The following is a 144179-nucleotide window of genomic DNA, read 5'->3' on the forward strand; positions in this document are numbered from 1 at the left end:
GTTTTCTTTTCCTCAATAGCACTGACAGCTTAGCTGACCTTTTCTTAACCCAGGAAAATAGTTGAATTTTGGTTAGTCCTTTCCGTTCATTGGTCCATATTCAGATCCATGATTTTCCTGGAGAAGCTCCTTTTTTTTTTTTTTTTTTTTTTTTTAAGGATTTTTCTGTTGCAAATCAACTTATGGAGTTTTCTTGTGTTTGTCCCATTGGACAGACCATAAATATGCATAATTTGAGAGTAATAGATAAAATATATGTGTTCACTAACCTCTTTCTAGTTTTAAGGGAGAAATTCCTCCATGTGATCTGAAAAATGTAGGTATATCATAAAGAAGAAGCAATGGTGTGAAAAAGCAACACATCACTGTCGCTACTTTAATATTCATCTTTTCTATGTTTTTTTTCTATGCTTTGATACTCCAAATTCATTAATAATAGAGTTTCGTTTTTAAAATATTTGAAAACACCATTTCTGCTTAAATTAAAAAATTAAAACTAAAAAAAATTAAATGATAATACTCTATGTTTGCTAGCATTTAGTAAATGGTGATTATTGTCAGCATTTACATCTCTTCTTATTTAAAAGCCAAATAGCATACTTACAATTTAAAGTTAAGTGAAAGAACTAAAAGTTCTGAATAAAGATACATCATAAGACTCATTAAAATACCGTACAGAGGTTAATTTAGCTGACTCTAACTGCCAATTCCCTCATGAAAGAGATGGGGGGCTGAAGGTTTTAGGGCAGATTATTTCAATAAAGTGGCTTTAACAGGCATATTCCCTTTGCATATATACTAAATTGGAAAAATAAATATATTTGGATAGCAGATCTGAAAAGTGGATGAAAACACATAAACTAAAATGAGAAAATCAATGTACAAGTCCGTATCTTCAGAATATAGAAAAGTGATGGTAGATATTTTGTATTAAGTATGATGTGTAGACAGAAATGTTTTTCCCATTTAATCTCCAAATAACTTATAAGTGTTTTTTTTTTCATGTAAACCAATGTGGAAACTAAGATTCAAAGAGATAAAATGAACTATCCTAGTTTTATTGTCTGCTACCTGGTTAACAAAACAGATTGTAACATGCAAATAAACTTTTCAGATTTCATTTAAAATGCTCATGATTTCTTTTATTCCATCAAATAAAGTAAGCTATTAAGTAATTTGAAAATTAAATGCTTACCAGAATAATAATTTTCATAAATGTTAATATTCTTTCCTTCAAAAAAAAAATATTCTTTCCTTCAGGTTTGCCCCTTCTGTAAATACTAATCTCTAAATTGAACTACAAACATGACTCATTTAAAATTTATTTAATATGCAAATTATGTAAGACTTTATTGATTTCTAAATTATTCACTACACTGAAATTCAATGACACATGCATGTGTAAGATTATAGAATCTTGAGCTATAACAAAACTTAAAAAATGACATAGTTTAATGCTAAGGATGAAAAAAAGTATTGAAAAAAATATTTTTCTTAAATCAAAGATCCAATGTGCATATCTAAGTATACACACATACACACATTTTTATTCTCATCTCAGATGATGATATGATCACTCTCAATATCTCAAGAGAAAATTAAAAAGTAAAAAACAAAGTTGAACTTATAGTTTAGGGAGAACCAGAGTGAGCAGTCAGTCTCTCCAAGGAAAGAAGACTGCTGTTATTATATGACGATTTGGAGGAGCTAAAAGTGGGTGGACTTTCGGAGTTAAATGATTTGAAATCACCTGCAAACATGTGGTTACTTCTGTAAGTCTGCTGCTGATTGACTAACACCCAGAAATATGTGTACTGACATGGGTATGTTTCTGATTGGTTGAGGTTTAGAAATGAGAGACTGATATGGATTGTTTCCTTGCAAAGCATTTTTACTGAAACAAGCTTTTCTTAATTATTTCTAGGAATTTAAAAGCAATCTGATGATACTTGTTACAGTAGCTACAAATAATCCATTTTTTTCTTGGAGTATGAGATTTATTATTTTTATTATTATTATTAGTTCTTATGATTGCTTCTTACTCAACAAATGCTGCAGGAGATATCATTAAAGCTTGTCCAGATAGATCTTCACTAATGTTGTTGATTCTCCTTTAACATGAGATTTTATTTGCAAGGATTCAATTTCTTTTTTGTTTGAGTGTCCATCAGAATTATCCCACTATACTTTTGTCTTTCAGTAGTTTTTTATTGTTAGGATGTGACTATGTAGAAGCCATTAAATTTTTGATTCACAGACATTGAACAATTGAGAAACCAACAAGTATTCCTAGAAATAAAACCAAATTAAATCAAACTGAAAACATGACCTGCATTGTGTAGGCCTTAGTAAGTAAAGAGATCCCAAAGATACCCTGAGCATATATAGAAAGGTAACTATCTTTGAGCTTGGATATACTTAACACATACTCATAGTGTTGACATAGGTATACCATGAATTAACAGTGATGCAAAAAAAAAAAAAAATTAACAGTGATGCAAGGCCCCACCTCATCAGTTTGCCAAAAGAAGATTTGAGGCCAATTTATTATCTATAATCACTTAAGTTAAGGCATTTATTTTGCATCAAATTCTCAATCTATATAATGTATCGTGTCAAAGTGAAAGATTTGACCCACCCTTGGTGGGAAAAACCCACCAAGTTTTTCCAACTCCAATTCATACAGATGATATCAATATCCTTACAAGCCAACTCCATCAGTTAGTATGTATATCCCTGAGAAGAGTGTTATACCTTCATATACTCTGTAAGGAGGAATTAGCTAGTGTATGTATTTTATTATATGTCTGGAATAATCTAATATCCCTACAGAACAATTGGCCCTGAGTAGACATAAAATAATATAATTCTTGTATAGGAAAATAAAACAAAACCACAAGAAATGTGATCAAGCAAACTTAGAAGAGCTGTATATTATCTCTGGGGGTTATAATAGCAAATGCACATCATATATCTTATATATATATATTAGTTATGGAAATAACTCAAGTATTTCATCTTTTTTTAATTTTTGGAGTTAGATTTGTATTATTACTAAAAAGAAACTGCATAACAAATGAATCATGGGAAATAGGGTTGCAGATGGATCAATGCATATGGTCATAGTCCTTGTTACCTAGGTATAGTCGTGCCAATCCTGTCCTAAATATATACTAACAAGTACCATTCTGATATCAGATAAGGCAATTTACTTTTCATTAGAATATACACAAGCAAAATTCAATTTATTAGCATTAATTTCAGGTAATGCTATTATGTGCATTTATCAAGGATTTGGCAAGGTATGACATATTCAACAGATTTTCAAATTGATTTTTTTTTTTTTAACTAACTGGGTGAACTGATTAAATAGGTAGAAACATGATCATCTCTAGGAAATCTTGAATTAACAAATACTTTGTTACTGATAAACATAATAGATTTAGTCAAACGCAAGTGAGGTAAAGCCAATAAATATAAATGTTCAATCAAAAAGTAATGAGTTACCTAAAGGAGTTTGTAACATATAAAATATCTATATTCTAGGCTTCTTGAGTGGAAGCTGTCAATTTCATGTTTGTCTGTTCATTTCAAGTATCCAGGTAAGCAGTGAAGATCCATAAGCCATCTGGAGAATGTCTGTGGAACCTAAATTAAAGATCTTTAGCTTTCCAATTCTTTTCAATTCTTATTGGATAAGTGATATCATTTTAACTGTGAAACATAGACCAAAGTATTAATTTCTAACTTAAGTGTTGTAATGGTAGTTAACAATCTTCCTGCAAGATTTACAAGCAGTTTTTTCTTCTGATGTCTTTTCTTGTACACTATATCACTAAGTCATTCAATTTTAGGTCATGGTGTGAGCCACTTTCTTAAAATCAATCTCTCTCTCTCTCTCTCTCTCTGTTTCTCCATCTCTGCCACTTTCTCTATAGATAGATGATAGACAGATGATAGATAGATAGATAGATGATAGATGATAGATAGATAGATGATAGATAGATGATAGATAGATAGATAGATAGATAGATAGATAGATGATAGATAGATTGATAGATGATAGACAATCTATATACCTATATCTCCCATTGGTTCTATCTCTATGGAGATCCCTAACTAACAGATTTTAGTGCCAAGAGTTGTTCTAGAGGAAGAGAATCTTTAAGGATGAGTTTTCTGAATTGATTAAGGAATTTCTGAAATTGATTCTCTAACTAGTCTGATTAGATTCAAAGCAATTAACAACCATATTTCTAGTAGTTCAAAAAGCACTCATAGTTCATGACATTATGTAGCAAGAGATGTACCAAATACCACTGTTGGATAATCTGAATCAAATATCTATGAGTCAAGGTTCTTCAGGAGGCTGAATATGCTCTGACTCAGCATCCAATATATGGTGCTGTCTCTCCCACCAACAGGATTCACAAGTCCAGGAATCAAGAAGTGCAAATGGGAGTGGCATCACTCACTATTATTCCTGGTGATCCACTAGAATTTTTTTTTTCTATTCTGTCCTCATGACTCTATTGGCCTAGAGATCTGAATTCCAAAGTGTGAAACATTTCCACAAAAGACTTAACAATGGTTCCACTGAATTACAGAATTAATTAAATTACAAAATAAATTAAGATTGATGCTCAGACACTTTGTACTCCTTATTCCCTGAATCAACAGGCAAAAAAAGTTAGGATATTGGCTGGAGTAGACTGATCCTCATTAGCAAGGGGAAACTGTACCTCTACTCCACAATGGAAATGAGGAAAAGTTGTTTGGAAAGAAGAAAAAGATCCTTCAGGACATTTCTTAGTACTACCAATGCCATGTGAAGAAAATCAGTGGAGACTTACAACTATCCAATTCAGGCAAGACCACTAATGAATTAGATCCTTCAGGAATGAAGGTCTGGGCCATCAAAAGAGGTAAAGAACCATGACCAACAGTGGAGACTGCTGAAGACAAAGGAAATACAGAGTGAGTAGTGGAAGAGCACTGTTATAAGTCAGTTATGACCACATACCAAAAGGAGTACTGTTATTGCTAAACTATTTTGTTATGAATATATACATGTGTATATCAAAAAACTTTGTTTTCTTCTCTCTCTTATCCCCTTATATAAAATAAAATCAATTGATCTCACATAATAGTACTTAAGTATTGGTAACCCTGCATCATAATATTTACATTATGATACTATGGAGAAGAATAAATATCATCTGAAGACTTGCATCCTCTTCTAGAAAAAGGGTTAGTTTGTTTTCAGTTGAACATAGACAGTTTTGCCATATTGAGCCAAATTATGACCTTTTGTTGTCTTTATTTGAAATACTGTTTAAGGAGATATGTATAGATGCTAAATTGACATAGGGTGTATTTTTGGTGGTTAATTTTATGTGTCAACTTGACTAAGCTATGGTCATTAGCTTTGATCAAACACCAGTCAAGATATTTCTGTGAAAGTATACTGTTAGATATGATTAGAATCAAAATCAGTGGACTTTGAATAAAGACACGATCTTTATAATTTACAAGTGCTTCATTCAATCAAGGTTGAATGCCTTATAAGAAAAAGACTAATATTCCCCTAGGAAAAAAGGAATTCTGTTTCCAGATAACCTTTGGATAATATCAACTTGTCCCTGAGTCTCCAGTCTACCTGCTTTCCCTGTAAATTTCAGATTTGCCAACTTTCAAAAACACATAATTATGTGAGTCAATTCTTCAAAATTAATCTATCTGTCTCTACACACACACACATACTTACTACACACTTACTGTTAAATACAATATGTAGCTTTTTTTCCTTATAGATTGATTAGCAGTGGGTGACATTGCTATTATTTATTTATTAATTTAAGAAATCTAAAGTAGCAATTGAGTTATGGGATCCAAACTATTTTATTTATTTTCACTTAAGCTACGTATAATTTACTGTTAACTGATGATACATCTTGCATAATTTACAACCAAATAAAATGTTCAAACTAAAGTAAAATAATCCATAAAGTGTCTTTGCCTATACAATGTAATTTTATTTTAAATTATACAATTTACTCAATTTTCTGGGATTTTTTTCGTAAAAATTTAAATTATAAAACAGAAATGACAGTAGTAAATTAAGTAAAAGAAAAAAGAAGAGTGAATGAGAAGGTAGGTAAAAGCTACAAAAGAAAAAAAGATAATGAGAAACTAAGAAGGGAAAGATAAGGAGATGACTAAGGTCAAAAATTATAATTAATAGACTAACGTAGTAAAAGAAACAGTATGAAATGAAGGAAACATGCCTCACAACATTGGTACCTATTCTCAAGTTCCACATTTCCTTAACCCCTGCCTTTGACCCTGGTTCAATGGCTCAGAATTGTTTCCCAACTCTTTATTATCAGTATTCCTTCCCACAATACTTAACTTTGGGATAAACTAGAAACAGGCAACAATCACTGAAAGGCTGCCATGATATTGTATCTAATGGTAAATCTACAATACTTAGAAATCTACAATATTTAAAACAATGCTGCTTAGATAACTTTCCCATCCCAGCATACACAACACACACACACACACACACACACACACACACACACATACATCCCACCTCTATAAACCTCAGCCCTCTTAAATTCAACAGCATAGAATATATTAAACCTTTTAATACCAGTGTATATAGTCTGTTGATCTGGTTGTATCCTCTGCCATATGCATCACTGTTTGTTAGAATGTCTTCTATTGTGTTATGATGAATGAAAGACACTAGCATCCTAGTCCCCTTATTTCTTCTTTATATTCCCAGATACATCCTTCCCAAATGGAAAGTGCTAAGGACGTTATAGAAAATAGTTGAAAAGGTGAATAGGGACAATGATAATCAAATGCATGTGACAGACTGATGCTATTCTTTGTATCATAGTTTTAAATGTAACATATTTTTTTTGCTGATAATAATGGTGGTGGTTTCAAATGGGAAAAAGATGGGGAACCTGGATGGGCTCAGTTGGTTCAGCCTCCAACTCTTGATTTCACCTCAGGTCATGATCTCAGGATCATGATATAAGCCTATAACAGGTTCTGCACTGGGCATGGAGGCTACTTAGGATTAGCTCTCTACCCCCTCCACTCCACCCCCACTCTTCAGCTCACACTTGCCCTTTCTCTCTCTCAAAAAGAAAGGTGGGGGGAAGGAGGAGGAAAGAAGGAAGATTATAAAATGTAACGTTTAATGAATGCTTACTATAGCTTAAACATAATGCTAATTTCTTTATATATCATCTTCTTTAATACTTATATACTTTATATACTTTAATACTTTAATACTTATATAAGGAAAATACCAATTATTATCTGCAATTTACAATGAATAAGCTAAGAATTACAGTAATAACTTATTTAATACTACATAAAATCTGTACTCTAAATCAATTATTATTAATTAATCCAAATATTATATTTTCAAATATCTATGTGAATGTGGAAGCTAAACTGTGAGAACATTAACCCTGTGATCAACTTTACTCCATGTTTCTGTATATTTGAAAAGATTGATTGAAGCTCCTCTATGATGAAAAAGGAAAAGTTTTCTCAAACAATCTTTAAGGGTATAGTAAATAAGAACCAAACTGAGCTGAGAGAATTTAATTTTATACTAGTAAATTAATCAATGATATGAAACATACCTCAGAAAGAGAGCCAAGCAAACATCACTGACAAAGTACGGGGTTTTTGTTTTGTTTTGTTTTTTGTTTTTGTTTTTGTTTTGTGAAAGTATTTGAAGGGCTTTGGAGCTCAGATGATGTTTACAATAATAGGTCTTGGTAGATACCAGATAGGTTTGCCTTTTCTATTAGAGGCAAAATAGTCACAATGAAACCCAAACTCAAATTCTCTGTTTCATATCCTCAGTATAAAAAGACCATCTTTCTGGGAAGTTCAACAGTAAAGTTGTATGGAAAGCATTGATGGCTTGACCATCTCTGAGTCAATTACTTTAGCCAGGAAGATAAAGTAAACGGATTGGCCTGTCTTACTCTGTTTATTCACTACTCTGATAAGACACCATGTTTATAATGACACAATTTCAAGCCTCTCCTTATTCAATTAGAAAAAGTAGTTCTATTATGAGAGAAAGAGAAAAGGACAGCTATTGGATAGACAAAAATCAACAGATACCCATAATGCTAGGTTTGCAAAGTCTGGTTCTCTTCTAGGCCCTTCATGAGACATATTGGGCTTTTGTACTTCAGGACTACTTTTACCTTGAGTTTAGTCCTCTACTCCATCATCTTTTTCCTGGCCTGATTAGGTGTCTCCTGGGAATGTCCAAGGTACATACAGCTAGATGTTTATGATGCCATTCATTGGCACACAAATAGATTTTGGTTTGGGAGTAGAGAGCAGAGGGTGAGGGTGGTGGTAGCAGAATACCTATTAGCTTAATTTACTATCTATAAGGTGTATTACAATTTACAAAGCAAGACTAGTCACTAAATTTAGCCAGAAGGTATTTTAGACACATAGCATTCATATTTGTCTAGAAATGAGATACCATAGTGAGCTATTTTGATTTTAATTAAAATCAAACTCTTTTAATACAGTGCTTCACTTAGATACTAAATGTCATAGTATGCCAGTTCTTATTACCTGTTCAAATTTTTCTTCCCCCTTCTTCTATGCAGGATATGTGGAAAGGTCAAATATACCAGATGATCAGCATTACTCAGGGCCAATTTAATTCGTCTCTCAGTCAAATGAAGTTAGAAGGAGATGGTATTTAAATCCTATCTCCATTTATAATTCTTCAACTATCTAAGAGGCAAACAGATGTATATCTAGTAAACAATAGATTCAGCTACAGCTTTTAAAATGCACTATTTGTTAATCATATTTGCATTGGCAAAAAATCAAATAAAATATAGGCATCCTATATAAAACTCATCTTAAAATTATTAAACTCTATATTAAAACTCATCTTTTAGAGGATACTGGACATAGAGGAGATAAATTGTTAGTGACTCATAGAATGCTAATTTTAAATAATTTAAAAAATACTATTTCTCTACTTTTACCAATGTCTTCAGAAAGAAATCCTTTACAACCAAATCATCTCAACTTGAAAGCTTTTATACTATAAGGTAAATATTTCTAGAATATTTTAAAATCTATATTTCTTTTCAATGAGCATATCAATCATGTTTAATTTAAATATAAGACAAATAATATATTCTCTTATACATACACACTGTGTTAGCATGCACATTCCTTAAAAGAATGGAAGTGGATTTGTTGCTTATTCAGAACTGACAAGATCAGATAACTGTTCACACATCACTTGACAAAGAGTAAAGTTACTCAGGAGAACAACAGTAACCCCCACTGCTATCTCTTACATACTTTTTTCCCCCTAGTTCAAGAAGCAAGAAAAGATATACCTCTTGTTACTGTCCCAGGGTATGGTTTTAGAAAGAGTTCCATCAAGTGTAGCTCAAGATTTTTCCCAAATGGGGGTGTTAGGACATGACAGACAGCTCCAATTAACCTAAGACTCCAAAGGCTACTAGTTCAGGAAAACAATGTGTTTCCCAACTAGGGCATAAATCTAGCCCAAGAATAGGACATGATGAGTATCCCGAGGCATTCACATGCATTCATTATGCTTGTGCTTTCCAGAGGAGATATAGACCAAAGAGGATACTCTCTTGAAAAAGGGATTGAAAAGTAGAGCCCTACTCTAATAAAAAGTCAGAAATTGATAAGAAGTCACTTCTGATAATAGGAAAAATATATTACTCGCTACAATATCTTTTAATTTAGATTTTAAACACTGATACAATATGTTATGGTACTAATGATAACTTTAAATTATTTGGATTGATTATCAATAAGTAATTATTACTTTTAGGTAATCACTAGATTTTCTGGAATAATGTTATGTGAAAACATTTTAGTAACTTGTTGCATGGAAATATGTCATCAATGTTTTGTATTTATTAGGAAAATGTTTAAAAATAAATTTCATTATTTAATGTACATATTTTATATTAAAAGTCTAGAACTTTATGTTATAGTAATGAGGCTGGTCACTTAGTTGCTGTCACTTAACCTTACTCTGTCTAAATCTCTTCTTGACCTTAGTAGATTCCATAGTAGATAACAAAACTCTTGAAAAGTCCACCTTCCAACTTATTCAATTGCAGTTTTCATCCTTATTATTCTGCTCAAATGTTTTCATTCTTCTCAAGGACTCCAAGTTCAAGAGTACTGTCAATCTTCAATATCCCTATAAAGCTCCCAGAACTCCTCTGTAATGATCTTAAAGCTTTCAGATAATTCAAAAGGGGGCCAGGAGTGAAGATTTCCACCTTAAAAAGGGACTGAGAACTTACTTGGCAGAATCATAATGACTTTAGAACTGAAGCAGAATATTTGTGGCCTGGGCTTTGGAGTATTTTTAATTTAGGTTATCAAACTGCATATCTTATAATACTGATATGCACTAATGTTTATAAACAGGTATAAAAGTTAGGATGGTATTTATTCAGAACACCTAGCAATACTTAAAATCTAGAATGGCAATCAAATCTAAGTCAATCCCAGCTATATTCCCAAAGAATGGATGAAGAGATTAGATAGATGATAGATAGATGATAGATAGATAGATAGATAGATGATAGATAGATAGATAGATAGACACATACATACATACATACATAGAACATAGATAGAGATAGATAAAGATGTATAGATAAAATTAAAGAAACAGTGTTCAACTGAACAAGCTGCTTTCTGAACCCAAATTTTAGAAGTCAGTGCAGAATTCTACTTGCCTGGGGTACATGGATTACATGGCACACATCCTTAACTAAATTAGGGACAGTCTTAGGCCCAGAGCTGAATAAAGCAGGTGTTTGCTATTTTCCTAAACCCATTTCCAAATGTGAAAGCACACTTTTTCAATTATATAGAAAGTCAAGCCCACTAGTTGCAAGGAAATGGAGACATATTGGCGATGTTCCCTATAATTTTTATGATTGAGCTGACCCTGGCCTATCTCATAAGTTCTGTTTCAGCTAGGACACCTTTACGATACCTTACAAACAGTGTCATTTTCTAGACAGTCATATTATTTCTTACATTATAAGAAGTCTTAAAAAATTCAATTCCAGACTTGGGGCAATGGTTTAATTATATGATCTCTCTGATGAGAGACCAGAGGTCTTCCTTCTTTCTTTAGTGTTTTGGTCATATCTACTCTAATGGTACCTGCAGGGTAAAGCATCACATCTTCATAGAAGAGCATCCTAAGCAGCAAGAAAGATGCTAAATGCTAAAAAACAAAGCAAAACAAAATGATACCACTTTCTCTTTCTGTTCTTCTTCTTATTAGGGACAGAAAAATTCTCCATATGTGCCTCCTCCAGCAGGCTTTTACATTTCATTGGCTGAAGTTGGGCTATGTCTGTTATAGACCGGTAAAAAAGAACAGGATTTACCTAGTAGGGTTAGAATAATCATGATTCATTTCCCAAACTGGGCATATTTATGTCCCACCCTTGCCTCTTTAATTCCAGTCACAGATGTGCTAAAAAGGGGAAAAATCTGAGGCAGGGAGTCCATCACAGTGTTGTCATAAAGTAACAGGTAAGAAAGGGAAACTGAGTAGCTGAAGAATGATGAAGACTTATGGCCTTCTGAATTTCCTAGCCACAGAGAAAAGCAAGGGGAGTAGAAAAAGTAAATATACAAGAACTGGGGTATAAACTTTAAAGTGGGTATATGTAGAAAGAATGGTCACAATATATATATATATATTTTTAAATCTTTATTTTTTTTTTTTAAGATTTTCTTTATTTATTCATGATAGTCACACAGAGAGAGAGAGAGGCAGAGACAGGCAGAGGGAGAAACAGGCTCCATGCACCGGGAGCCCGACGTAGGATTCGATCCCGGGTCTCCAGGATCGCGCCCCGGGCCAAAGGCAGGCGCCAAACCGCTGCGCCACCCAGGGATCCCTGTCACAATATATATTTTTTTACTTTGATAAGTGTTTCATTTGCCCAAAATTCCAATCCATTCTTAGTTCTATACTAGAAAGGAAGAAAAAAATATCTTGGAGTTCTCTTAGAATTTGACAAATGGCGCAATACAAAGGTGCAGCAAAAATATATTTTAAAGCACCCGTGCTTCAGTTTATAATGGGACACAGAAAGAAACTATGGAATAAAAGACTTTTAAGAAATGAAAACTAGTTTGCCCTTCAAAAGCCATAGTTTTTTTTTTCAATGCTGCAGTATTGAAAAGTAAATAGACTTGCAGTTATTAATATGCAGCTGTAGCATATATATCCACAGATTTAGGAAATAATTTAGCTTTATTAAACAATTTATTATAATAAGAAAAAAATGAACTAAAACAAGATTCTCTCAAAATGTATGATCTTCTCCAAAATGATGAGTCATACCTATCTCAGGTACAATTATTCTGTAGAATAATAGAGAAAAAAATATTTGGAATTACAAAGAAGTAAAATGGTCAAACAGGTTCAAGATGCACGTGAATAGAAGACACACACACACACACACACACACACAGAACACTATCCTGGCTTTCTCCTTTCCTACTCCTTGCCTGTCATGACTTCTTTGAATCTTAGATGTCTAGAATGTATGTTTCTCTTTATCATAACATTTTATTCTACTTCAGTTAGTATAGATGATGCCTTGACTCTGAACTATAAATTGAAGATAATTCACCTGTTTGCTTTGTCCCCAATTTTTAGCCACTAAAGGTACTCAGGGAAGCTAGAGAAATGTCTTCTGTTTCCAGACATAAGAGCATAGCAGATGGATGCCAATTAAAAGGAATTTGTCCCTGACATGTATGAATAATACTATAGACTGACATCTAATGCTACTAAATATACCTATCATTTGGGGAGCATTTGTGTAATTCAAATTTTAGAGAAAGTGTAATAATAAAATGGTTTTTGGACTGAACTTTCTTTCAATTAATTTAGAAAAATGAGCTATCCTGTTGTAGTATCTGTGCCATGTTGAAAGAAGACACCCTTGCAGGTCCAGGGTGGGGGGATGGTATTTCTGTTAGGTTAATGACTGTTCCCCTATTTCCACTATTTTAGGTAATGAAATGAGTTTGCCCTTGAATTAGGGTAGGGTCAAACCCTGAGAGCAGGGCAAGAATTCTAAAGTGGGAAAAGAGCAAGAATTCTAAAGTATGAATAAATCAGCAGTATTTCCAGTGACTGTGACCCATTAATCAACCTTGAGAAAAACGTGACTATTAGGAAATAAAGGGACAATTCATATTTTGAGGCAATGGCAGATTTCTGTTGGCAGCTTTGATCAATACACCACAGGGATAAAGCAGATATCTCTCTAGTCTGAGAGATTCTCCTTAGAACAACCATTGAGTCTTTAGGGAGACCAAAAGAAACTAAATCAAAGAAAATAATACAATGGGGTATTTATATTTTGAGGCAACGGAAGATTTCTGTTGGCAGCTTTGATCAATACACCACAGGGATAAAACAAATATCTCTAGTCTGAGAAATTCTCCTTAGGACAACCATTGAGTCTTTAGGGAGACCAAAAGAAACCAAATCAAAGAAAATAATACAATGGGGTATTTAAAAAAAGCCTCAAGATTCAAGGTGATTCATCACTAACTTAATCACTAATATAATGCATTAAGCTCTTGAGAAGAAGATACAAGTGCAAATAAACAGCAAAATGTGACCCACAGTCAAGAGTAAAATAAGTGGACAAATAAAGACCCATAGTTAAACTAGATGTTAAAATCAGCAGATACGAATTTCAAAATAATTAGGGAAAATAGTTAAAGACTATAGGTTCAGACTGATATGATATAATAAGAGAAGAAATTGAGAAATTTAAGGGATATTTTAAAGCTATATAAAATAATCTATCAAATATATGAAATCAAAAATATATTAGTTGGTATTAATGGTCAATTTTACCCAAAAGAATAAAGGATCAGTGACATTCAAGAGTAGTACATAAAAATACCTAAGTGAATCTCAGAGAAAAAAGAATGTCCAACCGCATAGCTTCAAGCAGTCTAATGTATTCATTAGAATCTCCAAAAGAAAAGAGAAAATGGGACAGGAAAAATACTTAAAGAAAATCTGGACTAAGATTTTCAAATTTGATCAAACATAGTTTCAGTAAAAAACAAACAAACAAACAAAAAACCCACAAAAAACACCATGTCTAGACACATCCTTGCCAAATTGTTGAAAAACAAAGACAATTTTTATAAAAACGTGAAGAACAAAGATAAAATTAAGAATGGCATCTGATCTTTTATGAAAAAAACCTGAAATTCAAAAGACAATGAATAACACTGCTAAAGTGTTAAAAGAAAGAAAGTCAACATGCAATTTTATATCTGACAAAAAAAGTATATCTCAAAAATGAAAGATGAAGACATTTTTAGGTAAGTGAAAGCTGAGAGAATTTGGTGCTTTCAGAATCTCACAGAAAAAAAATGCTTAAAGTTATTTGAGCTGAAGGGAAATGAGAGAAGCTAGAATTTCAAATTGGTAGGAAAAAAGGAGAACTGGTAAATATAGGGGTTAAAATAAACTATTGCACCCTTTCTTCTCTTAAATGCCTTAAAGTCAATTACTGGTACAAAGTAAAAGTGGCACATATACATTTAGGGTTTATAAGAAGCAAAATATATGACAACAACAGCACAACAGATAGGAGAGACATAATGAAGTTACACCATTTAAAATTTTTTATATTGTGTATAAAATAATTTTAATTCAAAACACCACTAAAACAAAATGATATAGCTAATAACCTAATAAAAACCAACAATGGAACATTTTAATATTGATAATTAGTTATAGTTATAAATAATAATTATTAATTAATAATAGATACTTTTAATGTACATTAGCCCATATGTAGGTCCTATCTAGATGGGAAATGAAGAAATTTAGGAATAGTAAACAAAGGAGACAAGTGGAAAACAAATAGCATGTCAACCCTTATGTGAAATTAAAATGAAATTGGAGCACCTGGATGGCTCAGTTGGTTAAATGTCTGCCTTGGGTTCAGGTTATGATCTCAGGGTTCTGGGATCAAAGCCCCCTGTAGGGGTCCCTGCTCAGTGGGGAGTCTGCTTCTCTCTCCCCCTCCACTCCTCCTCCCTGCTCCTGCTCTCTCTCTTTCTCAAATAAAAAAAATAAAATCTTTATTAAAAAAGAAATTAAAATGGACTACATACTTCAATTAAAAGGCAAAGGTTGCCAGATGAATACAAAAGCTAGATCCAATCTGACATATTTGAGAAGGAATAGTTTTTAAATATAAAGACATGGACAAGTTGCAAGTGAAAAGATGGGGGGAAAATGATATGCCATGCAAAACCTACATGTTTGAAAGCTGAAACAGCCATATCAGTATTATAGAACACTTACAAGTATTACCAGGATAAAAAGGATAATTTCTTAATGACCAAAGTGTTGATTCAACATGAACTAAGTGTGTGTGCACTTCATAACTGCGACTCAAAATACAGGAAGCAAACATTGGCATAACTAGCAGATAAAAATAGAGAGATCCACAATCATATTTGGAAATTGTAGGACCCTTGTCTTTGTGATTGAAACACAAGTCAAATATAAGAAAGGCTATGACATAAATGAAGAAAAAATATCAACCAACTTGATCTATTTTCATTTTGTTTTGTTTTATGGCACACTACACCCATTAACTAACAAAATGCACATTCATTTCAAGGGTACATGAACATTCACCATGACAAACCATATACTAGGGTATAAATAAGTCTCGATAAGTTCCAAAATAGTAAAATCACACAAATAGTATTATCTGACCCCAATAGTATTAAACTGGAAATTAATTTTTAAAATACCTAGGAATTCCTCAGACATTTGAAAATTAAGCAACACTCCTCTAAATAACCCATGAACAAAGAAGAAATCCCAAGGGAAATTAGAAAATATTCCAAACTGAATGATAATGAAAACACAGAATATTAAAATTTGTGGAATGCTGCCAAAGTAGTCTTACAGGGAAATTTATGGCTTAAACGGTTATATTAGAAAAGAAGAAAATTGTAAAATAAATGACTTGGACTTGGATCTTAAGAAATCAGTATAATAGTAAATTCAGCTGACAGACTCTCTTCTTGACCAAATTTTGGCCAAGCTGCTTTAAGGCCTCTTTTTTTTTTTTTCCAAAAGACTTTATTTATTCATGAGAGACACACAGATAGAAAGGCAGAGACAGAAGCAGGCTCCATGCAAGAAGCCCAACGTGGGACTAGATCCTAGGTCTCCAGGGTCAGACCCTGGGCTGAAGGAGGCACTAAACCGCTGAGCCACCTGGGCTACCCATGGCCTCTTTTGAACGAGGCTTTAACTTGGGCTTCGGTGTCCATTCTCATTTGCCTGCATCACCTAGTTTTAAGCAAGAATCTTAGCAAGATTCTTAGTAAGAATAAATCATTTCTTTAGCAAGAAGATTTAGCAAGAATGTTCAGCAAGAAGAAATCATTCTTCTTTTTTTTTTTTTTTTTTAAGATTTTGTTTATTCATGAGAGACACACAGAGAGAGAAAGGCAGAGACATAGGCAGAGGGAGAAGCAGGCTCCATGCAGGGAGCCCAATGTGGGACTTGATCCCAGAACTCCAGGATCATGCTCTCAGCTAAAGGCAGACACTTAACCACCAAGCCAAACAGGTATCCCCAAGAAGAAATCATTCTGGGGAGAATCCTCCACTATCAATGTCTGATCACCTTGATACCATCTGATCAGTTCATCTTCCTCCAACCATCATCCAGTTGATGTCTTATCAGTCTGGCCTGCCTTCAGCAAGAATCCTGTCAAGATGTTTTAGCCAGAATCTCCCTTACTCTTGACATTACTTCTTAGTTACTTTCCATCTATCGACCAACACCCAACTCCTTAACTACAAGTCTCAATTGTCTATACTATATTTGGAATTGTGCCCAGTCCATTACTGAGGTCTCTTTTCCTCTATTTTAGTAGTTCCTGAACAGCATCACCTTTTCCCATTTTACCTACTGTCCAGTTCTGGATGTTCTTTAACCCAATCCAAAATAAATAGAGGAATTATAAGAAAGGAATGATAAAGATAAGAGAAAAATCAGTGCAATAGGACAGGAACAAACAGTAGGAAAAAATCAATAGAACCAATAATTAATTTTTTAAAAGATTTTATTTATTTATTCATGAGAGAGAGAGAGAGGCAGAGGGAGAAGCAGGCCCTGGGCAGGGACCCCGATGCGGGACTCGATCCTGGGTCTCCAGGATCACGCCCTAGGCCAAAGGCAGGTGCTAAACTGCTGGGCCACTCAGGGATTCCCAAGTTAATTTTTTTTTTTTTTGATAAAAACTGAGACTAATTGAGAGAGAGAGTAATGGAAAGGAATACACTACTGATATATTAAATGACATGGATAGATATTTTAAAAAGTAAGCAAAAAAAGCCAGATACAGCAGTGACAGGGTGTATTTGTATTTGTATTCTATTTGTATGAAATTCTAGAACAAAGTGAAAGGATCTATGGTAATAGAACTCAGAACAGAAGCTGCCTGACAGAAGAGGGGCTTATGTGGCTAGGACATAAAGTAACTTACTGCAAGACTAGAAATACACTAATTTGTGTGTGGGTTTTACATAGATGATATTTTCCAAAACTCACCAAACTGTACCTTTACGATGTATGCCTTTTATATTATTAAAATAATATAAAATAATTTAAAAATAAAACAGATGTGCAGCAATATCACTGAACTGATTCAGTTCAAGTCCCTTTAGGGTATGACTTCTGGAATCCGTTATCTATGCCTACAGATATAAATGGTACTTGGTTCTAAATGGCCCCTTCCATTAAACTGAGCATTCCTGAGCCAACTTCTGTAGATCTGCTAGACTCACTTGTGAAAGTTTACCCCTCTGATATTGGTCACTACCCAAACACAAGCCTGAGTTGACCATGTTCCTTTGGGCAGAGACTGGAGTTTCCAGCTGCCCATAGGAATCATGTAGAGTATGGAACATTCATCTCCATTGCTTTCAAATTCATTCCCTCTCTACACAATTTAAATTCCATTGAGGGAAAGGGGATGGGCTGCTACATGAGTCTATGAAAAACTGGAAGGCACATAGCTACATAAATGAACAGTCACTACTCAGTTCAATCGACAATTTCTATATAAAAGAATATTGCCAGAATAGTTTCATTATTCAGGAGAGGTATGAAATCAAGATTTTTTGGTGGTACTTAAGTTGTTAAAAAAAATTCTCATTTCTAAGTCTATTCACTTATTTAATAGCATAGCTGTGTGATTAAGATATTTTCTAAAAATTCAGTTTAGTTACAAGTCATAATAAAGAGGACCAGTAAGGTGTTAGTCATATCAAAATTACTCTCAATCCTAGGGGACTCACAGTGCTTCAGAGTTCTAGAGCCTAAATAACACTTGCTAAATGAACACATCAACCTACTTCCTATTGAGTCTGAACACATCAACCTACTTCCTATTGAGTCTGGCCAAGTGATAAATTGTGCTATCCTGGTGATATTTCACACACTTTAAAGTGATAATAGCTTCTTATGAAGATAGTAAAACAAACAATTCTCCAGAATGAACACTGAATTGACAACACAGGAACAATATATTATTTGTTGATCAGTAATAGATCTTTGTCATGATTCATAAATCATTCTTGTAAATAATAAAAGTATTTCTCAGTAGCATTTTGAACCTTTCAGATTTCATTCTACATTATCTCATTTGGCCTGTGTAACAGCCCTAAGATATAAGATGTCAGATACCACCTCCATTGTTCTGTTAAGTAAAATGGAAGCAAAAAGCCTTGAAGTCACTGCATAATATTACACAACAGGCCAGAGGCACCCAGGGAAAGTTCCTGAGTTTTTGAATTCCTAATCCAGTAAATGCTCTTTCCTTCAGACTAGAGAGTACACACCAGATACCTTTAAGCTATAAATGACCTTCAGGCATTTTTCTGGCTGACATGGTGTTAGTATACATTTTAAAATTACGTGACACAATTACAAATGCATAGATTTCACCTAAAAATCTAAATATCATACCTTCCTGTTGGTTCACAAATTTGGGAGTTCCTGGTGTGAAATTGGAAATTGATTCCCAAATGCAGACACGAAGGAGAGACCCAAGAACAACACAGATCATTATGGATTGAAAGGTGTCAGGTTAGGGCATCCCTGGGTGGCTCAGCGGTTAAGCGTCTCCCTTTGGCTCAGGGTTTGATCATGGAGTCCCAGGATGGAGTCCCACATCGGACTCCCTGCAGGGAGCCTGCTTCTCCCTCTGCCTGTGTTTCTGCCTCTCTCTCTCTCTCTCTCTCTATCTCTCTCATGACAAAATAAAATCTAAAAAAAAAAAAAAAAAGAAAAAAGAAAAAAGAAAGAAAGGTAGCAGGTTTAATAAGCAAGAAGCTTGTCTTAAGCAGCCAGGAGACAAATAGTGCTCCACATTCACCCCATCTGGATGGCCTCAAAAGCGCAATGCACTCTCAAGGCCAAGGCCTGAAAATGGCTAGCAGCCCAAGTGCACAAAAAGTGCCTTCGAAGGAAGAGTGGGCAAAGTGGAGGAGCCTGTGATTCCCCAACTTTCATTCACATCCTCTCCACAATCTCCTCCTCCAACATTCCTGAAATTAAATATCTGAGAATACTCACACATTTTTTTACAGAGCAAAAATTAGTTGAACTTAGTAGTGATTGTTTATTTAGGCAGCTTACCTGCTCTTTGATTTGCCATGGGCCCTATTAACTAGCACATTCCCCTTCCATTAGATAAGATTGGATCTGCCTAGATGCTCTGGGAATGTATGACTTTAGATCCTGCATCAGACTAGATTACCCTTTAGACACCTGACCTCATGTTTCAACTTTGTCTCTTTCCTTATGCACTCTATATTCAAGATTCTTGTGGCTTTTAGGGAAATAGCCACGGAAAATTGCTCTCAAAAGCTATAGGTCATTTTGCTCTGTGTCTTCTATTCACCATGATAATTGCTCAGAATCATCTCTTTCCATGTTGCTTATATGACCACACTTCTTCTGAAGCCCAAGACATTATTTCACAATTTTCTTATGTTTATATCTTTTCTAATTTATATGATTTGGGCTGCTTTATTATATAAACATCACTGCAGTGAAAGCTTTATGACAGCAAAAGAGCTATATCTTTTTAACCTTCTGATCCCAGTCCCTCAAGTAACCCCTACACAAAATAGACACTCAGTAGAAAAATGTTGAAGAAATAATATCTTACTCCATTACTATGGTCCTTGTCATTCTCTATAATTTGTTTTTTTATCAACTTGGATTCAGAAAGTTTCTCAAGATGGCATATTTTAGTAGAAAAATGCATAGAGTTTAGAGACAACAATCTGGTCCCCACAGTTTAGCACCTCTGTGCCCTGACGATTCAGCACCTTTGTATCTTTTAAGGTGTCCTATAAACAAATAATTTCCTGTGCTTTAAAATGAGAATAACACTACTTACCCCACAAGATTTAATTGGGATCTACAGGTAACTTAGAAAGCACATTTTGAGTAAAGCACTGTGAAAATATGTGTTATGATGGTTTGTGTATTGTAATCCTCCACTGAAATTTTCCTAGCATTTTGAACAGAGTTTGATATATATGAAAATGCATTTTGCAGGGGCACCTGGGTGGTCCAGTTGGTCATGTGTTTCACTCTTGGGTCACTACTCAGTGTCCTGAGATCGGGCTCTATGTTAGGCTCCTTGCTGGGCTGGGCATGGAGCCAGTTTATGATTCTATCTCTTCCTCTTCCTCTCCCCCTCCCCTGGACTCTAATAAAATAAATAAATAAAAATCTTTTTTTTTAAGCAAGAAAGGAAAATGCACTTTGCAGTCTTAGTGTATTTCATGAATTATTTTTTTAAATAACTCAAGTGAAGATGCTCAACTACTTACATCAACAATAGCATTTTATTTTGAAATTATAATTTGTAAGATAACAAATTCCCTCAGCCTGCAGGACACTGGTTGGGAAGAACGGCCTCTATCCTGTTTTCTTCTTTTCTTTAGCCAATACTGATGCTCAGAAGAGAAACCTGACCAGGTGAATCAGTACTAAAGATGAGAAGATTGTCTTGAGTTTATAAAAATCACATCTTTCACTCCTGAATCACAAACTGGTAGGAACTCTGCTAGAAATTTTCACTGAGAAAGTCTCTGTATCATAACCGGAATATGGCTTTGGGCAGAAAATTTAACTTTATTTAAGGCAGTGTGTTAATCATCCAATTGGGAGCAGTTCCACTTTCCTTGCACTGTAAGATAGACCCAGGTAGTTAAAATTTTGAAGAGAAATGGTAAAGAGATTGTAAATTAGATGCCCCAGAAAACAAAACACAATGGCTTATTTTTATTCTCTCTGGTCCTTTCTCCCTCACTTTCCCTTGCTCTCCCTGCCTATTCTATCTCTTATGTTCTATTCTTAGTTAATCTTGATAAAGCAAATTTTCTAGGTAATTTTTTTCCTATCAAATTCCATATCTCTGTCTGGTGAGTTAGTAAGTAGGTCACTTCCACCAATTCCATTTCTGATTCAATTGAAAGCCCTGAGGCTCACTTTCAGCCTCAGAAGATGATAAAGCCCAGCTCTCTAAGAGCACACTGCAATACCTCTAAAATTTTAAAGACCAAATATACTACCCTTTGCCTGCAGCATCCTCTCCCTCCAGAGCTCTTACAAACACGCTTCTTTGACTTCTCAGGACACCTGTGTTTTGACCCGTCTCTTTTTCCCAGTCCATCAGTCGTCTTCTTCTGGGTTCACTTTCTTTTCTGCTCAGAATGGATCCCCGAGTCAGTAGCCTTGATCCTATTCCCACAAGCAGTGTTGGCTTCTCATCATTCCAATACACTGACCTTCAAACTCCCACCTCTGTCTCAGTGTAGCCGTAGACCTTTTTACCTCTTGAGCTATTGAGCACATGGGGCGGGGGCGGGTAGCGGGGAAGCCATATAACTTTTTGGATTAAGGCTAACACAAATTTATGGTTTCAGCTCAAGATGGATTATCTTTGCCACTCTGCAAAAATCCATTTTTCCCCCATTATTCTCTTCTAATTCCCCTCAGCACCTACTGCAAAGCTGTATCACTCCCCTCAAACTTACTCTCTATGCTCTGCACTGCCTGTTTCCCTGAACAACATAAGCCATTAACTCTTGGTTCTTGAGTTAAATAGAGAATATGGCTAATTCCCTCAAGTCCAACACTTCTTAACAATCTAAATCCACTTGTTTGCTCCCTGTCTTATTTATTTTTAAGGTGTGAGTATGTGTGTAAAATACTTATTTTTCGGAACTTATCAGAATATTGGAAAATATATGCAAGGGGTCTGTCACTGATTATGTGATGCTCACAACTGTTAACCCTGGAATTGTCTTTACTTTGGCACAGGTCTATACAAGCAATGACCAACAACAACAAAAATGTTTTGTACAATTTGACTCTGTGTGAACTATTTATGCCTCCTCATTCTCTTTCAGACCAAATACTATGACCCTTCAAAATTTATTTCAATCTGTTTATTATGCTTTTTCCCAGACTTGGATTCAAAGATATTTAGGAGATTTGATGAAGAATTTCATGGCATCTGTGAAGCCCCTGAATCCAAATGTACCATATTGGAGTATATGAGCTTTTAAAATAAAATTTATTGAAGTTTAATTTATATATATATTAAAGTGAGATTTGACAAAAAAATAGACCTGTGTAATTACCATTACAACTAATACATAGAACATTTTAATTCCTCCAGAAATCTTCCTTTACCTCTTTGCAGTCATCTCAATGTTTGGCCCGAGGTAACTGCTGATCTATTTTCTGCCCTTATAGTGTAGTTTTGCCTGTTGCATATTTATGGAATCATATACTATGTAATCCCTTATATCTAGTTTATTTAACTCACCATAATGTTTTTAAGATTCATTTGTATTGTTGCATCAGTAATCTTCTCCTCTTTATTGTTGAGTAACTTTTTTATGAATATATGTATTTGTGACAATTTGTAGAGTGTGTTTTGGCTTTTTCATCAGACCCTTAGAAGTATAAGAGTTACTGCTCTAATAAAACTCACAGGTTCCCTTCCTTGTTCCATTCCTAGGGGAAGATCTCTGCTATGGATCTGCAACAAAATGACACACACACACACACACACACACACACACACACACACCACTGTGAAATGCAGTTAGTCCACTGTCCTAGGTACTAACCCTAGTTGGTTGCCCTAGTAGTAGTAGTAGTAGTTAGTAATCCTAGTTAGTTGCCCTAGTAGTAGTAGTAGTAGTTAGTAACCCTAGTTAGTTGCCCTGGTTGTAAAATGCCAATGTTCCCCTCTCTTTGAAAGAGCACATTATTTTCCAACATTCCAAAAATATTCTAATTGTAATTACTGTTTCACAGAGTTTCATATCACTAGGAAGGATAATTAAAATATTCAAGAACTTTACTTGGCAAAATAATTCGTAAAAGCAACTGGGCAAGACAATATCTGTCTCATTTTACTTTATTTTATCTCTTGTATGCTTCTAATTTCTTAATCTTACAGGGCATGCAGACTCTCATTTAAGAGGTAATTCCATCCTCCAAATTTAGGAAGGTCAATATAATCAAGATAAGGCTAGGTTTCAGGTTCATGAAGTGGAGAAAATCTCTTAGGCTTTTTTTAAATCAGCTTTTGGAATAAATGTTGATAATCATTCCTAGAAACTCATATTTAGTACATTAACAAAGGATATATAAAAGGAATTTAAGATTCACAGCTTAATTTCAATTAAGAATGTACTATACTAGAGTATCCTCTAAAATAAACATATCCCTTGAAGAGTTAAAGTGATGAAAATAAAAATACCTAACAAATGTTAGGAAATTGACAGTTTAAAAGGATTTAGTGATCACAAGTAAGGCCAGATTTTTTTTTAAGTAAACTCTACAACCAACATGGGGTTAAACTCATGACCTCAAGATCGAGAGTCACATGCTTTCCTGAGTGAGCCAGCCAGGCCCCCTGAGTAAGGACAGATATTGATACAACTAACAATATAAAGACTGGAAATATTCTTAAGTCATAAATCAAATGCCTTCATCCTAATCCATAAAGCTGGTATAGTCTTATGAACATAAAAGATGTAAAAAGAAATGATCAATTGAGATTAGTCCTTCAGAAATTTCCAAGGCACTAAAAATATGTTCAAACATTTTTCCTCTCTCAACCTTGGAAATTAAGCATAAAGGAAATGACCTGAGATTCTAAAGTTAACCTGGGAATTTTTCACTTGTCCTTTGTAAATGGTAAGTGGTTCCATCAAAAATTAGGTAAGCTTATCTATGGTTGCCAAAATAAATATAAAAATAAAAAAATAATAAAATAAATAAAATAAAATAAAATAAAATAAAATAAAATAAAATAAAATAAAATAAAATAAAATAAAATTAAAAAAAATAGTCATGAACTGTTTCAGCCTTGCCTGTTATCCTTAATATTGTGAATGCTTTTCCTCGGGGATACTTATACTTCTGATGATATTCTTCCATGTAAAGTTATTTTTTTCTTTCATCTTACATGTAATAACATTTTGAGGAATAAAAGTGTAAAATATATTCAAATGGAGTCAGATTTTCTTTATAGTTATATTTCTCTTTCCTTCTAAGTCTGTAGTGTTATTATTACACAGCATTTGATCTGCACTAGTTCAGTTATTCCCATATTTCTTTTTTCACTCTTGAAATTGACATATTTGTTGATTAAATTTCTATTTTCTACTCTAAATTAGGTAATTTTTATTTAGGTGAAATGGAACTTTCATTACCTATGCCAGTAGCTACCAAAGATGCAGTTGTACAAAGCATAAAACATGACGACGTATTTAGATCTTTCTTAAATAGTTTTTGCAAGATGATGAACTGATGTAATTTCTAAAATATCAGGCTATTAATGTTATTGGATATCAGAAATACAGTATCTTACACAGTTTCCCTGGTTGTAAAATGCCAATGTTCCCCTCTCTTTGAAAGAGCACATTTTTTTCCAACATTCAAAAAATATTCTAATTGTAATCACTGTTTCACAGAGTTTCATATCACTAGGAAGGATAATTAAAATATTCAAATAATGTTTATATCCATTTCCTTTAATGACACTATTTGGTAAGGGCCACATTAATATTAAATATAAAGCACAAATATTGAAAATAAAGTATCTTGAAATTTACAAATCTCCTCCCTATAGTTTGTTCTTAACTTTAGTTCATGAAGCATTTTTCTCCAAACAAACTAAAACTAAATATGCCCCTGAATATTCAGGAGATTTGTCAATAATTAAATCAGTTAATTTTACCTCAAACAATAAGCTTTTCATCTTGAAGATTCACTTTTATGCCACTCTTTTTTTAAATCACAAGTATCTGTGCATTATGCCTTTTTAATAACTCATACTTTATCACTATTACCATTTCCTGATTTAAATGCTTAAAAATTATTCTTCAATATTTAAGAAGATGTTAAATAAACTATTTCTAGAACTTTAATTTGGATCAGAATCCAAACCTGGAAACAAAATATGACTAGCTTCCCCAAAATTTCAAATACAAGTCTTGCTAAAGGAATGGAAATTGCACTCCTAAACTTTGGCTGGGTTATATGTGTACATGATAAGGGGCTGAATTGGAGAGCCATCTTGAAGGGAATATGCCCTAAAGTTTTGCAACCATGAAAGAAATGATGCCAATGACAGCAGTCTTTGCAGGATTTCTGATTACATTCAGGATTTGAAGAGAGAGCCTAAACCATGAGCCATCACCCATCTGAAGAACAGTGCAATGCTGAAAGTCACTCATTTACAAAGTACCAAAGTACCTTGTGTGTTTTGAAGCAGTATATAAAGCTCTGCCAGAAAGAGTTTCCAGAAGCTACGGTAAGATATTACCAGATAAAATGTTGCTATTTTTCTTTAATCTCCATCCCACTCCCAGGCTGTCATCTGCCAAGTATGAGTCAGGCCTGAGATTGTGTGGGAAGGAAAAAGGTATTAGATTGAATGAGAGGTATAATAGTTTAAATTATATAAAAATGAAATTGTTTCTTAATATTTAAAAGAGAACCCAAAAAGCTCTGAGATTTGCATGGGATAATGCTCAAGTATAGGACAGAGTGATGTGAATGAGCACCTTTGAAAGCCACTGATAAAAAGAAATAAAACCATTTTCTGCACTACATCTTATTGAGCCCAATCCATTCAATAATTTGATAATGAATGAAAGACAAGTCAAAAAGTTCTGGTGAAGCTATTTTAAATAATAAGCCACCAAAATGCCAAGGATGCCTCACCTACTATAAAACATACTATAGTCCAAATTATCCAAGCTATATGACTTGGAGAAGAATTTTAAACAAAGCAGGTTAAAAGTATACATATCCAGAGATGTAGATGGAAGCATACTGTCTGTACAGCTGATGGGCCACATAGAAGCTAGGTAAAAAAATACAAATTTGTTAATAGTAGGGAGTCAAATTTTAAAGAGGGTGGTGAGGGCTTCGGAAGTAGGAGAGGAATATTTGTTCATCCTCACTACCTTTCACTCCTCCCTGCCCTGAGCAGAGTGTTACAAAGAGGCATTACTTTTAAGGGTGGTACTAGAAAGCCACATGAAAAAGAGTAGAAAATCCCGTCTGCTCATAATTACATAGGGTTTATGCTAGTCTTAGTTCTAAAACCTGAGGCCAGTAAGATTGGACCAGGACTGCAGTAGCTGAAATTCATACAGTTGATTTTCGAAGATCCAATTCTAAATCTTATTCATAAGGCTTAGATTTAGAATCATCTTTTACTGTACTTTTGGTTATTTCTACTATCCAAAAAGTACACTGACAATGCTTTTTAAAATACTTTTCCTTGTATTGCCTTTTTCTACATTTCCTGTTTTAACAGAAAGTAAAAATTTTCACAATGTACCCTCCTTCAGTTTCCTCCACTGACCCTTTACCTCATAATTATCACAGCTGATATCTTCACACTGCCAGCTCCATTTCCTTATTAGCAGCTCTTGGCTTCTCAGCAGCATCACATGCTTTAGAATTGTTGTAGGAACTTTCGAGTAGTTACTGATGACTTCTTTATATTCCTTCCAAATTCCATGTATCATTGTCAACCAAAGCACAGGTGTCATTTTTCTTTGGCATATCTTTTGTATTTTTTATATGTATGTAGTCCTTTGTAAAAGTGCCCTTCTGCCCTTTCTCAAAGGAACATAAAGGTAGCATATCTACGTGATGTCACTAATATGTGCCTAGGAGTCATTTATTTATTATCTTTAGATGAAAAGAAAAAAACCTACAATAATTTGCCTTTGAAACATGTATAAAACATATGCATGCACACATGTATATATACACATAGAATAAGCATGTATAAATTTCTGGGTATATCAATGTAGATATATTTTATGAACATGCAACTGTATTGGTGTTATTTTTCAATCTTGTTTTAATTTTACTTTATTATAAGTAGACTTGAAGAGATATAAGAGTAGTAGATGATACTGAAATCAGAATGTTTGAATTGTGGGTTTTCCACTTCCTTTGGCTGCTATATTTCATTTCCCTGTTTTCTGTAGACACTCTGGCCACTTATTTTCTATTTTCTTTTCAAGATCATGGCTATAAAAAGGTAAAGCTCTTCCAGCTCAGTCCTAGGCCCTGTCTTTTCACTTTACATTCTCTCTGTTTATAATCCACAAACAGGCCTTCAATAACCAACCATGCTCAGATAATTAGCATTTATATCTTAGCACAGATGTCTCCTCTGAACTCCAGGCCCATATGTCTAACCACTTGTCTCAAAGGAATTTCAAACTCAATTTAATATTTTCTGCTACAACATGTGATTCTTTAGTGAGAATTGACTCGTACAAAAATCTCATATAGAGAGGTGATGTAAGTTTAATGTGAAAGTCACGTTGGTTCATATGTGTTTCCCAGCATGATATGCATTATAGTAATCAGTAACATGCTACTCAACAATTGCAAGGGAAGCTTTAACAACACATGAAGATATTTTTTAAAAAGCTAAAAATTAGGCAAAAACATAATTAATGCCTAGCTTGATGGTTTTAAAAGTCTCTAAACTTTGCATAGCATTAAGCTGACAGAGCTGTATGTTCAGATTAAGATTCAAAAGTATTTCCCCGTATTAAAAAAATGTGGGCAAAAAAATGTGAAAGTCTACACCCACATCAGATTTTTAATTTTAAAAATTGTCTTCAATAATCTTTTGAAGTAAGAAATATAAATCTCCATATTTGAGACTATAAGGGACCTACTGATGGAAAAGCTGAGTAAAATATCATTGGTCAGTGGAATTTTAACCATCTAGGTAATTGTTTTAGAATTGTTTCTGAGGTTTTGTGTTTTGCTTATATATTTCAGAGTTAATGAGTGGCCTTATGTAATCATGATTTTATTTGTGGAGCCCAATTTTATTTTTGAATGAATTTGCAAAATGCAAGATATTTTAGTAATATATTTGTGTGCTATAATAGAAATATCTCTTATGTTAAAATAAAAAAAAAAAAGTATGATCTAAGCCACTTCTCCCTTATCTGGTTCCCTCTCAGGGTTCTCTATCTCCGTGAATAGTACCTACATAACTTCTGTACTTTACAGAAGTTTACATCCTTTAGAAAGACCACTGACATCTATTTAAAAAATAATCTTTATCTTCCTCCTTCTGCCAACTCTTAGGTGTGTCTACTCCTAGATATATGACTGAATCACTGCATCTTCTTCTCAACACTTGACCTGGTTAAATATTGTCTGTGTGTGTGTATGTGTGTGTGTATCAGGGGAGGAGTTTGAGTGTGTTTACTTGACTAAAGTCTGTTTTGAAAGACTGCAAATTTTACTGGAGGGAAAGCAGTGATTTCTTTGATTGTTTGGCTTTTAACCATTTGTCTCCGGGGTGCTTCAGGCAGTATGAGTGCTCAATCAATATTTGTTGAAAATAGGTTGAGTTAATAGATACCATGGGGAGGAGGCAGTGAGGGGAGATGATTACATAATTTTACAATTTTGACTTACTGAATTCTGGGTCAAAAATAATAAGACCACGTAAATGATATTATGAGTTTAAAAGGAAAGGTATTTGGAGGTCAATTAATTGATCAGTTTTAACATATTAATTTGTTCAATAGTATTAGCTCTGCACTTTCTAGTCACTGGGAATTAGGTAAAAAATTAAATGATTATGAAATATTCAGATATACTAGACAATGCTAAAAACACATATAATAGAAAATTATTTCATTTTAGAGGTTGAGGGAACATTATTTTTAAATGTAGATTGTAATATAATGAGGAAAAATTATCAGAATTAGAGGACCCAGATTTTTTTTTTTTAAGATTTTATTTATTTAATCATGAGAGATACAGAAAGAGGCAGAGACACAGGCACAGGAAGAAACAGGCTCCATATAGGGAGCCTGACGTCGGACTCACACCCCCGGCTGAAGGCAGCGCTAAACCGCTGAGCCACCCAGGGATCCCCAGGACCCAGATGTTAAAACCAGTTTTAGCACAAGCAAACCAATAACAAATCACTCTCAAGGTCAGTTCCAACTACCGTAAAATAAGTAGCTCAGAAACATGATTGTTAAGTCTTTAAAAATTTGAAATCAGTAAGGGTCAAACACTTCCGAGGAAAGAGTAAAGGAAACAGATTATTTTACCAGACCTTTTTCCTAAGTACTTTAGAACAAACCAGGAAGCAGTATTGGACAAGACAAGACAGTAAATAATTTTATTAAATCATTGAGTACAAAATTAACAGCTGTAATATTTCAAAACAGAATGGCATCAAAATGTCTTCGGTTGTAGTTAGGAGATGAGCTGGAATATTAAAGATAGGTAATGTTTAGAAAAAAAGGAGGCTCAGGGGAAAAACAAAAGGAAGATTCTATGGAAAACACTATGTGATAGTAATAATAAACAAATTGCAAAACCATATGACCTGGTTTTAAAGGTTTCTTGAGCTAGTCACAGGCATTTGTACTTGGTATTAGAAGCAAGGGGAAGAGATCTAAACACTGAAATTTAAGTAAAACTGTAACATTTATCATGTAATGCTCTTAGACCAGAGGCTTGCTTTGGGTCTTGAACAACCTAAACTTATTTTGTTTTGTCCAGTTTTTCTTAGGCTTCAGACAACCAATTTCAATTTGAATAAACAATTTCAGCTAAAAACATCTATATCATTAAGGAGTCCTTAATAATCTGTCAGATGCTTTATCAAAGAAATTAATGGATCTTTAGTCCTTCTAGTGTCATTGTATCTGTCACACAAAGTTATCAAAGTGATTGATATTTGGGAGATAAATAGAAAATGTTTTTGATAGATGAATGAATGAATGAATGAATGAACGAATGAATGTTTTAGAAAACCACAGAAATGGTAAATAAGTGACTATTAACCCCCAATTCAAGAATATATGTTTTATCCCTTTATTTCCAGTAAAAAACAGTTCAGTTTGGGTATAGATGTTTTACAAATCTAAGGAAGACAGAAAACATCATGCTAGCAAGACCTCTAACTTTTTCTACAAAACTATTTTAGGTAAAGTGCATATTTATTGACACAAGTAGGTATATAGCATTGTGGTATGATGCATAAAAAGAAAAATGGAGATCTCAGGCCTGCATTGGTTCTTAAGTATTTTTGTTTCCACTACAAGTCAATGTGTTATTTATTTTCCTCCTCATCTCTTCCCACAGCATCTAGGATCTGTTAGAATAAATCTATTCCTTTGCCTGTTACATCCTTTTGGTCATTAGACTACATTTTATAATAGCAGTCCTCATTATAGTGTCAGGATATAATTACATTTTCTTGATGGAGACTCCTCTATGGTGGAATAGAATTGAGACTTCCGGCCTAAATTTTAGAGGCAGTGGATTAAGGATAGTCTGTTCTGGCACTAAAGATACCAGAAGCACTCAAAGCTCTTAAATTTATTGGTGACAGAATAAAAGCTCTAGAAAAAAGCATATATCTCAGCATAGAAGTTATTGGGCAGCACAATCAACTTCTTTATTCTTATGTTAATAATCAAATTCTCTAATTCTCTTAATATATTCATGGAAAATGCTCATTTTTACCACTCTAAAACATATAGATGATATATACATATATCATAAGAAGCATATATATAAGAAAGTTAACTGTTTTTATCTGAAGCAAGAAGTAAAGTAATGCTTTATATATTTTAGTTTTACAATCTAAACATGCATTATGTTTGTTCTCTCTTAAAAATGGTTACAATAAAAGTTGCCTAGGAATAATTTTGGAGAGAAATGTGGATGAACTATATTTAGAAAACCTCAAATCATCACTGAGTGTTCTAAAAGGAAAACTGAAAAAATGTACAGATATTATACAATGTAGGAAAAGTGAATTTTGAGCCCATTCTGAATATTATAAAAATATGATACAAATTAATATATCATCATTTCCTTACAGACATCTAAAATGATGCTGAAGTATATCAGAAAAAATTAATGGGCAAGAAATGGTAAATATATTTTTGTGAAAAAACAGTGAGATAGAATTTGTATAAATTGTGAATTTATGTAACTAAAGCACATGGCCAAGAATGATCAGATGACTGAATGAACGAATCAATGGATGAATAAAGGAATGAGTAATTCAATGCATAAATATGTTTCCTAATGTAGAAATACTTTTCTGAAAGCAAGCTTTGGTTGCAACCTGTATCAAAATCATCTGGGATGCTTGCCAATATTGTCAAAGCCAGGCCTCCCCTTCAGAGTATTAAAGTAAAGAAAAGTACTGGAAGACAAAAAAAAAAAAAAGAAAGAAAGAAAGAAAAAAGAAAAAGAAAAAGAAACTAGAAGGGTGTAAGTCATAATGGAAGACTTTCAAATCCCTCCTTTAGTAACAGGCTTGCCTGTTACTACTACCTCTGTGACCATATTTTTACCATGCAGTAGAATATAAATCAAATCATAAAATAGTATATGAAGTAAATAACAATTAATGAAAAATCATTAAAGATATACTAAATTTATAGCAAGAGTAAAAATGTTTAAGCAATATGAGATTTCAAAATAAGAGAATAAATCATAAATAAGTGAGGTTGAGGTAAAATAATAGTATAGGAGCTGACTAAACACTAACATAAAACGAGTGAAAGAATTAAAGCTGTATTGGCCTACCTTAGGTTCCTTCTCCGACTCTCAGATACAACTGTGTTTCAGATATTCGCAGCTGTTACAATGGTATACTGACACCTTGCAAGCCAGTATGGTTACATCACCTGAGGCCCCAAAACCATGCTCCTGAAGTTTGTTCCTTATCTCAATCCAAAGATGAAAACTTTCAAGAAGTTTTCAAGAAGCTTAACAAAATCTGAAGAGATCTGCAATCCCTGACATTGAGGCCCCAGACTTGGTCACTTTTGTGCTGAGGAATGGGAGGAATGGTAGATGCATAATATAAAATATAAGACTGATAAGGATAGCCAATATTTAGAGTACTACCAAGTCAATTTTCTAAGCATTTTAGTTGTATTATTTCATTTAAAACTTATGACAACCTTATAAAATCACTGTTATTATTAATCTTGTCTTAAAGATGAGGAAAGCAAGGCTCAGAGATGTCAGGCTATGTGTCCGTACAAGTTTGATTAGAAGCAAATAAGAAAGTAAAAGCATTAATCTTGCACTAGCTATCCCTAACCTAACTACATTTGCTTAATTCTTGGTGTTACTACACTTCCTGGAAAGATACACACAGTGATTGAGTCAATATTTATCAGGCTTTGAATTTTTTTATAAGTTTTATGGATAAGTAATCCAATGTAACAGTCTTTCTGATTTACCATCTAGAAGAGTGAACCATATTAGATGAACAAGCCCTTGCTGTTATAGGATGGTGATTTAGGGGTAGGAAATAACAAAACTACTGCTACCTAGATATGGGACAAAGGCATAGCTCATCTCATTTGCCTTCTCTTATGGGTGGGCAACTGAAGATGAGGATATAGCAAATTATGCCATAGTCCAAGGGGAGTTGCTAACATGGCATCTGATGACAACCTGTACCAGTCTAAGAGACATTATATGTTCTTTGAGAGAGACCTGCCCAGAGACAAGAGTCACAGTGCTGTCAAAGGTTGAGTGTTGCCACTACTTCACTTGCTGCCCTTTGAATCAAAGTAAACAAGTCTCTTTCCTCTCTTCTTCCCTCCTTTCCTTTTAACTGCTGGTAAACATACTTAGATAAACCAAAATATGTATGTGGATTAATGAAGACTGAAATAAACTATTTAGCTTATTTATGAACAATTGACTAAATTATCTATAAATATAAAATGTTTACATGTAATAGACCTTAATTAACAAATATAATTTTAGCTCTTGATTTTCAGAACTGACATTGAGAGACATAAGCATATTTATCACTGGATTATTGAGACTAGAAGACAGAAGCAAATACTGAAATATTCTCTCTCTCTCTTTCTCTCTCTCTCTCTCTCTTCTTTAAAGATGTTTGCTGCATTGTTTTCTCTATTACCTGGCACAAAGTTCCCTTTACAGAAAATGTTAATATATTTGCCATTCTGGGTTCTTAGAGAAAACTGTCACTTAGAGATCTGTCTTACTAAATGCTCGAATATTTTCAATGATTTCTTCTACAAAGCCCAAATCCAAGGCATACGCTGCTTTTTTTATGTACATTTCTAAGCTTTATATTAAGATCTACAATTTGCCATAGTAATTTGCCATACTGGATCACCTACTAACTGTCTGCAAGCCACCTAGGGAGTTTAACAAATTTTAAAATTTTGATTATTTTTTACTTTCAATTTTGCCTTCATCATATTGCCTAATACCCAATATGTTCTTTTTTTTTTTTTTAAATTTTTATTTATTTATGATAGTCACAGAGAGAGAGAGAGGCAGAGACACAGGCGGAGGGAGAAGCAGGCTCCATGCACTGGGAGCCCGACATGGGATTCGATCCCGGGTCTCCAGGATCGCGCCCTGGGCCAAAGGCAGGCGCCAAACCGCTGCGCCACCCAGGGATCCCTCCCAATATGTTCTTAACGTAGCTGTATTCCTTTTACATTTACCAGTATCTTCTTTCTAGACCATCAAATATACTTTCAACCACATTCTTTTATTCCATATTACTTTCAACTTTGCATTTGTTTTCTTGAAATCCATGAATAAAACATTAAATAATTCTTCCATTTTTTGTTTGTACTTTAACTGATAAAATGCTGATGGGTGATGAGAAATAAGTGAACAACATACAAAATGTAGTCTTTCAGTTCCAGGCTTATCAACCTTTGCAAGATTTTTCTCAAAAGTAGAAACCAGATATAGATCCTCTATAGTACGTGACAGATGTATTTCTTAACACAGCATAGAAACTTACTAAACAGATCTAATTCTTAAGAAGCTTTCCTTCTTCAATTTTTATTTGATTATTTTATGTTTTTTTCTCCCTTCAAATTATGTTAAAAATTAATAAAAGAATACATATGTTGAAGGATCAAAGGAGGAAACTATAAAAGAATAAAAAAAGAATAAAAAGAGAAGAAATCTGTTTAATCAAAGTCACTCAGGGAAGACGGATAGCAAATCCACCATTGACCTAGTTTCTCCACTTCTATTTTTTTCCTCAGTTAAAGCTATCATCATCTTGCCTCCCAAAGAACAATCTTAGTGTCTTAATTAGCTTGCTTTTAGTTATCATCTTAAAAATCTCAACAGCTTTTCCTATCTGTTCTTCAAGGCATAGTTTTATTTCTCATTGCTATTTAAATTGTTTCTATATATTGCATTGACAAATATGGTAGCCTTTACTTAATTGTAGCTCTTGAATAATATTAAGCACCTCATAAACAAAATGCTAAACAGGTATTAAATAAACAATTGAGATTCTTGCCTCTCAGGGATATATGTTTTTCTGGCCCAAACAAACAAACCCAGACAAATTCTGTATTAAGTTACATCCTTCTTAACCTTCATGGCAAAATACTAGATTGCTTCCAACTCGTGTGAATAATTTATTCACAGGAATCCTGTAATCAGCACATAAAGTCAAATGCCATGAAAATGATATATCTGTCTGTATTCTTCCTACTATTGCTCTTAAGATTAAGTCACTTTGACAAATTTCCAGTACACAATATAGTATTATTAACTATAGTCTTCCTACTGAGTAGATTTCAGTGCTCTCACACCCCTCACCAAAGGTAACTATGTGAGGAGAACAATATTTTAATTAGTTTGATGATAGTAATTATTTAATTATGTATATGGATATCAAAACATCATGCTACGTGTCTTAGATGTATACAATTTTTTTGATGTATACAATTTTAATTTGAAAATTATATTATCTTTTCATTATATAATTATGAAAAATATTAATATAGTAAGAAAAATAACAGACCAAGCATAATGGCAGAAATTGAATGTTGAATTTGATGAAATAAAAAAATAACTTTAACTTTTTATTTTCTTTATAATTTTTACAGCAAAATGTAAAGATATTCTAAAATCTGTAGGGCGATTCTATACTTTTATGTTTTAAATATTATTGTTTATTAACATTAAAGTTTCTTATCATTTATGTTCATACATATGTTATATCTTGATTACCTTAAATTTGGCTACTTCTTTTTTTTTTAAGATATTTTAAAATGACTGTTATAATGGTAAATGAAATGAAACAAAGATAAAAAGGCCAAATCAGGAAAAATTACAAAGGGGATGTGTATCTGAAAATATGATGATCTGGAAATCTTAGTAAATCAATTGCTCAATATATACTACATAATATTATGTAAATATTATAGCATTATAGCATTATAGCATTATAGCATAATATTATGCTAAATATTAAATTAGGAAAATAAAGGTAAAATTATTTATAAATGTATCTATAAAACTAGCTTGATTTGTTTAGTAATCAGTAACAATGTTTTCAAATTCTTGTATCCATATACATCAGTTATCTAATATTGGATTATAAGCCATCCCCCAAGTTAAAACAATAACAAAGTATTAGCTAATGATCCTGAATGTTGGCAACTTGACTGTGGCTTCTGTGGCTTTACTGGATACTAGTTCTAGTCTCAACTGAGTTCATCCATGAATCTGCAGTCGGTTGCTAGATTGTTCAAGGAATGATGTTTTGTCCAATAAAGTCTCCCATCTAGACCACAGAACACAGAGAACTATTTGTATGACTATTTTAAATGATCTTCAAAATGGTATGCAACTAAAACCATTTCAGATGCATGTGAAAAAAGTAACTCATTACATACATATACTGGATGCCTTAGAGCATTAGTACACACCTCCTTGGGGCAAAAAGCTTAAAAAAGCTTATAGAGAGTCCTGAGCTGGGGTAGATCATCTCTGTTCCATCTACTATCTCATCAACTAGCAAGCTACTTGGTCTTCTTGCTGGAGGGGCCTCAAACAGAAAAGAACAAGGCAAACTCAATGAACGCATACTATTTCAAGCCTCTGCTTGTGCCATATCGGCTACTATTCCATTTGTCAAAGCAAGTTAACTAGCTAAGCCCTGAATATTACAGAAGGTATTAAAGAACAAAGGTACAGAGAAAGGTGTCAGGTTGGCCATTTAAAAAAAGCAAAAGAAAAAAAAATAAATAAAAAAAAATTAAAAAAATAAAAAAAGCAAAAGAAAGAGAGAGAAGAGAGAGAGAGAGAGAGAGAGAGAAAGAAAGAAAGAAAGAAAGAAAGAAAGAAAGAAAGAAAGAAAAGGAAACAATACATTGTACATGTAAATTCCTACAGAATAATCAAGTAAAATCAAACAATTGCTTGTTTTATTCAGACAAATTTTTCAGTTCTTTATTTAACTTCAAAACAGCCTTCCCAGGGAAATTCAACTACTTAAAACAACAACAACAACAACACAGTAATTTTTTCATGAGCTAAGAGGTTTGAGTTGGTAAAAGGAAATGGTGCTCCCAATGAGTTGGAAACTGAAGACTCGAAACACCACATTGGTACTTTTGTGCTTAATATCCATTATATGTGGTAGACATTGTACAAAATATTTATTTTGGACTTAATTTAACTATTTACTTAAAGCTCTACTTAAAATAAGTTCAAGATTCTGATCCCTGAGGGAAGATATCAGAAAAGTACATTTTTAGTGGTGGAGGGGCAAATTCTGGATGATGGGTACTGTATGGTCTAGCCCTGGTCTATGGGGCAGATCGAAGAAGCTGCTTCTTATGGACAGACAGCCAAGTACCTAGGACAAGGTAAGATGAGGACCTGTGTCCTCATGGTAAAGACTCCAAAGATGCCTGAATAAAGACCTGAAAGGGATCAGATGGGCAGAATTGAGATGATTGATACTTGGTGTATCAACCATACCTATTCCTAAGACACAATAAAGATGCAACTGTTGGAGAAATGGAACTTATACCTGGATAGGTTATGGATCACAGAAGATAAAGCATGTCAGGATTAGCTGAAATCTTAAGTGACCCAGAGAAAAGGCTGCCAAGGATTTTATTCAACTTTATACTGTTGGAATAGTCTATGTGTGGTCAAGCAATAATGTATCTATATAATAAGATGGGAGGAAGGAGGGGAAGAGAGGGTGGAGGGGAGGCAGAGACTGAACAATAGAACAAAGAAAGCAGAAGGAATAAGCAGAAAAGAAGGATAAAAATAACAAAGAGATGAATCTTAATTAATTTACTTTTTAATGTTTGTAAAGAATTAGCCCACAACATAATTAATGTGAAACCCTATTTTATATTAATCCAGAAAATATCTAAGTTTTGTCTTAGATAATTAGTGGATATTCATGATAAACTCTGAGTAAAAAGATTGACAGAAATTTCAGCTGAATTATTTAAGGACCAAAGCAAGAGGATGTAAGGTTCACTGGAAGAAATGTCTTTCACTGAGAACCACTCCACAATCTATAGCTTGTTTTCCTGGGGACAAGAAATGCCCATAAATTTCTCAAAGGTATTTACCAGCTTCTCTTCTCTATCCATTGGACATGCATTTGAATACATTTTTTTTTCTTTACCCTTTCCCTTAAAGTAAGCTAATTTTTACTTTTACCTTGTGGAAGTTGGCAAGTCAAATCTAAAAAGATGTGAAACCTCAATGTATCAACAATAACACTTCGAGTTTCCTATTGCTAATATTTAGTATTCTACATTATCAATTGAATGATGTTTTTGCTACCTCCTTTTTCTTAAAGATGATATTACAAAAGAAAACTCACAGGTATATTTATTTAGATTCTCAGCAGTGAGTCCTTTCAAATATCAATTTCTTTTTAACACTAGGAGGTTTGCAGCCTCCAAAAGCAGCATTTACATTCAGCTAAAACAACTGAAGTTATTTCCAAATAGTTTTCAACACAGGAAACATTTTTAAAACACCTGCCTGATACTCTAGTAATCTGAAGGGCTGATATGACATGCATTGTTCAGGCTTAAAACTTTTATTGCTTCCTGATTCATGCCAGTGTTTAGAGTTTCTTCCCTCTAAAACATAGAAAGTAATAACAAATTGTTAAACCTAGGAATGAAATTCAAGGTGAAACTGGCTTGGGAGTTCATGTTCAATTGTCAGTGACACCATTTTTTTTTAATTAGCAAAATTTTAAGAAAATATAATCTACATGCTACTAAAATCAGGTAGCGTAATTTAAGCTATTATAACTTCTTCTCTACATTATATCATCCTATTTCTCTTACTGCCTGTCATTTATTTAGGCCTTTGATTTAAGCTTAAGTACATATCGAATATTACTGATTATTAGTCACTATTTTCCACGTTTTGTGGCTTCCAAACCATTTTCTTCTATATACCTTTCATTTTGTATGGTTGGGCTATGAACGGGTTAAATCCCAGTCTTACAACTTAACTAACAAACTTACCTATGGGCTCATTTTTTCACTTTTCTACTATGAGTTCAGCTATTTTTTAAATAAAGAGAGGTAAATTATCCATTTTTGCAGAGGTGAATCCTTGCTTAGGGTGGCTGAAATGTCTGGCATCTAAATGCTAAAGAATAGGGGCCTCCTGATGGCTCAGTCAGTTGAGCATTTGGTATTCAATCTTAGCTCAGATCTTGATCTCAGGGTTGTGAGTTTAAGCCCCACTTTGGGCCATATGCTGGTCATGAAGATAAATAAATAAATAAAAAGAAATAAATGGAATTCAGAGATCTGACCATAGAAACAGCAAAGATTTCTTTGGTAAATCAGATCTATTATTTTGGTATTATTGTTGTTGCTACTTATTTGTTTTCTTTCACTCTTTTTCTTTGTATCATTCAAATCATCATCCTTTCTGCTCAGTGTTCATTGACCACTTAAAATTTGTGGTGCAAACTCTTCTCCAATAGTTAGAAAATGAAGGAGGGTCTATGAATTATGTTTTGCCTGGAAATTTGGAATTGTGTCTTGCTAATCACAACTATAGTTTACTTCACTGGTGAACATAGGAGTAAAGATTTAGAATACCAAAGAAAAGAAGGTGTTTTATCGTTCTTTATCATTTGGCAAGATGTTTCTTAGATAGGGCAGTAGACTGAGGATGAGAGCCATTTTCCTAACCAAAAAAAAAAAAAAAAAAAAAGACTTAAGGCATACAATCTAGACATTCAAACTATTACAGAATTTTGTATATACAAACATGCTTGTCATTAGAAACAGAACTCTTATGCTGCTATAATTTGCTTTATGTTTCATGTCCTTGCAATTAGTGTTCAATCTGCCTGAAATCCTCTTCCTGCTGAAAACTGAAACTATCTACATTTAATAACAATATGACTGAAATTTAGATCATTGGATATAAACATCTCAACTCTCATTCTAGAAAAAATTTTCCCAGAAATATAAGACACTACTTTATTCCTTACAGTTTGATTCAGGACATTTCTGAAATACAATTGATTTGTACAATACGTTAATCATCTGAGTAAACCGCCTATTTCTTAAGGACATTGCTTGCTGCCATATTGTGATTTACAAGAAATGTATACATTTAATTCCTCAAATGGCCATCCACACTTCTTGACTCTGGGATCTCAAAATCCATAGAATTTTCTATGTGTTAGGAGAGACTGAACTGTCTTTTGTTATGTTAATAAATCTGGTTTTTGGAAAGCACCTAAGGATGTGAGCAGTGCTGGTTGTGGATGGAGCCAAACTTGTGATTTGAGGGGTAGGACTTTCAGTCCCACCTCCTGACCTCTGTGGAGAGGATATAAACTAGAAGTTGAATCAATCACCAATGGCCAATAATTTAATCAAAGATGCCTATGTAATGAAGCCACTATAAAACCCCAGAAGCTTGAAGAGCTTCTCAGTTGGGGAACACGTAGAAGTGCTGAGAGAGTGACAAACCTGAAGAGGGTATGGAAGGTCCCAGGCCTTTGCCCATGCCTCATCCTATTTATCTGTTCCATCTCACTGTCTAGCAGCTAAATTAGTAACTGATATATAGTTGGTTTCTAATATATATTTGTTGAATAACTTTCAGCTGATTAATGAGCTTTTGTGTATAGTACTCCAATTACTATTTTATCCATTGAATTTTTCCTTTATTTCTTAATATTTGTAATGTCTAACAAATTACACTTTTAAAAATTCAGATACATATGATCCTTCTGCTTTAAATTATTCTTATGAAAAACATTATTTCAGAAAGTATCAAATTTTATGTATGCTATAAATTGTATTTTGAACTGAATTCTTTACTCAGTTGAAGTTCATGATAAAAACTCATTTGTTTTCCAAATTTTTTAGCACCTATAATGTGTAAAGTATGATGTTAGACGTTGTGGTTTAAAAAAAAGGAATGAGAGGGGTGCCTGGATGGCTCACTGGTTGAGCATCTGCCTTTGGCTTAGGACGTGATCCCAAGGTCCAGGGATAGAGTCCCATATCAGGCTGCCTGTGAGGAATCTGTTTCTCCCTCTGCCTACACCTCTGCCTCTCTCTCTGTGTCTCTCATGAATAAATAAATAAAATCTTTTTTAAAAAATAAAAAAATATATTGTTTACTTCAAAACTGACCATAAAAATTCTGGATGAGGGCTATGAAACTGGTTCTCATTCAGAAAAATATAGGTAGGAATTCTGAAAAACTCAAATATTCAAAATGATTTTTTTACAGTAGCAAAAGATTTAACCTAAATTATTAATATTATTGACTTTGTTCAGAGTTTTGCTTTTTCTCTCTAGATAATTTTGTAATACAATGTAAAGAATTAGACTTCATTTCATATAAAAGGATTATATATAAAATCTATTTTTGACCACATCAGTGGTCACTGTGCTACAGAATACATAAGCATAATACACAAGCATGTTTTTCTGTATCATGTATATAAATAAGGCTATGATGATTAGTATATATAAATTTACCTGAGTAAATAAGTAAAGTTAATATATATTTTGAAAAATGTCTCAAGTAACTTAAGACAAATTTCTAGAAGAAACTACATGAATTTAGTGCTATTTTTCACATATGAACTTGTCTCCTTATATAACAGTTGCCTGATAATCTTGCTTTGATTAAAAATGTCTAAATCTGTGTGTACCTACATAGTTTCTCAATTTCTTTAGTAAAGAAAAACTGATGTATAAGAATATTTATATATAATATATAGACATATATTTTATAGGTATAATTCAATGTGTTATATTTTCCTTATCCACATTTCTTTAAATCACAATCTAAAGAAGATTTGGAAAATAAGATATGAATTTCATCAAATAAAGTGAGTCTAGATTTTTTTGAAAACTTAAAACAAGTAGGCACATATAATTAACAAGTTATCTAAGAGCAGAAGTATAAGGTATATTGATGACAGGATGATAAAAATCCACTAAACTATTCTTATCTGTTCATAGGTCTTTTGAACAACCATTCCCTGGGTATAGTGCTTGTAATAAATAGTCCTACAGTACTCTAAGACCCCAAACTAATCATATTCTCCTTTAAACATTTTAATTAAAAGATATGGAGAATATGGGATTTTGATAAAGAACTTTGTGCTTAAAGCTAAGAGCTATGACTATGTATTAAATTTATTAGTCATCAGTACAATGAGGGCTGTAGAGAGAGGATGGAACACAGTTAAGAAGTTTTTAACTTGGGATCCCTGGGTGGCGCAGCAGTTTGGCGCCTGCCTTTGGCCCAGGGCGTGATCCTGGAGACCCGGGATCGGATCCCACGTCGGGCTCCCGGTGCATGGAGCCTGCTTCTCCCTCTGCCTGTGTCTCTGCCTCTCTCTCTCTCTCTCTGTGTGACTATCATAAATAAATAATAAAAAAATAAAAACTTGGGTTCCTTAAAAAAAAAAAAGAAGTTTTTAACTTAAAAAAAGAGGACATAAAGACAGAGAAGAAAAGCTTCCATGCACCTTCTTATAGCCAACTTTGATATTCTCTTGAACCCTAAGTGGTCTTCATACTGATGAGTTTATGGTAACTAATTGGAACTCAATCCATTATGGTAGGCTGACTCACTTTTGCTCTTTGATGCTGAAAGAGCTATAAAAATAAGATGTTTACCAAAGTTCATCTAAAACTATTTCTCTTATGATGCCTGGATGGCTCAGCGGTTGAGCATCTGCCTTTGGCTCAGAGCATAATCCCAGAATTCCAGGATTGAGTCCCACATCGGGCTCGCTTCAGGGAGCCTGCTTCTCCCTCTGCCTGTTTCTCTGCCTCTCTTTCTGTGTATCTCATGAATAAATAAATTAAATCTTTTAAAAATAAAAATAAAACTATTTCTCTTCACATGCTTTGGAAATTTAGAAACCACTTTTGTAGCACCAACAGTGAAACAATTGAGTGTTGACAAAGTATCAGTTCATGAGTGGATAAAGATTTTATGAAAATAGTTTAAGAAAGCTAATGGAAATAGTAAATATGCCAAATATTGCTGTTACCACCTTCCCATTTCAATTGTATTTTCACTTCACTCTTCAATCTCTGCCATCTAGATTCTTTTCCTATTTTTAACAATTTTTAAAAGGTTTATTTATTTGAGAGAAAGAGGGTGTATGCACACAAGTTGGGTGGAGGTCAGGGACCTGGGAGGGCACAAACAGAATCCCCATCAGAGTCTGCACTGAGAGTGGAGCCTGACACTGATCTCGTCTCCCCAGCCTGAGATCATGACCTGAACTGACGTCAAGAGTTGGATACTTAACCGATTGAGCCACCCGGTTGCTCCTCTGCTACCTGAATTTAATCTCAGACATTAATTTGACATTAAGAACTATCCTTTTAATGTTTCTAAGAGCGTTAGCTCCATTGTAACATAGCAAATTACATTCCAGTATCTATTCTCACTTTCTTCCTTGGAACTGGCTCACAGACATCTAGTAAGAAAACATTTTCCTCCCAGCTGGTGATGAACTTGGGTCTCAGTTCCAACCAGGACAATGTGATCTGAAAATGAGTGCAAATTCAGGGCCATATGCTTTAACAGAAAATTGATAGCTCTTCATTCAAAATGGGAATATAGTACCAGCAAGATTACTTCAAGTGTGTGCATGATGACAATAGGTAGAGGACCGGGGTAGTGACATCAGAGAAGAAACCAGAGTGCCTGGGTGAGCTCGGGGATGACCTACACTAAAACCTCTCACTTACGAACCACTGGATGAAATAAAAGTAAGCTTCATCTTCCTTGAGCCACTATATTTTGAGCTATCCCTGTTAAAAATTAAGCGACTTAGGTAATTGCTCCTTTGCTTCAATGATTTTCACACTAAGCATTGACTTTTTATTGGAATAACAAATATTTTCTGCTTTCATACAGATCTAACCTCCTACCTAGAAATATGTTATGAAAGCCACATGCTATCCAGAGTTTAAGGATACATGTAAGTTCATAATTCAATCAAATTAGATAAGTACACAGGATATAAATAAGAGTTTATAGCTTTGTATAAAAGAAAACATAAATGAGTAATAGCATAATTTAGTCAAGCTTTATAATAATAGTACTAATTGAAAACACTTGATACAGCACTTATATAATCCTCACAACAAAACTGCAAAAATATACTACTAATAATACTGTTGTACAGATGAAAGATATAAAAAAAAAAAGTTGTAACTGGTAGAGCTAGGATTCAGATCTAGCTGTCTGACTCCAGAGGCCATGTTCTTCAATACCCTATGCTCCCTCTCACTTGGCTCGACTGTTTCTCCCCATTTCTCTATCCCTAACAGTGTCCTATGAACTAGGTTCAGGAAATTTTACAACACGGCTAATGTCACACAACATATAGATCACACTGTTGGGATTGCCAAATTGTTGCTGTTTTTCCTATGTTCCAGTCTTTCAGAGGACCTGAGCTACTAAATGAAAGATACAGAAAGTAAGTGTCAGTAGATTCAGAAAAGGAAAACACCCTCAACTAAGTGGTCATACAGGGTTTGAGGACAAAGAAAAATATTCATAGGAATGCTTAGAGCAGCCATTAAAGATTCTTTTTCTTTTTCAAACAATAAATTTCCATGTATGATTAATTTATTGCTAAATATGTGAAGAGTCAACAAAAGTTGATGATACATGGAGAGGCTGAGTCAGACTCTGTCCTGAATTGGTTCATTCTCTCATTCTTTCTACTTCATACTTCCTGATTTTCACCTTTTTAAAAAAGATTTTATTTGTGTATTTATGAGAGACACAGAAAGAGAGACGCACAGACACAGGCAGAGGGAGAAGCAGGCTCCATGCCCAATGCAGGACTCGATCCCAGAACCCCAGCATCATGCCCTGAGCCAAAGGCAGACGCTCAACCGCTGAGCCACCCAGGCATCTCTATTTTCACCTTTAAAATGGGAAAAATAATATGGCCTTGGCATTGATGTCCACTTGAAATTGTGGAATATTCCAAGTATAAAATATGGTATAAATATTAACACATCCAAGAAAAAGTCTCTCTCATATGTAATGTGTTAATATGTAATAATATGTATATTACATCTGTAACTCTTGTTGGTCCATTTTTGCATTTAACACAGGAATCTCATATTTTATTAGTAAAGCTACTACTTCTTTCTCCCAAATACAGCTAAGAAAAATTGTATATGTCATACAAATATAAGTATAATTTAGCTCTGCTTAGATGAATCCAAGCATTGCATATTATTATGAAGTTTCAGGGTTTTATAGAATTAAAATAACAAAATTATAATTTATGAATTGAAACTAATAGGAAATTATGTTGGCCAGTGTATAACAAATGCTATTCCAAAAAATATCTGGGAAGGAACACAAGAATATTGAGAAGTCCTGTTTTCATTCTATAAATTATCATCTTACTATTTCAGGTTAATTATTAACACTGTAGCTTAAATTATAGAAATAGTTACGAACCACTAAAATTATTATTTTAAAAATTATTTAAATTATTTAAATAAAATAGTAGTCAATTTATTTTTCCCAAACATGATCATGTCAAATTATAATTAAAATTCACTAAGATTTTCTTTGATCTATTATAGACTTAACTTATACTACAATTAGAATACTAATATAATTACTTGAAAGGGCATCTACATATTTTTGTTCATAACTGACTTGTATGAATATCATTATCCCCAAAGAAAAAAATCTTAAATGAAGTATTAAGATATATAATCTTGCCCCTAGAGTGATCTAGAAAATCCAAGTAATTTATCTTAACTTTAAATAAAACATTTGATTAATGGATGTAATAAATGATTGCATGGCAAAATAAGAATCGCATGATTAAAATATAATCTTAAAGATGTGTCTGCTGAGTCTTATCTTTCAGGAGAGGCAATTTCACCCATTATAGCTACTGTCATAGAATTGAATCATCAATTCTATGTTTGACTTATTTGCATTCTGATGGGTTCTTTTAAATGGTTAATACAATTTTAGCTCACACAATAATAATAAAATGTTAATATTAAAATTTTTGCCTTATAATATAAATTTTAAAAATTCAATTAAGGTAACTATCCTGAATTTAGCAATGCCAAGCACTTACTAAAAACCAAAAGTGGTATGGATTCACAGCTAGCAGATTGTACATAAATAATCAGAGAGGTCGCGATAGTTCATAAACTCACATTTGCATGCTACTATCCGTGAAATACATTTAATTCATCAACTAAATATACGTACATTATTGATCTAAACAAACCTCGGGGCTCTCGCCACAAATTTATATTACAGCTTTCTCTCATTATCTGAAAGTAGAAGACTCCTATGCAACCTTCCATAAGTGGATATGGTGCAAAGCAAAGAAACAATTACCATTAATTTATATGAAAAAAATTGAGGGTTCCCAGAGTCAGAATAATAACCTCTCAAGCTTTTCGGATACCTACTAATAGATGCACAAAATGAATCGAAATAAAGCACAGGTGCTCACAGGCTCAGTTGAAAGCTAGGGCAGATTGGTGCTGAGATGCTGCGTGTAGTTACCAGGAAAGGAGCTTGGTGGGCCCCTCTTGCTGCTCCAGGGATGTGTGCTGCCTCTATAAAGTTTCCCCACAAAAACAAATGCTGAATACTATTTTCACTTCATCATTTTTTTTTTTTAAGCAAAAATCCTCTTTGAATTTCTTTTGGTTAGTGAAAACAGGTGCTAATGTAAGTCTTTTATAAAAGTGATGTGGCATAATGTTAACTGTTGAAAAGCAGGGGATACCTATATAAGATGCTGAAAATAACATATGGGACAAAAAAAAAAAAAACATATGGGACAAACCAAGATATAAATAAATAAATACATAAGCATTTATTTAAGGTGTTTGCTTTTACTTTTATTCAAAACTTAAACTGTTAAGTTTTATTAAACTTAAAATGTGTTATATCATTCAGGCATGTTATTTATTTTAATACTTCAAAATCCATCTTTGTTTTTATTATTTTTTTAAATTCGTTTTGCCAATGAATAGTACAACACCCAGTGCTCATCCCATCAAGTGCCCAATTATCAAATTGATAATTTGATATCAATTATTTGTATCAAAACAATTGATACAGGGGATCCCTGGGTGGCGCAGCGGTTTAGCGCCTGCCTTTGGCCAAGGGCGCGATCCTGGAGACCCGGGATCGAGTCCCATGTCGGGCTCCCAGTGCATGGAGCCTGCTTCTCCCTCTGCCTATGTCTCTGCCTCTTTCTCTCACTGTGTGCCTATCATAAATAAATAAAAACAAAAATAAAGTTGAAAAAAACAATTGATACAAATAAACTGAATTCAGGAATCTGAATTCCTGATTCATTAGCAGGAATCAGACTGGGGATCAGGCTGGAAATGTAGTGCAGATGGTGGAGGAAAAAAGGTGGGGGATAAAGCAGAGACATTCTGTTTGGTTGAGGAATTCCTGCTCTGGTTAAAGCCCCCTGATTAGTCACCCAATCACCCCATCCCCCCACCCTCCCCACCTTCTGCAACCGTTTGTTTGTTTCCAGGCATGTTATTTAAAATTCAAGCAGGTTATGCATTAGAAGACATGTTTTTACATGAGGAAAAGAAAATCACAAAATGTAGTTAGAAGAGAAAAAAAATATGTGCAAATCATGATTAAATTTTCCTAAGGACAGAATAATCATTTAACAAAACATAATCAAAATGTAATATTGAACTACGGTTATTAAAACAGCTAAAGGAAAAAATAACTCTATTAGATTCCTTGCAATGTCATTTTCTGTAATTTTATGTCTCAATTTAGAAATGAAAAATCCTTTATGAAGTATGTTTGTAATTCACTTCATGATGCCTCTTGAAAGAGAAATAAAATAGAAACATTCTATAAAGATGATTCCACCAAGTTGCAATTTTAGAAGGCTAAAATTTTAGGAAGGCTACAACTAAAAGAAAAAAAATGTAGAATATCTGGAAAAGTGAATGTGCTTTTGAACAGATTTTATTTGAGATCTCAACTTATTCTGCATTTGCAGAAACTATAATTCAAAAAATACTTATGAACTCTTATTAGAATCAATCTAAAGCTGCTTTCCTCTCAGTCTCTCCTTTCCTGTGTGTGTATGTATACACACACACATTTATGTACATGCGTACACATGCATACATACAAGGCAAGTCATAGATACTCCTTTTTTCACAATATGTATATTCTCCACTATATGCTAGAAATTTTATGTTATCTCATTTAATCTTTAAACAACCATTTAATCTACAGAGAATTATTATCCCCTTTACACAAATGAGAATAAAGGCCTTTTTTTTAATTTGCCAGATATTCTTTTAATGAGAATTATAAAAGACCAAAAACATTTTTTGCAAACTGCCTTTTTTTAAACAAATGATTTGCTTTTGATTACAAATACTGTGTAAGACAATGCCTTCTTCTGCAAAACCAATAAATACAAGAACAAATTTTGAACATGTGATTGTCCAACATATTTTCAGTATATAAAAAAAATCAGTATTCCCTAATCTTTCAAAGAATAAGTTTAAAGGTATGACTCAACTGGAGAAAGAGAGAGAGACAGACAGAAACAGAGACCATCTTACAGCTGCTTTAAATAGCTTCTGATAATTCTTCTGCTGTTACCTTTCCTTTCTGGAACTTGTATCTTCTCAAAAGACTATTTAAAGTCACACAATAAAACCTTCCTGACTTTTCACATCAGTGTTAGTAAATTAACATCTCAACTACAAAATGGAAGTAAAAATACTGAATCTGCATGATTATTATGAAGATTAGAATCAGCTACCAATTGTTTATCATATGACATTATCTCAATAAACAGATGATGTCACCAACATTTTTATTATTATATAATTATTATCCATAACTATTATGTACATATTATCTGCTAGCTCTGTTATATAAAATAACACACCCTCAACCCCCACACAAAAACATCTCTATTTTTTAGAACACAAAATTAGTCATTTTAAATTATGCATTAATTTGATCAAACTATTTGAATATTAAATTTCATACAGTCTAGTAAATTCTTTCAAATCTATTGGACACACATGTTTTTAAAGGGTTTTATCTTTCTTTAATAAGAAGTTGTGTAATTTATTTGGCCTTGACTTTCATAATAAAATTAACAAAACAATAACTTGAAAAAACAATTGATACAAATAAACTGATATTTAAATGTCCTCCTCCGTGAGATTAAACTCATCTTCCACACTATTTTGTAATAAGAATAGGATTGCACAGACATAAAAGAAACATATTTAGGTTAAGTAATTCATTGAATGTTGATGGCAATGTCAAGATCTCCAAGACTATCAGGCTAAATTAATCTAATAAAATAAATATGACCAGAGTATTCATTATAGATGCTTGCATAAATAAACATATACTTTTCATAGCTTTAACATTAATTTTGATATGAATTTGTAATATTCCTTAAGGTGTTCATTTCAAGTGTGAAAGAGACACAGAATTTCTGATCAAAGGTTTAAAGTAATTCTCCTGTGTCATCTAATACAGTTTTAAAGATATAGACGGCAAGGTCTAATTCAGAAAACTTGTTATTATATAAAAACAGTTACAAATATGCTGTGTCCAGTTATCTCTGCAGATTGCAGTCAGAAAGAAATGTAATTATGTAAATTTAATGCAAATGAAAAGGTAAAAGACTAAGAGTCTCAATACAAAACATAGAAGCAAAAATTTGGTTGCCAATCTTCACGTTTTTGAAAACCTGCAGAATATCTAATTGATTTCATTTTTTAGGTAAGTAAAAGTAGTCTCTACTCATGTAGGAGTTTTATGTGTACTTTCTAAAATCAGACATAATATTATAACAATTATAGGAACAGTGTATGTATGTAGCAAATATGGCTATCTATGATCATTGTCAAACAGATTGAGAGGGATAGTGTACTAAAAGATTTGTGTTTGTGGTTTCACTCAGAATTCATACTCTGAGGTTCTGGCTCTGCACACCAAATGGATGTGTCAATTCACTATTTAATTAGTATAGGCCATATAACAATGAGATGTAAATATTTATTCTAAAAATCAAAACTTAAAAAAATTATATATCTCAAATAGCTTCCTTTTATAAAAGTCACTTTCCGTTCTTTGACAGAAGAGTAGATGAAAAAAAAATGACTCTCCTGTGGACACTTTCTAGATTCTCCTGTGAGACACAGAATCTAATTATGCTGTAGTTTGCCTACTGACAGAGCGGTCTGTGTGCCATCATCATGATACTGTGTCTGTAAACCACCAGTTTCATAACATGATTTGCCTCAGTAATGTTTGTCTATTTCTGTTAATTTGTGATAAACTTGAGGGTGATGGTGTGTTTCAGGCTGAATTCATTATGACAATGTCTGGAGTAACTTGTAAAAATTTAATACATGTGTTGAGATGAATCTTTTTTTAAATGAATTCATGACTTTTAAGCATCTGTCATAACTATTATTTTGCATGCATATGTACATAAACAAAGTCATCAAATTCTGACTGCTATGGAATAAATTCTTCTATTTTTTAATTTTAATTTTCTTATAACTATATTCCTTTGTTTATCCTAAAGATTGTTTAATACTGCCTGAAATTTAGATGCTTTAACTTTATAAGAATGAAATAAAATGGAAAGGAAAGGAAGTGGAAAAACAAGTATTTGAATTTTCTGTTTACCAACCACATTACTTAAATGATCTACAGAAAAAAATAAGTAAAAATACTAGAGGTAGAATACATAGATTTATTTTTCAAGAGAAATTTCTATTTTCTTTCATTTGTGTAATTCTATCTGTATTTCAAGCTGATACTTTTAAAGGATTGAATCTCATTCTTTCTGAAATAGAACTGAATAGTATAGTATTGTTTATGTCTTTTAACAGAAGTGATTTTCAAATTAAAAAAAAATTATTGAAATGCCTGGGTGGCTCAGTGGTTGAACATCTGCCTTCCACTCAGGGCATGATCCCGGGTCCTGCATCGAGTCCTGCATCAGGCTCCTTGCAGGGAGTCTGCTTTTCCCTCTACCTGTGTCTCTGCCTCTCTCTTTCTCTCTGTGTCACCCATAAATGGATACAGTCTTTAAAAAAAATTGGTAGCATTCCATATATAAAATAATAATAAAATTTTGCACTAAATAAAACCCTAAGGAAGGCAGGGATTTTTTTCTGCTCTCATCACTGCTGAATCCTCCATGCTATTAGAACAGTGTCAGGGCTATATCACAGTAGGTAATAATAAATATATCTGTACCAAATGAATTGTGAGTATATCTATAAGGCAGCTATGTAAATAGTAGTTTGTGTCCAGATTCCATGAGGCAAAATGTCCACTATGCCCCTTACTAGTCAGACTATATCTTTTATATGGAATAACATGTTAAAGGACATTCTCAAGCTTAGGCATCTTGATAAGTGGTAATAAGCAGTATTAAGACCATTAAAATGAAGAATAAATAACCCTGAAGAAATGAGGGGAAGCTGAGAATTTAAATTTAAATATGATTAAAAAAAAAAAAACTTACAGGTGCTTGGATGGTGTAGTGGGTTGAGTGTCCAACTCTTGGTTTTGACCCAAGTCATGACCTCAGGGTAATGGGATAGAGCTAAGTCTGGCTCCATGCTCAGTGCAGAGTCAACTTAAGACTCTCTCCCTCTTTCTCTTCTCTCTCCCTTTTCCCTCTCTTAAATTAATAAACATTTTTTAAAAAGTAATAAAAAATTTAAAAAAAGGAAACTTACTCTGTGAGGTTGTATTCTAAAAGTTGGATGAACTCATGCAAGATACAGAAATAGATTATATATCATGAAAGAGCATTCTAGGTCCTAAAGCTGTAAAAAAAAAAAAAAAGAAATCTACAGTATTTCATCAGCTCTTGTAGTCAAGACAGCAATGCTTCTGATTGTGCAGTAACTCACTGTGTAAGTGAACCAGTTTATAGCACAGGCCTCATAACATGTTCAGTCTTAAACTTTGTAAAACTAGGCTTATACTTTGCTATTCATTAAAGATTTTCATTTTTATTAGGGGAAAGAGAATTTTAAAATATAGAATAATGTCTCCAAACTCCCCTTAAAATACAAAAACTAATATTTTAATCAATTAGAATAAATACCAAGGGGCTAATTCTTGACTACCAGAATGCCCTTTAGGCTTGCTTCACAGGATGGCATATGAATGACCAAACATGCATTTTTAAAGGCCAGCAGTGAAATAAAGATTCTATTGCTTTAAAAAATGTTTCTAGGGTATATTTAAAATGGGGTACATTATTCCTCCAGATTTTATTTTTCTCAGTAAGGAATGAAATCTCCATTGATTTTAAGGATGAACAATGTTCTAGTAGCAAGAATATTAAAGTAGATATGAGCTGTTATTTACAACTTTATCAACTATTCATTCTATTATTTGGAAAGTTTTTAAAAAACATGTGATATTCAATACTATATTTGTAAATTTTAATAATATATTTTCCATACTATCAAAACATATTTTCAATATAAAAAAAGCTTTAATATATTTATAAAAATTTTAAGTTGTTTCATTTTTTTCTTTTGTTTTCCCCTTTTGAATACAGTAGACTATTTTCATTTAAAATGTTCTTGAAATATTTCATACATATTAAATAGACATAGGTATAATTTTTAAAATTATGTTTTATAAAAAATATGTTTTATACACCAGGGTTGCTAGACACTTCTGTGGTAGAAACAACATTTACCATTATTTTACCTTTGTTACTTTTACCTTGTCCTGCTTTAATATAACTCTCCATGAAAGGCCCCATACTACAGTGGTTAAGAATATAAACTCTGGAATCAGACTGTTGTGAGAAATCTCTTAACTTCATAAACGAAGAGTAATGTCACCCTGGAAAAGTTACATATATATCTGTTTTCTATATCTGTATCTACTCTATTCTTTGTATCTGAATTGTCTAATCAGTAAAATGGGAATAATAGTGGAATAAAATAATAATATCTCATATGGTTATCTTAATTAAATGCTTAAATTTTTGGAAATCACTTTAAAATGTGCCTGGTACATAGAGAATATTCAATTAGTGATACTAAATTCTTTAAAAAGCTCATTAATCCATTTTTTCTCTTCCTCAAAGTGTATGTAACATTCTATATACTGTCACATCAAACATATCTCTAAATTACAGTACTGCTAAAAGTACACAGCTCTTTATTTTTCTCTTTTTGACCTTTAGCTCAGGCTCCAAATAGTGGTTCCAGATCATCCTTCTTATTGTGTTCACTGGAACATCATTTATTGAAAAGGAAAAAAAAATCCTAGTTATCTTCTAAAGTAACCAGTATTCAGAGTATATCAAATATAGAACCTCATCCAATCTGTCTGTGGGTGAAAAGAGAAAGAGACGAGAGAAACAACACACCTCTGAAGTTTTGCCTAGAACTTTAAAAGCTTCAATTTTGTAAGAGGCATCATTATTTATCTTTTATCATGGGCAGCTTTAGAGTTGGATTTAAATTACTTAAATGCCTTTGGATAAATACAGACATTTTCTTTGTTTCTTGGCCTACTCCGATTCATCTATCAAATCTTTCTGTTACACGAAGAGAAAGTATTGGCTTGATGCAGACAAATACAATAAATTGGGAGCTTGCTAAGACTCCTCAGGCTCCATTCATAAAACAGAGATTTAAATACAAGTTTCCTTTTAGAGATTCTTTTGTGATTATGAAAGTTTAGATATTTTTAGTGTAGATATATATTTTTTTTAGTGTAGATATATTTTTACATCTAGAATATTGAAACCTTGTAAAAATATTATTTTCTAAGTGTCAAATTTTTCAACATGTAAATCTAAGTTTAAAATCCTTAGCCCTTTGCCATATGGTTATTAGATGTTCAGACGCTGTTCTTGCTTTTAAAAACAAATAATTATTCGTTTATTTACTGATACATCACAGGAGGTATATTGGCTGCCAAGACGCAGGTCTCAGTTTTTATACAGAATGATTGAGGTAACCAGCCTCCAGAAAATCCAGGAATCCAATTTCACTCTCTCCCTCTGTCCCTCTCTGTGTATTTGTGTGTGTGTGTGTTTATCGATCTCTGTGTTCTCTGCCTTTCTGTATTTCTCTGTGTCTCTTTATCTCTCTTTCTGTCTCTAGATAGATCTAGATCTATAGATAGATAGATGATAGGTAGATAGATAGATAGATAGATAGATAGATAGATAGATAGAGATACAGAAACACCTTTTCCTCTATGGGTAAGGTGGGATTTTTTTTCTTTTGCCTACATTTTATTTCTAGATTTTTCTCTAAGTCTTAGTTGTTTTTGCAGTTTGAATATGACATTCCATGGTATAGATTTTCTTGGCCTTTACACCCCATGATGGTCTCTGACCTTCTAGAATCAATATTTTGCTATCTACAATTATTTTGGAATGTCATCAGCCATTATTACTTCAAATATTTCTTCTACTCTGTTCTCTCTTTCTTCCCCTTCTAGTGGTCCAATTACACGTTACACATTTTGTGATTGCCCCAGAGTTTTTGAATATGCTGGTCTCCCCCCTATTCTTTTGCCTCTTTTCATTTCAGTTTGGAAAGTTTCTATTGACTACATTTAAGCTCACTCATTCTTTACTCAGCTGTGTCCAGTCTACTGATGGCTCCACCACAGAGCTTCTTCATTTCTATTGCACTATTTTTGATTTCTAGCATTTCTTTCTAATTCTCTCTTAGAGTTTCTGTCTCTCTGCTTACATTATCCTTCTGTTCTTATATATTCTCTACTTTTTCCATTAGAACCCTTAGCATATGAATCATAGTTATTTTAAATTCTCTGTCTTATATTCTCAATGTCACAGTTCTTTCTGAGTCTGATTCTGATACTTGCTTTTCTTCCTCAGACTTTTTTTCCTTTGCCCCTTTGCATGACTTGCAATTTTTTTCCAAGCCAGATATTTTCCATTGAATATAATTGGAACTGAAGTAAGAGGTTGGTCTATATTTATCATTTATTGCAGTTGTAGTTTAAGGGATTTGGAATATGCCACCCCCAAATACTGCTTTAGTTTATTGATTATTTTGAGCTGAAGGCACTTGAGAAACGAAACAGCCAGTGCAGGAAGGGCTCTGTGTCCTACCCACTTCTACTTAAAAGAAGGTCAAAAACCTCCCATTAGAAAGAATGCCTTCCCTGTACAAAGACTTAGATAGGTCTATTCTGATCACCAGAAACCCTATGTCCATGCTGAAATGAACCTATACAAACAAGCCTTATTTTCCATTAGTTTTCCCTGTGTATTTTTCAATGACTGTCCCACAATTTACTGCCCATAGCCTAAGTCCCTTTGTCTTGTCATATCCTCACAATCTATTGCTTTTTCAATGAAAAGGTGTGTAATATTCTGACCTAACATCCTCTTTGGGCCTCCATTTCTCTTATGAAGACTGGTATATACACATAAAATTGTTAAATCAGTTAGTATTTTTACTCCTATGACTTTTTTTTTTCCGGTTTAATTCTTATGCCAACCACACAATCTAAGAGAGTAGAAGGAAGGTTTTCCTTTCCTTACACAAGTTTCAGGGAATTAAAATCCCTTTTAGGTTCTTATTTTGCCTCTTTAAGTATTTCTTCTGTGGGAGAGTCTGCATATTTCAGTTCTCGAAGCTATAATCTTTTATCAGTATAGTAGAGCTCTGTTTGTTTGATAGTAAAGTGTGAGGGAAGGAACATGTTCTATAATTTTATTGTTAAAACCTTATCTGTGAATATCTAAATGTATTTCTCTGATGGTTTAGCTTTCTTCCCCTCTTAGGTGAAGACAGAAGCTAAAGGAAACTGCATTTGGAATAAATTGCAATAAGGGAGCTTTTCCATAGACAGTAGGCCTTTTTTATACAAAGGTCTTATACAAAAACCTCCATATGCTTTTCAGGATGATTATCCTTGTCTCCCTACCAGAGATAAGAAGTGATCTTTTCCCAATCTTCATCACCAGAACCGGGTGTAGATTTTGGACATTAAACCTGTAAAAGTTTTGAGCTCTCTCAAGATCAAACCCTCCTGTAGCTTCCCACTTTCCTCTTCATCTACTCTCACCCTCCAGCAATTTCTCAAAATTACCAGTGAAATTTCCTATTGGTTTATGCATCCAGCAGCTTTGCTCCAAGTGGGCAGATCTCCCCTTCATCTCTGAATTCACCCATCTCTGGAATGGGCCGTTTGCCCCACAGTGTCAATTCTCTGAAAGTCATTGATTTTTAGTTTATTTCAGTTTATTTTTAACCTCTAAAAAATTTTTAAAGTCAGGAGTGATGAGTTCTAAGCTCTTCATATGTCAGAACTAAAATTGAAAATTATTTTTTATATATTTGATAGAAACAAAAACAATCACTATGCTCCAATCCACTGAGAAGTATGTTATGCAACTAAAAATACTTTAGAAACCAATCTCTGTTCACTAATTTACAATTTTTCTAGTATATAGTATATTCAAAATGTCATGCTATGTATTACAGAGTTAAGAATGCAAATCTTTCCCTGTATTCTATAAAGTTTTAGCAGATATTTTGGAAATGAGTTATTTGTCAATGACAAATAACTACAGTAGAATAAAATATATTATGGTCTCTCTATCTATAAATCTGCTCTAGTTTCCTGAGAATTTGATAATAAAATATCACAGAGATTCCTGAAGTGATGGTGATTCCCTACTGTGGTGGTGCAAGGTAACATTTATAGTAAAATAAATTAATAGCACTAAAAGAATATCCATAATTATCTTTGTTTTATTGAAACTTGAGTAAGTTAAGTTATAATTAGTCAAGTTAATTAGAAAATTAAAAATAAGTTGAGTGGTCAAATAAGCAGCATACAAATAGTTTGAATCACTTTTATGATACTTGGAAAAGCACCTAGGTCGTTGAATAATTATGCATTCATTAATTCACTGACTCTGGATTATGTTTTGCAAAATGACATAAATTATGTACTTTGTCCTTTTTTACACATTTTCAGATCCAAACTTGATAAAATTTTACACTCAATATTTCTGAAGTTTTAATTGGTACTTTGTATCAGCATGAATGACCTCCTATTGCTTCATGCACTTTGCCAAGTCACATAATAATCCTGGGCCTCTTAAACGAAATAAAGTTCTTCCAAGATTTATAAGCTCATGACCTGCTATTGTTCTTTTCAAGCCACTGTGACCTTCTTGGTTCATCATTCATTTAATAAAATGAATTCACTTTTATGGTGGTGCTAAGTCTGTGTTTAGAAAACCAGTGACCTTTTCTCTCATAATAACAGTGTTTTTACAAGTCTAGCCCTTTTAAAACTAAAATTGGTTGAGAGTTTTTTGCATCTTTTCCTAACTGTAGGAAGGTGAATATCAACAACCAGTGCCATCTCCAGCTTGAAATTTTGCCAAGTTGTATAAAAGCTCAGGATATACTTGCATTTAGTTTTGTGGGTTACATTAAATAAAATGTCATTCACTGTCTATCAAAAGGCACTATCCATAAATGCATACCTCATACCTCAGGAATATTTACAGTGAGTCTCTCAAAGACTATTGATACTTTCCAATTATGTTATGCACAGTTGTGATATGGATGTTTGTTGTACATCATTGTTTCTGAATGTGTATGTTTGTTTACCTTGTTTTTCCTATCTGATAACAATGTTCTTGCTGTTTTTATAACGTTTTTATCTTCTAGGCCAGAATCTTTATCAGCATTATGTGTGCTTTAGATATAAAAAGTGAAATAGTCTGCAAAGTTCTTTGCATCTCCCTTAGACGAGATAGGTCCTACCTGTCCTGAAAAATGTTTCCATCAGTTATAGACAGTATGGCTTACTGCCCCCTTGCTCATTTTGACAATGTGTATAATAGGGCTGCTGTGATAGTTACACAACAAACAGGTAGTAGCTGTGCAAAATGTTTGTGAATATAAATAAAGTAAATGTAATATGTCATACTTTCACATCATAATGTATTGGGGTTTGCTTGATTACAACAAGGGTTTGCTTTATTAATAGTAATTTTAGGGAAGTCTAAAAGGAGAAGCAAGGTCAGAGACATTCTAAGAGGCATTGCAATTGACCTTTGGAATGCATTATGTCATTTTGGTCTTAGTAAAAGTGATTTCCTAACTATTTTTTTCAGATTCCCAAAGTCAATATACACTTCTGGGAAAATGAATATGTCAAAGTTATAATTATTTCTTAATGAGAACTAAACTGGGATTAAAACTTGGTTTAGGCAATTTAGCAAGTAGAAAATACACATAAAGAAGAATGAGCAGTTAACCATGAATTTACCTTCTCAAAAAACAGAACATGGTTTGACAGTAGCAATAATAGCATATGTTGATTGAGAACCTACACTGAATCAGGTACTGTTCCATGTAGACACTTCTCAAAGCCCACTCTGTGAAATTCATACTCTCATTAGTCAGTTCCATTTTATAGATGAAGAAAAGGAAGTTTGGGGGTTTTTAGTCACCTTCCTATATTCTAGGATATAGTATATGCAGGAAAGATGTTAAGCTCATTTATTCTGAGAACCTGAAAGTCATACTTCTTGTCTAATTGCTAATGAGTGTTATGTGTGCAATGTTTGCACTAGTTCACACAATTTTTAAAATAAAGCCAATGGGGAACGTTATCTCTTCAGTCAAAGACAAGAAAACCAAAGTTTGGGAGGGATAAATAAATTTTACCACATATACCCTACTAGGGAATGGCACAGTGGAGATTTGAATCTGGTTTTACTTTATCCCATAGTCTTTGTTCTTAAACCTCCTTAATGTTTGTCTTTATAAAAATTGTTCTCTTTTCCTCAAAGATAGTTCTAGGGTAGTATTTACTTTCTGGTAGTACAATGGCCTAGTTGTATCTTATTTTCTTTCTTTCCTCGGCTATCTGTTTTAAAATCTGTATCTAATTTGGTACATCTTTTTATGAGTTACTGTGCACTGTTTCCATTTTATTCTTCTAAATAAGATAATTGACAGTTTTGGTAATATATTCATTAATAATGCTATTTTTATTTTATTTATTATTTGTAGTAGCAGTAGGAGTGTTACCTTGATAATTGTAAAATTATATAAAGTAGGAAAAATCATATGAATAAGTTTGAGCAAATCCAGATGTTGAGAAAAGTTATTTTATACATTAATATAATTTTGAAAGCTAATCAATATTTTTTTGTCCTCTATTACAATTTCTAGAATAAGTGTTAATGATTAAAATAATGATTAAGTTCATGGATTTAAGCATGATGGTGTGGCACAAGCTAAGAATAGGCTTGTCAGCTAAGAATACAATATTTTGGAATATTATTGATTGTAGTTTCTGGGACAAGAGCACTTTATACATCATTTATTATTACTAGCAGTGATTTTTATTACCTATAAGTCAAAGAAATGGAAAATTTCATCTAACTGAGTACTTGTTGACATAAGTGTATACTACAATCACACTAGATTCTATCACAATTTATAGTAAAGAGAGCCTCTGGATGTGAGAATTAAGGTAAGTCTTAAAGCAGAAGAATGTGCTGGCAATAGTACAAGACAGAATTTATATTTCATATCTACTTCATGTAGCTATTGATTATTTGAGAGATATTCTTTCCTACACAGTCCCAGAATCCAGCTTGTCTTCTTCTCATTGCTTTTCAACTAGCTCCGTCTCAGGAGGCAAAATATCTTTTAGGAAAATCAATGAGAGTAACACTGAATACTGAAATTTTTACCACCATACTGGCTTCCCAGGTGCCTGGACCCTAATCTACTTCAGCAGGATACAGTATTAAGAATTCTAGTTTTACAGGATGGAGTTTCCTGTAATGTCTAGTGAGGTGGAAAGTAGACAGCCTTCCAAGTCAAATTTGGAGTGTTACGGAAATGTAGGTTTGCAGACTTTTACCTCACACACCCACATACCTCCAAAAGACCTGTTAGAAACATGTCAGTCTGCATGAATGTGTGGTCCTCATTAGACACTTTTTGGTGTGGATATTGAAAATATGGAACTTAAGCCAAATCGCTTATCTATGGAGCCAGAAAACTGAGTTTGAGATTTCAGGATATTTATTCTCAGTAGCACCTTAGATGATGCTTGTGTTGACTTAAGGTTGGCAACTAGGGTCATTAGTGACTTTCAAATTAGACAAACATGGATTAGAGTGGAGACACTCTAATGCCACACATTAACTGGGAGTCTTTGAACAAGTTAAGTGATCTTAATCCTGGTCTCCATTATAAAATTTTAAAAATTGTGATAATTTTTCCAATTATTCCTTTGAAAATAAAAGAAATATTGGATAAGAAGCATGCATACTACAAAGTATATCAGGTGAGCAATCAGTATAATAATAATAATAATTATTATTATTTTAGATCTTTGGAAAAGCTGAAGAATATTGCTTCTTGATCCAAATGAAAGACTTGAAATGTGTTTCTGAAGTACATTTGGTCTTTATAGCATAAGAGCCTCCACCATACATGTTTTTTGATAATTCAATTTTTTCTCTCCCTTTTCACATTCTACCAGTTTGACCTTTGAAATAAATCTCCACTTCTATCCATTGATACTGTCCTACCACACCACTCCAAGCCAACTTCCCTCTTACTGAGAATAAACCAATAGCCTTCTAAAGGAAAACATGAATAGTCTTTAAAATTGCAATACCTACTGAGTCTCCTACTAAGACTATTAAAAACAACAGCAACAACTCCAAAGTGATCTTAAAAGAAAGAAAGAAATTCAATAATGCATTTTTTACAAAAACAGGAAAATATTGCAAGTTCTGGTCCTTGCTTATTTCTAGGACATTTCTAGCCCCATCGTAGAAAACATGCCCAACTGCAGATCTACTTCCCAGTCTCGCTACACCTTTTCTAAAATATGCTTGATTAGCTTCTCCCTCAGGAATACATGTGTGCTGTTTCTTTTAATTAGGGGTTCATTCTCATAACTCTTCTATATTTTCTGGCTAACTCCAACTAGGCTTGTAGGCCTTACACAAATTTCACTCCCTCAAAGAAAGAAGCCCTAATTATGATTTAAACTAAATTCTTCTGCAGTACTACCATTTTTCTCTTCTTGAAACTCAGATGTCATTGTTTCTTTCTAACATATACTGCTTTTAAATATATATTTATTTTTTAAACTATTTTGGCTAATTTATTTAATGTCAGTATCCCTTATAACACTCCAATCTTCATGAAAATATAAGATTTATCTGTTTTGATCCCCAGTATAGTCCTCAGGGCAAGCATAGCCTTGAAAACATTAGGCCTTCATTATGTGATTCTCATCTGAATAGCTGATAGGGCAGGTAAAATACCCCTTTAAAACATATAATCCCATGCTGACCCACTTGGTAATATTTTATTCAAAATCAAGATTTTTTTTAAGTTATTGAGAAGAAATGTAGCAGAGTACCATTGTTATTATTTTAATAAAAAGCAAGAAATGTTACAGAATTTTCAGACCCTCAGCCTTTATGCTCTCCTTTGGGTAACACTCTTTTAGATGTTGACAGCATGAAATTGGTTCAGCACTCAAGTCTTCTTTCTGCAGACTATTTCTATGGATAAATCAGCAGGCCTGAATAATTCTCTGCTTTCGAAAGTACTATGGGACAAGTAATCTAATTACTCCAGGGGCTTGTTTGACATTAAGTGAGGCAGTTCAAGAAATCACTAACAATATCCACCTTCAAGATCTCAAGGCATCTTGTATTTAAAACTTGAATGCTTTGTTTATTTCTTTTTTTCATTTCTTTCATTGCTTAGAACTTAAGTATAGATGTTTTTAAATTAAGGAAAATTATTAGTGCTTTTATGTGATATGTCCATGGTAGTATAACAAAGTTCAGAGTCCTTATATTGTCCTTACATAGAAAAAAGGTTGGTTTTGGACCTCCATCATCCTATAGCATATACCAGGTATTCTGCACACAGTTCAACTATGAAATATCCCCAAACAGGGAATATTATTCACACCTTACAGAAAACTGAAGCTTAAAGTTTAATTATCATGCTTAATATTCAACATATTCAATTCATTCATTTATCCATTTATTTATCTTTCCATTTATTAACTCATTAAAAACTGCTAAAGACATGTAAGTAAATAAAACAGAGGCTTCATCTCCTTCTACAAAGACTTAGAAGCATAAATAATAAATAATTATGTATAAAATATTAAACAGTATTAAGGGTTATAAAAATAAGAACATATAAATAATATAGATAAATGGATGGGTGAGGGTAGTGGAGAAACAGGGCTATATCAGAGACTGTTCAGGAAAGTCATTTCTGATTTTTTTCCCATTACAATAGAGATTTCAATGAATAAAAGAAAATGAGCTATGAAATTATCCAAGGCAGCAGAATTCTGGGAAGAGGAACAGAAAGGTTGAAGTCACTAAGACAAGAATAAATTTGGCAATTAAAGAACGTCAAAATGACCTATAAGTGAGCACAGTTAGTGAGGCATAGATGCTGGTGAGGAGCAGTTCCAGGCTGTCCTGCCTGGAACTTTTTTTTTTTTTTTTTAATGGCTTTCTCCTTTATTAAACATTAAAGCACAAATGGATGGTCCCTGCGGGGAGGACTACAGGACAGCAGGGCAGGAGGAGGGAATACTCGGGGAGGGTCACACAGCAGAGACCCATCTTCACAGAAAAGGCTCAATATTGATTTCCAGGGAGGAGCAGGGCATGGTCAGCTCAAGTTTGGTGATGACGTCAGGATGAAGGACCCCAAGCTTCCCGATGCTCTGACCCCTGGCCAAGATCTCTGCGCATCTCCCGGGGAAGAAAGCAGAGCCTTCTGATGCCTTGATCACATATCCGCCCTTCTTTTCACCAGGAGGTACATTAAGCAACTGCATAATTCTGTCCAGTAGCCCATGGATTATCTCAAACCCAGGATTCTTGTTGTAATAAACAGCACAGAGATGCCTGTAGTTTCTTGCACCTACATCTCTGCTAGAATCTTTGACTACGATGTCAGAGATTTCAAACAGCTTCAGAGGAAGGGGCATCTTCCGATTTGCAGCGATGGTCGGGTAAGCAACTGGGGTAAGAGAGATAGTACTTCAAAATATAGACCCTCAAAAATAAATATAGAGGCCCTCAAAAGCCATAGAAATGTCTTTAACTATTCTCCAAAGCAAATGTAAATGGAGGGTGAGTTTAGAGCCATGAAAAGGCATGATCTTTTTTTTTCTAATAACAGCTTTTTTAAAGATATAATTGACATAAATTTTACCCTTTTAAGCTATGCAATCAGTGGTTTTTGTATATGCACAGAGTTGTGGAATCACCACCACGATTATCATAATTAGCACCATATATTATACTATTCTCATCATCATTGAAAAGAAATGCACTACTGTTAATAGTTATTCTCCACCTTCCCTCTTCCCCTAACCCAGGGTAACCACTAGCCCTTCTGTGAAATTTATATATATGATACATATGTATAATTGTTTAATGTGTGTCTTTCCCACTAGACTATGAGAGTCATAAAAACAAAACAAAAAAAAATACTTGGCATATAATAGTCATTCAATAAATATTTGTGATATAAGTAAATGGATTATGCAAAAAAATACTTCTTAAAATATTCCAGTTAAAGTTTACTTAATTAACATCTGATTAGTCACATTCATCTGCCACTAATTTATGGAGCATTTGTGTAGTCTATTTAAGTTTTCTAATACTAATTTGTTAAGGAGCGTTATATATTCCTTTTGTGTTATACTCACATCCCAAGTAAAGTAAAATGTCAGTTTCCACTTTAGGTTTATCTTTCTCCCAAAGAACCATTTTTCTTTAGGTGTAACATTCATCAGAAATATAATGAAAATTTTTTAGTTTCTCAAAAACTGACTGTGGTGGTTTCATTACAGTGTGGATCTAGCTCACTTACAAATATAATACACACTATAACATTGTTTTCTCAAAATATTAATTATTTCTTGTTTTCTGTGAGAATTGAATGTGAATTTTTCCATGGGGTAATTTTGCAAAGTAAAAATACTGTTTTAATATTTGCTTTTTACTTATTTTTGCTTTATTTAGTTATTGAGCATACAATGATGGATTCAGAAACACAATGGCTGTATGAGACGGACAAACTGGAAATGGGCCATATCCACTTTCTGACTCAATGACACGGTCCTGCATGCCATCCTGTAGCTGACATAAAGTTAATTTGAGTGTGTAGTAAAGTAAAATATTAATTTATATTCTAGACCTTGAGTTTTGTTTGCAAATAGTAAGAACCATGAATATCACATCACATACATGAATGCTAAACTTTACTGAAGAAGTAGAAAACTCAAAAACCTACAGAACTCATTGAAAGTGTTTGGGTTAATATGAAAGACAATGATAATGTGGTGGAATTATTATGCACCACCCAAATGTAGGAGTCATTACTTCTGTGCTGCCCCAATACTATTAGATCTTTTCATTTTTTAAAGAGAAAACTAGAAATTCAGATTACTTAAATGTGGTGCCTTCCATCTTAAATGTCATCAATTAATTTAAAAAATACCAGCATATATGTTTTAACACTCCATGACACAAACAACATAGCTCTGGACCAGTTTTGTACTATGGGTGAGGTCTGATCTTCTCTATTTTCTTCTTCTTCTTCTTTCTCCTTCTTTCTTCTTCTTCTTCTTCTTCTTCTTCTTCTTCTTCTTCTTCTTCTTCATTTTCAGTGGTATGGCAAATGAATCACAGTGGATGGGAATGGAAAAGGTTGTTTAAGGTAAAATAGCGCTTCTTTGGGAAAAGCCTCAAAGACCTTTGAATAAAAAAGCAAAGGGATAATTAAAAGGAAAAAAAAGCATTTTATATTGCATACATAATTCCTCTTCATATAATAGAAGCAATTCTATCTTTATCTACAGCATTGCTTTCTAAAGCCCCAAGGAAGACATCTCTTAGCTCATGTGGGTATTGAACCTTATCATTGGCATGCAAAAGCATTAGCCTTTGGCAAAAAGAGAGGAGTGAGAATTAAATCTTCAAAATAGCTTCAATTATAGCAGTAGGATTAGTATGTAGTATTTCTCTCGGAGTTCTCCCATGGATTTAAGATCTATTGCTTTTTTTTTCTGCAAAGTTTTAAAGTGTGTCTCTCTTTCCTGAAGAGAACAGTATTATTCTTAATTAAAACTCCTGAGAGGGCTATAAAGGTCTGTGGTTCAGATTGTAGTGTTTGAGTTTTTTCATTTAAGAATTTAAGCTCATCCTGCCAAGTTTCTGATTTTGTTTCAAGATTGGTGATTTGAGGAGCATAGGAATCAATTTAGTTTTGAATGTTTGGATAGCTTTTAATATAGTTTATAATTATACCTCCTTAACCATCTACATGGAGATTAAGATTTTGCTATGCCAGTAACAACAGTGAGACAGGTTCACTGAAAACTTATATAATTATCTTAAAATATATGTCATCATTATATAAACACTTTGTAAAATTACGTTACTTCTTCTGCAGGTACTATCTTGAAAGTTACCTAAATTAGAATAATGATGCTCAGTAGATGGAAGAGATATTTTGTTATGAAAGCAAATATAAGTAGTTTATAAAGTCAGATAAATATATAGGATTCAGGAGACGTGGATTCTAGTCCACCCACCTTGCACAAGTCACAAGTCACTTAGTATCTCACAAAACTCAAATTTCTTGTTAAAAGAAAAAAAGGTAAGTTGAATTCCACCTCTTCAAAATCCTCATATAATTCTGCTTTTCTGGGGCTCCTGTTCTTTACTAAAATGCTATAGAGGTGAAAGTCTTGGGCAAATAGATGAAAGAGATGTGCATCAAAATTTCTGACTAACCCATTGTTGCCACTGTGACCTTGAAAATACCTCCTGTTTCCAAACCTCATATTTTTATTGACATCATTCAATTAGAGTTAATCCTATTTTATAAACTATTATGAGGATAAAATATTTTTTAAAAAAGTATATAAAGAATTTGAACCAAGGTTAATATATCAAGTACGCAAAAAAAAAAAAAAAAAAAAAAAGTAAATGTAATCCTCCTGGAGCCAGGTGTTCCAGAGACTCCTTTCACTTGGGTTGTCAAATACAGTTTGAGTTATTTATTGCTTGTCTTAAACTCTGAAAGTAATCAGACCTTTCTTTGTGTGTGTGCATGTGCACTTGTGTGCATAAGATTTTCATCTCACCCTCCCAGCTTGCAAGTATGAGCAGGAAGTCAGCAGCACCTTAGCAGTACTAACACATGACTATCATTCTCAGTACTTTCTTTAAGTAAAGTAAAAACGGGTTCCCTGGGTGGCTCAGTCAGTTAAGCAGTGGAGTGGCCTACTCTAGATTTAGGCTCAGGTCATGAGTTCAGGGTCCTGGGATTGAGCCCCAAGTGGGTCTCCTCCCTACCCCACTCAGTGGGAAGTTGATTGGAGATTCTCTTGCCCTATCCCCACACACACTGCCAATCCCCACACACACTGCCACTCTTGCCTCTCTCTCTAAAATAAAGAAACGAAAGAAAGAAAAAGAAAGAAGAAAAGAAAAAGTAAAAGAAAGAAAGAAAGAAAAAAAGAAAGAAAGAAAGAAAGAAAAAGAAGAGGGAAGGGAAGGAAAGGAAAGGAAAAAAGAAAAGAAAAGAAAAGAAGAAAAGAAAAGAAAAAAGAAAGAAAAGAAAAGAAAAGAAAAGAAAAGAAAAGAAAAAAAGAAAAGAAAAGAAAAAAAGAAAAGAGAAGAAAAGAAAAGAAAAGAAAAGAAAAAAAGAAAAGAAAAGAAAAAAAGAAAAGAAAAGAAAAGAAAAGAAAAAGATGCCATTAGAATCATTACTCCATGAAGCTTTAAATCCATGAACTGTCTGAGTGCAGGGCTTCCTAAACTTTTTATGCTATGCTTAAACATGTCTCTGCTATTCAGTTTTTATCATCTGAATGATTTAACGTTTTTTTTTTTTTAATTTTATTTATTTATGATAGGCACACAGTGAGAGAGAGAGAGAAGCAGAGACATAGGCAGAGGGAGAAGCAGGCTCCATGCACCGGGAGCCCGACGTGGGATTCGATCCCGGGTCTCCAGGATCGCGCCCCGGGCCAAAGGCAGGCGCCAAACCGCTGCGCCACCCAGGGATCCCCATCTGAATGATTTAAATTTACCACAGCTCAAGGTCTTTTTTTCACATTCATATTTACATAGCCTATTTCCTATGCTTTCTGTTCTATTCATTCTAAATCTTGTCCAAGAGCAGGTAATCTGGTATATCAGGTTGCCAGGCCCTGATGGGATAAAAGTGCTGGAGTCTTGGACCTTGGACAAGTCCCTTTGCAGACTTCCCCTTCCTTTTCAGAATTGCCTCCATTTCCTTTCACAACCAGGTATACATAAGAACAGATGAAAGAAACGACAACGTTTAACTGGTAGTTTTACTAGGACATTTTTTTTTTTCCCACTTCTATTTAGATAATTTGCATTTTGCTATATACTTGTTTTTCCCTCTGGAACATACAGTCTCAAACTCAACACTCTCTGGGGGAAAAAGTAATTTCAAAAAAAGTCATTTCTCTATCTTCCTGGTAATATTTCTTTTTTAAAAAACATTTTTTAAAAAATTTTATTTATTTATGATAGTCACAGAGAGAGAGAGAGAGAGAGAGAGAGAGAGGCAGAGACACAGAGGCAGAGGGAGAAGCAGGCTCCATGCACCGGGAGCCCAATGTGGGATTCTATCCCGGGCCTCCAGGATCCCACCCCGGGCCAAAGGCAGGCACTAAACCGCTGCACCACCCAGGGATCCCCCTGGTAATATTTCAAGAAAGATATCAGTTTATACACTATCTTATTTAGTCCATGATAGTGCCGGTGCAATATTCAGGAAGCTATGGTGAAAATGCTCCCACATGCGGCTAAGTACTAAGTCCAAATTCCGCCACCACAACCCCGTTTTTAGTGTGGATAAAACCATAATTTTCTGCCTCCTGTTACTTGTTCTATTCCAAGCTGAAGCCTTTACTTGTATTTTTAGAAAACTCTAAAGGGAACCTTGTTTAAACACTCTTCATCTCTGTCATCACATGCATTGCTAATATTCTAATACCTTCATTTCCAATATTTTATGGGGAAAACCACACTCTTTCCTCAATGCTACCCATCATAAAGATGAAAATGGCCTGAAATATTTAATTTTGACACACTGGCCACACTCAACCCCTTAGATCAATGAAGGACTAAAAGCAAGGTGGTGCCCTAGAGTGCACAAAACCTAGGAAAGGTGTTTTTTCCTCACATCTCATCAATTTATTCTAGAGAATCAATATGGGTGTTAAACTCTCCCTAGTCTATTCATTCTTCCTTAATCTGGGAGTGGAAGGGACCACAGGATAAGCCTTTGGACATGTAAATTAATAATATCTTACTTTCCTGTATAAATTACTTTGATAACACAGTTATCATCACAACTCGGGAAATAAATATTAGAAGATAGCAAAGTGTAAGAAACAACTTGCTTTTGGAAAAAAATGTAAAACAAAAACATGACAAAGTGAAGTGTATTAAAATAAATTTCCATTGTATTTATCATTTATTCAGCCTCATTTTGTGAGAACAGTAGATCCAAAAATCAATGATGGAGTTATGCATAGAAAGAAATAATTCATTATTGCCATTGAGGATGGTCTTCAATGTCATCAAATAAGATATTTACATATCTGCTTAAACTATTTAAGGTCTATAAACCATAAGGGCTACAGAAATGTTGATGAGGAAAAAAATGACTAGAATACATATGAGGCATATAATTTACCATCAAAGACTCTATTATGGTGTAGAGAGGACAGAAAAAGCATATACAAGTGAGAATTAATTTTAGCTAAGGAGGAAATGATGAATGGGCGTATAAGGTGTGAAACTAGTCATATTTAAGAGTATAAATTTTGGCTTCCTAGCAAGGTCCTTTGTTGAACTGGAACAAGCGTTGTCTAACTTTCTCAGTAAAAAATAGATTACAAATATTTCATGTTTGTGAACCATAAGGTCTCTGTAGCAAATACTCAATTCTGTTATAATTCAAAAGCAACCATAAAAATTAGCATAAACACGTTAGCATGCTGTATCCAATAAAACTTTATTTATGAAAACTGATATTCAGATTTTGTATCATTTTCACATGTTATGAAATATGAGTATTCTTTTTATTTTTTCCAACCGTTAAGAAATGTAAAAATGAATGGCAGGCTAGACTTATGCTGTCGACCACATAATTTGACTACTGCTTGATTAGAACATTAATTTATAGGAGGGCACCTGGGTAGCTCAGGTGGTTGAGCATCTGCCTTTGGCTCAGGTCGTGATCCTGGAGTCCCAGATGGAGCCCCATGTTGGATTCCTCACTCAGCAGGGAGTCTGCTTCCCCCTCTGCCCCTCATCCTGCTCTTGTGTGCTCTCTCTCTCTGTCTCTCTCTCTCTCTCTGTCTCTCATACACTCACACACACTCTCTCTCTCAAATAAATAATAAAATCTTAAAAAAATTAACTTATAAGGAAGAGTGGAGGTTGGCAATTTCTTCACTCTTAAAAAAAACTCTTCTATTTGGTAGGATAATGTATGGAAGACTAGTTTGATGGTATGAAAAATAGTGGAGCTATATATCACATGTAGAAGCTAAAAACATGTCCTTATACAACTTGAACTTTGTCCAATAGAGTTTTCTTTTTTCCTTCTTATTCTTTATTCTCTATAACTTTTCCTTTAGTAATGGTTTCAATATCAACTCATTCAGCTCTTTTTTCCCTTTGGCCCTGCATTGTTTTTGTGTCTCCATACATTCTAGACAAAGTTCAAATATTAAAAGGTAACCTAACATTAACTAGAAAATATTGAATTTCATAAGAAATAAGCAAATGCTACTTAACAAAGTTTTTAGGGAAGTGTCACTTTAAAATATTGAGTAGTCTCTCTTCAAAAACCTTGCCCAGGCAATTTTCTATTACAATTTCATTATTTTTAGCTTATGCATCTATGAGTAGACTCAGTGTGCTACTATTGATTTTACCCAGAACGTATACTAAAATAATACATTGTTTTGCTGTTACTAAGGCCCACTTCCTCTTCACTCTTTTTTTTCTGGCTTTTTCCTACTTCATGTTTGATTTATTTGCCCACATGGTACATTAGGCATTTTATAAAGAAGGAAGTCTTTTCTCATTAATTGAATCACTTCGAGTACATCTGTTCTCAAGGATATTTTCCCAGACAGGCCCCATGCCACACAGGAACAGTGGAGTAAAAAAATAACCATAGCATCGGAAGAAGCAAGGCAATTGCAAGGTCAGCTAAAACAACCGAGTGGTAAGTGATTGACGATAATCCAAACATGCACATCGTAGGTCTGGAGTCTGACATATTCCCTTTGAATAAACATTTTGAAGTAGAGTTTGAGATTTCATCAATCTGTTCTTAAAAGTAGAGTACATTGATCAATAGTATTTTTATTCTGAAATACTATATGCCATAGAAGAGTTAATGCTACCAAAGGAAAAATATCTTTCCTGATATTACTACCATTTCTGGGAAGAAAATATTAATGTGGTCAGATTTATGAATACAAAACTTCAATCTTTCTAATGTAATGATTAGAATAACCCAAAATCTTATGAAGTAAATAAATTTGTCAAAACCCAATCAATACAATGACTTTAACAAAACCAAAATGTTATCAACCTAGCTGATCAGTGACATGTTTTATTTATTAAATAGAAGGGTGCTCTTAAAAAAAAAAAAGAAGGGTGCTCTTAATAGAGGAATATTTTTCTCTATATAGTTATGAATTTATGAATATATCTGTGTGTTAAGCAGAGAAAACACGTGTGAGAGAAATTCTTTTACCTTTCAGTTATCTTTATTATGCATTATGCATTTGTATTATATATACAAATTTGTATTATGTAAGAAAATTTAACTTTGAATTTTTTTTAAAATACATTTTTGGAGCAATTTTAGGTTCACAGCAACATTGAGTAGGAGGTATATTTTCCATATACCTACTGCCTTCACACATGTAAGGCCTCCCCCACTATTAACACTCCCTTCTAGAGTAATATGTGTGTGTTACAGTTAATGAACTTACATTGAGACCTCATCATCACCTGATGTCCATTGTTTACACGTGGGTCATTTTTGGTGTTGTAAATTTTGTGGATTTGGAAACATTTATAATGACACATATGTACCATTAAAGTAGAATACAGAGTAGTTTCACCACTCTAAAAATAACCTATGTTCCAACTTTTCATCCCTTCTTCCCAATTAATCTTTGGCAATCACAGATCTTCTTACTGGCTCACATTATTGTGGGCTTTACTTCCAGGTACCTCCCATCATTTTCAAGAAAATAAGCACAAGAGTGACAGGAAAAGTGGGGATAGAAAATATATTTTGAAATATACAAAAACCTACTCTCAAGTGAAAAGGAGTTTAACAGAACCTCAATTCATGGAGGCAGAAAGGCAAATACCCAACTCCAGATCCATCTAGTCTCACCTAAGCAGGGGACGGAAAAGAAAAGGTCAGAAACACTACTGAAGGTCATAGACCAGGGACATAGGCCCACTAAAATATTGAAATTTAATCATAAGATTCTAGGTCTTTAATTTATTTAAGCAATATTTCAGAATTTTCATTCTATGGATCATGTACATATTATGTAAATATATTTCTATATCTTACAAACTTTGGGATATTATTGTAAATAAGGTACTAAAATTTCATTTTCTAATGGTTTGTTGATAGATTATACACATGTAATAGATTTTTCCATTACTTCCATCCTTAGAGTAGTTTGCATTTATTTGTTAATTATAGTCACTATTTTGTAGATTCCTTGGAGTTCTTCATGTGAAGGACTAGACTATATGTGAATAGTCAGTTTAACTTTATATTTTCCAAAATGTTTTAAGTACCCACTTTTATTGACATATTTCATTGTTTAGAATCATTAGTACAATGTTGAGTAGAAGTGGTGAGAACAAATATCCTTTCCCTTTTCTTCAATTTTAGAGAAAAAATATTTAGTCTTTTACATTAAGTAGGATATGCCCTTTATCAGGTTGAGGATGTTTCTCTATAACTTTAGGTTGCCAAGACGTTATATTAAAAATGGATGTGGAATTTTATTAAATGATTTTTCTGCATATAGTGATATGATTGTTCTTTATTTTGTCAATATTGTGAATTGCATTTACTTTTGAATAATAAACCAACCTTGCACTTAGTTATGATATTCTCCTTTTATATATATACTTTTGTATTTGATTTGCTAATGCCTTAGGGATTTTTAAATTTATATTTATGAAAAAAATTGGACTAAAGGTAGCTTTTCTTATTTTAATGTGTTTTTATTATTTTAGTATCAAGATAATACTAGCCTCAAAACATGAGTTTGGAAGTTTTGGTCTTTGATAGTATTTTCTAAAAATCCAGTTCATGGCTCTTCATTTCATTTATTTTCTAGCATTGTGGAGTTTTACCCCACACATTGACAGAATGCTATTCAATCCAAGAATCCCAGGCACACTCTGCAGATTTCTGGAGCTCTCTCTTCAAAACCTCTCCATTCTGGTGCCAGACTCCACCAATTCCCATTATCTCAGTCTTCCTGAACTCTGGTCTCCATTACTTTAACTCAACAGAACTGCCATCCTCTGCTTGGGCATTTCCTTTTTATTCTGCAGTCGGGAAACTGCCTCTGTGTAGGAAGCTAGATGGTTATAAAGTTCAGTGCATTGTTTCCTTTCTCTCAGAAATCAAAGCTTTTTGAAATCAATACTGCTTTTCAGTACGGGGTAACCATTGCTTTTTACTTCTCCAGTTTTCTATCTTCCTCCCTTTCTCTCTCTTTCTCTCTCTCTCTCTCTCTTTCTCTTTCTCTCTCTGTTTCTTTCTGGCATAAGGACAAGTTGAGCACCAGTTACTTATCATGGCCTGAGTCAGAAATGAAAAAAAATAAAATAATGCTACAATGGGAAGAGGAGGAACAGGCCAGAGGGGTTTATGATCAGGACGTCTGAGTTGTTTTATGGATTGTGGTTTGTTTGTTGAGTTCAGCATGTTTGTATGCCACTGTATTGGATTCAAAGTAGAAGGAAAAGTTTAGAAGAAAGGAATGCTGTGAGAAGCAAACTTTTTGATTAAAAAGGAGTATATAAGACACAGTGAAGACATAGAAAGGCTAGTTTGAATAGAAGGAGGGGGAGTTTAATTAACACTAGAATTAACAAAAAGGAGCCTGAGCATTTGGCAGCAAATAGATTCAGGTTAATACATTTAGTGGAGGGATACTGAGGTTTTTCTGGCCTGATAGTTTCTTCTTTCAGCAAAATAAGATGTAAATTTTTAATTTATCAATTATGCATGTTGGACTTGGATATATGTACTCCTCAAACCACTTTTATCATTTAGCTAGGATATGATGGCAGTAAAGTTATAATACTAAGACTTTTTCTAAGTTATAAAACTTTTTCTTATAAAATTCAAATATCACAAAAACAGGCAGGACAATATTATGAAACTTCAGGACCTCATTGCTTAAATTCAACATTATATATAAATTCCTCAATCATCCTTTTCAAAAAAATATTTATTTATTTTAGAGTGAGAGGACATGCATGCACACATGTGGAAGGGAGGGACAAAGGGTGAGAATCCCAAGCAGACTCCCAGCTGAGTGCAGAGGTCTCGATCTCACAACCCATCAGATCGTGGCCTGAGCCAAATGAAAAGTCAGGCACTTGACCAACTGAGCCACCCAGGTGCCCCATCTGTGCCCTTTACAATTCTCTTCTCCTCAGGATAAATTTAAACATAGTCCAGACTTTGTTTTATTTTATTCATTAATAATTGACAATACCTTTAAGGCTGGGATTTATTCCACCTCAGAAAATAGTTATAGTAATTCATTAATACCACAAGATAGGTTCAAATTTGCCCAATGGCCTTGTCAATTATTATTCTTTTTAATACTTTTTTTTTGCACTTGAATCATAGTAATGCCCAAACTTTGCAATTGGTTGGTATTTCTCTTAAATCTCTTCTAATTCATAGCTCCCTCTTTTGGTGGTTTATTTTTTTTTTAAATATAGGATCATTATACTGATAATTATCATGATGTCTGAATTTGGCTTCTTGTATCATTTGACCTTATTTTGTCACCTGAACTTTTTATAAATCAGTGATTAGAGACAGTGTCTTCATCAGATGTAGACTATATTTACTACATAGGTGGTATTGTAAACTTCTATAAAAATGAACATAATGCAAAATGTCTCTCCTTTTATGATGATAATGGTCATTAGTGATCTTTGCTGTATTTTTTTCTTTCATCAAGGTTTGCGACATGACAGTGTTAAAATTTTATATTCTACTATTTGTTAGCTAAAATATTTTTATAAATAGAACTTTTCTTCATTAAATATTTGTTTTCCTTCACTGTTTTTAGAGACAGAAAATTCTTGATTTTTCCCTTATTAACCAATTCTCTAAATAATTAGTTGGTTCCTCAGTAGCCTCTAAACGTAATTAATTAGCTGTGACTTTTAACTCTTTTAGTATTATTAACTGATGAATTTGATGTGCTTCACTACATGGAAGTTATTTTAATGGGTGATCAATCATGCCTCGTGAGGTCAGGCCTGTTTAAGTTGGCCCCTGAGTCCTTTTGATATGACTTCAGTTATCTTTTATAGCATTTTTGACTTCTGATATGGCAAAATAGCCCATGTTCATCTTGTATATTTCTCACCACTCTTCTAAAATAAATCACCTCTCTCAAGAACCATGTTTCTTTTACTAAAAATTGGTGTTTGGAACCCATAATCAGTCAGCTAGATGTCATCATTGCTATCTTGGTCTTTAGCTTTTTACATTTACACTGCTAGAATGTATCTTGACCATAAGACAACAAAACAAAACAAGCCTCTATAAGCTTGAAAAGGCATAAACAAATTCTCCAGCCTTGATGTCACAGTGAAGATATTTTTTTTAGAAGAGATTACATTTTAAAAAGTAGGCTTTGAGTAAATTAGATTTCCATCCATAATGTGAATGGGACTTGTTTAATATGTTGAAAGCCTTAAGAGAAAAAGACTGAGGGCCTTTGAAGAAGAACAAATTCTGTTTCCCTACTGTGTTTGGACTCAAGTTGTAATAGCCAGCCTGCTGGCCTGCCCTGAAGATTTTGGACTGGCCAGCTCCCACATTTGCCAGAGCCAAAACCTTAAAATCTCTCTTTCTTTCTCTATTTTTCTTTTTCTTTCTTTCTTTCTTTCTTTCTTTCTTTCTTTCTTTCTTTCTTTCTCTTTCTTTCTTTCTTTCTTTCTCTTCTTTCTTTCTTTTTCTTCTTTCTTTCTTCTTTCTTTCTTTCTTTCTTTCTTTCTTTCTTTCTTTCTTTCTTCTTTCTCTTTCTTCTTTCTTTCTTCTTTCTTTCTTTCTTTCTTTCTTTCTTTCTTCTTTCTCTTCTTTCTGTCTTTCACACACACACACACACACTCACACACACACACACACACACACCCCACACACACATTTTTTTTTTTTTTCCACACACACATTTTGATTCAGTTTCTCTGGAAAAAAGAGACTACTATAGTAAGTAATTCTTTTCTTCCTTGCCTTTTTCCCCTTACATAAATGGAAATGTCTATAATTATTGTTCTATGTCTAATCTATCATTTTATTTTGGAAACAGATAACTTGTTACTAAGTTTCAAAGGGTCCTAGATGGAAAGGAATATTCCCCAGGATGGGTCATACTTAAAGTTTCACTTATACTTGATTTATTATCTAGAGGAGATTTGGGGCTTTTGAAATGATCATATTTATGTTAATGTTGGTACTATAATAGGTTCTATGTTTTTGAGGATGATAGGATAAGCGAAGATATTTTGCACATGGTTTTTACGTGAATCTTTGCAGCAGAAGGCAGACTCTTGTAAACTATACGATGGCCCCAATGATACCCAGGTATAGTAACAGGGACCTAGCAGATGTGCTTAAATTAAGGATCTTGAAAACAATGTGACCACTGAGGCAAAATGCTGCACTGTTATCTCTGAAGATAGAGAAAAGGCTCACAAGCCAAGGAATGTATCTCTAGAAATAGTAAAAGGCAAGGAAACCATTTCTTTTTTTTCTGTTTTTTTAATTTATTCTTGAGAGATAGAAGGAGAGACAGAGCCAGAGACACAGGCAGAGGGAGAAGCAGGCTCCATGCACCGGGAGCCCGACGTGGGATTCGATCCCGGGTCCCCAGGATCGCGCCCTGGGCCAAAGGCAGGTGCCAAACCGCTGCGCCACCCAGGGATCCCGCAAGGAAACCATTTCTTCCAAGATTTTCTAGCCCAATGAAGCTTCAGACTTCTGTCCTACTGTACTCTTAGAGAATAACTGTTATTTTAAGCCACCAAAAAATGTGATAAGTGGTTACAAAAGCCATAGGAAACTAAAAAAACAAACAAAAAAACAAAAAAAAACCCATAGTATTATCTTTTCTCTTATATCAGAAATCTCAGCTCCTAATGATACCTAATAAAGTACTTTGCTTTATCCTGTGACTTCTATGCATGTCTCAGAGCAAAATACCAATATTACTGCAATAATTTGACACTGAAAATATTTTTTTATTTTTCTTTTTTTGGGGGGTATTTCCTATTATGGAGATAGTCAAGTAGTGTTTTTTTTTAAACTGGTGTCTTAAAGTAACTTCTAATTATGCAAGAAGTCTCCACACATATTAAGCATATCACCATTGTCAAATTCTTCTCTTTTGTTCCACGGCCTCTGAAATTACTCCAAATTGCCGGTCTCCAAAACTCTGTGAATATATCATTGCTTGGGAAACTGGGGAAGAGTGCTCTAGTTCTAGGTCATTGTTTTGAGAACTTTTCTTTCTGCCAATAGGGACCTGTCTTAAGATTCTTAATTTCTGGGGATCCCTGGGTGGCTCAGTGGTTTGGCGCCTGCCTTCAGCCCAGGGCGTGGTCCTGGAGTCCCTGGATCAAACCCACATTGGGCTCCCTGCATGGAACCTGCTTCTCCTTCTTCTCTGCCTGTGTCTCTGCCTCTCTCTCTCTCTCTCTCTCTCTCTGTGTGTGTGTGTATGTGTGTGTCTCATGAGTAAATAAATAAAATCTTAAAAAAATGATTCTTAATTTCCTCTCTAAAAAAGCCAACAGAGGAGATGACCAATTGTACCTATTACAATATGCACAGTGTGCCTGCCATTTAGGGACAAGGAATGTGGCCCAGAGTTGCCTGTGTGTAGATCCTCCTTCTGCAATTTACCATGTATTGTAAAATCAGGACAATTGCTTAACCTCCCTGTACCTCAGTACCTTTACTGTAAAATACAAGGATAATGAAAACAGTACTTATTAAATAGAGCTATGTACTATATCAGCTAACATGTATCAAGGGCTTAGAAAACTGCCACATAAGTAATAAACAGTATTATTATTAATACTATGGCTGAGATAAACTGTTCTTGAATGTGAGATAATTGGCACAATGAAATGCATTTACAAATAAGCACATTTCATAACTAAAAAAATTAAGAATAATTTTTTCTGTGGTTATGCATCCAATGTAATACATGTCAAACACTTATACAATACACACACACACACACACACACACCCTGATATACACACATACATTTACATAATTGTTTGATTTTAAACTCATAGAGGGCCACAGAACTTCACATAATAGTTATCATTAAAGGAAGAGAGGAAAAAAGGCTGGCAAGGTCAAAGATAGAAAATACACTTCTCTAATCTGATTTTGTTGATTTGACTTTAAACTTGCATATATAATTTATTTAATTTTATAACTTTTAAAAATGCAATTTCTGCATATCAAAGACAAAATGAAACCTGAACATAACTATATATTAAGTTTTGTCTTAGATAAGTGGAAACTTAATCTGACACTTTTCTCTGATTCTATACTAGAAAAAACATAACCTGAAATTCTTCCATAGAAATATTTAGAGACACTCTGCATTCCTTTTCTTTCTTAAGCTGCATAATAGAACATTGAATGTTTTTTCATGAAAAATTCAATTAATTCCCTCTTAGTTTTCTTTCTATTTCTCTGCTCTTATTAGTTGTACATTTGTCTTTTTGTTTGCTTGTTTATTTTTCTAGTGTGTCTTTGGGATAGATTCTTATCAATAAGATTGTTGAATTGAAAGATAAATGCATATATAATCTTACTACATAGTGTTAAATTCCCCTCTGGTTGAATTATTTTGTATTCCTTGAAGTGATGTATAAAACAGTGTATTTACTTATCTGTAATATAGAAAATACTTTCCTGAGTCTAGTTTTAATTTGCATTTCTATTACTATAAATGAAATTGAATCTTTTTTTATATCATTAAGGCAATTTACATTCCCTTTTCTGTGAATCCTGTTCTTATTTCTTACCTGTTTCCATCAAGTTTTCTGGCTTTTTCTCTTAATTTTTAGAAGCTCTTTATATATCAAGGATTTTACCCTTGGTCTCTAATAAAACTAACAAATAAAATTTACATATGGTGTTTTTAGCTATCCAAAAGTTTGCTTATAAGTCAAATGTATCAATTGTTGCAACTGGATTTTGAATCATCAATAGGAAAAATTTATCTCACTCTCAACCTAAATGTATCCTTTTTTTTCTTATATTACCTGAATATTCTAGTTTTTTTAGATTTAAATATCTGGTTGATTCAGAATTTATTTTCTGTAGATTATGAAAATGTGTTCAAATATATGCTGGGTATTATATGCAACTGGAGCACTGGGTGTTTTACTATATGTTGACAAATTGAATTTAAATAAAATTTTTTTAAAAATGAGCTTACTCAAGAGCTTACTAATTAAGATATACAATACAAACAGAATCTGCAAGAAATAAAATAATCAAGTTGCAACCAAAGCTTCTAATTGGCTTTGTCCAGCTGTCCCACCTGATATGTGATATTTGTCCTATGTATTCTTCCCCACTTTATTTTTATTATTTTTTAAGATTCTATTTATTTATTCATGAGAGACACACACACACACACACACACACAGAGGCAGAGACACAAAGGGAGAAGTAGGCTCCATGCAGGGAGCCCAAAGTGGGGATTCCAGGACCACACTCTAGGCAGGCAGTAAACTGCTGAGCCACCCAGGGATCCCCTCTTCCCCACTTAAAGAAAGTAGATATTTTGTTTCTCATACAAAATTTCCAATCAATCCATAATTTTCATGTGCAGAAAAAATATTGTGAATTATCTTACAACATTGGCCTTAGTAGAACTTAATCACAGGTAAGGCATTAACTGAACAAACTTAAATTGTTAATATTTAACTATCTACAGTGAGAAAGTAGGCAGTGATTACTACCAGAGCCAGGCCTTGGAGGCCATTCTTCTGCTTGACAACATGGTCTTTGTAATCATGGTAAGTCTGGACAATTTTCTGAGAAAATTTAATGACAGCAGAGCAATGCTACAATTTCTTATGAGTAGATATAAGAAGAAATGCATCCCATTCTCAGAATCTCAAGTCATAGCTTGTCTAAAAAGAAGTCTGCTAGTATATAACTGCTAATAACAGTGGCTTACACAAGTTATAGTTTTCTCTCTCATAAAAAGAATCAAGAGGAAGTCGGCCTATCGCAGTTCCTTCTGCCTTTCTGCTCATCTATTAGTACATGACTTTCTTATTTGAGTTCATTTCACTTTTACAAGGTCCTTACTGAAGACCCATGTATTATTTCTAGGGTTAATAAAGCAGGAGGAGTAAGGAGGAAGATAAGAGAAATAAGGGACTTGCTAGCTAACTGGGCATCTTTCAATGGTGGTCGCATGGGCTTTAACCAATGCCTTCCACTTATATTTCATTCATTCCTTCTGGCCATGAAAGCTACAAAATATAGGATTTTTTTCTTTTTAGCTGGCACATTGCTAAATGATGTGAAATTGGTGCTGTATACAAGGATGATGAAGAGAATGAGTTTTAAGTAGGTAGCCATCCTTCTCTGCCACAGGATAAGACTGCATTTACCATCTGTCTTGTTGCCTCCTTTTCAGTCTGAATAGGAGGAAGTAATTGCAATACCTGTAAGTTAAATTTTGAAGGAAATATTTAAGTAACTTTATTACACTTTTACCCCATAATCATATGCATCACTAATATCTAAGTGACTTTAAAAACCAGGTAAAATAAAGCATAGCAAAAGCATTTATTCTTTGAATGGCTGGATACTCATCTGGAAATTAAAGAAAGAGCTATGACATTCAATATTCATATAAGTAGAAATCTTTTGTTTGTTTGTATTCCAAAATGTTTTAGCATTCTACTGCTTTTTGTTTAGGAAATCAGTTCAGCAACCATGCAGAGTTTAACACCCAAGGCAGATCAAGATGAATGTAGCCATTCCTGTTAAATAGGGCACTGTTTGCTCTATGGAAAAAAAGATATATTACCAGGGTGGAATGATATATATATTTCTGCAACATCTTGTAACCACAGTCCATTAGAAATGATTACCACCACAATGTTGCATGGTCTGAATTAGGTTCACATTTCTTTAGAGCACAAGAGCAAGGGCAAGAAAGAAGCCAGCTGCCAGGACAGCATGACCCAATCTACTGCTCTGCCTGACCCATGTCAGGAGTAATCTCAATCAAAGCTGTAACCGCCACCATGTTAGCCAGGGCACTTCTAACACTGGTGACTTGTTGTTACAGCACTGGGTCTAAAAATAACAACCATCCATCAGTGTCAGTGCATGAAAAACTGAATTTCATCAGAATTAAAAAAAAATTGTAAGCTAGACTAATGTCATAAAGTCAAGTCTCGTGACTATAATTTGTTTTCTCTATTGCAGCAAGTTGGCAATCTTCTAACATTTTTCCAGTTTCTCTACTCAGAGAGGAAATGACAGAAGAGTTTTTAAAATTATTTACTCACTTTCATCACACACATGTATACGAGTATTTTAAGAATACTTGGTTTGAAATTATTTACCATCTGACAATTGCTCTCTTGACCTTTCGAATTCAGCTAACAGTGAGTGTATTCTTAAATACATTCCTCTTTCATGAAGAAGTTTAATAAACATCTAAATCTAAAGTCATTCTGACAGGTAGGAGGCGATCTCTCATTGTAGTTTTGATTTACATTTCCCTGATGACAAGTGATGTTGAGCATGTTTTCATGTGTCTGTGGCCCTCTGTATGTCTTCTGTGGAAAATGTTTATCCATATCTTCTGCCCATTTTTAAACTGGATTATTCATCTTTTGGGTACTGAGTTTTATAAGTTCTTTATGTATCTTGGATACTAACACTTTATCAGATATGTCATTTGCAAATATCTTCTCTCATTCCATAGGTTGCCCTTTAGTCTTGATTATTTCCTTCCTGTGGAAGTCTCAGAGTGGCTAAAATACAAAAAAAAAAAAAAATTTAAAAAAATTAAAAAAAAAAGAAGCAACAGGTGTTGGTGAGGATGTGGAGAAAAGGGAACCCTCCTGCATTATTGGTGGGAATACAAACTGGTGCATCCACTGTGGAAAACAGTGTGGAGTTTCCTCAAAAAGTTAAAAATAGAATTACCCTATGATCCAATAATTCACCACTAGGTATTTACCCAAAGAATACAAAAATACTAATTCAAAGGGATACAGGCACCTAGATGTTTATAGCAACAATATCTAAAACAGCCAAATTATGGGAACATCCCGTGTCCTTTAATTGATGAATGGATTTAAAAATTATATATATATATATATATATATATATATATATATATATATATATATGAGATGAAATAAAATGAAATGTTACCCAGCCATACAAAAGAATGAAATCTTACCCTTTGCAATGGCATGGATGGAGCTAGAGGTTATTATGCTAAGCAAAATAAGTCAGTCAGTAAAAGACAAATACCGTAAGATTTCAATCATATGTGGAATTTAAGAAACCAAATGAACAAGCAAAGGGGAAAAAGAGAGAGAGAGAGAGAGGCCAACCAAGAAAACAGATTTTTAACTGAGAACAAACTGATGGTTACCTGAGGGGAAGTGGGTGAAGGGTTGGGTGAAATAGGTGATGGTGATTAAGGAATGCACTTGTTGCAATGAGCACTAGGTGTTGTATGGAAGTGTTGATTTACTATATTGTACACCTGAAACTACTATTCCATTGTATATTAGCTAACTGGAATTTAAATTAAAAAAACTTAAAAATATAAATCTAAAGTATACATCAAAAGGCATATTGAAGTCATGTATTAATTTGGGGATGAATACTCATTATTAATTAACTCAAATTTTAATTAATTAATTAATTTATTTATTTTTTATTTATTTTTATTCATGAGAGACACACAGAGGCAGAGATATAGGCAGAGGGAGTTGCAGGCTCCTCAAGGGGAACCTGATGTGGGCCTCAATCCCGGGACTCCGAGACCACACCCTGAGCCAAAGCAGATGCTCAACCACTGAGCCACCCAGGGGTCCCCCCAAATTTTAATTTTAAAATAGCATAGAAGATCTCACAATTGAGTCCTCAGCATCATCCCACTCGATTTATAGTAGGGATGGGGAAAATATGGATGTCCAAAGGTCTACATAGAATTTGCTTTCCAATAACATTTGAGAATTCACTAAACTAAGATTTTATTAAATGACTCTTTGGAGTAAATCTTCATTAACAGAATTAAAAACCAATCAGTCCCATTAAGTTAAACAATTACTACAAATTATCAAGCAAAGGCAATTTTAAGTATATAGTTTAAAGATAGTTAAGTGAAATTTTTACATATTGAAGTTAAACACAAATTCTTATTTACAACTTAATAAAGGATAAGAATTGATTCTTAAGAACAAAAGAGACTTTGAGACAAAGAAATCTCTTTTTGCTTTTGGGAATATGTTTCTGAACATTACTTTATTTGCAGAAAGAGGTAGAAACAAAAACAGAGAGAATCATATGAGTAGAGCCTATTAACTTTCATGAAAGATCGTTTCACTTATATTTATCAGTTTCGCAAATTTGTGTGTCTGTATATAGGGAGATAGTGTAAAATATACTTTAGTCTGTTGAATATATTAAAATATGATGGAAAGCCCCAGGCTTGAAGAACTGGTACATGCATTCTAGCTATGTCCTTGTGATGAGGCAGTCAAAGGGAAAAAAGAGAAGTTGAGCAAGGCATGCAAAGAACAAAATAAAAACTAAAAACAAGCTAGCTTACCACAAAAGATCATGATTTATAATAAATTTTAAAAATAGGTCTATGAAACACTATAAATACAATAATATTAAAAGCACAGGTCTACAAAACAGATAAAAGTTTGCTCTTCGTCATAAATATAAAAGGCATATCTCATTGAGTTATGTCATGTACTGTATGTTTAGATGAAAGAAAAAACAGATACAGGGGTAGATGAAAAATAAAACTAAAGGGAGGAAGATTAATACAATAGTGATTATGACACCTGCCCCTTGTAATTAGAAACTTGGGTAGGATAATTCCATAATGGCTTGATAATTAGTAAAGCATTGTAGCTTTCCCTAGGGATATTACAATACAGATAAAAGGCCAATCCAATGAATATTAGAGAAAATAATGAAATGTGGTCACTTTATGAGTGAGATTTCTATTTTTCCCATACCGACTGTTTTATATTCTTACTATTTCCATATTTGTATAGGTGATATTATAGATAATATTAAATATAGTATACATATTTGTATAGGTGTAGTTAGAATGATGCCCAGAATGGTTGTTATTAGATCTGTATAGTCCACTTGTATTATTTTGGTTCCTTCAATTACTTCTTCTGTTTATATTTTGAGTCACAAAATCTCATTCATATTGAGAATACTTAAATTTAACCATTAACTATTCTGGAGCAACTTAAATCATGATAAAATCTGGGGGCACCTGGGTAGCTCAGTGGTTTAGCATCTTCCTTCAGCTCAGGTCGTGATCCCAAGGTCCTGGGATCAAGTCCTGCATCAGACTCCCTGCAGGGAGCCTGCTTCTCCCTCTGCCTGCCTCTCTGCCTCTCTCTCAGTGTCTCTCATTGATAATTAATAAAATATTTTTTTAAAAATCTGATGAGGTTGCTCAAGTTTGTTTTGTTTTTATTTTGTTTTGTTGCTTTCCTTGCAGGCTAGTTGTACCAAAGAAATTTTTGTTTAATATTTAGAAATACAGGATGAAAAGATAAGTTCAGTATCAGGTAGGTTAGAAATTAGAGAAACCTAGGAACAAATTCAAGTTCTGACACATACTAGCTGAGCCAAGTAAATGTTTACACATTCATTCAACAAGTATTCAACAAGAAACAAGTATTCTACTTGGCATTGTCTTCTTCAACAAGACATCATGCACTATTCTAAGAGCTGAGAGCACTGCCACAAATTAAGAATATTAAGTCCCTACTCTCATTGACTTGATGGAAGAATAATATGATATAAAAACAAAAACAGTTCATTTTAAATGGTAATAAAATAGGATGAAGAATACACAGATTGAAAAAGGTAGGCAGTATAGATTGTTCAGACATATTTGTAGAGACAGGCAAAAAGTGAATAGGACTTACAAATATTTGGGAAAAGACTCTTGTAGGCAGAAGTGACAATCTGTGTAAATGCTTTGAAGGAGGAAAGTGAATTACAGTAAAGAGGAATAAAGAGAAGTCATGAGAAGAGCAAAAAGACAGGTGTAGGAGATGAGATTGAAGAGAAACCATTCATAATCTGTTTCATGGGCCAAAGTGCTTATCATGGTTTTAAAACTCTGGATACATGTCTTAGTCAGTTCCAGCTGCTATGACCATAGAGTGGCTTAAATAATAAACTCTTATTTTCACAGTTCTGAAGGCTGGAAGTCTAAGATGAGAGTGCCAGCATAATCAGGTTCTTGGTGAGAGCCCTCTTGGTTTATGAATGGCTTCTTCTCACTGTATATCCTGGAGAGAAATAGAGAGAGAGAGAGAGAGGGAGAGAGAGAGAATGACAGGAAAGGAGATATCGGGTCTATTTTCATAAGGACATTAATCCTATCATGACTGTCACACCTTCACGACCTCCTCTAGACCTAATTATTTCCCAAAGGTCCCACCTCTGAATATAATCACATTGGGGATTAAGTTCTAACATATGAATTTTGGAGGAACGCAGACATTTGGTCTGTAGCACTGCTAGAAAGAGGATAGACTGTGTGAGGGTAGGAAAAGAAGGTAAGGTCCATCGGCAAGGAAACTAATTAGGAAATGTTCAAATAGTCTAAACTCTAGTCAATAGAAGATAGTGGTTCAGACCACAATTTTAGTGGTAGAAATACTGAGTAGTAGTTTCTAAACCTTTTTGGAAGTCCTTGGTGACAATCTTTGTTAATTCATTAGGGGGTGTGGGGTCTGCCAAAAAAAAAAAAAAAAAAACCTGACATCAATAAAGACTTAATTAGCTCCTCAAAGTTTTAATTTCTTCAAGCATGCAACAAAGAACCTCTAAGTATAATAGAGGATTGTTGTGAAAATTAAATGTCAATGTATGGAAACAAGACAATTATTATATATCAATATATAACATATAAACCATCATTTTATAGCAGTAGCTTATTATAAGCCCTGGCACAAAACCATTTTAAATTCCTCTGTAGTAGGCAAGCTCAAGTAGTAGAACTTGATCTTTCTTCATCCATATGGAAATTTTCTATCCCAAATATTTTGTTCATGTACCTGTACAGGCAGTTCTTCCACAGCTACCTTCTTTATTAGGCAGGGGCAGTTTTAATTCATACTATATATTTAACTTACCTTAAAAATTGATTAGTTCCTGGTCCCTCTTTTCCAATAATTCTGGGTGTTTGCAAGACACTAACTTAAAGATTCTCTGGAGAGGCTCATCTCAGAGAATTCCTTATTTTGATGGGGGGAGATGTTATGAGAGACAGTTTTGAATAGAACAGAGTTGGTGGCTTACAGGACCAGCCTCAGGTCTTAGGGCTGTCTTAAAGGCAGGTAGTCAAATAACTAGAGGGCAGAGAGTGGCTGCTAAGAGTATTGCCTCCCAATCTGTGTTTTTTTAGTTGTGGCACACTCAGAAAATGATAGCATTGTATAGGATACTGATACATTGTATTTTTAAATTACATAATTATTTTAAAAATAGTAGGGAAAATGTAAAATATTGAATTTGTAAAAGTGTTCTATAAATTATTTTCAAATTTCTAAAGGTATAGTTCAGCTTGCTTCCATGAATATATCTATATTGATATCTATATCCATATTTATATCAATGGTTGAATTTAGGACTCTTGGCCTCTGCTCAGGCCATGACCTCATAGGTGTGAGATTGAGCTCCATCTCAAGCTCCACTCTCAGCAGGTTAGTAGGGTGAGGGGGTGGGTGAGAGGGTGGGAATTGGCTTGAAGAGTCTCTCCCTTTGCCCTTCCCCTCAACTCCTGCAACTATGCTATCTCTAAAATAAATAATATATATTTTTTAAAAGTGAAGAAATAGTTTGCTTAGTCTAAAAATAGTCTACTTGGTATTGTCTTATACACAAGATTGTTAATCAAAATTATATATTTGATTTATGTAAACATGTAAACTTACAATTATAAACAGGATGATAAATTATTCCATAATGTGATAAAATTAATTAAAATAATGGGTTTCATCTATGCAATTGCTTCTTAGAAAAGGGTTAATAATTGCTTAAATGTTGCTTTTTTTCTCAACTAAACTTTCATTCACTTATTTGAACAACTACCACTTAAAAATATCTTTTGAATTTACTCTCATTAAAGTAAATGCTATTTACATAAAATGGAATTGGTTTTCTTCAACAACTGGAAAATAACAGGCCAGGGGCATCCTTTATATTTAGTTTTAACAAAAAGTGACATAATTATATAATAGCATTTTGTGCTTGTAAGCACCTTTCATCTTTCAAATTTCAAAAGCCACAGACTATAATACACTCATATAGTATATCCACTGGAGCTAAATCTAAAGAAACCAATTGTTCTTATGATTAAATATTTTAACAAAAACTATACAAAAACATATTTTCTTTCTTGGTTCGAAACCCTCAAAACTTAATATTTTTAGTATAATGCTGTTTATCCATGGGAGGCTAATGATTCATTTTTATTTTTTTCCTTAAGAATATTTCTCAAAGTTGCATTCTTATTCTTCCACAAACTAGTTGCGATTAACACACACACACATACACACACACAAATTTTAGGTTCCTACTACAGGATATCTTTTTATTATACTAAGATTTAATGATATTTTATAAGATAATTTCATGTTGTATATGCTTGCTAATATACTTTGAAACTCAGATTTCTGAGAGCCTACAAAAGGGAAGAAGAACAGAAAAATAATGGAAATCTTTAAATATATTGATAAAGCCTGTAAGACTATCATATAATTTTTATAGATCATTGAAAAATTATTTTTCCTATTCCTACATATTCTTTTTAGATTAATATAGTATTTTAAAATAATAATACTATTAAAAAGCCATTATGATATTAGCCACTCCGCAACCCAGTTAAACCTATAAATTACTTTGTCTCATGAAATCTCTCTTGGAGACTCCAACTAACAAAATAGGCACTTTCTAGAATCCAGAAAATGAAAGAGAAAATTTTACATTTTATTTTTAAAATATTGTTTATTTATTTGAGAGAGAAAGCACAAGAGGAGAGAGGGACAGAGAGAGAAAGAGGGAGGAGCAGGCTCCCCTCTGAGCAGAGAGCCCCCATGCATGACTCCATCCCAGGACCCTGAGATCATGACCTGAGCTGAAGGCAGATGCTTAACTAACTGAGCTACCCAGGTGTCCAGAAAATTTTACATCTTGACCTGTCAAAATCACTTTGGGATTTAACTTAGTCCAATTTTAGTCTGATGATATTAGGCGTATTCAAGAGATTTTAGACCAGGAGTTTCTAATCTGGAGTTCATGAACAGATTCTAGAGGAATTGTGAACTCAAATGAGAAATAGCTAAAACAGTTTTTTTCTTATTTTCACTAACCTATAATTAATATTTTGCATTACATTCAATTTTGATTGAAGGTGGGAAAACACAGTAGTACTGTCTGTACCTGAGATGTGAGGCTTTGTCACCTCCATCAAAATTGTTATAGGTATCTCAAAATATCTTTTACATTCATTGCTACCTTAAAATTTTGGTTATTGTCAGATCAATTACTAAATATTATTCGTTTTAGTAAAGAAGCATATATTAAATATATTTTTAATAATTTGTCAACTGCATTTCAATATAATTGATATTCACAGTAATTTGATATATGTTTTATGCCTTTAAAACTATCCTAAGTAGGTATCCATGGATTTCACCAGAATTTCATAGTGGTTCATAGCAACAATTCTGTTAGTCACATAAAGCTGAGTGTAGGGTGAATCGCCTGGGTGATTCAGTGGTTGAGGGTCTGCCTTTGGCTCGGTTGTGATCCTGGGGTGGTGGGATGGAGTCCTGCAATGGGCTCCTGGAGGAAAGTGTGCTTCTCCCTCTGTCTGTGTCTCTGCCTCTTTCTATGTCTCTCACGAATAAATAAAGATAAATAAAGATCTTTAAATACAGGCAGAAAATCAGTAAGGATAAGGATGATCTAAACTACACTCAACTTTTTTTTTTAGTTGATAAGCAAGGGCCATTGAGGTTTCCAAGAATAATTGTAAATTTGTCTGCCTGTTTTAAGTTCTAACAGTTTTTTGCATCATGTATTTTGACATTCTGTTGTTACATGTGTACACATTTAGGATTGTTATATCTTCTTGGGGAATTGTCTTCTTTATTACTATGAAATATTTCCCTTTTTCTTATTATCTTCCTCGTTTTGAAGCCAGACTTACCTGAAGTTAATATTAATTCTGCTTTCTTTGATTACCTTTAGCATGATGTATCTTTCTCCATTTTTATCTCACTTTTAACTTATGTCTGCATTTAAAGTTATTATCTTGTAGACAGCATATAATTAGATCTTCTTTTTATTTTTTTAATTTTTTAAAAAAATTTAAAAGATTTCATTTATTTATTCATGAAAGACAGAAAGAGAGAGGGAGAGAGAAAGAGAGAGAGAGAGAGGGGCAGAGACAAAAAGCAGAAGGAGAAGCAGGCTCCATGCAGGGAGCCTGATGTGGGACTCGATTCCAGGACTCCAGGATCACACCCTGGGGTGAAGGCAGGCGCTAAACTGCTGAGCCACCCAGGGATTCCTCCCATTGTTTTTCTTTTTTTAATTCAATCTGACAATATCAATCATTTATCTAGTATGTCACTTGCAGTGAATATTGATATAATTAAATTGAAATGTGCCATCTTGTTTTTTTGCTGTTGTTGTTGTTCATTGCTTTTGGCTTTTGTTTCTTTTTAATCTATTTTTCTGCCTTCCTTAGTTTTAATTGAGCATCACTTATGATTCTATTTAATCTCCTCTCTGAATATCTCATTTATACAATAAAAAATATTATTTTTTGAAAAATGTATACCCATCTTCAAAAAATATTATGCTTCTTTACATATAACACAGGTATCTTTTAACAAAATAATCACAGTTCATCTCTCTCATCCCTTATAATATTGTCATTCATTTAAATTTTGCTCTGCTATATACATCCAATATATCATCACAATTACTTCTTTGATTAAGTTATTTTTAGGGCTGTTAAGTTTAAGGAAACTAAAAGATTCATTTACTGATGCTTTTCCTTATTTGTATAAAAGTCTCTAATTTATATCATTCTTTTTCTACTTCAAGAACTTTCTTCAACATATTTTGTGGGGCAGTTCTACTCGCAATGAAATTCTTCAGTTTTATTGCCAAGGAGGTCTCTCTCCTTCCCTTTTTAAAAGTAGTCTTAATATTTTAAATTATCAATTTACAGAAAAGTTTAGGTTTAGAGAAATTTATGATGCCTTTGTTAGAATTAACATATAAAATCAACATATTATTATTAACTGAATTATAGAGTTTATTCAGTTTTCCTTAGTTTTTATACAATGTCTTTTCCTCATTCAGTATCTCATCTAAAATACCACACTGTTATTGTCATCATATCATCTTAGGCTTCTCTTGTCTGTGACATTTTCTCAGACTTTCCTTGTTTTTGACAGTTTTAAGGAGTATTGAAGAGGTATATTATAGAATGCCTCCATTATTAATTTGTTTAATTATTTGTTTATATCCATATGGAACTATAAATATTTAATTTATACATTGAATTATAATCCAAGACTACTTTGCTTTTGTTGATCAATAGTTTCAGCTTTAGCCACTGGGGTTCTTTCAGCTGCTTCCTACACCTCTTTAACATACCTCCATCAGTTTCTTTCTTTTCTTTTCTTTCTTTCTTTCTTTTTCTTTCTTTCTTTCTTTCTTTCTTTCTTTCTTTCTTTCTTTCTTTCTTCTTTCTTTTCTTTCCTTCTTTTTCTTTCTTCTTTCTTTCTTTCTCTTTTATGGCTTTTCCTTCTTTCTGACATTATGGTCCAGGCTTATTTTATACATTCCCAGTCACAGTCCTAGAATCAGCCATTTCTCCAAAATGCCTCAGGTCCTTATTCTGGAAAATGCTATTAGAAATCAAGATCTCGGGACTAGGTATACTCCTTGTCACTAGAGTGCCAGTGCTTTTAGGCACTCTTAGCTAACTGAAAAAGCAACATATTTACATTACATTAAACATGAGTTTAGGCTGAGTCTCAAACTGAAATCCATTACCACAGAGATTATTCTAGTTTCCCCCTGTATATCTGTAAATACTCAAATAGTGAGAAACCTAGCTCCCACCACTTTCCATCCATTTATGTTATTGTTCAAACTATGCATCAATACTATGAAATACAGTTTCATGCATATATACATATAAAATAGTATCTATATTTTATATACTTCTATATCTTTATTTATATATAATTACATATTTATATATAAGATATATCTATATATATACACATATATGCCATTCTGATACCTTTATATTGTTATATAACTATATATATATGTATATATATGTATATAGCCATCTTGCTATTTTTGCTGTTGTTTTTGTTGTTCATTGCTTTTGGCTTTTGTTTCTTTTTAATCTATTTTTCTGCCTTCCCTAGTTTTAATTGAGCATCACTTATGATTCTATTTAATCTCCTCTCTGAATATCTCATTTATACATTAAAAAAAACATTTTTGGTGGTCTTTCCTATTCTGACAGGATATTTTTTGAAAAAAAAATATATCACAAAAAAAATATATCACATTATCAGAATTGTCTTTACTCCCATAGGAAACAACTTGGTCAAATTCCTAACATCATACTGAGGGAATATACTATCAACAGGGGTTATATTTGTGTAACAAGAACCTTATTTATATGGAGTTAGTTTTCTTTTATTCTTATGGACTACATTCAATAGTTACTTAAGTCAGCACTTTTTCCCCCTCATTCCTACACTGTGGTTGTTTCATAGTTATAATACAATTAATTTCTCTTGTCTTAGTCTGTAGTTCCTTACTGTGAATCCTTTAACCTCCTAAACAATTATCAATTTGCACAGATTAAGTTTCAATCCTTGTACTGTAAAGTTCTATGGGTTTTGGTAAATGCATAATGTGATATATCCAACTTCACATTATCAAACAGAATAGTTTTTATATTCTAAACCCCCCTGTGCTTTACCAAGATGATCTTTACTCTCTCCCATGAGCTTCTGGGAACCAATAATTTTTTCAATGTCTCTATAATTTTGCCTTTTCCAGAATTCCATATTATTGGAATCATAATTTTTTTTAAATTTTTTTTTATTTATGATAGTCACCACAGAGAGAGAGACAGAGAGAGGCAGAGACATAGGCAGAGGGAGAAGCAGGCTCCATGCACCGGGAGCCTGACGTGGGATTCGATTCCAGATCTCCAGGATCGCGCCCTGGGCCAAAGGCAGGCGCCAAACCGCTGCGCCACCCAGGGATCCCGAATCATAATTTTTTAATTAACTAAAGACCATAGTATATTTATATTTCTTTAGCTTTTACCTAACACTCCCCCCCTTTTTTTTTTCTGCCACAGAATCTCATCCAGAATACTACCTTATATTTCAGTGTTACATATCATTATGATTCTCTTGGCTAGAAGGGCTTCTCAGACTTGTCTTGGTTCTGATGACCTTAACAATTTTGACAAATACTAACCCAATAATTTATAGTTGCCTTTTTATCAGTCCATAAAGGTAAAGTGTGACTTTTGTCAGATGATTCAGGGATATGCACTATCCATGATTTATGGCCGTTGATGCTAACATTGATCACCCAGCCAAAGTAGTGTTATCAGTTTGCTCTACTACAAAACTTACACATTCTTAATTCTTTCCACAATATGCAGCCCACATTTAAAGAGTGAAGAGTTATACTTCCCTTCTCTTAGGATGAATCTAAGTAAATTATGTGATATTCTTCTGCATAGAATAATTGTCTCTTTTTACTCTCTATTAATTTACTCAATTATTTTTTATATCAGTACGATTCATGGGTATTGATTTTATATGTTGGATTATAGTCCAATATTCGTTTATTTTGTTGCTGAAATTGTTTCAGTTTTGGGAATTCATAACCCTTTACATTGGCTTCTGTTTCACTTTGACATAAATTATCAATGATTTATTTTAAGAGCACTTCCTTACCTTCTGGAAAAAGGTACTGCAGAACCATCATGTGTATTTCCTATCTCTATCCTTAGAATCAGCCTTGTCTCCATGGAGCCCTGGTTACATTTTTTGGAGAATTAATATTATAAACTAAGATGTGGTAGTAGATATCCTTGTTGCTCCTGGGTGTTTCTTTTTTAAATTCTATAAAATGACAAGCAAAAAAAAAAAAAAAGTCTGTGTGTTTGTGTATACAAATGTGTATATATACATTCTATAGACACTTTTAGATAAAACCATTTTTCTATGTTAAATGAGTTCCTAATAATGTATAAAACTCTGATCTATTACCAAATTGATCATTCTATAATCCTCTCCTTGTTTACCTATAAATTTCTCCTCCAACAATGAGAAACTGCCTCTTAATATCATCCATCCTTTTTACTTGATTGTTCAATTCCATCACACATATATAGTAGCATCAAGAATATTAACCCATACTTCTATGGAAAACAGCTTTATTAACTGTAATCCTTATGAGAAGTTAATTTTGCCTCCAGTCTTACAGACTATATTCATTTTCTTTTATTTTTTCTTCTAAGATTTTATTTATTTATTTATGAGAGAGGCAGAGACATAGGCAGAGGGAGAAGCAGGCTCTCCTCCAGGGAGTCCGTTGTGGGACTCCATCCCCGGGCCCTGGGATCATGCCCTGAGCCAAAGGTCGATGGTCAACTACTGAGCCACCAGGTGCCCTCATTTTCAAAAACATGTAAGTCTGCACCTTTCACCCACCATCTTCAGTAAAGCTATTTCATTTATTTATGATACAGTCAAATCGTCTTGTCTTAGTCTGCATTTTTCCATAGCCTCCTGATTTTTTAAAATTTGCTTTTACTAAAGTATTCTTTTTGTGTTATACAGTTCTATAGTTCTTGACAAATGTGCTATGTCAAGTATTCTTGATTATAATATATATTTTTTTAAGATTTTATTTATTTATTCATGAGAGACACAAGAGAGAGAGGCAGAGACACAGGCAGAGGGAGAAGCAGGCTCCACGCAGGGAGCCCAATGTGGGACTGGATCCCGGGTCTCCAGGATTATGCCCCAGGCTGACCATGGCACTAAACTGCTCAGCCACCCCGGCTGCCCCTTGATTATAATATTATAAAAATATATACTGACCTAAATATCCCCTGTGTTTTACCTGTTCTTAACCTCTGGCAAACAATTGCTCTTTTTATTGTTAGTATAGTTTTGTCTTTTCTAGAATGTCATATAAATTAAATCATATAAAATGTAGCCTTGTCAGATTGTTTTTTTTTTTTCACCTACAAGTATACATTTATATTTAATGTTCTTCGGTGTCATTTTTGTGACTTGGTAGATCATTTCCTTTTATTGCAGAATAATATTCCATTGTATGAATGTGCCACAGTTTATCTATTGACCTAGTGAAGACTTCTATCAACCCATTGTTTCTGGTTTTTGACAATTATGAATAAAGTCGCAATAAACATTCACCTGTAATTTTAGTGTAGACATAAATATTTTAAGCTTAACTGTGTAAGGGTTGTAAGATATGATTGTTGGATCATTTGGTAATAGAATTTCCATACTATCCTTGGTAATCGGTTAGTAAGGATGTCCCCTATTTCATGTCTGATTTTGATAAACTGTGTCTTGTCTCCTTTCTTTCTCCCGCCTTGGTTAGTCTGGACAGAGTTTCACTCATTTTACCATTTTGTTAAAATGTTTAAAAATTTTTAAAGAACTCACTTTTGGTCTCTCAATTCATCTGTCTCTTCAGATATCTGCATGAGGTTTTGTTGTTGTTTTTTTTTTTAAGATTTTATTTATCTATTCATGAGAGAGAGAGAGAGAGAGAGAGAGAGGCAGAGACACAGGCAAAGGGTGAAGCAGGTTCCACGCAGGGAGCCGACGTGGGACTCAATCCCAGGTCTCCTGGATCACACCACCGGCTGAAGGCAGCACTAAACCACTGGGCCACCAGGGCTGCCCTCTGCATGAGGTTTAATAATAAGAACTTAGTCTTCAGATAGTCTAATAAAAATTGTTAAGTTTTAGTTCATTCAGCTTTTTTCTTATTATTGTGTTTGGATCATTCCAAGCTTTTTACATATTAAAACTGAAACTGGAAGTTTATCTCTTAATTTAAATAATTTTTCTTGCATTTTTACTGTTACTTTTCTATAACACTCCTTCTCATTTATGATTTTAATGCCTCCTTGTGTAATCTTTGAGTAGCATTAACTCTAAAACTTATATACTTCTGGAATTGTTTCTATTTTTTTCAGTTACAGTTTTATTTCTTAAGTCATTTTTAATCATTTTTTCATTTTGTGCATTTTCTTTAACTTCTTGGATCCAGAACAGTCCATTCATATTTAATAGTGATGCCTAGATTTGGAGGAACACTATATGCATGGGCAGGCTCTATCTAATACCATTTTTCACTTTCTGTGCCTAGTCTCAGAGTTGGCTACTTGGCCAGACAGAAAGTAGAAGTTTTTGCTGTGGGTTTATTCAATGTCTTTAAGAAAGAGTGCTGATTCACACATCTTTGGCATTCTCATTATGAAGTAAGGGGAGTGGAATTAATAGTATAACTACTTTGTGTAACTTCAATTAACTTCCCTGGCTTTCAGCCTCAAGACAAACCTCTGATATTCCTAGTAATTCCAAATATAAATCCTTCCAAGATTACTTTGGGCAGGATCACTGACTTCTCTGAAAAGAACTGTAAGTATTGTAAGTGCAGCCCTGCCAATTTACTGTATCAGTTACCACTCCCCTATTTTCATTTAATATTCCTGCAATCTGTTGAGATTTTTTCTAATTTTTTTCCTGCCTAATGATTTTCACTCTTATAAATCTATATACTGTGCATTTCTATAAAGTCATTTAATTGCATCTTAGGAAAAAGAAGAGACAAATGTGTGTGCAATAGCTCTTATTTAATTAGAATTTCCACCTCACATACTTGAATCAAAAAAATCATACAAAAAAGTTATTTTGAAGGATATTAAATATTATCACTTATAGTTTTTTTATATTAGATTATTAAATAGATAGTTCAGAGAAAGTCATAGCAGCTCAGATTATTTTTCCATAACTGTACTGACTTCCAGTAAAATAGTGCATTGATTGTCTCTTATTTCTTACAAAATTTTTGTATTCAGTAACTTTTTAAGTGCCAATTTTTCTATTTTTCCAAGTAAAAATATTAAGAAAAAGAAAATAGGAAGAAATTTTGACTAAAGCTATTACTTCAGAATTATAGACTTTCCATTATAAACACAGTAGAAAGATTTAAACTCCTAATAATGATTAAGAAAGATAGTTTGACACCCTACACATGATCTTTACCCTGGGTGTACATAATTCATAGCCTGGTGCTGGGAACCAGTTGCTTAATACAATTATTGAACATGATCACAGAGTCACAGTAGCCTATAGTAAGCCCTTTAGGGCTATAATGGAATTTGATCAAGCCTTGCTGATTCTCTTCATCGGCCTTTTTAAACAGCCCTCAAAACTATTCTGATAAACATTGAATCACAAAAGCTGGATCACAACTACTATAGCATAATTCACTTTATTTGCTGACTGGCTCACTGACAACCACAAATAGCACCTGGTGGCAGGGAACACTTGGCATATTCATTTAAAAATATGGCCTATTTTTTTTTATCTTCTGTTCATTAATGATATGTTTACTCAGTCAAGGAAGTCTGAAAACAAGATTACTAGACACATAACACCTTTAAAGGCTAGATATTCTTCCCTATACAGGAGGTACTATTAAAGTTGATACAAATAACAAAATATATTAGTTACTGGGAAAATATTTGAAACCAAATGGACAATGTTGATGCTGAACAGCTGCAATTTATTCCACAATCAGTTGCAACATCTTACTGCTTTTGTATAGCTTGTAATTATAGATTAACATTGATTTGAAGCAACAAAATTAAAAAGCAAATTGATAAACATGTCCGAAGTATTTCCAAAAGCTAACCAAATAAAACTTTGAAAAGGATTGATGAAACTTACTGTTTATTTCTAAATTATAGAAATTATATAAAATGGTTTACACCATTTTAAAAGCCTCAATTTGTTGTTTAAAAATATGTAATTAGTATAAAAATAATGGAGAATTCAGAGCAATTTTTAAATAAAATGCTAATATCTTCTGCAATTATATTTAAATCCAATAAGGATGCTATTTGAAATTAAAATTTAGTTATCATAATGTTAATTTCAGATCTAATTTTAGTCTATAAGCTTTTTTTATAAAAATTATTTAAAATATATCAGTGACAAATAAATTTAATTACTTATTTTAGGAAGTATATGCTACAGTCCTAACTTATAATAATAAATAATTTCCTTTAGCCCCAATAGTTTAACCGAATTTGTTAAACTAGCTTCTATAATTTTTCCCCAAGATAACTGATAGTGTAGCAGATTGCATGGTAATTAAGACAGAGTGGGGAAAAAAAACAAAAAAACAAAACACGGACCTTTTGTCCTCAAAACCAGAAATCTTTCCATTACTGTTTCCATCATTAAGGTGGCAAAAAGATAATGAAGGAAGCAAAATAATACATTTAAAAAGAGGATAAGAAGGAATAGCTGATGACTGTCATGATCTTGTCTTATTACTTCTCCAGGCATGACTGATGTTTATCCTCTCCTTCAAAACACTCTGTATTGTAGGAATTCTGACCTAATTTACATTAGTCAAATTCACAATAAATTCTATGACAAATTTTCTCAGACCTATCAAAGAAATGAAGTCACGGGGTAAGTGACTACCCAGAAAATAAATCTAAATGAGACAAAGAGTCACAGCTGAAATCTGCTTACCTGGAGCAGAAGCGGCTGGAACCATAAACTGGTAGGAACATTTATGATCATTTGAATGTAAAGGGTTTTGTGAAGGAGGGCTTGATGTGGACTGCATTGAAAAGGAGAATCTCCAGTCTTACAGGGGCTACCACAATCTCATGGTTTTAACCTACAGGAATCCCACAAACATTTAACCCTGAAGAGACAAGATAGACTTCCTAATTGCCCTGGTAGAACTGGGGTGTGTAAATATTGTGAATAATCCCAGAATGTTCTACATTAAAAAAAAAAAAAGGCACACTCTCTAGAAAAAAAAAAAAAAAAAAAAAAAAAAAAACAATTTGCAAGCCTTATCCCACCTAGGAAAGGGCTTTTCCCTGAATCCAGACACCTTTAGCCCTCTATTTCACCTAAGAGGAGAGAAATGGAGTTAAAAATATTTACAGGAAAACTAAATGTGTGTATAAGGATCGAATCATTGTGTAAATGGGAAAGACTTATGTTTCTCACTGATAAAGCGAGAGTTCACAATAAGCAAGAGCAAGAAGCTAGAATGATATATACAATGATAAATTAGAATTGGATATCAGTATAAACTCATGTTGAACTTAATATGGATAGAGATACTTATTATAGAAATACAAAGTGTGTCATAAAAAGTAACTTTACAGTGAGTAACTTGATAAATATTGACTAGCCTCAATGCTCAAAATCTCCATCAATAGTGATAAGTCACGTCTGATAAAATAGGTTGATAGTATGTGCCCTTGCGAGATGTGACGAAAATGGCATTTGATCTCCATGTTCTTCAATAACATTCATTCTATGGTATGATATGTGGCCTGTGAAAATTTAGCAATCATTAAAACTTGATGGTATTGGGCAGCCCCGGTGACCCAACCGTTTAGCGCCACCGTCAGCCCGGGGTGTGATCCTGGAGACTCAGGATCGAGTCTCACATCAGGCTCCCTGCATGGAGCCTGCTTCTCCTTCTGCCTGTGTCTCTGCTTCTCTCTCTCTGTGTGTCTCTCAGGAATAAATAAATAAAATCTTAAAAAAAAAACAAAAAACAAAACGGGATGGTATTGAAATCATGAGAATAGATGAGATCTTCTTGGAAAGTAAAAAAGAGAAAAAGAGAAAAGATGTAAGTTTACCTATTAGAAAATATCAACAATAAAAATTCCTTTTTAATAAGAAATTTAACCTCTATAACTGGTTAATCATCCAGTATACGTAGAACAATGGCCTCTGAGATAGTTCTTTTCTTCGTTGTGTGATGATTGATTTTTGTTTGTGTTCCTTTAGGGGTCATTAGTATTTCTTTATATATCTGGTGCCTCATCATTGAGTATGTTGTTGTGGAGTATTTAGTCATAGATCCCAGAAAAAGCTTGGCCATGGCACAGCTTTGTCTCTCTTATTTGAAAACATTTCTGCTATGGTCTCTTTGCAAAGATTTTAGGATTATGTTATCTTTACCAGGTGTAAACTATGGAGAGTGCTTTCAAGACTCAGGCTTCTACAGGAATTCTAAATAAAAAATAATTTTTACTGTTTGAAAAATTAAAAAAGAACATTAATATTAAATAACTTTATACCAAATCATATATGAATAAGATACACCATAAACATTTATGAAGCAAACAGTACCTGTGTTAGTATAATGCATATTCTCAAGATAAGACTGAACTTAGTAAGCTATTGAACTAATTCTTATCTAGGACACAAAAGTTACTTTTCCATTTATACGTTTTTTTGTTTTTGTTTTTGTTTTGTTTTTTACAGTTGAATGTCACACAGAAGATTGTTGTGAATGGATTTTTTTTTTAATTCTGCTTTTCATTAGCTTTGGAAACTACTCCTAGAAAGGCATATTTTGTGTGATATAAAGCCCTGTAGCCATATAAGCAGTTTCTCTACCTTGAGATGTTTTATTCTGCAGGACAGCTGTTGTGGCTTCTAGCTGTTCAACCACCAGTATATTTAAAACAAATAGCTATCCCTAAGTATGCAAGCCCTTCAGCATTTAGGTATAAAATGTATATAACCACTTGGTAAGAAAGAGATTAAAATAAAATAGAACAAGTCCCAGTATAGACACTCACTTTAGATGAGTCAACTCCACTCAGCAGTGGCAGCAATGAGATGTGAGTTTAGGATGTTTAGCCCATTGTCACTCTATTCATTTTCCCAGCTAATTCTAATGAAACAAAGACCTTAATATAAGTTGACATAGGAAGATATGATAAACTTTAAATCCACTAGAAAAATCTATCATTAAAGACAATATTCCATAATTCTTTGTTCAAAACAAAGTCTGATAGTTACAGTAGTTATAAGCAAAAACAAGTCTGTGGCACAGAAATCAGTCCTAACTTGTTTTTCTAAGGTTTCTTTTAAGGCTCTTATCAAATTATTTCAAATTATTCATTCTTTGATTTTTCACAATAAGCAGAGTGTAAATTATTTATTATATAAATATAAATATAAATTAGGCAACATGTCATGATATTCCCTAAGTTATAATTTCCACTTTAATTAAAATTCATATTTTGATGTCCTTCAGGGAACAAGTTCCTTTTCTTCTCTTTTGTTTTTTCTTTACTGCTGATGTTTTTGCTTGTTTTTGTATAGCTAGAAACCTGTATTAAACTGCAGGTGTCTAAATATTCATTCATTAAGGATGCATGCCAGGCACTAGAGGATAATCTAGTTAATATTTTCTCAATAGAGGTAGCGATAGAAGAGAGATGATAGAGACAGAGGTATACAGACAGATCTCTATAGATAGTATCTCTATGTATGTGTTGTCTCTATTTATATACTTCTATATATATTTTATATAAAAACATTTCTCTCAACATTTCCATAATATATATATTTTCTACCCAAATTTCAAAACATAACAATCATAAAATATAAACAATCATGAAAAAGAAAAATAATAAATTAACCTATTTTTCTAATAATTTAATGTTTTTTTTCTTGAAAAGCTGCCAATTTCAATTTTTTTTCTCAGTTTTTAAGATCTTGCCTACTTAGTAGGTAATGTTAAAATCTAAGGTGGATTAATGTGGTAAAAGACAAAAGTTTTGCTTTTCTTTAAATAACTATGGTACAGATAGATATGTACATATAGGCATACATACAAGTATTCCTGTAGTTGACTCAGGCATATCAGAATATAAAATCTGAAAACCTAAGGACTTCCTTAATAGCTGGATTCTAATTTTTAAAACATTAAGAAACTTTGAGGAAAAAATAAACAATATTAAGTGATACAAGTTTTTTCTTCCCTCTTTTTCTAATTTACATTTCTCTTTTTAGTTTTGAATATTTCTCCATATTTACTGTTAAAGAGAAGTTAATAAGAGTGTAGTATAAGGTAGAAAGCTCTTCTGTCATTTAAATGCAATTTTTTATGTGACACGTTGTTTCAAGGACATTTGAGGAAGTAGTTCAAATAGAAATTGCTTTAAATTTCAAAAGATGATTGATTTTTCTAATAATTTCATCATATCCCAGTTAGTAATTCTACAAAAATCCAGACATAGAAATGAAAGAAATCAGTCCACTCTCATGAGGACTTTCTGACAATGATTAAATAACCAAACAAAAGCTACAGATGAGAATCTGTCAATATACTTAGGTTTAGAATCTAAGTCTGGATTTCTAAAGGTTATTTCATTGATTCCAAATATTACTCAACAAAAATAACACAAAATTAAACCCATGAGTACTTTTATTTTACTGTGTTTTAATGCCAATCTTTAATTTTCAATTTTGTTTCTTTTTCTTTACTGTGTCATTAACATCTACCAAACTTGACAAATACTGTTTTTGAACTCTTGCTTCTTGTTCAGTTAGTTCTTGGGCAGAATACTGGAGGGAATGAATTCTGAAAAACACTAGGAAAGCACATACATAAGTGAAATGTTTCTTAGTTTATTTTTCTGATTGTTCCTTTGCTTTTGCTTATGACATGAACATTTGAAAATAACTTTGGTTATTATAATTAAGATACTAGCATAAAGACATTGTGGGAGGGTGTACGGCAAAATTCTTAAAGAATCATGAGCTCAGGAAACCAGCCCTCCTAATTATTAAACAGTGGTGGTGCAATGGTAAATTTTTTAAACCACCACATGTCTAAGTTTTCACAAATAAAAAAAGGTTGAAATAAGATAGAACAGTTTTAAGTTAAAAGAGAGAGAAAAATAAATGTAAAATATTTTTGAATGAGGGTTGTTATGTAGTAAGTTCTGCCTAAACATTGATTAATAATATTAATAGTCACGTCTTTTGGTTGAGATTTAATAAGATTCTGTTCTACCATTAAGAAAAATATAAGACAGTCTAATGGCAAAATGAATATGATGGAGGGGATTACTATTAAAATTAAACAGAGTAACTTGGTAACAAAATAGTAAAAAATGCTATAGAGAATATACCTATTGTAAGAAAAATGAAACTAAAAGCAATATTACTTATGTGGGACAGTCAAGAAATTTTTCTTAAAAATGTGTCATAATAAAAGTAATGCAATAATATTAAGAACATTTATGATAATATTTTTTGAAATAATAAATTAACCAGTATTAAATGCTTCTAAGTACTTTGCTTAGAAATTTATATGTTATTCCATTTTTCTTAACGAAAGCCTTATGAAGTAATTCATCATTATTCACATTTTATTGGGACATTAAGTAAATTGCCTGAGATCATAAAACTGTTAAGTGCCAGCTTTGGACATTTAAACATAGACTTGACACCAAAAATATAAAAAAAATAAATCACAGAATATATGAAATAGCTTTGGGAAAAACACTAATGTCAGCCTTCCAAGAAAATCAATTTCACAAAATTTTGTATAAATCCAAGATCCAGTTCTATGCTAGGTACTCATAATATGAGTGATTTTTACAATGCATACCTACCCTTATTTGATTTCCTTGTACTGATTTACTTTTATTCTCTCACCTCCTACATTTTTTTCTCCCATTTCATAATCCCCTATACTTACTCACAACATGCTGGAGGCAACCATTTTTAGGATTACATTTCCTTTTCTTTTTCTCAAGAGAGGAGTGTCTAACCTCCCTCTGGGACCAGGGGACAAATGAAAGCAGTAGACCACCAGAGAATTTATATCCAATTTGAAAGCCCCTTAGCAATGAAAGGGAGTGGCAGCTGTTTGGTTATGTGCCTATTTTTACGCTAAGTGCTAAATTAGTTATTTGAAAGTCCTTGATAATTTTCATCCAGTGAACTAAAAAAAATATTGTAGGGACACCAGAATGACTCAGTGATTGAGTGTTTGCCGTTAGCTCAGGTCATGATCCTGGGGTTCTGGGATGGAGTTCTGCATCAGGCTGCCCTCAGGGAGACTGCTTCTCCCTCTGCCTATGTCTCTGCCTCTCTCTCTGATCTCATGAATAAATAAATAAAATCTTTAAAAAATATATTGTAAATCAAAGTAGATGAATGGAATGATTGTTATCTCTAATGAATTTATTCTGGAGCCTATAAAGTACAAGGGAAATAGTACAGATCTTTAAAAATCTAAGTTTTGCTCCTTACGCTGTTATTTTTGGGATATATGTCACTGGGAAAGCCACTAAATACTCATTTAAAAATTTTAAAAATGTATTAGGTAACTATTACTTGACAGGTACCATGCTCAGTGCTGGAGATGCAAAGATGAGCAAAAGATTCTAGCCCCTAACCCTTCAGATTCCTTCAACACCTCCGGGGAGAGACACAGATAACACAACATATCATAACACAGTACACAAAGTGTGTAAAATGAATTCAAAGAACTTTTGGGCAGAGTCTGTGCCTATTTTTTAACCATTCTATTACCAACACTGTTGTGGGTATTTATATAAGGCATCAGATAAGTAATTTAAATAAATGAATTAGAAAATAAATCTCGTTTTCAAGTCTTATCAGAATGAATGAATGAATGAGTGAATGATTAGTTCTGCTTGAAGGCAAACTGATGATAAATCAGATTAAATATGAGTAAGATTTTCCCAGGAAAATAAGGAATCCTAGGAAAACAGACAATTTGAGTAAATGTATGGAAACCTGAGATCTGAGCATGTTTCAAGTGTTAGGAAAAGAACTTTTGTTCTTTATATTACAGAATATGTAATCCTTAGCAAAAAGTTATGGAATAAAGTTGGAAAAAAGAAACTTGGAACTGATGGTGAAGAATCTTATGTTGCAGGCTAATTAAATTTTATTTCATTATAGCTTAAAATACATGTTATTTAAATTTACTCCTGTTTTAGACCTCAAAATTAGAGTAAGTTGAAGTGCTTTGCTTACAAGGTGTTCAATAGGGATGTCAGTCTGAAAACAAGAAACCTGTTAAGAGGCAAAGCATTTATTAGGGATCAATTAATTGTAATTTAAGGTACACAGATTTAGGTAGAAACCCAAATTGGGTTTGACTTCAAAAGATGTACTCAAAGTTTTTATGGGCAAAAAAGAAGATTAGGTAAATTGTTTTTAAGAAGAGTTTTTTTTTAAGGATTTTTTATTTATTTATTCATGAGAGACACACAGAGAGAGGCAAAGAGATAGGCAGAGGGAGAAGCAGGCTCCCTGCAGGGAGCCCAACGTAGAGCTCAATCCTAGTACCTGAGCAAAAGGCAGATGCTCAACCAGTGAAGCACCCAGGCATCCCTTAAGAAGAGTTTATTGGTGCTGACACACAGAAATAGAGTGGTATGTCACTGATTGGTCAGAAAAAAAAAAAAATCACTAGCCTAACAAAGTAGAGTTAACTTTTGTCAGTCTTTTCAAACAGGATTTACTTAGTCTTGCTGACTTCTTGGAATGCTGGAGGTTTGGTAGTTCCTCCAACATGGCTGATTCGGTTCTGTTTTTAAAATTGCTTTATTTATGTCATTTTTCATAGGTTCCCATTCTGATCAAGATCTTTTCCTGAAAGCATCCATGGTTGGCCATTTGAATTGGGTTTTCTCATTTTTGGTTTTCAATCCATGGTTGTCAGGGCTATTCCTTATTTTCTCTATGTCAGGAAGGCTCACTGCTGGTGTGCCTCACCCAACTTTCGAGGAAAAATGGTATATTTGGGAGCCTTTATGCCAGCTCTGATCAATAAGAGCACCAAAATGGAGGAAAGCTTGTTGCCATGGCCTATGAAATAAACAAAGGTTGCTAAATTCCTTTAATTGACCAAATAAGTATTACAGATCAATCCAAAACATTGGGTTACCGTTATTTGCATGGAATTTTTTTACAGTACTGTGAAAACAATCAAGCAGAGTTTTATGATAATAAAAATCTCTAGAATCACAAGCAAGATGCTATTTCCAATTTGTAGGGGTTTTTTAAAGATTTTATTTATTTATTTATTTATTTATTTATTTATTTATTTATGAGAGAGAGACAGAGACAGAGACAGAGATATAGGCAGAGGGAGAAGCAGGCTCCATGCAGGGAGCCCCACGTGGGACTCAATCCCTGGTCTCCAGGATCATGCCCTGGGCTGAAGGCGGTGCTAAACCACTGAGCCACTGGGCTGCCCATAGAATAGTTATAAACTATGAGATTCTACCTGAGGGCATTCAACTACAAAAGTCAAAAAACCAAGAGCTTTCCAGAGATTCCTATTGTAACCAGTGGGTTTGTTCTCTGATTTTATATAATTGTGTTTTGACCAATCCTGAAGAATTTATCCATGTACAGCAGGTGGTATTATTAGCAATGGTGCAAATGCCACCTTGCTCTAGTCAAGAGCAATCCTACTCTGCAAAACAACTGGAGTAAGTGAATTTGAAGATTGTTTTTGGACAGCTATTGCCTTAGCAGTAGATTCAGCAGGATCTCCTACTAAACTTTTAGATACATTGTTGATCATGTATTCATTTATATCAGAAAGCCACCATGGAAAAAAGATTCTCTAAAGTCTTACTCCTTAATTTCAGAGACAGTCCCTGACAATTCTCACTTTAATCTGTGATGTAGATAGACTTAAAGGTGATGTCCAAAGCTGAGTCTCTGATTGATGATGCAATGAAATAGACATATCCAATTAATCAACTGTGCATAAATTCCAAGTTGATAATAATTTAAGCAATATGTACCCCATAAATTTTTCTGCCATATATAAGTAAAAATAAGTTCTAAATGGTCATAGATCATGGAATTATCATAACAAGATTGATTGAACCAAGGACCTGAATGATGTAAGCAATTAAGATAGTTATACGCAGGGAGAATAAAATTATATTAGCATAAAAAAGTAAAGGTTGCAGAGGGAAAGCTTGCAATCCGGGATACCTGGCAAGCTTAATGTTCCGTTTGTACAAATATTATCTCTTAAATCTAGAGGTTTGATCAGGTAGGCAAGAAGTTTGGAATGGGTCCAGGTAAGTTTTACATAATGTTTTACATAATTGTCATAAGAAATTAGGGGAGGAATAACAGAGAGATTGGTTAATTAAATGTACTAGAAGATAGAGACTCACGTATAGAGACTTCTGATGACAAACCCAATAATTTGTCAAATTTCCTTCATATGTAAGGAAATTGGATATGTAACAAGGAAATTATCCTTCCAGGCGGAGACTAAGAAGAAAAAGGAAAGATAACCACTAGAGTAGGCATTTGGCCTCTTATATTAAGACAAAAATCTCCTTCATTTACAAGATAGAAAGGGACTGGTCAAAAATACAGACAAAAGAAATTCAATAGCTAACACTGCAGTTATAATTTTTTTTCTTGTAAAGGCAGGATCCTTACAGTGTGCTCCAAATCCAAAGATTAATAAGGTGGACCTGTTTTAGGAGGCAATTAACAAAAAAAGAGCAATAAGAAGGAGTAATATCCCAAAGAATGAAGGAATTTTCATTGAAATAGTCTGACTCCAAGTCCCAGCATCATTAACTAATTTTGTTGGAGGCTGTTTAGGGAGTCTAGTATAAAACTTAAAAGTAAGACAATACTAATAGTATGAGCAAGAACTTTACGTATACTTGTCTGGCCAGAATGCTGTCAGCATCAGATGTCATCTGCTTCAATTACTGGTGAGCTTTAATTTTATTTCTCCCTTGATTCAGCAGTCCAGCAAGGAGTAGGAACTTTCTTTAAATGAGAAACATGAAACCAAGAATCAATACCTTTTAGTTTTGTAGCAGAAGGGTTAGTTAAGTGTACCTGATATGGTCCCTTCCATCTAAACTTTAAGGAATCCTTTTGAAGATGTCCCTTCCAATAAACAAAGGAACTGGTCTTAGGTTGTCTTTTATTTCTTTGTCTACCAGGAGTGTGCTGTGAAAAGACTGTTCTCCAGAGCATGATTTTTGTCCATGACCTTAATTAGTCCCTTGCAGAAGTGGAGACTATCTGTTTTAATTAATTGGACATCAAATGCAGCCAGGGCCAGGTTCATAGTTTTCCCAGTTACAAGGTCTCAGGGAAAGAGCTTATGTTTTTGGAAGGGAGCAGCTCTTAAATTCCATAGGACCATAGGAAGTATTTTAGGCCAAGCCAATTTTAATATTTCCATAAATTTAGCCAATTGTGTTTTAAGATGCCATTTGCTCTTTCCATCAGTTCATAGGGCTGAAGATCTTAGGTACAGTGGAAATGTAATATAAGCCAAAGAGAGTATATTTGCTTCATGGCATGGCCAGTAAAGTGTGTTCCTTTGTCACCATGTAATTACAAGTGTATGTACCAAGCAGCTATTATCTTTTCTAACAATACTTTTGCAACAGCTGAGGCAGTAGCACACCAGCAAGGAAATGCCTCAATCCAATGAGAAAACATATAGTTCATGACAAGGACTTAGTTGCAACCATGAGAAGGTGGCAGTTGGATAAAATCCATTTCCTGGATCTCAAAAAGCCCACTAGGTAAATAAAAATGTCTGGGAGTTGCCTGAATCATTTTCCCTGGGTGAAATTTTGGGCAAATAGTGCAGGTTACAGTGCTTCCTCAGCAGCCTTAGAAACATTTCCCACCAGTATTGCTTCATAAAGCCTATAGTTTGTCAGTTGCTCAGTGAGTCATTTGATGGGCTATTTCAAGTAATTTTTTTTTTTAGACATTCTGGTAGTACTGGTTTGTTAGTTGGGTGTACCATGAATTTGCTAATGAACTGAAAATACAATTGTCAGTCCAATAAAGTTTTTCTCTGTGTGTTGCATTGGATCAGGCATTCTTTACAATAAGATTCAAATTTTCTTTTGGAAAATATTTACTATGAGTTGTTAGCTTCAGTGGAATTTAAGGCAGGCTGTTTTTGCTGCTTGATCATCTAAATTATTTCCCATAGCCTCATCTGATTCTAATTTTGAATACCCAGAGTACCTGATAATGGGAATGGGGGAAGGAGCAGGGCAGGGAGTTCAATTGAATCTAATAATTCATTAACAAAAACTATGTTTTAATTCAATACCCTCCAGACATTAAAAATCCTGTTTCTACGACAAACCAAAATCATGAACTACAAAGGCATAGTGACTGTCTGCTTTACCTTTTGCTGAATGTAAAAGTTCTGTCTAGTTGAGCATAAAATCCCATCTGTTGTGCCAAAGTAGATGTTGGTAAAGAAGCTGCTTCCATTTTCTCAAAGGGAGTGGTAACAGTGCACCCTGCACAGTATTTCCTTGCATTATTCATTATATAGGAACCATTAGTAAACCAAGAGAGTTCACATTAATAATAGGAGTTTTCTGCAAGTCAGCTCTAGATATTAGCAGTTGGTCCATCAAGGTTAGACAATCGTGGTGTGCCTAGACAATAGATAAAGGGAGAAGAATTTCAGGGAGACTTACTGGTGGGAGCAGGCCCAGGCACTGCTTCTGCAGAGGAGTCAGAGGGACCATGTTGGTGGCTCCATCCTTTCCCACCCCCCTTAGTGTGCCAGGCAGGGAGGAGCCAGGTGGTGTCACAGGATTTCCCTCTCTTCTTAGGCAGCCACGTGGGACCCACCTGGCAGGTACAATGCCCTCTATTTCCCTGTCGGCCTTGTCAGCCCCAAGGCCTGAGATGAAAAGTGTGAGTAGGATGAGTAGGACAGAAAGCGAGCAGTGAACCGCACTGCATGTGGACCCCAGAGGTGGCCCCAAAGCCAGCCCCTTGCATTCAGCAGGCAACGGATCCTGCAGAGGAAGTGACAGCTGTAATTTCTATAGATAGATAGATAGATAGATAGATAGATAGATAGATAGATAGATGATAGATAGATCACAGCTAAATACAATGTAGGAAGAACTTAAAATTAAAAGAGGTGAGTCAGGGAATCCCTGGGTGGCGCAGCGGTTTGGTGCCTGCCTTTGGCCCAGGGCGCGATCCTGGAGACCCAGAATCAAATCCCACGTCCGGCTCCCTGCATGGAGCCTGCTTCTCCCTCTGCCTGTGTCTCTGCCTCTATGCCTCTCTCTGTGTGACTATCATGAATAAGTAAATAAAATCTTAAAAAAAAAAAAGAGGTGAGTCAGCTTGCAGAAAGATGTCAAGTGTGATGGAAATTTAACAGAGCTTCTGCTCAAGAAGCAAATGGTTACAGGAGAGCCCATCACTGTTCCTTATCTTTATTTGGTAAAAGCTGCTGTGGTTGAAATATCCCTCACACAAGGAGAAAGTCCTTAGACTATTGGGCCTAATGCTGGCTGTAATAGCCTAGAGGTCTATGTTGACCTCTGTATTTTTGAGTATGAACACCCAAGGCATTTCCTTCTTTCTCACGTATAAAAGGAAAAAGCAAGGTTGATAATTAGGGTGCTGCAACACAGGAGGCCTGAAGAGTCCCTTTAATTGGCCCAACACCATGTAATTATTTTCTTCCCTTTATATAGTATCCAGTTTGTCGGATTTTAGTAAGATATAAAAGAGTTGTACTATTAGGAACAAATTTGGTATCCAGTCCCTATAATATCCTTCAAGGCCTAAAAATTCTCAAAAGTGTCTTTTGGTCTGTGGTTGTGGGAAACTTAGAATGCCCTAGAGTCTGCTGGAGTTTAATAGGAGACTTTAGTCAGAGACTAATTGTGCCAAATATTCAGCTTAAGTCTGGATGGTTGAAGTTTTTCTTTGAGACTTTGTGGCTTTTAGTTGCTAACAGTTTAAGGAAGTAGGTACTATCCTTCTTACATGTTTCATAGCAAAGGGAGCAAAGGAGAAGATCCACATACTGTATAAGGGTTGATTTGTGTGTGTGTGTGTGTGGGGGGGGGGAAGTATCATCTGCCAAATCTGCATGGAGATGTGACAAATAAGGACTTTCTACTATAGTGTATACAGACAGGCATCATACTGCAAACATATTATCCTTCCAAATGATTGCAAGTAAAAATTGGTTTTTGGGGATCCATAGGGATACTAAAGAAGGCACTACAGAAACAGTGAAAAACTTACTATTTGTGAGAATAGAGGTTGGAGATTATGAAGGTTAGGGATAACTGTGTGTCTGGAAGTAGCAGTGTTATTTATGTCTTTGGGGTCTTAGGCTAACCTCCACCATTGTCCATGAGGTTTCTTTACAAAAAGGATGAGTGTATTATAAGGACTGATACAAGAGACTATAAGGTTTTGAGCCTAGCATTCTCTATAATTGATTTTATTCCTGCAATAGCTTCAAGGTTTAAAGGGTATTGCCTGATATTAGGAAGGAGTTTGCTTGGATCAGCTTGAATCTTTACTGGAGAAGCTGAATGGATCTGCTTGATATCTGTTGTGGATTTTGCCCTAAATCCTTTAGGGACTTGTTCTAAGAGAGTTAAGCTCTCACTGTCCTTATTAGCTGATTTAAGGGGAAAGACTGTTACTGCCAGTTGAAGCAGAAGTTGAATTGATTTTAAGAATGTGGAAAAAGGGATGGTAGGGTGGTATTTTTCTAAGAAGTCTCTTCCAAGTAGATGGACAGGAGCTGAGTGGCCTAGTATAAAGGAATGCCTGTCTTGAAGAGGCCCTAACTGAAAAGGTAAGGAAAGAGCTTTATAAGCTGTTAAGGATTTATTAGAAATTCCCACTGATGGAATTTTTTTCTGTAGTCCTAGTAAGGGACTATTTGAGGATGAATGTGGGACTTGTACCAATGTCAGTTAAAATGGTAAGAACCTAACTTCCAATAATTAAGGAAGTTTCACCCAGATGATTAAGGGTTAAAATCAGAAAGACCTTTTATGTTTCCTGGGATCAACCCATGTCCATTAGAGGGGTTGAGGGCTTGGTGTTAGAGAATTACCTTTGGTGTTTCTGCTTCAGGCAGTCTTTTTTTCCAGTGTCTGGATTTTTTTACAAACATGGCAGATATTTTTAGGAGAAGCTGTTGCTGTTCATATAGTTTTTGATTGCCATGGTCTATGAGAGGATACAGACATCTGTTGGAGTTGTAAATTTAGGTTTTATTTGACTTTCTTTAGGTAACATCCTCAAGGGTTCTGGCTAATTCATTCTAGATCAGGGTAGAAATAGTCTCCCACTTCATCCCAGTTCTTTTTACCAGTAGAAATAATTCATGACAGAGGCCATTTGCAACCATGGAATTGAAGGCCATCTGGGTGGAATCAACATCTAAAGGAAGACCTGAATTTTCCTTAAAAAACATTTGAAACCTATTATAGCAGTCATTAATTGGTTTATCAAGCTTTTGAGTATATGTCTGGATCTTATTATGAGCGATGGCTTTAGGAAGGACATGGAGAATGACTTCATGTAAAGCTTTAGTAATCCACCCAACGAGTACCCTGTCCTATAGTAAGACCATTGGAAATCATCTAATGACATTCAGCCTTTGGAATCCAATGTTGAACTTGACCCTTTCCAACAAGTAGATTGACCAACTGATAAAGATTGGAGAAACCAGAGTGGTAGGTTTGGATGAAAATATTACATTTATCAGCAAACTGATGAGGGTTTTCAGAAACCATTGAAAATCCCTTAACAATAGCTCTCAATTTAGCCTTTGTCTAGGGAGCATAAAAATATTCAGGACTGTAACTTCTAGGTCTAACCTTGAAAAGGTGCATTGGAACAGGACGGTATGAAGAGGATGAAAAAGGAAGCTCTAGAAAGGACTTGGGATCTTGGGAGTAGAGAGAGAATTTGGCCATGGAGGGACAAAGAGTAGAAGAGGAAGAGGGAGAGCAACCTAAGGCAGCAGCAGGAGACTGAAGAGAAGAATTTTGTAAGACCTTATGATTTTTTTCTAATTGAGAATCTTTCTCTATTAATTTGGAAAGAGTACTCTGAAAAGAGACAATCAGTCTTGAGTTCATTTTAAAGTTTCCAAATACTAATTAAGGATCTCATGTGATTTGTCTGGGTTTAAATCCATGATTCTCAAGTCAAGTTCTCTGAGTTCAAAAGAGCCCCAAAATGACCAGTGTAATTGCAAATTATCTTTGGAATTTTGAGTACACTGGGATAAATATTTACAACAAGAAGGATCATAGCTCTTAAATGTGAAACCAGCTGGAGTCACTGAGGGAGGAAACTCTTGAAGAAACTTAAAATAAGAAACCAATTTGAGAGGTTGGCACTTATTTGAAATCAAATAATTGCAATTTGGGGTACACAGATTGAGATAGAAGCCTGAACAATGTCCTCCTTATAGGAGGTGGACTCAGGATTTTTATGGGCATAAAAAAAAAAAAAGATTAGGTAAGTTGTTTTTAAGAAGAGTTCATTGTTCTGACAAGCAGAACTAGATTGTACATCATGTACATCACTAGGCAGGCAAAATGGTCACTAGGCAAAAGTTCATTATCTGTCTTTTCAAATGGGATTTTCTCACTCTTCCTGACTTCTAGGAATGTTGGAACACAACCTCATTCAAAGGTTTAGGAAACAGGACATACAAGGCAGTTCCTCTGAAAAAGCTGCTTCAGGTCTATTTTTTAAATGGCTGAAACATTGAAAGATCCCAAAAGTACACTGACTGATGAACAGATGAAGAAAAGGTGGTACACACACACACACACACACACACACATACACACACACACAATGGAATATTACTCAGCCATCAACAAGAATGAAATCTTGCCATTTGCAATGGCGTGGATAGAACTAAAGTCTGGTATGCTAAGCAAAATAAGTTAGTCAGAGAAAGAAAAATACCATCTGACTTGACTCATATGTAGAATTTAAGAAACAAAACAAATGAACATAGAGGAAAGGGGGATGAGAGAGAGAGGTAAATCAGAAAACAGACTCTTCACTACAGAGAACAAACTGAGGATTACTAGAGAGGAAGTCAGTGAAGGGAGGGATTAAATGGGTGCTGGGGATAAAGAAGGGCACTGTGATGAGCACTGTGTGTTGTATGTAAGTGATGAATCATTTGATTATCTTCCTCCCCTACTCAAACCCTGCAATATTTTCTCATCACCACCAGAGTAAAAATCAGTCTCCCCATGGTTTAGAAAGAACTACATGATTTCTGAAATATTTAGCACTCAGCTCATCAGAATTAAGAATTTAAGAGTTAGACCTAAAACAAATACATACACTATTTAAAGTAATTTAAATAAAATCAGTTTTGAGTTATCTATATTTTACCTTATCTATGAATTAGATGTGATTACGTTAATTATTCTAGGGACACCTGGGTGGCTCAGCAGTTGAGCATCTGACTTTTTTTGACTCAGGGCATGATCCTGGAGTCCTGAGATTGAGTCCCACATCAAGCTCCCTGCATGGAACCTGCTTCTTCCTCTGCCTATGTCTCTGCCTCTCTCTTTCTGTGTCTCTCATAAATAAATAAATTAAATATTTTTTAAAAATTTAAAAAGTTAATTCTTCCAATACTAAATTTGAAGTAACAAAATCTGTCTTTTTATGACTCCTATCTGAAAAGAAAGATAAGATTGAGAAAAGGGAAGGAAATTATGTCTTGTTTATTCCTAAAATAATAAAGGAATAGAAAGAAAAATGTTGTAAAGAGTACTAGAGACACTATACAACCCAAATGTTTTGTTTAAAGTGTTCAAAGACTGTTTTTGGTACTAATTAGTGGAAATTAAATATGAATTGTTTGTATTTGTATCTTTTCTCTATTGACAATAGATATCTTGGTATCACATACAATTACTCAGTTCTAAATTGCTTTTATTCTCATCCCAGTTAACTCAGGATTATTAGGAAAAGCAAGTTTACAACACATAACACTCTAAATTCTTTTTTAAATCAATCAGGTAATTAGTGTTATTTGTTTCCTCTCCCACATACAATACTACAGTTGAAGTGTACACTGTTAAGTGTAAGTTTCAAATGCTAACTGTACACATCTGATGAATCAAGGGATTTAAACCGTTACTGTAGAAAACTGACATGTTCTTATAAAAACAAGAATTCAATCTCTTACCGTCTATTTACTCAAAGGATAAGTTTTACAACTATGTTATCACTACCAACCAAAGTGATTTAAGAGACACGCTGTCTTGTTCTTCTTCCTTTTTTTCTTTTTTTTTAAAGACATGACTTCCATAATAATTGATGCAAGAGAGACCCCTAGCAGCATCTGCACATGCTGAACTCTTAAATCAATGATACTGGCTTCATTCCCAACTAACAGGTGTACCTACATTGATTAATCCTTTTTTTGCCACCAAGAAAAGGGAATATGACATCAGGGGCCTACACCCTGACTTTTCCAAATATTCATAATATGATGTAATGTTTGCAAAAATATAGATACTGCTTCACCTTTTCACCCTGCACTGACTAGCAAACTCAAATGGATGGAGTCATAGGTGGCAATAAAGCACAACATGGATGTTAGTCAGGATGAAATAATACTTGGATGGAAACTAAAATACTGAAAACCAAAATCCCTGACCATTTGCCTACTTCAGTCACAGATTTGCAAAAGATATATGCAGAAAAAGTGTACAAAAGTCTTCCTATTTTAAAAAATGAGACATGATACTTTAAATTTGTCAGCAATGCTGAGTAGCCACTGGTATAGTTGGAAGAAATGGGTTCAATGGTCTCAGGGTGCCCAGTATCTGGACTCCCTAGACTGACACATGGAAGAGAAGAAAAGTAATCTCAAGGTGAGACATCAAGGTGGAGGAAAGCAATGATATACACAGCAGAACCAGTCACATCTATACCTCAGATCTCCACTGGGATGAGGTTTCTTACTAAACAATAAAAGACAGCCTGAGATCGTGTCATATTGTAAAACTGGAAGGTACAGGTATATTACAAAGAGAGAGAAGAGAATGATAGATATCAATATTATCAGTGGCCCAATATTTACTATTCACTTGAACTGACATGTATTTCCAACAAAGGACGGAGGGGAAATCTTACTCTCTCTAGAAGCCAAAAATTTTCCTACTTTTTGTTCTTTATTTTTAACTCACTGGGCTTAGAAGTCATACTGTTTTCAGCCAGAAATGTTATATCTGTGAAGGAAGAAGGTCAACGGAGTAGAGTATCAGAATAATCTTACTCAAACTTTCCTGTTTTACTTTATTCTCATTGATCTAATATGCATATTCACTCAGAACAATAGCATATACATTTTAGCCACAGAGACCTCCGAAATGAAACATAAGAGGACAATTAAGTTTACTTTAAGAACACACGTTTGTTACAGAATAAAATTTTAATCTCCTAGATTCCATCTTGATTTATGCCAATATATTTGTCTACCCAAGCTCACTCTATAAGGGTTACACAGTTGATACTATATAATAGCATGATGCCAATAAGGAGTGCTTCAGATTTGTCCCTACCTCATAAACTTTGACAATGGGAACCTCTTACATTTTCAACTGGATCTATTGATTCCACAGTGAAATTAATGTTCCACAATATATTTAAAAGCATTTGACCCACTCACTTTTCTTATTCTGCTCAGTGCAAGCCAGAGAGGTTTTGCTCTGGCAATATTTGGAGTTTTCTTCTCTCAATTAGCAGCCCTATCATCTCCTTGAGAGCTTGTTCTCTCTGACTTTTCTACCACTGAGTTACCTTAACTCCAATTTTCTCTTAGGGACAAAGAGAAACATAAGAATATAATACCAGCACTCTTGGAAAAAAAAAAAGAACAATGAAACAATTTTAAAAACCATACACAATAGTTGCTTAGAATCCTCACATCAATTTTTTCTTAAAATATTATTTTTCAGCAAATTAATGTTTCTAGAATCCAAAACAATCCAATCTAGAGTCATAAAAGAGAATTTACACTGTATAAAGCCTTACTAATAATTTTAAAGATAGAGTAATCAGGAGGCCAGACAAGGTAGAGAGAGATCATTCCATGTGGTTCTATGGGTCCTTCCTTTCCACATTATACATAGACTACTAGGAGAGGTTTCTATAAAACCTCACAGGTTACCCCATACAGCAAGATTTTATGAAATATATATGTCCTATTTCCCAGAGACTTAGTATAATTTATGTGACATTCTCTATAAATTGTATTTGTTTTTCTTAAGCAATCCTAATCCAGGGGCATTAAGAGTACTGCAGGGATAATGACTAGTATCATTAATCTATTTCCCCAGATATTCAGTTATCATATTTACAAGGAAACTATACCAGGTCACCTCCTTTTTTTTTCTTTTCCTCCAAAATGTCCCCTCATCCATTAATTATAGAAGGAATCAATCACATGGAGAAGGCTGGGCCTGGGCTTTGGGGGTGGGCAGGCCACCACATCTAGCTGGAGGCTGGGCCCTGACTCACTCCCCTCTCTGCTGCCCCCAGTCTATAGGCAGCAGCCTTAGCATCCAGCCATAATGGTGTGATCCTGAAGCCCCACTTCCGCAAGAACCAGCAGCTATGCATGGCCACATGGTTCAACCAGCCCACAAAGAAGATATGCAGATACAAGGCCTGGAAAGTCCAGACAAACCCCATTGCCCTGCACTCTTCCAACCAGGACCTATCTGGCCGATCATGAGGTGTCCCACTATTAGGTATCACACCAAAGTGTGAGCTGGCAGGGGATTCAGCTAGGAAGAGTGACAGGTGGCTGGCATCCACAAGAACGTGGTATGGACCACTGGGCTCTCAGTGGATCCAAGAAGATGAAAAAAGTCCACAAAGTCCCTGAAGGCCAATGTGCAATGGCTGAAGGAGTACCACTCCAAGCCCATCCACTTCCCTAGAAAGCCCACAGCCCCAGCAAAGGAGACACCTTTGCTGAAGAACTCAAACTGGCCACAATGCTGAGAGAGGCATGCACATGCCAACTGTCTATAAGAGGGAGGAAGCCAGAGTCATTGCAGAGGAGGAGAAGAACTTCAAGGCTTGGCCAGTCTTTGTACCCATATTAATGTCTGGCTCTTTGCATCTGGATAAAAAGGGCCAAGGAAGCTGCAGAACAGGATGTTAAAAGGGAAAAACAAAGGTCCATTGGCACCTTGTGATTAATAGAAAAAAAGAAGAAAGAAATTGATCACAGCCTGGCTGTTATAACTTTTTCCTGCCTAGTCTACCATATAACCCTAGTCAATATCTCCTTAAGATATTCAACAACATTTTGGGAAATAATTTATCCTAAATAATATGTTCACTAAATTCAAGAAGATCATCAGGCTCTGAACCATCCAGTGGGAATAAGAATTCTTTATTAAGTATGATATTTAATTGTACTCCTAGGTATTTACTCAAAGGATGCATAAATACTGATTTGAAGGGATACATGCACCCTGATGTTTATAGCAGCAGTATCAACCATAGCCATTTTTGGAAAGATCCCAAACATCCATTGGCTGATGAATGGATATAAAGATGTGTTCTATATATATATATATATATATATATATATATATATATATATATATATATATATAACTCAGCCATAAAAAAGAATGAAATCTTGCTATTTGCAATAGTGTGGGTGGAGCTAGAGTATATTATACTTAGTGAAATAAGTTAGAGAAAGACAAATACCATATGATTTCACTTATATGTGGAAATGAAGAAACAAAACAGTTGAACACATGGGAAGGGGGAAAAAGAGAGAGGCAAACCAGAAAACAGACTCTTAGCTATAGAGAACAAACTGAAGGTAACTGGAGGTGAAGTAAGCAAGAAGATGAGTTAAATGGTGATAGGCATTAAGGAGGCACTTGTGTTATGTACTAGGTGTTGTATGTAAGTGATGAATTGCTAAATCTAATGCCTGAAACTAATATTGCACTGTATTTTAACTAATTTACAAAAAACTTGAAAGAAAAAAATTTTAAAAATATAAGAATGGTATTTATAACCATATCACACCATACATCTTTTGACGTCCTTTGACCAGCTCTTTTTTACTCTTTTTCGTCCAGCATTCACAGTTATTTGAACCTATTTATAGGTGTTGGGGGAGACACTTATTTTCATCTCTAATTTTCTTTTTTTCTTTTTTTTTTAATTTTTTTTTTTTTTATGATAATCACACAGAGAGAGCGAGAGAGGCAGAGACACAGGCAGAGGGAGAAGCAGGCTCCATGCACCGGGAGCCCGACGTGGGATTCGATCCCGGGTCTCCAGGATCGCGCCCTGGGCCAAAGGCAGGCGCTAAACTGCTGCGCCACCCAGGGATCCCCATATCTAATTTTCTACAACCAAGTTCACATTTCCTACCTGATCCATTTCTATACGTATTTCTACATAGGTATAAAATCAGAACTTTATATAAACTGCTATGAAGTTTCCAAAAATATTTTCTTATCACTTGGATCATCATTAAGATAGTCAGCTTTTTATTTAATTCTACCAGTGTACATGCAAATCTTTTGATACACTATGTAAATGAGAGAGATTAAAGTAATGTTGAACATACCACATTTCAGTTAAAATTGCAATGCTGTTCCTGCTTAACAGTCACATTTTCCAAGCACCATTCATTTCTGTTATCAAGAAAGGAGACTAAAAGTTATTCTTTAGTATATTTGGATTCCAACTGGTTTGTGGACATAAACATATATCACATATCATAGTACAAATTTTTATAGACACTGGGTTTCTAAGGACAAGGTTCTGTACAATACATTTAAAGACTGGGCAATCTAACCATTCCCTGTATAGCTTATATATGTGTCAATCTGTTAACATAATAATAGCATTAAATTAGTGTATCTCTCTAATCATCAAAAAGGAAAGTATCTGCCAAATATCTGAAATGTGGTGGGGAGAAGCTTAAAGAATTAGTTCAAAATTAAGAGATCTTCAGCTTAATATATATTGCTATGTGCAAAAGATGTTATATATAAACCAGTGGTAATGATAAATCAAAAAACAGTTATAGATTTATAAAAAACAAAGGAATCCAATTATATCATGAAAGAAAACCAGCAAACTATGAAAGGGAAAGAGAAAAAAGGATCAGAGAAAAACTACAAATACAACTATAAAACAAATAACAAAATGGCAATAAATACATATCTATTGATAATCGCTTTGATTGGATATGGACTAAATGCTCCAATCAAAAGACATACGTGACAGAATGGATTAAAAAATGGGATTGACTCCTTAATTTATCTTTCTTCAGTCTCATGGTTAGTGTATAGAAATGCCACTGATTTCTGGGCATTGATGTTTGTATCCTGCCACATTGCCAAATTCCTGTATGAGTTCTAGTAATCTTGGGGTGGAGCCTTTGGGTTTTCTATGTACAGTATTATGTCATCTCCAAAGAGGGAGAGTTTGACTTTTTCTTTGCCAATTTGAATGTCTTTTACTTCTTTTTGTTGTCTGCTTGCTGAGGCTAGGACTTCTAATACTATGTTGAAAAGCAGTGGTGAGAGTGGATATACCGGTCGTGTTCCTGATCTTAGGGGAAAGGCTCCCAGTGTTTCCCCATTGAGAATGATATTTGCTGTGGGCTTTTTGTAGATGGCTTTTAAGATGCTGAGGAATGTTCCCTCTATCCCTACACTCTGAAGAGTTTTGATCAGGAATGGATGTTGTATTTTGTCAAATGCTTTCTCTGCATCTATTGAGAGGATCCTATGGTTCTTGTTTTCTCTCTTGTTGATGTGATCTGTCACATTGATTACTTTACGAGTGTTGAACCAGCCTTGCATCCCAGGGATAAATCCCACTTGGTCATGGTGAATAATCTTCTTAATGTACTGTTGGATCCTATTGGCTAGTATCTTGTTGAGAATTTTTCATCTGTATTCATCAGGGATATTGGTCTATAATTCTCCTTTTTGGTGGGGTCTTTGTCTGGTTTTGGTGATGCTGGCCTCATAGAACGAGTTTGGAAGTATTCCATCTCTTTCTATCTTTCTGAACAGCTTTAGTGAATAGGTATGGTTTCTTCTTTAAACGTTTGATAGAATTCCCCTGGGAAGCCCTCTGGCCCTGGACTTTTGTGTCTTGGGAGGTTTTTGATGACTGCTTCAATTTCCCCCCTGGTTATCAGCCTGTTCAGGTTTTCTATTTCTTCCTGTTCCAGTTTTGGTAGTTTGTGGCTTTCCAGAAATGCATCCATTTCTTCTAGATTGCCTAAGTTATTGGCACATACCTGCTCATAATAAGTTTTTTAAATCGTTTGTATTTCCTTGGTATTGGCAGTGATCTTTCCTTTTTCATTCATGATTTTATTAATTGCAGTCTTTTCTCTCTTCTTTTTAATAAGGCTGGCTAATAGTTATCTATCTATCTTATTAATTCTTTCAAAGAACCAACTCCTGGTTTTGTTGATCTGTTCCACATTTCTTCTGCTATTTCATTGAGTTCTGCTTGAATCTTTATTAACTGTCTTCTTTTGCTGGGTGAAGGTTTTATTTGCTGTTCCTTCTCCAGCTCCTTTAGGTGCAAGGTTAGCTTTTATATTTTAGTCCTTCCGGTTTTTGGATGCATGCTTGTATTGTGATGTGTTTCCCCCTCAGGACTGTTTTTGCTGTATCCCAAAGATTTTGAACGGTAATATCTTCATTCTCATTAGTTTCCATGAATCTTTTTAATTATTCTCTAATTTCCTGGTTAACCCTTTCATCTTTTAGCAGGATGGTCTTTAACCTCCACGTGTTTGAAATCCTTCCAAACTTCTTCTTGTGGTTTAGTTCTAGTTTCAAAGCATTATGGTCTGAAAAGATGCAGGGGACGATCCCAATCTTTTGGTATCAGTTAAGACCTGATTTGTGACCCAGTATGTGGTCTATTCTGGAGAAAGTTCCGTGTGCACTTGAGAAGAACATGTATTCAGTTGTGTTTGGATGTAAAGTTCTGTAAATATCTGTGAAATCCATCTGGTCCAGTATATCATTTAAAGCTCTTGTTTCTTTGGAGATGTTGTCCTTAGAATATCTATCAATTGTAGAAAGCACCGTGTTCAAGTCTCCAAGTATAAGTGTATTATTATCTAAGTATGTCTTAACTTTGGTTATTAATTGATTGATATACTTGGCAGCTCCTGCATTCGGGGCATTAATATACAGATCACTGCTAGAAGAAATTGAGGAAGACACAAAGAGATGGAAAAATATTCCATGCTCATGGATTGGAAGAATTAATATTGTTAATTAATAGTTAATATTGTTAACATCAAAGAAACAAACAATCCATCATTAAATGGGCAAAAGACATGAAGAGAAATCTCACAGAGGAAGACATAGACATAGCCAACAAGCACATGAGAAAATGCTCTGCATCACTCGCCATCAGGGAAATACAAATCAAAACCACAATGAGATACCACCTCACACCAGTGAGAATGGTGAAAATTAACAAGACAGGAAACAACAAATGCTGGAGAGGATGTGGAGAAGGGGGAACCCTCTTGCACTGTTGGTGGGAATGTGAACTGGGGCAGCCACTCTGGAAAACTGTGTGGAGGTTCCTCAAAGAGTTAAAAATAGAGCTACCCTATGACCCAGCAATTGCACTTCTGGGGATTTACCCTAAAGATACAGATGCAGTGAAACGCCAGAACACTTGCACCCCAATGTTTATAGCGGCAATGTCCACAATAGCCAAACTGTGGAAGAAGCCTTGGTGTCCATCGAAAGATGAAAGGATAAAAAGGATGTTGTATATGTATACAATGTTATATTATTCACCCATTAGAAACGACAAATACCCACCATTTGCTTCGACATGGATGAAACTGGAGGGTATTATGCTGAGTGAAATAAGTCAATCAGAGAAGGACAAACATTATATGGTCTCATTGATTTGGGCAATATAAAAATTAATGAAAGCCAATAAAGGGAAAGGAGAGAAAATGAGTGAAAATATCAGTGATGGTGACAAAACATGAGAGACACCTAACTTTGGGAAATGAACAAGGGGTAGTGGAAAGAGAGGTGGGCGGGGGGTTGGGGTGACTGGGTGATGAGCACTTAGGTGGGCACTTGTCGGGATGAGCACTGGGTGTCACACAATATCTTGGCAAATAGAACTCCAATAAAAAAATACATATAAAAAAACAAAACAAAAAAAAACACCAAGACCCATCTATCTGCTGCCTACAAGAGATTCATTTCAGACCTAAAGTCACCCACAGATTGAAAGTGAGGTGATGGAGAAACATTTACCATATAAATTTTGTCAAAAGAAAGCCAATATAGCAATACATACATTAGACAAAACAGACCTTAAAACAGAGTCTATAGAAAGAGACTGGAAGTGAAGGGACTATAACACCACATTTATATCAATGGACAAATAATTCAACAAGGAGACAGTGGCCTTGAATGGCACACTGGATCAGATGGATTTAACAGATATATTCAGGATATTCCATCCTAAAATAGCAAAATACACATTCTTTTCAAGAGCACATGGAACATTCTCCAGACCAGATCACAGAGTAGGCCACAAAACAAGCTTCAACAAATTCAGAAAGATCAAAGTCATACCATGCACCATTTCTGAACACTATGAAAATGAAATCAACCACAAGAAAAATGCAGAAAGACCACACAAAAACATGCTACTAAATGTTTGTGTCAACTAAGAAATCAAAGAAGAAATCAAAAAGTACATGGAAAAAATGAAAATGAAAACACAATGGTCCAAAAACACTTAGGATGCAACAAAAACTTTTCTAAGAGGGAAGTTTATAGCAATACAGGCCTACTTCAAGAAGCAAGAATAATCTCAAATAAACAACCTAACCTCAAGGAGCTAGAAAAAGAACACTAAACAAACCTAAAGCCCAGCAGAAGGAAGGAAATAATAAGAATTAGAGCAGAAATAAATGCTCTAGAAACTAAAAACAACAACAACAACAAAGGAACAGATCAATGAAAACAGGACCTAGTTCTTTGAAAAGACCAAGAAACTTCTAGCCAGACTCATCAGAAAGAGAGAGAGATGGGGTTGGGGGCGGGGAGAAAGAAGGAAGGAAAGAAAGAGAGAGAAAGGAAGAAGAGAGAGAGACATGACTCAAATAAACATTCCAGCACCTTAAGAAGGAATATACAGCTTGGGTGTGAGATGGAGCAACAGAATGCTACCCTTCTAAGGTAAGTCTGTCCAGTACCAGCTAACCTATTGCATTTGATCAGCTGATTTGCCATCTGGAAGCATTTACTCACAGAAGTTTGCTGTTACTTAAGAATTTATCCTCAACCCAAGTAATTCCTTTTACTCAGTTGTATCTAAATTTAGCAAATGACCCCCCTGATCATTAAACCTATGAATTCATGCCATTAGTGGTTCAACAGGCATCTGTTGGCATTTTTTTTCTAAAAGTGTATGTGTTGTTTAACAGAATGTATTCAACATTTAATAATCACCTGAATTTGGTCTCAGCTACATGTACAGTCCTTTGGGTCATCGATAGCCTTATTTGCTTTAATTTGCAGGTGAATATAAACCTCTCAGAAAGCAAAAGAAGCATACCATGATTTTTCAATGATAGAAAAAACTAGTCTTTAGTTTTACTTTTATCTCTCTTTCTCTTTTCTTCTTCAAATGTTTAGGCTTGCTCTATCCTATACACTTACCACTAGCCATGGCTGGCTTTTGAGCACTGGAAATGGGGCTACTCTAGATAGAGATACACTGTAAGTATAAAACACAATCCATATTGCAAACTGTTAGTATAAACAATTAATATGAAAGAATATAATGATTTTTATATTATGTAGTGAAGTGATAATCATTTGAATATATTGAGTTGAATGTATCATTAAAATTATTTTTTTAAAGTTTTATTTATTTATTTATTTATTCATGATAGACACAGAGAGAGAGAGGCAGAGACACAGGCAGAGGGAGAAGCAGGCTCCATGCCGGGAGACCGGCGCGGGACTCCATCCCGGGACTCCAGGATCACGCCCTGGGCCAAAGGCAGGCGCTAAGCTGCTGAGCCACCCAGGGATCCCCTAAAATTAATTTCACCTGTTTCTTTTTACTTTTAAAATGTGATTAATACAACATTTTATTTTTTATTAAAGATTTTATTTACTTATTTGAGAGAAAGCAAAAGAAAGAGAGCAAGAGCTGGGTGAGGGGCAGGGGGAGAAGCAGTCTCCCTGCTCATCAGGGAGCTTGATGTGGGGCTCAATCTAGGACTTCAGAATCATGATCTAAACTGAAGGCAGATGCTTTAGCAACTGAGCCACCCAGGTGCCCTGAAAAATGTAATCACTACATTGTAAATGACAGGTATTATTTGCATTTGTGGCTTACATTATATTTCTGTTGGACAATGCTGATCTACATTTTTACTGGAGCTTCTAATAATAGCAAATGAATACAATTTTTGCTACCCTTTTTTTGGCCTTGTATTTACTATTAATCTACTTAGATTGTTTAACTTAGTAGATTTCTATTTGCTCCAAATTTTATTGGTAAGATTTACCCCCAAATAATTTGTTTTAAATATTTTACTAATTCATTTTGAATAACAACCATTAAGTGTCTTATTATCACTCTATTTTTCCACCCTGTCATCTTTCCTACTAAAATATTTCAATTCATTGGACTGAAAGACAATCCTGATCATAGCACCAATGTGAGTGGACATAAATATATTATACTGTCCAATCAGATTATCAGACATCAGAAATCTTTCCCAGTATCAAGCTTTATTCCAAAGGCAAGGGCAAAACTGGCAAAGGTCTAAGATTTTATGTGTGGCACCCTAAATCCTTCCTTCCCACATTGAACATGTGTCCTATGGCCCAGAGTAATGGGTGAGCTCTCTAATATATTTTATTGCGCTTCTCATACATCAGGGAGTATTTAATTTATAAAATATTGTAACATTATACTTCAAAGAGTATATGGTTAATGCAAAATTCTCCAAAGAGCTATGCCTCATAAATTTACAGGTTCTGTTTACCAATTGCAATTCTAACCCAGAGGCAAAATATTAAGAACATTTCATAGGAATAATTCTACTCCCCACAAATATCATTAATCCACTTACTTACCCAGAGGTCCAGTTACCACATCTAAAAAGAGATTAGGCTGTGTCACCACCTTCTGTTCTTTTTCTGAGGAAAAGTCTTTGGGAGCCAAGAAAGGAAAGATCATAGGCTAGTCATTTTAACTCTTTCTCCTTCACTGTAATTAGTAAACAACTAATATAATGTTATTTATGAATTATGATAGAAGTTTTAAAAAGGGAAAAGAAAAGTTTACTTGTTTAAGGTTTTCTATTGTTGTCCATTGTCCAGCATATTTGAACTCATAGTTATCTTAGACTTAGTTTCTTTTAAGCAGCTTATAAACTCTCAAAATCCAAGGATAAGGAGATCTACTACCTATCCAAGCCACCTTCCTTCCATGAGTTTGCAATCTGAAATATAATTGCACATTTGCAGAGTTTTGAGTATATTAACTAAGTCTACTTTCATTATGTTTCTCTTTCCTGGTCCCCATGCTCACAAGTATATAATATATATATATATATATATGTAATATATAATATATAATTATATATAATAGTATAATATTATATATCATATATTTTATTATTATATATTATATATTTATATATTACATATTATATAATGTATACATATGGTAGAAATATTAAAATATGTACATAAGATTTATGTCAACATTGTATCATATATATTGTATTTTTAAAATTTCCCTTTTAAATCTCTACCTCATACCTCATATTCCCACCCCAGAGTAAACTGAACAGTAAAGCTTTACCCTAGGACTCTGAATTTTACAAATAACAGTAAACTCTCCATGCAAATTTTGTCTCTATATTTACCTTACTTTGAATTACAGGCTATTTCTCAGCATTTCTTTGTCTCCAGCAGTGTACCAGATTGTCCTTTTTATCCCCATGCTGATATTTATTTTCCAGGATCTCGTTCCTCAGGCCTTCACATCCTACCTCAGTGTATACCCACAATTGACTAAGTCTTGTCATCTGCCTTAAAAGATTGAAAGTAGTTGCTAGTCTTGCTGATGTTTCTAAGCCTGTGCTCTCAGATTCCCAACACATCCCAGTCAAGTGATACTTCCCTAAATTGTGTCTCTCCTTCTCGAATGGTAATTACCGTTCCAGACTCTAGAGACTTCTTTCCCTAAGTCCTCATTGAACAATCTTCACAATGACGATATCTGAATAAATTCAACTTAGTATTTCTTCACCTCAGTAGTAAACTTCCATTTCCTTCTCCTATCCCTTCCTCATACTTGTGTGTTCCCCTTTCCTCTTTATTTTTTTAAAATTATGAAAAATATTATCATAATTCCAAAGATTCAAAGGAATTAACTCAAAGAGAGGATGAAACTGAGAGTATGGAGTGGGATAGTGAAGAGCAGGAGCAAGAGTTATAAGTCAAAGGAGAGGTATCACCAATATTTTACCCACAAGGGAAGCTTCTGAAGTTTCTAAGAAAACACCAGCACAACAAAAGAGAAGAGCAGTGGATCATCTCCCTAACCAAATGGCTACAATACTGGATGCACCTTTAAGTGTCATGTAGAACTGGAAGGTGGAGGAGGATAAATGATGGTAAATCATGTTCAGAGTTCTAATTATTGCACAAGACTGAACATTTTAATCTTTGATTGAGAATGTTCCTGTAGCCTACGAGTTTCTTGAGGGTAACAAAATAAGTAGAGAATCCCTGAGACCTTCCAAAGTTTTATCTGCAAGCAAGGAAGATGGTCCCCATTAAATAGATTTTTTAAGTGGGAAATGAAAGACAAAATTTTATTTCAGTCAGATCACATCAAGAAAAGTTTGTTCAACAAGTTGATGTCAGAATATATATACATTAAGGAGTATATACCTATTACATTTTTCTGAAAGAGACCTTATTAATATGTAAATACAATAAAAGCAAATAAACTGTGTATCAATCATCTATATGCTGGTTTAAATGTTGCCCTAGTATAACAAAAATCTTTTAGAAAGCTTTATAGGTATATGTAATGAGAAGATTATTTCCTACTTCCTGACCATTGAGAACACATTACATATAATTGGGTGCAAGTTGACATGTTTACTCAATATATTTTTTAGTTTAGTGTTAATTAATCCATTTCATAGAGGAGAAAGTGAAGCATAATATGAATGTACTGTTTATAATGCTTCAAGAGTAACAGGCATAAAGTAAAAAAAGCGAATTTTAGGCTATAATCTTAATGAGTAGATAAAGATGTATCAGCATGATCCAGGAACCTCTGGGCATCCAGCAAATTGGCCGTATGCTAATTTCACTCTCAGCCATTTCCAGAAGCTAAAATGTAGCTGGAATGGGAAATACTTGTGCTGTGCTCCTGTAAGTCTGGTATATCTGTGTTTTCTAGACATTTGAAGACAGAGTGAATCAGACTCAGGAGGAATTTCTACAACTCCCAGTAAATAGTAAATCCCATTTTATAAGTTACAAATAATCAAGGCTGGTTGCTAATCTCCGGGGCCCCTTTTTTCTGACTTCATGCAGCTCATTTTACAAAACCCACAGAAGTGTTGTAGAATATATTCTGTGTGATTCCCAAACACATTACTTTTTAACAATTGATATTTATATAGAGCTTCAAACTATGTGCTTTCTAAAACACATTTGTGTTTGATTATCCCAATAACAATTTTCCCTAGAGCATAATTTGTTATTCACATTTTGTATAGAAGGAAGTAGACATAAAGGAGTTTTGCAACTTGGGCCAAGATACTTTCAATCATATAACAAATGCTGTGCAATTCTTAAATATAAAAGAAAGGATACATAAGAGAATAAAAATATAGGCTTTCCTTGTCATTAAGTAGCCACAATAAATATACAAACACCTACTATAAAAAACTAATATAATTGCCAGTGGGAGAGGCCAACCAAGTGGTGCAGAATTCAGAGGATGATGTGAGAGCCTAGGAAAGATTTTTTTTTAAGAAAGGAGACTTTAGAATTAGATTTCAAAGGAATGCAGAATTTTATAGAGAAATAAAATTAGGAAAGGAAGAACACTCCAGGCAGAGGCAGTGGCACTATCCACTTCATGTCAAAAGCATGAAGCTCTTATGTGCCTAGAAAAACAGAAATGGTTAGATACACTAGGAGCCTAGATCTTCTAGCTTGGCTCCTGTTCATTCTTTCTACAACTTCAAGCTGTTTCTGGGCACAAAGAGGTTTCACTAGGCTGTGAGTGATTAAGGATTGAAAATGAATTAAGTTCAGTCCCCTGGAGTTCAATTAGGGTCCCCCAGGGTGTCCTTGGAAGAGTCTTGGAGAAGTCTCAACATTGAGATTCAATCTGGATGCACACCACTGGGCCTGGAAGATTATACCCCAGAGTCATCTGTCAATCATTTTCCATCTCCCAGGAGCTGACTACAGAAGAAGAAAGTAATTGGATGTCCATGGGGGGCCACCTTCTGAAACTTCATTGTTGATAAGCATCTAATTCTTTGATGGTGATAAAGAAAAAAGACAATCAGACCACAGGGAAAACCAGAACCGAGAGCCTCTGAGTAGATGATAAACTCTTCTACTGGTAAGTGTATTATATAAGAATGGTTGATATTCACTCCTCTCATTTCAAGATTTTTAAAATATTCTTCTCCCTCCCCATATCTCCTTAGGTTCACACACATGTATCTTACAGAATCATCAACATATTTACTCTTTTATAAGAAAATAGATTTAAAAGAGAAAAAGGATATAGATTTAAAAGTTTTGCTCTCTAGAATATATATTTCAATTAGATTTTTCTTTTATATTTGTGAAAGTCATTTCCTACTGTTTTTAAAGCTTTGATTTTTAAAGGTTTTTATGAAAATCATGAAAAAAGAACAAATACAAAACTGTGTGACCCCTTTTCAGAATTAATTTCAATGTACAAAAGCTCACCTTGCCTCTGTTTTGTGCAAGAAATAGAATATTTTTAATAAAATAGTAAAAATTGAAATAGGACAATCTCATTTTATTTCTCCACATATTATAAAATATACTAATAGAACTAAAACTGAGTATATCATGGTGCTGGTTTTATCTTTGCCATTGAAAGAAATAAATTTCATTTTTTGTACAGTGAATTGTGTATTCTTTTTTTGGTTTTGTTCTTCACTTCCTTTCTTCCTTCAACATTTTCATACATAATATTAACTTTTACCATGTTTTTATTTGATTACTTGGATATGATTTTGGGGTTGCTTTATTTCTTTTAAAGATTTTATTTATTTATTTATTTGAGAGAGAGAGATAGAGAGTGTGTGTGTGAGTGAGGAGAGGCAGAGGTGGAGGGCGAGGGGGAAGTTGAAAGAATTTGAAGTGGACTCCACACTGGGCACAGAGCCCCATGGAGGGCTCAACCCCAGGACCTCAAGATTGTGACATGAGCCCAAACCAAGGGTTGGACATTCAACTGACTAAGCTACCCAGGGACCCTGGAGTTGCTTAATATTTTATTCAAAAAATACATCATTTATTTTAGAGCTATGAAATGTAAAATTTTAAAAATTATCTTGGAATCAGTTCAAATGACTATATAATTGAAACATTGATGAGATTAGAACAGTTTGATTTTCAAAATACACTTTTTTTCTTTTTTAAAATTTTATTTATTCATTCATGAGAGACACAGAGAGGAAGACAGAGACATAGGCAGAGGGAGGAGTAGGCTCCCTGCAGGGAGCCTGATGCAGGACTGGATCTCATAACCTGAGCCAAAAGCAGATGTTTAAGCACTGAGTCACCCAGGTGCCCCAAAATACTCTTTTTAAAGCCTTTTTTTTTCAGTATTTTACTTTGAGATCAAATGAGTCTCATATACAGCATAAGTACACTTACTTACAATGTAACATCTGTGGCCACACAATTTCCTTCTAAGAGCCTAATGATTAAAATAAGATGAAACAAAAAAAAATTTAAAATAAGATGAAACAGATTTACATAAGGCAAAACAATTTTTCTGTAGAGCTAATTTTTATACTAAACAGGTAAGAATTCCATTCAGTTACTGTTAAGAGACACCCGAAACCTCAAGTGTGTTAAAATAAAAGTTTATTATTTCTTTTAAACAAAGAAACCCACAAACAGTCAACTTCTTTAAGCTCTTACATATTTATGGTCTGACTTTCATTCTCATTATCTCAAAAAGGCTGCCAGGTATCTGAAAATCATTTCTTTGTTTCAAGATAGATGAAGGAGAAGAGACAAGGATTAAAACAGTGTGTGTGAGATGAGATAATCCCCTTTAAAAAGCCGCTCTAGAATCCTATTTAAGTACTTCTACTTACATCTCTTGATTTAAAATTGTTTCTAAATTAACCACAACTAATCATAAGGAAAACTGGGAAATGTATTCCTTTCACATAGGCACATTGCCATCCTCAATGAAATCATGTTACATCAATAAATAAGAAAAGATAAATATGTGTTGGATAGATACTAATGTTTTGTCTCTCACATATCTGTACTTGCCCCTAAATTGTTAATTTAGCATTGAATTTTACAAAGTGGGAAGAATGTTAGTTTGAATTGACACTACAAAAGGATACTCAATAAGTACTTATAAAATATCTTATGAACTGCATTGTAGGAGCAAAATGATTAAGACTTGGAATTTGAGTCAGCCAGACCTGGATTTTATTCCTGATGATATCACTTATAAGCTATATAACCTTGACAGGTTATTTAATTTCCCATCCTGGTTTCTTCATCTGTAATAGATGATAATAATTTGGCTAGCTTTTATAAGCATTATATAAGTGAAACCATGAAAATGCCAGCATAGTGCCTGGCATAGAAGAAGCACTAAATGCAGCTTAGCTATTATAGCAATATGATTTAAAAATTTGCAAATTATAACTGAGCTATGTAAAAATATAGGAATGATACCCTTTAAAAACAAAACTTTCTGCATCAGGAACGTTACAGGAATGTTCTCATATATATTTTTCTTCTATAGTTTCAAAAGTTTTGTGGATTTGCATAAGGCATCCTTTTAAAATGACAGTCAAAGGGCATTTTATTCAATAATTGAAAATGGCATGGGTGTATGTGAAACATTTTTTTAACTTGGCATTTTAGTTACTTTGAATATTAGTGATGATATTTGAAAATGAAGGCTTGAATGTTATAATATTTTCTGATCTGCTTTAAATTAGAGCAAAATAAAAATCTATTTCCCATTTCCCCTCTCCACATAACAGAAGCAGGTTGGAACACGTGTGTGTGATACAACCAATTTTTGTTAATACTTGAATAAAAGATAAGTACTGAATGGTGCCTACATATGCCTTTATGAAGTATGCCTGGTGTAAAGAATGTGTTGAGGATACAGAAGGGAATAGGACTCTGCAATGTGCCTATGTGAAAGGAATATGTTTCCCAGTTTTCCCTCTTGATCCTGGAATACCTTTTTGTTATTGCTTTGGAAAGACCCCAGGAAGGTTCCTATTTCAGCATTTACATGGGTCCCTGGTATCTAGGGAGATTCCATTTTACCAAAGTTCAAAATGGACTGTAGAAATAAATATTTTACCCCTCTTTGTTTTCATATATTAAAATTAGTATTACTAAAAATGAGATATTCCAGAATATAAATTAGAAATCTGTATCTGTCATTCACTTTAAACAAATAACCAACAATTATCTGTACCCCAAGTCTCAATGTATAGGAAAATGGTGTGTTGATTTTCTGACCCAAAAAGTTGCTGTGATTATAAATAAGAAAATTAAGATATTCGTCATTTGGACATCCTAGAGCTTCCAGCATCACTATGTGTGTCATTAGTTTTTGAATGTCATTAGCAAGACCAATATAGCTGTAAAAACGAGTTCAGTACATTGACAAAACAAAGCAAAACAAAACAAAACAAAAACAAAAACAAAATAACCAAAGTTGGAGGGGCATGATATAGTGTGGGGATAGGGAGAAATAACCAGTCTCTTTTCACAGAAAAATATGCAATCATTCATGTGACATAAAAAATAAGAAAATGAGAAGCTTTTACTCCTAAAATATTCATTTCAAATTCTAATTTTCATATCATATTAATCCATATTTTTACTTCTTTCACTTTAGGCACTTTTGCTGGTGAAGAAAACTCATTTCAGAAGTTAAGAACTTGAGATTTCCTTTTCATAAATCAAAGTTGCATATAGTTATGCTATCATAAAAAAGGTATTAAACTGGTAAACAGGTTTTACTGGAGTTTACACACCTCTCTGAGAAATAACAAGACCGATATTTCAGGACATTTATTTGAAAAAGTATACTTGCAGACACTTTCTGTTGAATATGATAAATTTCAGATGCACAAACTTCACAATGGAAACTCTGATACTTCTGCCTGTTTGTGATATAAGCATTTTTATAAATGTCGTTATTTATACTGTAAATACCTTTTAAAAATTTCTTTACTGACAAAGTAATTCCTAACCCAAACCAGAGAAATTCTTAAAGTTACTTTAGAATCTACCATGTCCTGGTAATAACCAATAGTTGAATAGGCTGTGTTTTAAAATCACGTCCGTGTAAACTTGTTGGTGTTTCATTAAACTAGTAATGATTTTGTTTCTCTTAAACAATGTCACTACCTTTCTTTTCCAGGCTACAGCCTTTCTGCTCTTTCCTGTCATAACTTTTATCACAAATTTTACCTCTAAATTACCACCTTCTTTGATTTTATATTATATTTTTTCAATTTAAAATATCCTAATTTTAGCTCTCACAGTACTGAGTGGTCCTGCTTCCTCACTGGGGAGACCTGCCTCTCTCTCTCTGGGTCAGGCTGTTTTGTCTAACTTCTCACAGGCTGTCCTTTCCTCTCTGTGCTGTGGAGCTCCATTCTTGTGAACCTTGGAATCAGCTGCTACCTCAACAGGAGTTGCCTTTCTCAAGAAAGCTCAATTCTAGTCCTCTTAACTGAACATAACTTTTCTTTACGGTACCAGTTGCTTATATATGTAGACTTGAGTGTCATATTGTATTCTTATATTTTTTTAAAATAATTTGTGAACAATAATATATTCTGAATGGAGTTAATTCACCTGTTTTGAATGATTTGAATAGTTAACTTAGAAATAATTTTAAATCAATCAAAAGAAAAACAAAATGACAACTTAAACACACACTTAAAATTAATGAGTATAGGTGCATCTTATAAGCAGTAGATCCTCAAAGAAATGAACAGCTTTTTCTCATGGAAAAGAAAATGTAGATGAACTGTGACTTATTTACAGATACTCGATTAATCTTAAGTTAGGTATTGATCATAATAAGGAAATATTCATTGTAAAACATCATGACTATAGCTGATAATGCTGTATTGCATAATTGAAATTTGCTAATAGTAGAACTTCAATGTTTTTACCAAGAGAAAAAAAGAGAAATATGTGAAGTAAGGAATGTATTAATTAACTACATGGGTGGAATACTTTCACAATTTTTATGTATATCAAATCACCATAATGTGCACTTCAAATATCTTACAATTTTATTGTCAGTTATATCTCAATAAAGCTGAAAAAACTCAGTGAAATATTTAAATTTTTAATAAATTTGCCTTTTAAACTTGCTTCAAATAATTTACTACTTTTCCCAAAGACTCTTTTAATAGTATATTTTATTTCTGTACCTGTTACTTAGAAGTCAGAACAGGCTGCTGGCATGATTATGCATATGCATTATATAAAAACAACCCAAAGATAAAAATATTAATGTGTCAAGGAGAAAAACACATATCAGTGCTAACCAAGGTCATGAAATGTAAAATATGATAAATTCAAGAATGTTTATTACATGTCAAAATAGTAAATCTCTAAGAGAAAAGCTTCAGTAGGATTATAAAGAATGTCAAAAGATCCAAGGAATCAGTAAAAAAAACTTTCAGAAAGCTAAAGTCTAGAGTAAAACAAGGCTAACAATCACTGCCTCTAAACTGTAGCAATATTTAAAGAAGGGATATAAATATTTTAGCCAGGTCCTTTTCCGAAGGTTGCATGCATACTAAAAGGCATTGTATAATAATTTGATCTCAATCATTTATATTTTTCCCAATAATTACAGAAAAAGATATTTCTACTATTTTCAAATGACCTTAATAAAATTCCATATTTATAGGGAGAATACAAAAAGTTCATTTTAGAAAAGTCTTGAATTATTTAAAACAGGTCCCAAAAGAGACAAGACACAAGACATCTGTTATAATCTCACAGCTGGCTTTGAAGGTTATGTTGATAGTAACATCAACTTCTCCTTCCAAAGGTTTAGTCCTACAGCAAATTTACATGAACATGGATCATGCTCTTAGCTCATTTTAAGAGACTTTTTGACCGCAAAAATTAATATGAACTAATTATAGGACAAGAAGCTGACACAGCAGGTGCAGGGAGTACAGATATATCTTTCCTAAAGTTTTAGAGGGTCCAGATATCTCAGATTTTCTGCTCAATTTACATGGGGAAAGCTTGAGGGGATAGAAAGAGTGCATAATAAAAAGCGATACATTCCACTACATGTTTGTTGTATCCTTGCCTATCACAGGACAGGCAGCAATATAATGCTCTGCAATTCAACATCTGGTCTGCATAGCAGCAGCAGCATCACCTGGGATCTCATTAAAAATGCACAGTCTCAGGACTCCTGGGTGGCTCAGCAGTTCAGTGTCTGCCTTTGGCTCAGGGTGTGATCCTGGGATCTGGAATCGAGTCCCGCATAGGGCTCCTTGCAAGGAGCCTGCTTCTTCCTCTGCCTCTGTCTCCACCTCTCTCTGTGAGTCTCTCATGAATAAATAATAAAACCTTAAAAAAAGAAAAGATTAAAAAAATGCACGATCTCTACCTCCAACCCTGACCCATTCAATTAGTGTCTGCATTTCAACAAGTTCCAGGATGATGCATTTGTGGAGTACCAAGATCCTGACTAAAAGCTTGCACTGTGGAACCACATCAGCTGAGTTCAAATGGCCTTTCCACCAACTAGATGGGTAACATAGGCAAGCTACTTATATTTTTTGCTCTGTTTTCCTTATCTGAAAATGGAGAAAAGAATATAGTACCAACCCCTTAGGTTTAGTGTGAAGACTAGAGGAGGTTTTTTTTTTTCTTTTTTAAAAATTGTATTTATTTATTTGACAGAGATTGAGAGAGTTTTTCATGTAATGCTCTTCGAGAGGAGCTGAGGTATGATATATGTAGGAAAATGTTGGCCAGTACTGTTGTTATTCCTGTTCAAATTGTGAGTATATGCTCTTTTATTTTTGGAAGGATAAAAGAGGAAGTAGAATAGGGGAAGTTTGGAGATTGGAAGGAGGTGTAAGTGAATGTGAAGGAGTCTGGCTCACTTTTTGCTTCGTGGCTGGAGAGCTGATCTGATTTGGAGCTCTGATGTGCAATCTCTTATATCGCTAATTCAGGTGAATAAGTAACTGAACACTGACTTCCTTCCTTCATTACCAAACATCCCAATTATTCCTTATTATTATCAACTAAGATGACGAAACCATATTAGATACCATTTTGAAGACTAAAGGGAAGCATGCATAATTGTGCCGTCATAACTATTGCTTTATTTTTATTGTATGGGAAGTCAGAGCAAGTTTTAAAGCAATTTTCTTTTTTTTTTTTTTTAAGATTTAATTTATTTGAGAGAGAGATAGAGACAGAAAGTGGGAGGGGCAGAGGGGGAAGGAGAAATAGATTCCCCACTGAGCAGTGAGCTTGATGCCCGGCTGGATCCCAGGGATGCATGATCCCAGGATCATGACCTGAGGTGAAGGCAGATGCTTAACTGACTGAGCCACTCAGGTACCCCTAAAGCAATTTTCTTGATGTGGTAAATGTTGGAGCAGTCATTTACCAATTGACACCTATGCTCATCCATATCAGAATATATATGTGCCAACTTTATGGGTATTCCTTCTGAATGATCCAAAGCTCACTGGATGTAGTGAATTATTTTCACAACTTCAAACAATTCTAAATATTTCCAGAAGTACCATATATATTTTCATTTCTGAGTATATGGAACTAAGTTTATAAAGGGAGTATTAAAGAATGTGTAGGAAAGGTATTAGCCAATGGCCTAGAAAGAATTCTCTAGATGTCTTTGGTGCAAAAAGGTTGTTTTATTAAAGCACAGGGACAGAACCTGTAGGCAGAAAGAGCTGCACTGGGGTCATGAGGTGTAGCCCAATATGTACTTTCAAGCTGGGAGGGGGTTAGGGACAGTGTAGGTCGCTAAAGTATTTTGGAAGCAAGGTTTCCAGGACCTTGAGGGGGCTAGCTATTGTTGAGAAAAGGTCATTTATTACTGTCTAATAAAACCTGAGTCATGAGACCCTTTAGATGTATATCGGTCGTTCATATGCTTGGGGGATGATTGCCAACAGTATCTTGGGTGTTTAGAGATAAAGGAAATTTCTAAAGGAATTTTTATATATTAAAGCAGACTTACAGGATCCTGGAGGGGTGAAGGAGGTCGGGCTAGGATTGCCATTTCCCCTTAGCAAATTGCTAATTTCGAGGCAGCTGAGTCCCTAGAGGAATTTCACTCTGCTTGTTTCACTCTGCTTGTCAGTGGGCTGTGAATAGTAAGGATATTTAATAATTTTTTCTTCCGCTTTCGTTTCCCACTTCAAAGAATACATACATTTTTTACTTTTGCCTACTTGAGTTCTACATTTATTGACCTCAATGTTCTAAGGACATATTAGAAAGAATGGACTAACATGTTCAAATATAAATTCAATTTTGTATACTATCTCTTTTTGCTATTTTTTGGTTTTGGTTTTTTTAGGCTTTTTTGATACCAACAAAAACTTTTTTGCTTCAAAATATATTTCTTTTTTATTTTATTTTATTTTATTTTATTTTATTTTATTTTATTTTATTTTATTTTATTTATTTTATTTTATTTATGATAGTCACACACACACAGAGAGAGAGAGAGAGAGAGGCAAAGACACAGGCAGAGGGAGAAGCAGGTTCCATGCACCGGGAGCCCAACGTGGGATTCGATCCCGGGTCTCCAGGATCGCGTCCTGGGCCAAAGGCGGGTGCCAAACCGCTGCACCACCCAGGGATCCCTCAAAATATGTTTCACTATAGGTTTCAATTAATACACAAATACTTACATCGTATCCATTTACAGTTATGATCCACTTATAGTTTTACCCAAAAATTTATGTATTGCCATAATGAAGAAAATGCTATTTTTTGTTAATAATGAATGAAAATAAGAAGAGTTATTTCTATGTGGATTTTCTTATGTACAACTTGTTCAGAGAAAAAGAAAATGGTATTACAGTGAACCAAAACTCTTTGAAAAATTGTGCAAGTCATTTGACAAATCAAAGAGATGGCTGGGTTCATCCATCCTTACAAAAAAGTTAAATTGAGTTGAATTCTGTAATAAAATAAATTCAAATATTGTTTGCACCCATGAATGTAAAAATACTGGAAATGCAAAGGAGAAAAAAAAACTGTGATAAGAGTATGCTTGAACAATTTGACCTATTCAATTTTAATAGGCTATTTAGAAAAATGTGCATTAAAACAATAAAATAGCAAGTGCAAGAAGTGTGAAGATTCAAATTCAAAAGTTTAAAAAATGGTTGAAATATAAAAGGCTCTTTTTTTCTGGGATAAACAAAAGAAACATTTACTATAACTACTGAATGTGTCAAGAAATATGACTAGAAATATGAATGCACTTGCATATCATGTGGTGTGAATCCAGCCTTCAGAGAAAATCACCAAGGGGTTTGACTTTGGATAATAGTGAAGGGTTTTTGGATTATTTGTGGATTTACACAGAGAGCCTTTTTGTTTTGTTTTGTTTTGTTTTGTTTTGTTTGGTCCTTCTTTCAATGAACACAGAGATAAGTTAAAATGAGATCTGAGGACAACTCGGAAATATATAGTAAATAATGTCATTCTGAAGATTATTGATGGCCACTTATAAGATGGCTATGTCTTCATTTCAGTAGAATCATTTTTAGGGACAACCATGGACTGTAACATTTGTTAAGAAATGTTTGTTATGTTGCTTATGGATATAATATCTCAACAAAGAACATCTTTAAAAGAGAAAACTGAAGACAAAGAGTTTGTTAGAACTGAACATGGGTATTTGTAGATATTAGTGACTAGTCCATGTGTTTTATATAACATACTATCTTCTCCCCTTAAATTAAGTGAATTTTACATGTAAACAAGATACCTAAAATGCACAATAAAAACTTTTAAGACAGGAGTAGTATGAATTAAATTTAACTTGCCTACAGTTCTCATTAATGGCTGCATTGAACTGTAAAGCTTGTTTTTTAAAATTTATTTTCTATGAGGTTAAAGCCTTAGGAAATTTGACATATTCATAAATAATGTAAAGATAACATCTTGTTCAGTAACTAAAATTTCTACATGCAGGATCATCTTCTACTGATACCAGATCATAAGTATTTTCATATTTAAAACATACTGGCTATATGTTTTAAAACTATGTAATTATAACTAATTAATTACATCATTATTTTGAAACTTTCTCTGTGTTTGTGTGGTCACAATGTATAGATTTGTGTAGGTAGGAACTCAGAAAGTTATCTACAAATGAATTAGAACTCAGAGGATGTCCTTAAGGTTATTAATAATGCTTTTACTATTTCAGTCATTTTAAAATCTGGATTAAGTTGATGATAAGAAGATATGGTCAGATTTGCTAACATTAGCTGTTACTGCAGTTTTAGGAAAAATATAAAAATAGTGAATATTAAATAAAATTACTAAACTGCAGTAATTGCCAGTGGCAAGCATTTTAGTAAAGTTATAAAGGAGGTAAAGAAGCATACAAGCAAATATCTAGGAATAGTGCCTCGCAGATAAAGGAAATATGTTTCAAAGGTCCTGAGAAAGGAGCTTGCCTTTCTGATGCAGGAGTAATATGGCTGCATTTGAGGCAGCTAAAGCAGGGGTGGTAAGAGATGAGGCCAGAAATGTGACAAGGGACTAGGTCACTGAGGACTTTCCCTTTTACCATGTGTAAAATGGGGAAGCCATGTGTTACACCAGGACTTAATATTGAAGGCCATTTTGTTTCTGAGGAGAGAATAGTATGTTAGGACATAAAAATGAAGCAGAAAGACCAGTTTAGGAGACATTGCAATAATCCAGGATATGAGGCCCACTGGCCCTTAGTGACAATGGCACAAGTGGTAAGATAGGATCTGATTTCAGGTATATTTTAAAAGTAGTGCCAAGAAAATTTCCTGAAGGTTTGAATGTGCTGGGTTCATCATGTTGATAAAACAATGTTTTAATGCTGTGAATCTATGCATTTTATTTGTTTATTTATTTTCAAATCTACTGATCCTAGATTCATTTTTCTTGACATGGATTTTCATACAAACTATCTTTTACAGCTCTTCTGCTAAAATGACACGATCATTATGATTCAATAACTGAGAAGAACAGCTTCAGGTCCACGTGACTCCCATATAAGAAATGTGACGATTATCCACAGCAGGGTTATAACAATAAGCAGAAGAAAATTAGACAAAATAAATTGAAATCTGGTACATATGGAGTATAACTTTAAAACTAATTATTGTTATTAAGACACCTAATTTTCTATACTTTCTCTTTCCCATGCCATTCTAGTTAATTTTACTGTGCATTCTATTTTAGCCCTTCACTGGGTCCTTCCATATTCCTTCTGGGAAAGATACAAAGATATTTATTTCTTGAATTTCCTTACTTAATGAGTTTTCTCTTTTTTATGGGTTATACCTGTTTTACGTATCAGACAAATCTATTTTTAAATATCTATTGGATAATTTTCTCTCATAAAATGGTCCATAGAGCATCATTTATTTATTCTACTATTTGAAAACACTTTAGTGTTGAGCTTGTTATCTTTTGATATTTAAGGAAGTTACGCAAAGTTATATGTTAAACGTTATGCAATATTTCTTAACAATTCTAATTGGACTAGAATATCTCTAAGTTTTCTCCCTCAACAATTTAACAATTTTATGACATCGAGTGCCAGAAATTTAATATTGTGTTGCCATTTGATTAAGATCAAAGGCAGGGCAAAATTGGACAAACAATAGTATCTGTGAAAGAGATATGTCTGGGAAGGTTACTGAATACCACACCATGCTGATGTCAAACTGTTCTGCCGTTTTTCACAGAGAACATTTCTGAGGCTTCTAAAGCTAAATGTTGATCCACTCAGAGAACTCTGAGTGTCCTGATTGCCTCAGTAGATACCCCCAGGCCCTTTATCATCTCCATAGTACTTGTACCCATCAAATCTCTTATCTGTGAGTTAACTTGTCTGCTTCACACAAATAGTTTCTGAATTCCCTTTGTCTTGTATGGACCTTAATGTAACAGTTGTTCCCTGATGTTTTTTTAAATGGTCAGATGGAGATTACTAAGAGAGGGATGTGAGGCAACAAGGTCCCTTATAACTTATACAAGATCTTATCACATAGTGACAATTTTGGACAATTCTAGCTGTCAGCTGCCTCTTGTGATTTTTCCCTTCATCAACACTGAATTCTAAACAATAGGAAATACTTTGTGGGTCATATGATCCTGCACAGCCTCCCAGACAATTCCAGGAAAGAAAGCAATTAGGACCCCACATGTAAACGATGTAAATTTAATATTTAAAAAAAAAGTATGAGAAAGGAATTTTACTACTTATCACCAAAAGCTTATTATAACACATAGTCTGAACTTCTAAAGAGAAATGTCGACACTTTGAAAAGCATAATTAACCATGTAAATCCTAAAAATAATATAACAGTTTCATACCATGGGAGATGCTAACCATCTCCTCTGGGTCCAGAGCAAGCATCTTTTGAAAACAAACCCTGGGTCAGTCTTGACAGGTGGATTTATTTCTATGACATGATTGCAAACAATTAAAATCCCACAGAAAAGACAACCACAAGCAAAACTTAATTTTTTTTTCAATATTTTTCTTATAATCACTAGTGTCACCATAACTAGGGCTGCATTTCAAGAGTATGTGTGTGTGTGTAAAATCATTGCAGATCTTGTCAAAAAATGTTTTGAGAACTACACTTCAAATTATGCTATTTTCATCAAACTTGATGGGGTAAAAAGCACAGACTTTATCTGTCTTGTAATGCTCACATTTGTTGGTATCTCCCTAATTAGACATCTTCTCTACTTCTGCACTTCTTAGTCAATACAGCATCAGTCAGGGCCCAGTGACTAATGCGCTGGGATGTCTTGATGCATAAAAGAGCCATAACCTACTTCATGGTAATGTGACTCATTTGATTTCCTCAAAGATTAATATGTGTGAAAAAGGGGAACAAGACAATTGGGAAAAGAAATGAGAAAAGGTGCAGAAAACTGGAGGAGAAGTGAAAGGAAATAAAATTAGTTGCTGGAGGGAGAATAACTGATCGAATTCTAAGAGGAAGGGTGTATGCCTGTATCTGAGTACCTGGACCTCTTTTCTGTAAACCCTATGGACCATACAGCTAGGTACGTCACCAGAGAAATTTAAGGAGGCATAAAATACAGAAATAATTTACAATGCTACTGAACCTCAGGTTTGGAATTCTGGGCTAGTAGTCAACATTGTGTCTAGGTTGATATTGGTAATCTTGAAAAATGTGTGGTTTTGGAATCACAAATAATCACTCTTCTTAAAGGGGACTGCATTTTGAAATCACCTAAATCAATGAAAGACATTTAGAAATAATCAAATCCTTGATTTTGATTCTACTTGGCTTCCATGGGTTCTGAAATCAGTATTCTGTTAGGACCACAAGGCTTCCCTTTAAATGGGAACAAAAGTATATCATAATCTATGAATCTGCTCACTTTACCATATCTTATCTATATTGTCAGCTAAGACAAAAGAGGCATATAATGCATTTCCACCATTTTGATTTTACTAAACTTATTTTGGGGAAAACTAATAGCAGATGAAAAGGCATTGTGCAGAATTACTGTGAAAAAAAATCGCATTTTTCTGTTCTTTCTGGACTATACCAAAGCATTTGAAAATATGCAAGACTTCAATATTGCTGTAGAAAGCTCAAATTGCTTTGATTTAAAATGTCATAATCAAGAAAAAAAAGTCAGAATTCATAATCCATGGGGCCTATGCACATACAAGCTAATCACATTCAGTACTTTTGAGGTCAGGATTCATATCTGAGTCTGAATCAATATTAATATTCCTTCTCGGCACTTGGTAGATGAAAAATGTTTTCTGCAAAAGGAAGAGCTTCTATTACTTTTATTAAATAGTAGTTAGTTGACTGCACTTTCCTTGGATTTAAAAAAGATAGTGTAGAAATGGCTGTGCTTATAGTTTCATAGTTTGCAAGAAGTGCTTTTGAGAAATGATATTTTAACTTTATGGGATTCTATGACTTAACAATAATAGTATTTTCACTCACTTCAATATGCTTCTTCCTTAGAAATCTAACAGTGTTAAAGTATACATCTCACTGGTCTTCATAACAATCCCATTAGGTCTGTATAGATTCCTATTTGATAAATCTTTTTTTTCTTCAAGATTTTATTTATTTATTCATGAGAAACATACAGAGAAAGAGAGGCAGAGACACAGGCAGAGGGAGAAGCAGGCTCCACACAGGAAGCCCGACTCGGGACTTGATTCTGGGTCTCTAGGATCAGGCCCTGGACTGAAGGCGGCACTAAACCACTGAGCCACCCGGGCTGCCCCTATTTGATAAATTTTTGAAAATTTTGCTTCAGATGAAACATCCTTATTGTTCTCCCAGATTAATTCAATCCTCGACCAGTGTCCTCTATGAGAGTGGGAGCACATGAATCACTTTTTATAAATCTAAGTTCAGAGATAGAGCTTCCTTCTTAAGTTATATGGATTTTCCCTCCCAAGGAATAATCATCACAGTGTCCTGAGGCAGCCAGGGTAAATTATACAGGGAATACTCCTGCCAGTTTGACCATATTCTTCCCCAATTCACTCATCAGCTTTCCTAACCTCTTTAAAGAGTGCACGGTTTCACCAATAAAAGGAGAGAAAGGGAGAAATGTCAGAGAAATATTTTTCTTCCAGAAAAATAGCTTCTTCCAGAGCTAAAGACAATTTTCATCTGAGATAATTTTGGGAACATTTAAAACATTTCAGTGCATGGGGAAAAAAAATCCAAGAAGCATGTTAGAATAATCACATGCTTCTTATTGCACTGTATTAGTCTCGTTGTCATTCTTTTTTAAAGATTTTATTTATTTATTCATGAGAAACACACTGAGGAAGAGGCAGAGGGAGGCTCCCTGAGGAGAGCCTGATGCAGAACTTGAGCCCAGGACCCTGGGGAACACCTCCTGAGCCAAAGGCAGATGCTGAACAACTGAACCACCCAAGTGCCCCAAGTCTCATTGTTTGTGAAAAGCCTCTCTAGTTGCATCTTACGGTGAGTAAGTAATTATTTACATAGTATTCATGTTGCTGGAATCTTCACAGGTGTCAGCATCTTCTCCCTGCCCATCACCCTGTGTCATATAAAATAGCTAGTCCTTGTAACACTCAGTTGGCTTAGCAGCCAGTGTCTCTAAAGGTGTATTAAAATAAGACAATTTCACAAATAAGTGAAGCCCAGGGAGTTGTGACAAGTCAGGATTTCACAAAGGAGCACAGTTCAAATGTCATGTGCAAGAGAATATTTTTCAAAACATAAGTTGAAATTTTATTTTACTCTATCTAAAAAAATTAAAAATATTTATTTTTATTTTACTATCTAAAAAGATAACCTTAAATAGAACAAAATCATAGTGGATTTTCTAATGATTAGGAATTTGTGGCACTAAACATTGGATTCTTCTTTTAGATATTTTTTAAAGCTCTGACTTTTAAATTCCAGGGAAAACAAAACAAAACAAAACAAAAAACAAAAGTCATTTTTAGTCTCCTGGTAAAAATTTGATTATTCGTCAGCCAAATGGCCTTACCTGGCAAAGAATCCTGTATCCTCATTTGTTTTTCCTGCTACTTTCCCCCTCAGGAAAGGTTTACAGCAAAAGGAAAAAGGAAGCCTTTGAGACTAATTC

General features: G+C 34.0%; 1 pseudogene; it reads left to right on the forward strand.

Moving 5' to 3' along the window:
• Positions 1–63219: 63219 nt before the first annotated feature.
• LOC112913854 (large ribosomal subunit protein eL13 pseudogene) lies at positions 63220–117140 on the forward strand (annotated as a pseudogene).
• Positions 117141–144179: the final 27039 nt, after the last annotated feature.

Source organism: Vulpes vulpes, chromosome 1 (assembly GCF_048418805.1).
Source record: "Vulpes vulpes isolate BD-2025 chromosome 1, VulVul3, whole genome shotgun sequence".
In the NCBI taxonomy this organism is placed as follows: Eukaryota; Metazoa; Chordata; class Mammalia; order Carnivora; family Canidae; genus Vulpes; species Vulpes vulpes.